Source organism: Aplidium turbinatum, chromosome 2, assembly GCF_918807975.1.
Source record: "Aplidium turbinatum chromosome 2, kaAplTurb1.1, whole genome shotgun sequence".
Lineage (NCBI taxonomy): Eukaryota > Metazoa > Chordata > Ascidiacea > Aplousobranchia > Polyclinidae > Aplidium > Aplidium turbinatum.
This window is the reverse complement of record NC_137473.1, coordinates 3,750,814-3,894,992: the sequence shown is the minus strand read 5'-3', so window position 1 is coordinate 3,894,992 and position 144,179 is coordinate 3,750,814. Positions and strand designations below refer to the sequence as shown.

At 38.6% G+C, this 144,179-nt stretch overlaps 5 protein-coding genes and 1 pseudogene across 7 annotated transcripts in view; 4 read left to right on the top strand and 2 right to left on the bottom strand.

The window, feature by feature from the left end:
• The window catches only part of LOC145764555 (uncharacterized), a 30,166-nt gene extending 6,227 nt beyond the window's left edge, over window positions 1–23,939 (top strand). Inside the window, exons 4-21 of one of the 2 annotated variants that reach the window (XM_082576178.1) lie at window positions 835–893; window positions 1,962–2,081; window positions 5,384–5,534; window positions 7,179–7,232; window positions 7,682–7,792; window positions 8,297–8,397; window positions 10,511–10,664; window positions 12,640–12,812; window positions 13,975–14,167; window positions 14,649–14,687; window positions 15,557–15,673; window positions 15,994–16,052; window positions 16,769–16,870; window positions 18,701–18,884; window positions 19,372–19,429; window positions 19,708–19,753; window positions 20,209–20,401; window positions 22,096–23,939. In XM_082576178.1, coding sequence (XP_082432304.1) covers window positions 835–893; window positions 1,962–2,081; window positions 5,384–5,534; window positions 7,179–7,232; window positions 7,682–7,792; window positions 8,297–8,397; window positions 10,511–10,664; window positions 12,640–12,812; window positions 13,975–14,167; window positions 14,649–14,687; window positions 15,557–15,673; window positions 15,994–16,052; window positions 16,769–16,870; window positions 18,701–18,884; window positions 19,372–19,429; window positions 19,708–19,753; window positions 20,209–20,401; window positions 22,096–22,824 — 2,643 coding nt within the window. In that variant the 3' untranslated portion in view covers window positions 22,825–23,939. The remainder of the gene's footprint in view (window positions 1–834; window positions 894–1,961; window positions 2,082–5,383; window positions 5,535–7,178; window positions 7,233–7,681; window positions 7,793–8,296; window positions 8,398–10,510; window positions 10,665–12,639; window positions 12,813–13,974; window positions 14,168–14,648; window positions 14,688–15,556; window positions 15,674–15,993; window positions 16,053–16,768; window positions 16,871–18,700; window positions 18,885–19,371; window positions 19,430–19,707; window positions 19,754–20,208; window positions 20,402–22,095) is intronic. The other variant, XM_082576179.1, reaches the window with a different exon arrangement.
• A 379-nt stretch (window positions 23,940–24,318) lies between these two features.
• On the bottom strand, window positions 24,319–28,143 carry LOC145765036 (casein kinase II subunit beta-like). The gene is made up of 5 exons (XM_082576772.1): window positions 27,925–28,143; window positions 26,838–26,988; window positions 26,570–26,645; window positions 25,262–25,451; window positions 24,319–24,599 (listed from the first exon to the last, which is right to left on the bottom strand). Exons 1-5 carry the CDS (start codon window positions 28,062–28,064, stop codon window positions 24,512–24,514), a joined length of 645 nt encoding a protein of 214 aa, XP_082432898.1. The 5' UTR covers window positions 28,065–28,143; the 3' UTR covers window positions 24,319–24,511.
• A 27,980-nt stretch (window positions 28,144–56,123) lies between these two features.
• LOC145764874 (uncharacterized) lies at window positions 56,124–80,131 on the top strand. Of its 2 annotated transcripts, XM_082576563.1 has the most exons (14): window positions 56,124–56,214; window positions 59,050–59,099; window positions 71,987–72,131; window positions 73,010–73,108; window positions 73,873–74,730; window positions 74,818–74,930; window positions 75,204–75,363; window positions 76,053–76,611; window positions 76,790–76,893; window positions 77,299–77,465; window positions 78,281–78,375; window positions 78,513–78,664; window positions 78,870–79,195; window positions 79,464–80,131. In XM_082576563.1, the coding sequence occupies exons 3-13, from the start codon at window positions 72,044–72,046 to the stop codon at window positions 79,178–79,180; spliced, it is 2,706 nt and encodes a 901-aa protein (XP_082432689.1). In that variant the 5' UTR covers window positions 56,124–56,214; window positions 59,050–59,099; window positions 71,987–72,043; the 3' UTR covers window positions 79,181–79,195; window positions 79,464–80,131. The 2 variants fall into 2 exon arrangements, with proteins under 2 accessions (XP_082432689.1, XP_082432690.1); XM_082576564.1 differs by lacking the exons at window positions 56,124–56,214; window positions 59,050–59,099 and adding an exon at window positions 71,689–71,753.
• A 14,182-nt stretch (window positions 80,132–94,313) lies between these two features.
• Window positions 94,314–94,673, bottom strand: LOC145785801 (protein FAM200A-like). Its single transcript, XM_082597515.1, has one exon. The coding sequence runs from the start codon at window positions 94,671–94,673 to the stop codon at window positions 94,314–94,316; it is 360 nt and encodes a 119-aa protein (XP_082453641.1).
• A 13,376-nt stretch (window positions 94,674–108,049) lies between these two features.
• Window positions 108,050–110,258, top strand: LOC145765138 (uncharacterized). The gene has a single exon (XM_082576902.1). The coding sequence runs from the start codon at window positions 108,146–108,148 to the stop codon at window positions 109,217–109,219; it is 1,074 nt and encodes a 357-aa protein (XP_082433028.1). The 5' UTR covers window positions 108,050–108,145; the 3' UTR covers window positions 109,220–110,258.
• LOC145785791 (uncharacterized) lies at window positions 110,136–130,954 on the top strand (annotated as a pseudogene).
• Window positions 130,955–144,179: the final 13,225 nt, after the last annotated feature.

Genomic DNA, 144,179 nt, shown 5'->3' with positions numbered 1-144,179 from the left:
ATTAAATCGATTTGTGCTGACTCGAACGTTGAATCAACCCAAAATTAACTTACTTTCCCCTCCCGGTGAGTTTTTTAACGTGAATTACCGTAACAGCGTGCGTATCGCGTTGCTCGCTTTATCACTACTTTTGGTATTATTACATCACAACAAATCAAACAATGCGTTCGTAATAGACTACTCTAGTATATTTTTCGCTTCTCGTTTTACATGTTTTAGTACAATCTTTTCCTAATAAATATTCACAGTAATTGCCGAGGCAATTTCAAATTTTGCCGTTTGGCCTCGGCAACGATTTTGCCGAAGTAAAAATATGCTCATTTCGAAGACTGAACCATTGCGAATTTGCAATCATACACATTCAATGAAATCTGTTTGAAAACTCTCGCCCACCCAGAATTCCTCTCTTCTAAGAAAAAATCGACGCCTATGCAAGTGTATATGGTACATTGAGCGAAACCCCAACTGTGATTTTGTATTTCACATCCTGCTGTTTTACTCAGTATTGCACAAAGTTGTAAACGATCTCACATTCCTAGAATGGATGGTTTTTATTAATAAATCTAAATGTAGAAACTCTGCTGTTTTAAACAAAAGTAGGGCCAAATGTGTTTTTCGTTCAAAAGTGACTTCCGCTCAATAATGCGGTTTTGCGTTCATCTAATGCTGGCATTTGCACAACAATTTAATCTCTAGGCATATTTTATTAAAGAATCGATTCGCTATAATGATAGCATCATTAGCTTGCGTGGCTTTTCTTTGATGTTAACTGTTAAGTGAACCCAATTCGTTAGTTTTGCTTGGTTGTGCAACTTGACCTGTCATTAATTTCAGGAAATCATTCAACAGTCACTTCTATTTTGTTTTCCTTTTGACTCAAACCCAGACGCCCTGTAAGTATTACATGTTTATAAATGCTATGTTAATGAATGCTATATGTATAGACTACAGGAGTGCAGTAGCCTACGTATTATGATATCTTGTTGATTCGCTATGCTGCTGTCTGGAAACAAAGTGCCTATTTTCATTTTTGGTTTTCTTTGTTCACACTTTAAATGTTTTTTTGTTCCTGATAGTTTCCGGTGAAGCATAATAGTTTTAGAATTATCACAATGCATGTCTTAACGCGGACTTTTACATGTGATTTCAAAGTAGAATTATTCAAAAACTGATCTTTGGCCATACCTGTTGACTGTTGAGTGCGTGGAGCTTATTAATACCCGTGGTTTAGTGCCTGCAATATATTCGAGTGCAAAGGTCAGTGCTCTGTGTGGCACTGTATTGTATCACATGGAAACGTGTATGGCGTGCGGCGTGGTGAAATGCGACGATATAAGATTTTCCTAAGCACATCAGTGGGTTGTATGGCCATTGCTATTGCGCACTGCATTATAACATGACACCGCATTGTTGCCGTGTAAATTGTTATTGTCTACACTTTACAGTCGTTGTCCTTGACTGGAACTGTATGAAAACCTTTATCTAATCCTTCATATTAAAAGGATTGCAATATCATTTGAGGCGGTAATCGTCGTATGAGGGTCTGGGGCCGAAAGTCTATCCTTTTACCACCCCAGATTCACGATGTTCCCCGACTACACTGACTGCGTAGAGAGCAGCCAGTCTTTGGTTTTATCGTCTAAAACACGCAGACCTTACACTCCATTATTAGGCAGACTGAAGATGTTGCAGTCGCAGGCAGTAGTGATGTAGCGCAATCCATAACATATATAAAAGAGTAGAAAGAGTTGTATGGCTTTCAAATAATGTGTTGGATGATTTAAACTAATTTTGGTTCCTCATTTACACGATGGAGTAACACAGCTGTTATTTGTAGCTTTTGATTCGACAAAACGTGTTTTTTGTTTTTGTGTTTTGTGTTTGGTGTTTGGTTTTTCAAACGATTTTAGGAACTTGTCAACTTTTAGTTGAACCCATAACATATGAAGCGGGGGTTTCAGGTCTTCCTTCAAAGATTCGGCCGACCACTTCACCTTCATATTAACTGACATCGAAGGAAAGCACAGGTTCGGCTTCTGCAAGCTCGCCAATGAAGGCTTGAAGTGCTACTGTATTTTAAGGTATTATGTTTATGTTGATATTTTCATAAAAAGTTGACTTCATACTGACATAGTAACTAACCATCGAACTAACCATAAACCAACTAACCCAATAACATCGAACTAACCCTTTGTGCTGGACTGGTTTTTTTTTCGGTCATTTATCGGTCATTGACCGATTTTTTAGCAAAATGTCCGAAAAAAATATAGTCAATTCGGTCAAAATGTCCGAAAAATATATAGTCAATTCGGGTGTTGTAAGGTTGAGTTTCGCTGATGAACGTTGAAGAAAGTTTTCTCAGATAAAACACGACAACGTTTCTCAGCGAAACCTAATGTTGTAGCTCATAGGCGCCTAACTATTTTTTTGGCCGTGGGGGCGAAAGCGTGTTTCATCAGCAGCAACGTAAATTCAGCAAAATGTCACGCAGATGGATGACGTAATTGCAGTATGTCGTCACACTAGGATTGCTTTTATTGCCACACTCGGAGACCGGAGTTATCGCTACGTTCGACCTACCGTTAATTATTATAAACTCGACCACTTCGGTTAAGCAAACACATGCCATGCGTCTGCGTAAAGTAGCGGTTGATGGACTGCGACTCTTTAAGCTAAGCACAACATAAAGTTTAGCAACGAACTAGATTTATTAGCATGAAACACGAGACGAAAAGGTTTACTAAAAAGTAAAAGGTATACTGTAAATGGAATGACAATGTCTTGAAAATGGAATGCAAATACTAACTTGATTATATGCTTGAAAATGTACCTGTTGAAAGTAAAATCATTCACGTTTACATCAATTCAACAGCACGTCACCTTGAATAAATTTAGAAGTTGCTGACATCCGTAAACAGCTCTTTAAAAATAGTTACGGAGAGACGTTCGATTATAGCTCCCTTTTCACTACAATATCGCAACTTATGACTGACCTGTTTTCGTGTTGCAGATGAAACAAAAAATGTGCATATTCCCCGCCTTTGATCAGGTTTCTATGGCAACGGTCGTGTGTGCGCCATGCAGTTTGCGCGAGTCCGTTGTTGTGTTGATTATGGTACCCGGTCATTTGGTCGACAGGACGTTTGGTCGACAGACATTTGGTCGACAGGACGTTTGGTCGACAGGACGTTAGGTCGACAGAACGATTTATTTTAGGGTTAGGATTAGTTAACTAACCATAACCCTAATCTAACCCTGACTCTAACCCTAACCCTAACCCAAAAATGAATCGTTCTGTCGACCTAACGTCCTGTCGACCAAATGTCTTGTCGACCAAACGTCCTGTCGACCAAACGACCGTGCACCGTTGATTATGCAGCGTGTGCGCATGCGGTTTGTACCAGCCCTTGTTACGTTGGTTAGTGGTTACCTCGGGCCGAGACTTCAAGTTCATTTTCACAGCGAGCGATTCATTGCCGCGACAATTCACTGCAGAGTTTTCGACTTTCGAAAGCAACATCGAGTCTGTTTGCAAGCGCATAAAGCTAAACGCACGCTCCGTCTACGTAGCAAATTATGTTGTTTTTGGGTGCATTCAATATCTGATGACATTGAACCGACACAAAATGGTAGATTTTTGCTATGTCGCAGGCAGCAAAATGAGTCATTTTTACATTGATTCAACGTCTACAGACGTTAAATCAATGTAAAAATGACAGATTTTGTCTGGTGTAGAATTGTAGCATCCTACTCGTTCTAGTGATCATTTATCGCGAAGCTGTTGCGGTTTGCATTCAAAAAATGTTGTCCTGCTGCCGATCGCTAGTTCATCTATTGTTTTATGTATCAATCGTCAATACAGCATAAAAAGTTGGCGCCTATGTTGTAGCTAGTCAGGAAGTGTAAATTTTGGTTTGTATCAGCTACTTGAAAGGAAATATTTTCCTCAGAAAAAATGACGGAAATAAATAAAAAATGACCGAATTTTTTCAAGTCATTTCGGACAAATGACCGAAAAGTGTCAGCGAAAAAAAAAACCCAGAATGTTCGCAAATTCGCAATGGTTAGTCTTTCTCACAAAGACTGCGTTTAGCGTCGCTGCAGCAATTAAGCTTTAATAGGTTTGATTCTTACCCCTTGCGATCTTATGAGCGCTGCTAAACTAAACAAACTTCTTTTATGTTTTCCTTTGCGACCTCAAAAGCGCATGACTCGTGGCCTGCCATCTTTAAAGTGGCACCTTCGGATTTGCCGCAAAATGTTCGGACAGGTGACTACAGTAACAAGTACCATCAGGGTTAAGACGCATCCACTGGAATTTGGAAAAAAGCTTCCTTTGCAACACCCGACTTTCCCGAGCCGGAAGCTGATCAGGCAGCATGCTAACGTCAAATGGAGCAGGCAGAGATCCATGGCTCATGCTGTCTTCTACAACTACCGGTGCATTGCCTGAGTCATTGACTTCACCACTGTCCATCCTTGAAGCACTGCTTTCTTCATCAATGTCATCTCTACGTTCATTCGTGCTGGACTTGGCTTCTTCAGCGTTATTATCTCGACGCCTTTTGGAAGCTGGTTTTAAGAATACGCGAATAGATGTTTGACTTTGCTTCATGTTTAACTTTTCAATAATGAAATGACAAACATCGCGCGGTACTCCAATTTATATCCAGCAACAAGTTTGTGAGGAAAGATTTGTAAAAAGCGATTGTTTCAGTACGTCTTTAGTTTGTATCGGTTATTTTATTGTCATGTTCATTATGATGTCATATTCATATTCCCTTACGCTGACCCGGAACTGAAGTTTGATTGTGACGTAACGAAAGTGAGACCATTCGGAGAAAATATCAAACGCGGCTTTCTCTCGCCAGGAATTTCCAGCGTGTAGCAGTTGCCGTGGCAACAACAATGCAGTGAGTACCGCCTTTTTTCAATGCAGCGTTGTTGCGGAATTGCTTTGTTCTGTCGGATACCTAGCGAGAGACAAAGCGTAAAACAAGAAGTTGCGCTGGAGTTGGTTGGACAATTCAGCGTTTAACTAAAACGGAAATAATTTTAACGAATACTTCATGAGTGTCATGAAAGCTGGGTGGGCGAAACATATTTTGCCCACCCTCGTTTCACGGCAGGGTGGGTGCCGCCCACCCGGCCCACCCTATTTCAACGCCTATGACTATATAACAGCTGTCCAGTACATTCCCGCGAGCGCTGATCATAACACCAGCCCCAAGCATTGCGTGTCGCTCACTGCATCAGCCAGTATGTAAAGACGAATCCATAACTTGCGTGTACAAAGGAATGCCCTAATTTTTACTATCAATTTGTGTATTTTCTTACAAAAGCAGCGTGTCAAACACTATTTCATAAACTTTTGTATTTTCAGCTTTGTACCCTGGTTTGAAATCTTCTATAAAATCCTCAACTACACACATGAGCTATCGTCGCAGTCGAACGGTGAGACCTTGGAAACGATGTTGCTGGAGCTGATGCAGCAGGACGTCCCAAAGTCTGAAGAAAAGATTCATATCAGTGCGGTGGGTCGGGTTGAAATGAGTCTTCGTTCGCAAAATAATCTCGAAGCCTTTTTCAAGCATTGCAATTTGTTTTTTGCTGCTGCTTCTGTTGGAGAGCCAGCAATTGCAGCAAATCAGCCTCTTTTTGCTTTGATTTTATATCTGCTGATACTGAATCAATGCAAAAAGTTGAGATTTCTGGTTAGATTTTGTGGTCTTGTTTTCAAGCTGCAAGAGTGCAAGATTTGATCTCATGAACAATATTTCTATTTCATCAACAACCCTTCATCACAGACAGCCAGCGTAGCATTACCGGGCGGTACGTTCCTGTTTGCCTCGGCTACGTTACTGATATAAAAATGGAAAATGAAATTAGTTTTGAACAGACTTGCTGGCGTGGGCTCTTTTCGTCGCTACCTGTGTTACGTCACTCGGTGTACCTGCTGTTGTGACTCATTGTGGCGACATTTCCTGAGCTTACGACCGGCTCATTGCATCGGACCTCAAAATACAGGTCAACAATGCCTTCTGTGTTTTCGTTGGTTATTCGCAATTGAGTTTGAAAATTTGTGTGTGTGTGGATTAGCAATGAAGTGCACAGTCAGTGGGTGCCGCTGCTCATCGTAAAAGTAACTCTTATGAGCAAAAGTAATTGAAACATATGTCTAGTTTTTACAGAATGAGTCTGTTCACCAGGCATTTGATTGTAAAATATCTTTCGTTCTTCTGGTGACTGCAAACATTATCATATTCAACATCTTATCATTCCATGCAATCTCAACATCTTGTGAGCTTTCAGTCACCAAAGGAACGCGATAATTTATTTTATAGCAAGTTTAGTTTTTACGTTTTAGGGCTTTTTTCGAGGAAATCCTTCTCAACAACAGCAAAGCATCGCCGTTTGTGTCCGATGTCCCAAAGCTACTTACTAAGATGACCTCTCGCTCGTTGCGTTTCTTACAATGCTTCACTTCTATTCCATGCTTTTATTGCTTTCATTTTGTTGAATTGATCTTTTTATTGTGAATAGAAATATCTGTACCTTGTTGTCTTCTCGCCATGTTCCTCGGTTGCATCCAATAGCTCAAATAATAACTTCAACATAGAAAACCGCAGTGTTGTGCGGTACCACCTGGTCTACTTTGTAATAAAACTTTAGTATTTTACGATCGCCTTGTGTTTGAAAGTCAGCTATAACTTTCTCCTCAGCAGGCAGAGCAAGGTTTCGATTTATTACTTATACGTTTATTTTTATTTGCAGTTATATTTATTCCTGTCAACGTTTGTTTTTAATCTCGGTTTGAATGAATCAACACAATTGTTTGAAACCTGCTTGTTGACTGCAACCGGTGCAAATGGAGGCTGATCCATATTACTGTTTTAGAATAGTTGCAGGTCTTTAAGCTCCCGGCGGCTATGACCGCCCAGAAGTCGTTAAATGGCCTCCGAAACTTGCAAATTTTAAACACTTGTAACAAGCTCTAGTAGGCCATGCTTGGTCACCGGAAAATAAATTAGCTTAGAAGCCTGAGTTCATATTTGTCATTCATTGGCTGTCCACTTGGTAGTTCAATGACTTTCATGCAACATAGAAGTGCGAACTACTCTGATGTGTGTTTAATGATTTAGATTTTAACTAATCAAAGTTTTCTATTCTGTGTTCAGACCCTCGCTTTCCAAACCCCGGATTCCAACGCTCTCCCTTCTATACCAGCAAATGTAAGTTGTGTTGTCAGCAAGACCAGGCTATGCAGTGAAACGTACGGTGGTATGGCATTGCAAAGGTGGAAAACAATTTACCGCTTACGTTATCACCGCCTAACCCAACAGTTGTCAATCTTTTTACTGCTGTTTTCCCTCTTGTGAGTTTTTAAAGATGAAGTTGCGCCAAGTAGATTTTCCATCAGATTTCGTGTATTTCATGCAAGTTATCTTTCCTGCTTCAGTAAAGTCACACTCAGGTTGAAAACCCCTGGCTTGGCTCTACTGTGAAAAGAAATTTCTAATGAAAAGAAGTTCCTTATGTTTGTTAAATCCTGTTACAACCTTTGTCATTCTACAAATGGCTTGCTTGTTCGCAAGTCCAACAAAGCATTTCCCATATCTTTTAAAGTCCTTCTGTTTGTTCCTTTGGGACAGTAACTGTAGCGCTGTCGTTTTGTGTTTAGCGGAACTTGTCGGAATACTACACGGCGGCTAACGCGGGCTTCATGATGGAGATATTCGCGAACCTTCTGTTCGAGCGTCGAGTTATCTTCACTTCCGATCGGCTCAGCATTGTAAGTTGGTCGTTATCTGCTTTCATTGTTGTGTCATAATGCACCAAACAGCGGTAAAGCGCCTTTGGCTATGTGATACTATAGTTATTGAACTGAGTGCTGTATGTCTCCGGCACCTAAGCAGCCTGGATGTGACGATGAACTACAGTTGTCCTGCTTGTTGACACGAAAACTTGCAGTATAATTTAAAACCACTGCTTTGATAGTTTCACACACGATTTACCTTTTCTCCTGATCTACCAGCTGCTCAGCGGTGTGTGTTAAAGCCATAGCGACTTATATGTACAGCACAGGCCATGCTAACGTGCAAGCTTCAAATTTGACTGGTTATTTTCACCCTTAGTTGATTAGCTGAAGCTTATGAAAGCAAAGGGACGTCGTTTGTTCTATCGACTCGATTTATCAGCCACTGGCAAAAGTTGAATAATAATTTTTGTTTTCACTTTGAATGAAGTTGAAGAAACGTGACAATTGACAGCATTGTAACGTAACAATCGTTTCCAGCTGACATCTTCGATGCACAGTGCAGAGGCGTTGTTGAGGCCGTTACACTGGCAGCATATCTTCATCCCTGTCATGCCCCCACATTTGTTGGACTACTGCTTGTAAGTACAAGTAAGGCCATCTTTAGTGTCGTGCAATAGAAAGTTTGTCATAAATAACGCGGTCAATTCTTTTATGAATTGGCAATTGGCATGATCGTCATTTATATACTGGTTAAGAACTTTCATTATGGTGAGGTAAAAACTTTAATGAATTTAACATTCGCTCGAAAATTTTCTGTTCTTTTAACAATTTCAACTAAATTTTCCAATCCAAAATTTTGCTTGCTTTTTATTTATAAATTAATAAACATCATATTTTTTCTATTAACATTGTGCCAAAAAAAGAGAAGTTTTCTGTCTGTCTTGCTCTAGAAGTCTTGCTCTAGCTATATGTTGTATTGTGATTAGTTTTGAAACAATGTGCCTTTTGGCTGGTGGATGGAAACGACTGAAGTGTGTCAGTTTGTAATTTTTTTGTGACTTCTTGCTTTATCTAAAGAAAACTTATGGAAGTTTTGTATGAGCTTGGTTCAGTGCAGCGATTAAAAGTCAAGTGTTCGCCAAGTATCAAATCAAACAATGTTTGTTGTTACGTCACAAAAATCTTTCTTGAAGTAGTTGCCTGCAGCCAAATTATTTATTCGTGTGTGAACGCCGTTTTCAATCTTTTCACTATTTGGAGCTTTCAACTAATTCAATGTAGGCTCGTTCAAGTTCCTAGTCCGAAACAGAAGTTGTTCTTTGATTTGTGACGTCATAGTTTGTGCTGGATCAATTTAAAACTCGTCAATGTTTGTCTGAACTGCTGGGTTCGTGCTGCATCAACTTTCCTTTATGACGTCGGTTAGAAACAAACTAATGATATTATTTGCATTGTCCAAGCGTGGGGTATTCCACCATTTGTCATCTGACTTCGCTATTGGTTCGTCATTCGTGCGGAATGGAGCGTGACGATTGCTTTGATTTGCATCAAAACTGTAATGCAATTAATTAGCTTCTTTTCACGTTGATTCAACGCCTGCAGACGTTGAATCAATTCAGTCGATATTAAATCTACTTATTTGTCAGTTAAACTTTTCGATAAGGACCGACAATGTTTCCTTGTTTTGTTCTTCGATGTCTGGAATTGGATTCTTGTTGTTGAATTTGTGGCAAGTAGCCTACATCAGCTGTTTTAAGCACTGATGACTCAGCCCATTTTAAAATGTTGACATAGGGAAGTCAGCGGCAGTTGATGACATGTTGATTGTTGATGATACTAAAGTCACGGGTTCAAGTCTCATTCTTGGTGATTTCTTTTTTTACAATATCCACGGTTACCTCGGTTGCTTGATTAGTCAAGTGTAACAATCACAAATTAGTTGCCACAGTAATCTACATCATGAAAAACTTGATTGGTACCAACCAATCTTTCTTTCTTGCATTCTTTTTTCCTGAATCTGGGACATATGTTCCCCACCAGCAAGCGTTGGTTTTTAAATTGGTTTGACGTCATTCCCCACGTCATAGCGTCATTTTATGAACCAGATGCTGAGCTGACAAATTCTTCACAAATCCAGACGACAAATCAGTCCGTTTTTACTTTGATTCGACGTCTGCAGACGTTTAATCAATGTCAAACAGGACTGATTTGTTGGCTAGATGCTTTTGTTCGTTCTATTGTTTTGTCTTAAAAATGATTATGCGAATCGTTTCTGTCATGAGATGTGCACGGTGTTGTTTAGATTTGCATGGTCTGCTGCATGTATCTGATTGTTAGATATCTTCATTGATACTGAATAGCCTATTGAATACTTTTGAGATATCTGGTCTCGAATATTCTTGCGGCGAAGTATGCTGTGACCTATTGTGCTCCCTGCCGTTTGGTTCAGGCCCAGAAGCTTTTCACTTTTACTTTATGGCTGCACTTTTACAATTTTGACTGCTACAGTTCAGCGGACTTTAGCCGTTTGTTCCCAGACAGCAAAATCTGTCATTTTTACATTGATTTAACTTCTGCAAACGTTGAATCTGCGTCTGCAGATGTTGATTTAATGTAAAAATGACAGATTTTGCTGCCTGGGTTCATCTGATCTACCTCATTTTGTCAAAGCATAAGTTTCCACTAAATTGTTACACGATCTGCAACTCATAGCGTTGATTCTCACTGTCAATGGCTGCATTTATACCACAGAGCCCCTATGCCTTACCTCGTCGGAGTCCACAAGTCTCTGATGCACAAAGTACGCGAGATGATCGTCATGGATGACGACATAATCGTCGCTGATATAGACAGCGGAGAGATTGAAAGCGCCCACAACGACTTGGAAAGGATTCCTAATGACAAGGTAAAGGAACACTTTTAAAGTTACAAACCACATTTTCTTGTCGCGGCGCCTGGCATCCAAACTTCATGACACGTGTTATTTGTATTTTTGACAATCACATCGAAAATAACACGTGTCAATTTAGCAAAGGTTTAGAAAAAGTTAGAAGCGACCAAACGCGAACGTTAAAACGTGCTTGGGACGGAAATAAGTTTTTGAGTTAAAAAATTGGCAAAATCGCAACAATCACACTTGAGTAAAGAAGGATTTAGACTTCACTGTATGGTGGATAAATGCTGTTGAACTAAAATGGCGTTTGGCATTTATGATATTATGATTATGGGCTATGGCTGATCCAACCATCTCTGCTGTTTTGTTGTTGTTCTTACGAACGTGCAATGTTTATTCAACTGACTCGTGCATTTCCGCGTTGTAAAGAAGCAATTTCAGTTGAACTACCAATAGTAGAACAACACGCTGTTACATGATTTTGACAAAAGTTTTAATGGCTGTTTGAGAAAATATCCGACTTCAAAACAATGTGTCGTGCCAATACATAGTCACATGTGCCAACGCTACCGCGTCACGTGCTTGGCAAGTTGTTCGTTTGGTTACAACAGTGAAAGTGGCACTTCCTCATAATGCGATTGGAGCTGTCAAAGCATATTTTGTTACATTGCGTAACAGGATCGTGACGACATTAGCTTATGAATCATCACCATCATTCAAATTCGGTTTTGTCCCCACTATTGGGGGGTGGCCGATTCTTTCCTTGACAGCGATTGCCTTCACTCCTATTCTCCATCTCGTTGTGTTCATCACATCTTCTTCCTTCAGCCTGGCCTTGTCTGCCTCATCACCTGTTCTTTCCATCTTCTTCTTGGTTGTCCCCGTTGTCTTTTTACATCTACCTTCAAAGTCAATGCCTTTTGAAGAAAACTTTCTACCTTCCTCCCTCCTTAGCACATGTCCATACCATCTCGCTCCGTTTGTCCTGGAAAGTTGTTCAATAGTCTCCATCATCTCTAGCATATCCATGAGTTCTTCTGTCTGTTTCTCCTGGTTTTTACCCCACACATTGCTCTAACCATTGCTGGTAATACCGCTCTTGACAACTATACATTCCGCTCCCGGAATGGCCCGTTTCGAAGACTCCGAATCGAAGAAATCCCAATTCGATTCGAAGACAACTTTTTTCTGAGAGAACCGATTCGGTGATTTCTTAAATTCAGCAACAGCTTCTGTTTATTTAGAGAGTTTGTAGGGATCATTTGGGTAAGCGGTTTTTGTGTATGCCTTCCGTGCCCATGCAAACGAGAAAGTTATTGTTTCAGTGAGGTAGATGTAAATCGCTGATATCTTGCGAGTATAGGCGATATAGCGATATCTAACAACTTTAGTTGAGACATTTTCGCTGAGAGTTCATTTGATTAACCGCTATTTTTAACCACGAAACGCCGTTTGACAACTGTTTTATTTATTTCGCTGAGACTTTAGTTGATGAACCTCTATTATTAGCTAATTTCTTTGAATGTACATATGCCGCTGTGAGATTTTATAAAACTTCGAAAAAGGCTTTCTCCAACTAGAAATTTCTCCGAATCGAATTTTCCGAATTGAATTCTCCGAATAGTAGCAGACCGTTCCGCTTCACTCATTATCAGTTTCGTTTTTTTTTTTTTTAGATTTACCGTCATACGCTTTGTCTCAAATGCTTCCTTCCATTTCGTAAAGTTTTTTCTAATCCCACCACACTACCACTGTTCAAAACCAGGTCATCCACATAAAAAATTATGCTCAGCAATCCCTCCCTTACTCCTTCAGTCACAACACCAACCGCGATAACAAATATCATTTTTGATATGAATAGTGAAGACCTCACTTGCTTCATTTGTATTGAGACACTTTGGGACAATCAACTCATCCAACCTGCTTTATTATTTTCTGTGTGTACTTTTGTATTTTCTGTGTATATCAGTGCACATTTTGGTACCAGGTCTCGTTTTTAAAATCACTCCTCCGGAAAGCGGATGTTGGCGTGGGAGTCAACCTTTCCACGGCCTTCCTCCGGACCCAGGCACGACTGATTGGAGGATACAGGAATGGACTGAAGTTCAAACAAGAAGAAGCCATTTTGTTTGACGAGGATACGTTCATCTATTATCACAGGTAATATTATTATTACTATAATATGAACATTCATCTATTATCACAACAATCAGCTTAAGTCGACTGCTTGGTTGGTTTTGAATCTTTATCCTCGGACTGACAAAGCCTTGATAGGTTATTCCTGGTAGTTTCGCATACTTGTAGATGTAGAGGCTCGTGACGCAGGGCCGGTTACCGAGATTGGCAGAGTGAAGCTTTCCGACTGTTGAAGTGTTGTTGCCGGGGAATTATTCCATTTACTAGGTGTCGCTGAATGGAGAGCAGTCCTTAGGATGCGTTGCACAAGCGCACACTCCGAGAGTCGAACCAGCGCCGCTTGATCTTGAAGTTTTTTCGTGTGAATGCACGTGAAACAAAGTTTTAATGACACTGTTTGAGTATTGCGAACCTGACTGACGCGAAACATGGTTATTCTTGTGTCTATTGTTGACGTTGCGCCGGTTAGAGCCTTAGAGGTAACGCTTGCAGTGCTAGAGCAGCAACATTTAATTGTTAAATGACGCGAGTTGGTTCGCTGGTCAGTGTCTAGGTTTTGTTGCAGTCCAAAATGGTCAGAAATGTAGTTTTGCTCTTCATGTATTATTCTGCAATGTATTTATATATTTCAATATTATTCATATATATTCTGCAATGCAGATACATATTTCTAAACAAGGTGTGTTGTGTTTCATCTCATGCAACCATTCACCAGCCTGGTTGCATCTACACTACAGCATTCACACAAGGCTAAATCGAGATGTGAAGTCTTTAAAAAAGCGGTAACACAACATAAAGGCCACTGAGAATGTTGATTTTATAAAAAGGCAAACAAGTAGGATCAGGGCAACACACCTGAAACGTTATTACTTATTAGTAAACTGAAGCACGAATGCAGTGATCGATTCAACTTCATAAATATCATATGAGATTGTCTTAATTAAAATATTTTCTGCTGAGATAGAGCATGACGCGCATTGAACATTGAACACAGTCATGATGATCATAACACGTCGGCACATCACGCTTCGAAAAAGTTCAATATTTCTACATATATTCAACGTCTACAGATGTTTAATCAATGCACAAGTGACGAATTTTGCCATATGCGACTCGGTAGAGTACTGAAGCCATTGTTGGTGTCATGGCTACCAGGCAGTCGCGTCATCTTGTGATTCCTCGCTAGGTCGAACACCGCGAAGGAATTCGCGCGAGAACTTGTCCAACTGCAGACCTTCAAACAGTTTGTGGATGGGCGGCTCGAAATGTTGAACGCGGGTGTTGGATTCAGAGACAACTTCGAGAACGAAGTGAACATGGTGGACGCCGCCCGTGAAAGTGATCGGGACACATACAAAGAATGGCTCACTGTTGCCAAGGTATGTATGGCACTGTTGCCAAGATTTTTGCTATGGTCGATCAAGTTCTGTAATATTGTCATGTCACAATTCGAATCCAGACTTGTTAATATATGAATAAGATACCCAACGGAAAATCAATCCTTTTTTACATTGATTTAACATCTGCAGACGTTGGATCAATGTAAAATGGATTGAGTTGTAGACTGGGTACAAAATTATAGCAATTTAAATAAATCCTTGTTCTCGTTGCAACCAAGGATAGTTTGGAATCAATGCAATGTCGGTCAGCAATGTTCACTTTCTAATTCCCAGACAACAAATCAGTTGTTTTTTAACATTGATTTAACGTCTAAACACCAACTGATTTGCAGACTAGGCATGGTCGTTTTCGTGTTGTTGGTCGTTTTCATGGTCGTTTTCGTGTTGTTGTCGATTTGTTGTCTGGGTCTTAAATCACCAGCAATGTTGTCACCGCAGAGTAATCTCTTTATATTTGCAGAAAGGAGGAAACAAATTCATTACTCAATTCCAACGTAAGGTAATGCACTTTTATTGCCACCGACTGAACCAGCCAGTTTTTTAGCTTATTTCTCTAAAGTTAACGAAGTGAGATAAGTAAATCAACTTTCTAGGCCGGCTTCAACCATGAAATGTCCAGTCATCAGATTGCCTTTTTTTGTTTTTTTTTACATTAATTCAGCATCTGCGGACGTAGATTCAATAACTGACTGGGCTAACTCGTTATATCATCAGTTTTGAATGCTTCTATGGGAGTCACATTCGATTAGCTAATTCCCATACAAAGCATGTCTAGTGTCTACTTCTACTAACGCCTTACTTTGTTATTCTACTTTCTTTGGCCAGTTGCCGGCGATAAATTATGATGAGAATTTGTATGAATGACACCCAGATTTAGTACACGTGTTAACTAAGTAATTTCATCACCTTTCAAATTCGGTTTTGTATTTATTAGTGGGGATGGCTGATTCATTGATTGATTGATTGAATCTTTATCCTCGGACTGGGAAAGCTTCTTGCAGAGCTTAATCCTGGCAGTTTCGCATACTTGTAGAGGCATTGAATCACTGACGCAGGCCCAGTCACCGATTTTGACAGAGTGAAGTGTCTGATTGTTGAAGTCTTTTTGTTGTCGGGGAATTATTCCATTCACCAGATACCGCTGAATGGAGAGCAGTTCTTAACGTTCGTGGCTCAAGCGCACACCCCGAGAGTCGAACCAGCGCCGCTTGATCTTCAAGTTTCTTCGTTCCAGAAGTGACGAAGTCACTCATTCCTTGCAGCGATTGTCTTCGCTCCTTTTTCATATCATCGCATCTTCTTCTTGTTCTGCCTGGTCCTTGTCTGCTTCATCCCTCACCTGTTTCCATGTTTAAATTGTTTGTACAGGCCAAGGACAATATGAAGTTCGCCCAACAGAGCTTCAAAAACTATCTGAAGCAGCCACCAGTGAAGCCGCCCACTCAAGCCAGTCGAAAGAAGAGTTTGGATGAAACCGCTCAGAGGGTTAGTTGTTGACCAAGTTTTGATGACCTGCCAACTTCAACTTGTGGGCGCTAGTACTGCTTAATGCTTATCCTTGTCTCTATGTTTTCAGTCTCATTGTCTTCATCTGTTGTTTTTTTGGATACGTTATTTTTTTCACTCTTCCCTTAAAATTGTTAACTTTACCAGCGTTGACTTTAGTGCTTTTTAGCTGTGTGTCATATGCAATTTAAGTATGACAGTCTCATACGCAAGCGATTGATGCTTGCATGGCATATGTAGCGTGTATCTGCTACATTAAAACTTTTGTCAGCGAAATAGTAAACTTTATAACTCCTCAGATCCGTCCTTCCCGGCCAGCCCGTCCCTCCTCTGTGCTCCACGAGGCTTCGTCTGATAGGTGAGTTCATTTCTTTCTCTGGAGACATTTTCGAAATAAAGGAATTGTATTTTTTGTTTCGTAACAGGCTTAAGAATTCATAGGATGGATTAAATTTAAATGCCAGCAGCATCAGGCTAAAACAGATCGTTTGTATCTTTCTACATTTATGAAATAAACAACGATCATGCTGCTAAAAGCGAAACTCCATCTATTATATATATAAATTTAAATGGATTATAATTCTTGGATGATTTTCAAATACTTGGATAGTGTTTTAGGAGCTGCATGTTTGTGGGATCATTTAATTTTGCGGCACTTCATGTTTCATCGTCATGACGTCACCCCATTCATTCCCATACATTTCTCCATTCGTCACTTGAAAGTCATTCCTATCATTGCCAGCCCAACCACACAATGATCATTATGAGATGTCAATTCGTCGCATCGTTAGCGTAATTTCATTTTTTGATTCAAGCACTTCGAGGCCCTGAGACATCACTCCCTCAGAGAAGCCAGACATTCGACTAACTTTTCTACAAGCAAATTTTAACCCGTTTCTGACCAGATGATCCATTTTTATTGCTTTAGTTTACCTCAGTTTAGAACACTGTGCTGAAGCAACCATCCCATTTGTACCTGGGCTTGTGATGCCAGTCTAGAGTTGAAAGTATATCGTTTAGTCATTTCTTCATTATATCAGGATTGTTGTTATTGACAAGTTTGTTTGTGTATAGAATTCCAGAGGGTAAGGTCGCCATGGTGCCCCCCTCTTTTCTCGTGCTTAGTCCCCCGAAGGCACCCCCGCGAAAGAAGAAAGCCATGAGATTTTCTAAGTGGTATAATTGTGCATCCTTTGTTTGATCTTAGACTGTCTGCTCTTCCAACCTTTTTGTTGTTTTTTTTTACCTTTTCTGTGTGTGACTCACAAACTGTTTGTTCGGTCACAATCCTGCATGGTCTGCTTCCAACTTTCTTTTTTTTTACTTCAAACCCTGCATATGATTCTGATGATTTAGCTAATCCTTAGCTATGCTCATCAAGCAATAATAAATCAACAAGCAATAGGTAACATTTTTGATGATTTATTGGCGTTTCTTGCATCATTAAAACGCACATCCTCATAGCGAATAACGCTGAAGTAAAAAATATATGTTTCGTAGCGATAAAGAAAATATATAGGTTTTATGATTACGTCAATCTTTATAAAAAAAGAAAGAAAAAAATTGTTTTCCATATTTGCTTCTACCTCCAAAACATTATCATTACTTTATTATCATCATCATCACATGCTCATGTCAACCGCGTGTCCAAGATGTGATGATGAAGGTTGCTGGTTTGACTCCCACCAAGAGCGCATGATTATGTCATGATTCAGAGATGTTAGACACAAGGCACGATCATCAACCTCAGTAACTGGGAGTGCTTCAGCAATGCGAAACCTCTACGGGTCTACGAGCGTACAAAATTGCCAGGATTGAAGTTGAAATTAGACTTAATCATTTGAAGAATATCCTACGTCAAAAGCTGTAGACTAACGTGGCTTTGTGTGCTGGACCTGTCGCTGAGCTATTTTTTGTGTGTTTTTATGTTTTACTTTTGACAATACCCTCAGTTGAGTCAACGCTTGCTTTCATCGATTCGAGTCCGCGGCCGATCAGAGGCCGGGACGTTTACTAACGTTTGATTTGCGTTAGTTTGCTATTTGTTTGGAGTAACAGTCTTTCAGATTATCTTTTATTTCTACACCACAATGAGAATGTGAGATTGTTATTTTTACGGTGCTAACGTTTTGCGTTAACTGAGTTCCACATACGAAATGTTACTACTCAATTGAAGAGTGTATTTTTAAAAGTGTTCGTCACGTTTTGGTCGAATCCGAGTTAGCTGTGGAAGGATTCTTTTGTAATCGAAATACAGTCAACTTTTGAATCCTGGAAATTTATAAAAGTATTTTGCAAGCGCTATTCAAACTACACTTTTCAATTGCTGTTACTTGCAATCGAATCTTATATTTGGAAATGTTTTTCTTTGCTTTTTTGCTTTATTCTTTTAGATTGCAAGTAGATTTATGATTAAACCTGGGTAGAAACGTTTTAATAAGTGGTCTCATTTCATAGCATGGTGGTGGTCAGTGTTTCCTCGGAGAAAATTTTACACTGCGCATCACATTTTTTTGAGTGTATTGTGATTTCAAGTCTGTGTTTGCAGAGTGGCGAATGAATTTTTTTAACTTGATATTTATAAGTTACAAACTTGTGCGAAAAAATAACGTTTCACTGCGCAAATGACCCAGTTTCCCACCTCAGAGGGAACACCGGTGGTTGGTATTTGTTCGATTGGTTTATTATACGATCAGATGATTGGTAACGTTTATTTTTTATGAAAGGTAAACGCTTTACAACGATTGCGATTATCACCGAGAAAAATTAATTGTAGTTATCATAACTAACTATAGGAAATAAATAATTTAACAATTGTTGATTTTAGTAAGAATGGCGACTTGAATTTCACTTGAAGTCAAACAACTTCGCACTTCGCTTTCAAGTTAAACGTTGCACATTTGATTCCCCTCCTGGCTTGAACATGTACATCGCCTGCTATGAAATGAAAGTGTTCATCTGGCCTGTTACGTCACAAGTGAAAATGACGCATCGTGTATTGTTCAGCCACACTCGTAAATACACCACGATTAGCTTGGAGGACACGCTTTCCTCCGACCCCGATGTTGATCACTTGGAAAAGTCACCAGGGGATAGAGAACGAACCTTGTCTAACGCAACGTACACTGGAGTCGATATGGATCTGCTCACTGACATGCAGCTTGTTATGGAGGAAAAAATTACCAATTTGGTGAGAAGTTTAAACTGTTTTGAAAGCTACTGTTCGCCTGTATCATGTAAGCATGTTTTTGTGCATCAGAAAAGAGTTAAATCTTGGTACAATACACCATATCTACAGTAAAGCAAACTATACGTTTTTCAAAAATGTTTTTGCGCAATGTTTTTCTTTCCAAATGCTTTTTTAGCATTCATCTCAGTAATAATTTAGTTTAGATCTCCAATCCAAAAATTAGTTCAACCATTGCTGTATAGAACGTCGGTTGCATGGCCGAGAGGTGAAAGTATCTGATGCATTGGTTGTGAGTTCGACGCTCACCTGGAGCATGTGACTGTCTTAAAGGGAGCGCCCGTCACCTTATGTACCTTCTCGCTACTGATTATGATGATCCAAAAATAAATCTCTACTCACTGAAGCATGACCTTTATAAAATCGCGACAATCTTAATTCATTTGTTTTCCTTTTTGTCTTTTTTAATAATTCTGTTTTCCCGTTGCAGAGCTCACCTACAGAGGAACCTGAACAGACGCAACCGAATTTGCTTCTGGATTTTTCAGGTAATAGCAATGGAGAGTTGTTTCTTTCAAGTTTTATTAACTGCATTTGGTAGTTGTGCGCTGGTCTGTAGTTACTGAAGAACTAGATATAACGAGTTTAACTTTCATATGTAATACACGTAATTTATATGTCGTTACGTTTAATTCCATGCCCTGCAATGTTTTAACAGCGCAAAATAAGCAAACAACAAGTCTTCCGAGTGGCAGGCGTGCGCATTTGTATGCAGGTAATTATTCCCTGTTGGCGTCAATTTTATAAAAATCTTTTTGTTTTACAGATTCTGTTCAACCTAAAGAACTAACATCTACTGTTTCCCGGAAAGAGTGAGTTTTTACAAGATTGTTTCACTGACAAGTTTTCTTAAGACGTGAAACTTGTGCTTATTGAATTTCCTACCACTCGTATATTTGTGGCGACATGTAGTTGCCGCAGCATGCGAAATGCATGGTACATGCTTATCTTTGGAAAGTGCATTGTAGCGCATGATTGTGCAACAATTGCTTTGTGGATGAGGAACAATTGTGTATGGTAGTGAGAAAGTGCACTACTCTGTGTAGAAAATCGGTCTTTTTGCATTGGCTCACTGTCTGGAGACGTTGTATCAATGTAAAGTGATGTATTTTTTTAATTGAAATATACCTGTTTCATACCGTTGGGTTACAGCGACCCTCGTCAGTAAGGGACAGTAGTTACAGTCAGTGTGCCCAGGCACACCTTACTGGGAGATATAGGTGAAGAACGTACGTATTTGATAGCTGGCGGCGTATGGTTGTTGCAGGACGCTCGAAAAGCGGCATTCGGCTGAGATTCGTCGCCAGAAGCGCGTCCGATCGCGACCTCACCTGATTGTCACCAGCGGCAGCAAGCAGCAGTCGTATTCATCCGACGAACAATCGCCGGAACGTTATCTCGATGTCGATTCAACGTCACGTCAGCTCATAGACCTCTCTGTGACGTCAGACGGCACTAAGGTATTTTACATTGTTTATGTTGCGTTGTTATTTTTGTCTTATATGACGGGATCTTGTGTCCAGTGAATGGCTGCATTGACCCAAGCAGCCGCTTTAATTTTTTGAGTTTTTTTAGTTGAGTTGCAACAAAAACCATCTGGAAATCCCCAGTAATTGTCTGGTCTTCGGATCTGCTGCTGTGTGCCAACGTTTTTGACGATGTTACACGGAAGTAAATACTTATGTTGGTTAATGCTGTGGCTGCTTGAAAACTGACATCGTCGGTTCATGTCGTCTATATTATTGACATGCTGTATCCGTGGTACTAGCGTAGATTTTTCCATCACTTGTTGCCTGCGGAGGGCCTGGATCTTTCTAATGGTCCAGTAACTCGCAGGCTTTGACCACGCCGGGTAACATCAATAAATTAAATCTTATTTCTTTGGGTATTTGGTTTCCAAAGTAGTTTTCGACATTGTTGAAGCTGCTTTTGTGTGGTTACAAAGTGACACTACTGCTGTCATTTACAAATTATTTCACGTTTTCGCAACATCTCGCCTATATTTATCACCATATTGTTATTGTGCCATCGTAGTGTTGAGTGGAGTAGAGTTGTTCGAACATGCAAACAGTCACATACATCTTAAACATTCGTGATAAAGCGGCTTGTATGGTATGATAGTGGACGTCGGTTCGCCACCTGGACTAAGTACATTGGCAACATAGTTGCAGTCGCCATTGTACATAAGTACATTGGCAAAATACTTTAAGGCATGCTTGAAGGTTATCTTTCTTGCCTTCCCGCTACTAAACAAAGATCCACGTAAATGACATAGCAGCGACCAGCTTGACTTACACGTTACGCATTACGTTTTCTAACGTTACGCATTACGTTTTCGCCGCTCCTCTGGGAATTTGAGTTTGTATGAGGCAGCAATACATTAGCATAAGAAGGAAAACAAAGACTTAAACTAAAACTAACTTTTTAGACTCTACAATGCTAATACGGAAGGTACATCGAGGTAATGACGCATCAATGCCTTGGGAAAACTTATTTTCAATTTTATTTCAGCATTTGTTACATTCTTGCTGCACGAGTGCACGTTGTCTCCTACGCTCTTGATTTTCTACTAATTGCGGCAGCCACTGACGAGGTCGCTGCGTCATCAGCGATGACGTCACGATTCAGTCGCACTGGTTTATTTTATTTGTGTAGAAGCAGCAGCCAGCAGTTAATTTTGTTAATAAAATATCTCTTGTTTGGTTGAAGCAGCATCCAAGTAAATTTGCTGAAAATAACGTTTTATCATAAAAATTAACATGCATCTTTACTCTTCAGTGCTTGACACAAGTCCTAAACTTAAGTTGAATAACTCATAGAGCATCGGTGTATAAACATTATTGCTTTTTGTAATTGATGATGAAATTTCTAAATTATTATGATAGCGTAGCTTACAAAGTAAACCTTCATCTTAAACTCAAAACTTTGAGATACTTTTGCTGGTGGCAAAAAGTGGACTAGGCAAAGAGCGTAGTATCGAAGTTTGCACAACTGACTAGTTTAAACATTCAAGGAAGAAGTTTACGCTCTGAAAATCTTTTAGTCTAATGCATACTGTCTTGTTTTTTTTGGAATTTCTTGATTGGAGTGGTTATTTGCTGTGTGAATGGTATTTCTTCCAGGCACGTTTGTTTATGTCAGTGCTTTGTTACAGATTTCCTGCAAAATAACTCCAAGTCAATCATCGGCAACTGACGATCTGATTGGTCTAGACTTTGGCTCCACCTCTTGCGAGCAGCCAATAGATTCCCATCAAACCTGGACTTCATGGAACAACACAGACTCGAAAGCGGTCACCAAGCAACCGCCTCAAAAATCAACAAACCCTTTTGTGTCAATGCCGACCGCCCCACCAAATAACCTCGCAACTGTATCAATCCCATCTAATCCCTTCCAGGTGCCAACAGCCCCTCCCCAGACCTCCCAGGTGCCCACAGCCCTTCCCCAGAGTGATCCCCCCGCCAGGAATCCCCACAAACTGAGTCCGGAAAAATTGAACCCGTTCAAAGTCAGCACACCGACCGTCGTGCCAAACTATGGGAATTATGCGCGAACAAACAAAAAAGTTACTATAGCAACGCTGTTTATGCCTGACACGCAACCAGATAAAACAAGTTTGAATCATGCGAAACACAGCCCACTGGTCCGTTCTATGAGCAGCCAGCCATTCGTGATGGGAAACCAGCACGTTACACCATACGGGGATACCAACCCTTTTTCTAGTGAAGCGAACCAACAAGGGGTAAAACCCTCCAAAGTTTCTGGGTTAATAGGTAACAGGCCCCCCCTTGGTGGTTCGCTACGTAAGTCACCCTCCGCGAACATAGATAACGAACTATTTTCCGATCTTTTGAATTCATGGAAGTCAAAAGAAGGTCTGTAGTGTTGTTTGTTTTTATAGGTAACAGCTTTTGACTCGTTGCATTAACCAGGTAAGGAATTATTGCAAAATGTTGTTGCGAACTACGCATTCCGCCTGCCTGGGTAAAGATTCGAACGCAAGACCTTTCCATTCAGAAGTCGTTTCGCAACTACTATGTTCAAACCCCTGGCGACTAGGGGCGTCTGTTGGAAGGGAGGCAAACCGCCCAGGGGTGATCCATCTCTCTTTCTAGCCTACTGCGAGTAGGTATTTTATCCAAAATGGGACCCCCATTTTATTTTATTTAGCTAACACTACTACCAACCGCACTACCACTAGCTACCAACGCAATGGTATTTCCACGATTTCCCAATCTACGCTGATTGTATTTCAACTTTTGATGCCAAGGTTTTAGTCGACCTCTGGGATTTAGTAGCAACTCAAATGTCAAAAGCAGAAACGTGTTTTGTTACCGGTAGTTCAAAGTGGCAAGCCTTGTCAAGATGGCACAACCCATTCTGGAAATCCCAACTCCATTTACACAAAGTTTTTATACGTATTTGTTTTCTTGCAGTATTACTTAAAAGATATACGGTAGTTTAAACGAACCTTTCTATGAAATCCAAATCTTAAGATTTCATATAAATTTTTATGTGCAATGATGTGAACGTTGCTGAAATTTTTGCCACGAAGATGTAATTATTCACATTATGCTTAAGACAAGATCACAACTAGAGCAAAATTTTGAGTATTGGTTGATTATGCACGTCACGCAATTCATCTGTCACCGATGAGTGCTTTTACTGTTCATTATTTGTATTGGTTATGTCCTAACATTTCGGATGACGCCCTAACCGCATCACAACTGAATTTACGGAGTCTTGAACAATTGAAAGTGTTTTAGAAGCTACCGCTTTTCATTTCAGAAACTTGGTATTTTTGGGGATATAAAACGGTCACTTGTAGGCAACATGGTATTATTCGGGACATACCCCAGTTAAGGTTTCTTGCATTGTGTGCGAGTTTGTAACCATGTAGTGTTGTCCGTATTTACCTTGCAAGACTTTATCCGCTCGATATTACTTGTTTAACGTCATGCTTTTGTTTTTAAAGTTATTAAAAGGAAACTGGCCTTGTGTGGAAGTTGTGCGTGCATTAACTACGCTAGGAAGTTCTAAAACTTTTCGATGACCTGAGACCCCACCAATGTGTGTTTGGCAACGTTTTTAGCAGCACAAACCATAGCAGTGTTTCACCAAACCTTTGTTTCTGAAACTACGATGGCAGATAAGCTCATGACGTATTCCTTAAGCTCGGTTCCAAACGGGCTGATTGGCTGCATTTAGTTTTTGGGCGCGAGATTATCAATGTGTAATGTTAAATAAAACGAAATTGAAAGCAGAAACACTGGACAACAATTGTGGTTCAGTGAACTGCAGCAGTGGATTACAAGTTTATCATTATTCGGCATGTCCGACTGGGAATAAGTCTCGTAAATTTGATTTCGTATTTGGTCAAGAAGAAACACTAAAAGTTTATTGCAAATTTAATACACTATTAAATAACACAAAAACTGTTAGCCCGTTACATGATGGTGAATATATACAGAACGTGCAAAAACAAAAGATATCAAAGAACATCAAAAGTCCAGCATCAATTTAGTGAAAGGCGGATGTGGTGATAGACAACTATGGCGCCGTATCATTCTTCAATGCCTCTTGGATGAGTTCTTGAGTTTCTGTGACGCCTGGTACTGGAGTTGGTAAGCCATGGGGTGGATCTTGAAGCCAAATAATCTGCAAATTCAGCAATAAAATCCTTGAGAAAACAATGTCTATCGTCATCAATTCTCACTACCCTCGGTTGCCGAAATAGGCGGTCGAGGGTCGTTGTCACTGCGCTCGCACAAAGACAGTTGCACAAAAATCGTTCAGATTTCACATGGCACCGTTTTTGTTTTATACCTCCAAAGGAAGTTGGTCGGTCACCAACCAATAAAACAGTGCGACGTTGCTTAAACCCTCCGAGGGTGTCGTGGTATTAGTATATCCGCTTAGTGTCACGCAATCGTAAATTATTTCATATGAAAACGTGTTCATGGAATTTGAGGCATGTCTAGCTTCCAACAAACAGTTCATATTTGATCTAGGAGTTCCAGCAGAGCTGCCAGTCAACCGGGAGGCACACGGCCAGTATTAGTTTAAAATTCGGACATTTTACGACAAGAAATAAAAAAATCTTCTATTTATGGTCCAGCACTTCATTGACATGATATCACATCTTGAAACTAAACAATGGCACAAATGATTTGCTATCAGGTGGACACTGGACACAGTACATAAAATTAGGCCAATGTATAATTAAAAGCTTAGCCAGGGCCAAATTATTCGTGTTTGGTCCGTCAGTGAAGCCTTTGTAATGGAGTCAAACACAGCTATCGTACGAAAACACCTCTCACCTGGCAACAAATTTATTAGCTGGTTGTTTGGGCCGGTACTCCGGATGCACCATAAACAGCATATGGGGAAACCCTGTGCCAAAGTACGCTCCATCCGTGTGGTGGTGCCGGGATGACTTGGGGGTGTAAACATCTTGACACTTGGGGCAGTAGAGCTTCACCATTGCCTCTCCAGGTACGTCAGAAAGACCTCGATTTTCAAAAATTAATTAAAAAATCATGGTACACGACATCTGGGCGAAACCCAAGTGGGCGACGGTAGCGAAAGTTTAGCCGTTCGGAACGGTGGTGAGCTGTATGGTTTATCTAGTTGTAGATTGTCATCTACGCAAACAAACTCGGCATACGCTTCTAATGTCAACGCTAGGGGGACTTTTTCTGGTAAAAATCCCAAAAAAGGTTCATCCGAACAGCAGGAGTGAATCCGCGAAAAAAAACAATTTTGGATTGTCTGTGCAGTGACGTCCTGTCATGAGGCGCATAAGATTTATAGAGTCTAGAACACTAATTGCGCGTGTTATGTTGGTAGCTGTAGCGTTTTCATCAGCATCGATGGTGACCGGAAGTTTTGGCTGTAGGTTTCTCTTAAACGATCTCTTCACGATAAACCGTGCGCCGCAAAGCAACTAGATAAATTATATAGGTCACCACCGTTCCGAACGGCTAAACTTTAGTTACCGTCGCCCACATGGTCCGTCGCCCACTTAGTCTCGCCCAAGTGGGTTTCGCCTAATTGGGCTCGCCCAGATGTCGTGTGCCGAAAAATTCTGCATTATTTTTTATGAATGACATTTTAACATAAATAAAATAACATTTTAACAATTAACATAAATAACATTTTATGAAAACATTTTTAGTGATACTGCTGTCGGAAGATCAGTAATTGATGAAAACTAACCGCAAAGAGGGTTTAAGTGCCGGTAGGTCTTCATAGCAAAGCTCAACCCTGAAATTTTCGCGAACCGTATGTTTTTGAGAAGAATTCACCAATTTAAAGCTTTATAAAACTTAGTTAGGTTTTGTGATTGCATAGTAAACATTTCATGCAAACTAGGGCAAGACTTTAGTTATACGTCTTCTGTCACCGTAGTTGGTTAGCGAATCCAGAAGGCACACCCGCCGTCACTCGGCCGCTATAGACAAGATAAGAAGAATCATTGAATTTCAAAGCACCATTTTGTTCAAACTGATGCTTGCAACCTACTATATGTTGACCATACTTCAATGTGACATCTATTCTTTGAATGTTATCAACTTATCACATTCTTTGTGCTATAACAAGAGTGTAGATAGCACTTAGCAACTTACCAATAGGAAGCATGGGTTGGTTTTCACAGTAAACTCTAGAGCAGTGACCGAAATCGCCTTGTTGGTATTTTTCAAGCTGAAAAACCAGAAGTTATATGGTTAGGCTTAGTTATTGGAAAAGTATGTTGATGACAAGAGCACTCTCAAAAGGCCTAAGGGCAAATACAGTCGCTACATACAGACTCACACTTGCTATGCAATCAAGTCACCATAATTACTGTACTTCAGCATACCAACGTAAAAGTTTATAATAGAAGTAAGAAGTTACCATCTGTGCGATGCCTCGGTTTGTCAAAGTGTATCTTGCATGTATCAACCCGTATAACATTTCAGCTGCTTGTTCAATCAAGTCCGACTGATTGGTGTTGTCTTCTAAGTCATCATCAGGCTCCAAATCCAGTATCATGTCAAGAGCTTGTCTGCACATAACATTGCACAAAAAACATGCTTTTTCAGTCACATTTAGACAGTAACAGTCTATGTCATATTAAAAAATACATGCCATACCATACAGTAGGTTAAGGAAACAGTAGAACTGACAAAACACTAAAACTTCAACCTTTATAAGTCCAATATCAGATATTCAATAAAAACAGTTGGCATAATTATTTGCAAGTTACTAAAATTTTATCAAACTTATTCCATTCTATTTGATATTTTGTATCGCTTCAACGTTATGGATTTCTTGGACTGAAAAGAAAAGCAATGACGAAATTCTGGAATTGAAAGAAACAGAAAGAAGGTTGATAACAACAGTTCGTTGGGGCCAGATGCAATTTGTAGGTCACACCCACTGACATAGAGATACGGTATGGAAAAATAAGCACTATTGGGCATGATGCAAGGAAAAAGAAGCAGAGGTCGACAAAGATTAACCTTAAACAGCTTGAATCAATGGGCCACAAACACAACAGTCAAAACAAACGAATGTCAAATGACAGAGCAGATGGGAAAACCATGATCGTAAATGTCTATATTAGATCAGGCACATAATCATCATCATTCGTTTCAATATTAAAGCACGACAAATCAAGCTGCTAATAAAATATTGCTGGTGTAAAATTGGATAATCCAGCAAATTTAAGTGTTCAAACAATGCAACTGTTTGATGGATTCAATAACAATACACTATTACAGCAAGTAAACAAGTTAAGTGTTACAAAAGGTTAAACTAAGCACAACTTTTGTTAACTTTTACATGTACATGTATTTTAAGGCAAAGTTTGGATCCGCTGTATCAAAATCGTGCAAAGCAAAGGAATCAAAACTTTCTTGATCGTGTGCAATGCAAAAAGACAACGAGACACATCGTTTAGATGACACATTTTTTCCCGTCTTACAATGCACAAACTTGCCTGTAATGTGGAACTTGTTCTCCAAGACCAGTTAAATTGAATTTATCTTGAATATAATCTTCATCAACTTCACAAAAAAACTCATTGCCACGTAACCCACAAAACCACGAAATCCATGAAACTTCTTCCGATGAGCTCATGATGAAATGAAGAACAATGAACCACTCAAAGACTTCTAAATGTGTAAGTTAATGCCCTATTAATTAATTAAGACCAAGTTTCCTTGAAATAGCAATGCTTCATCAGTTCAAGTTTTGATGTACAGTATTAATCATGCAGACTATAGGAGTATGATAAATGCAAAAGGCTATATGAATTCAAAAGGTTACATCTACAAGATGCCACTGATGCTGTATCTTTAATAAGTCATCTTCATAATGTACCTGAGGTGATTGAACAACAAACTTTCAAGACCTATTTACTTTATCATAGAACTAAAACATTTCTGGCTGACTTGTCTGCCCCGATAGCTCAATGGGTTAAGTTTACTTTTAGTTTTAGGCAGTGTTTTTCAGCAGGCAATTTAGTGATGATGATGATGAAAATGCTTCTGGGTAGTATCTAACTCATACCCTTGGGGATACTAGCCCGAGAAACGGGAGCAAGTCTTTTAGGCGCAGACTGTTAGGCGCCGGTCAAATAGGCGCGCACACTGTGGCGTCAGGATATTTAGGTGCGGAGCACTGTGGAGCCCGTTTATTTAGGTACTATTCCTAGTAAAGTCTGCAGATTGTATCAGCTTGGCAGGTAGGGCAATGCTTTTCACACAAAATGTTATATTGAACAGAAAAATATGTTGTTTTGTTAATGTGCGATTGTTCGTGCATGTCACGATTTCTTTCTATCTCTTACCAGGAAAAAGACTTGGAAAGGTTCAATGACGTAGTTTAATGGGTCAAACCGAAAAGCAGTCAATTAAATGTCGAATAATTCTACTAGTGAAATGATAATCTGACTTCTTGAAGAACTTTAACGAACAGCTTCTCAAATAACTCTAATTTCTGCATCAACTACCAATCCACAACTCATAGCACAACTCTCATAATCAACTCATAATAATCACCATAATAATCATTACACAAACTACACCACTATTTATAGTTGGTTGTTCAGTCCAGTAACTTCGAGAAGGTTACGTAAGGTTACATCATAAAGAACCATTGTTCTATCAAGCAGCATTTAAATGTACACAACAGAAGTCTCTAGAAAGTCACGTAGGGAAAATGATTCCAGAAAACACGTTTTACATAATACAGATTTCGTAATCAGAGGTTACTTCAGGTCATAACCGATAATAACACATCGCACCAGAATTCTACAACCAAAACAACACGCTCGTTGAAGATACAAAGCAAGCCATCGCGAGGCATTGCACCTTGATTGTGACAATGTGACAGTGCATTTATTTGTTGTTAGTCATGGCTTCATTGAGTGAAGCTGCTTTATCCGGCAATGCTTTTCACACAAAATGTTGTATTGAACAGAAAAATGTGTCATGGCTTCCTTGAGTGAAGCTGCTTAAACCGGCAATGCTTTTTACACAAAATTTATACCGAACAGAAAAATATATAGTTTTTTTAATATGCGTGTTTGACATTTATTTGTAAGTCCAGGTTTGCGTCGGCGACAGCTTTATCAATAAATTATTATAGTCAAATAATAACCACATTAAACATCAGTAAAAAATATACCGTAGCCTATATTCAAGCGGGTGATTGGCTTGAGTGAAGAGTAACTTAGTTTTCCGTCAAAACCCCGACTAGGTTTTGCCCAAGCTGAGCTGATACAATCTGCAGACTTTACTAGGAATAGCATCTAACATGAACCGGCGCCACAGTGCTCCGCACCTAAATATCCTGACGCCACAGTGTGCGCGCCTATTTGACCAGCGCCTAACTGTCTGCGCCTAAAAGACGTGAACCGCTAGAAACATCGTACACGCCACTGATTCAGTTGAATAAAACTATTGAATTTCTAACTTGTTGAGAACAAAAATGTACTCTTATCATCCTCTTATGACGAACGGAAAATTACCCAGAGAAATTCTCAAATTCCAGCAAATTAAAAAAACTCTAACTTTATTACTCATATTTTAAAAGACATAAAAAATTGGGCTGTAGGCTACTCAAATTAAAAATTGACCATAGAAATGCAGCAGCCTAACGATTGAGTCACTTCGGGGTCAAGGTTTAGTTTAAAAAAACGCTTCCGGGTAGTATCGAACTCATTCCCTCTGGAACACCAGCCCGAAAAGTATTGTACGCGCCACCGATCCAGTTGAATATAATTGTCGAATTTAGAACTTATATAGGCACTTTTCTCTTCTCTACTCATCTTTTGCTTTGAAAGAGAAAAAGAAACAAGTCCCCATATAGTGACCGGTCAAATAGTGTTTCAGATTAAAAGACCGGAGCCGATCAAATAGCCACTGCCTTAAGGGGGCAGTTCTAATTAGAATCGCATTTCTTATATTTGTCATAAATAACAATCTACACACAAAAGTTCACCCACAAACCATATATTGCTGGAAAAAGGAGGAAACAAGCTATCCAAAAATATTTACTTTGTTAGGCTGGGGCATTTTGAATTTGTATGATACATAAAATCAACCGATTGTCTCTATTGCAGCCCTAATAACTCAAAAATGGCTAGAGGTAGGGACTTCAAACTGCATGGTATCTAGTAGGGCAGGGCTTCCCAAACTTTTCTGCTCGCGACCCCTTTTAATCTCCTAAAATTTTCCGCGACCCCCTTTACGGTTAAAGGGATAAACAATGCGAAATATACGTTTGTGATATATATTGAAAGGTTTAATTTGAACAAAAACTAAAAGCAAGCTTTCCGTATTCGAAGCCTACTACTTTACTAGGCCTTGTAGCCTGCTGGAAACAAAACCAAACAAAAGTAAACACATTTATTCAGTGTGATGGGTGCGACTGTTCTCTGCCACAAAGCAAGTCTAGCCGTCGCTTGCTGTTTGTCAATGCTGGTCTCAAGGCAGCTTCAACGTTATTTACGCTGGAGCGGTGTTTTATCAACGTTGAAAACACTGACACGCACATATACGTGGAGACAAACGGCAGGAGTGCGGTTACTGCGAAGCCATATAGGCCTAATGGTGAATATTCCGGTCTAACGTTAGACTAAGCCAAAAAGTGTGAAACTTTTTTCCAGAAAATTCAAGCCACAACTTAGTTAAAAGATACTGTAGATCTGCAAATTTTTCTTGAGATTTGAAAGAGAGGTAATCGGTACTTTGTTTTTGCATGGTCCGCCCCGTTAGCTCAGTAGTTACGCGTTCAGCTCAAGAGCACGCGGCGCAAGTTCGACTCTCGGGGTGTGCGCTTGAGTAACACATTTCAGGACTGCTCTCCATTAAACGGCACCTAGTGAATGGAATAATTCCTCGGCAACAATCAGAAAACTTCACTCTGCCAATCTCGGTAACCGGCCCTGTGTCAAGAGCCTCTGCAAGTATGCGAAACTACCAGGAATAAACCATCAAGGCTTTGTCAGTCCGAGGATAAAGATTCAAAACCAACCAACCAAATGGGTTTTGGATCAAATCTAAAAGTATTGTCCAATTCTGGAAGAAAATACTTTTAAGCTCTTTCAACAGTCTTGAGAAGTGTCAATAACCAGAGGCTTAATATCGCTTGATTTCACGCCATTGTTAGCCAAAAACTTTTCAGTAAATGAGAATATTTTAAATAAATCATTTTCAATGTTTTGTTTCTAGATGTTTAAGTTTTTGATGAACGCTCCAACTTTAGATTTCCATGTAAAAACATAAATGTTTTTCTCCTTGGAAGGACAAATTAAATTCGTTCCCCCTTTTCAGGCAAACCTGACAAATAGCATAATTTGAAAAGCCTTTCTAAAAACGTCTTTACAAACACGGTGAACAAAGGCTACACTTTTTCCGTTGGAAAATTCACGACTTAATTTTTTAACACTAATACATAAAACATCACAATCCACTTTTAAACAGACAGTTGTATGCTTGCGGCTCGTCTTTCTTGCTCTCTGTATTTTAAAATTAGTTTTTTCACACCTTGCCTTTCTACCACATCATGTGATCTGTTTAAACACTTTTTGATGCAGTTACCTTTGATTCTCGTGGAGCCTATCATTGAGTTTGAGCTAGTCAGAAGTACTGTGCAGTTTTTTTTTTTGTCTTTTCCTGTTTCTAGATTTAGTTAACCATTGTATTTTATTCAGATGTAGTTAAGTTGTATGTATATTATTCCTGAAGAGGACATCTTGTGATGTCGAAAACGTTCGATATTTAATTGTTGCGTAGTTTTGTGTTTTTTGTAAATATAATAATCTTTAATATGTTAAACTTGATAACGTTGCTCGGCTTCGTATGCCTATGGTTCAACAAGACAAACTCTCTACCGAAGCTGTATAACACTAATAACTTGTTAAAGCATTGGCTTTAGTTTTGAAATCCACGTTTACAATGCAGAAAAGAGGATATTAAATTCCTATTCCATATTTCAATAGGCTATATAAATTAAAAAATACGGGTAGCCTATTGAGTGCATGACTCTTAATAGTTAATAACTTTCACAACATTTTGCATATAAGTGATAATATGCAGTGCTTTGTGTAAAATATGTATACTTTCTGCGACCCCCGAAGTTCGTTACGCGACCCCTCTGGGGGTCGCGACCCCCACTTTGGGAAGCCCTGTAGTAGGGTATCCTAGCCATAAATTGATAGAGGGGATTTCTTTTAACTCTTTTATTTTTTTAAATATAAAAAATTTCATAATTGCTATGCATTGTGAGCAAATTTGACTTCAGCATTGGGTAATAAAATATTTATTACTCTGAATATTGAAACAAAACTCAATCATTATGTCCATAAGGGCCTACTGTACATCTGTTAAAAATTTTAGCTAATTCTGACATGTATTTTTCTAGAAGAAACATTTTTAGTGCACAAAACCATGATTTTGAGTCTGTTTTTTTTTTCGCTGAGACTTTTCGGTCATTTGTCCGAAATGACTTGAAAAAATTCGGTCAATTTTATGTATTTCTGTCATTTTTAGTCATTTTTGATCATATATATATAGTCAATTGACTATATATTTTTTTTGACATTTTTTTTTTCGGACATTTTGTTAAAAAATCGGTCAATGACCGATAAATGACCGAAAAAAAACCTAGTTTTGAGTAAATCGCATTTGAAAAATAGAATTAGCTAAATTTATGCTTTTGACTTTAAATGTGACTTTTATGTCCATTCACAACAACTAAAATATACATAATAAACAAAATACTGAGTTTACACATACACAAATTAAATATATCAGTGGCCACCAGATACATAATCACCAGAAATTGGTGTTTTCGAAGACATCAATCTTTTGGCTGCGGGTGGCTTTTCTGCATGTGAAAGTCTTTTTTTATCTTTTACAATAATTCCTTTTTTGATATACACATTAGCATCCAATGCTAGTTCATCAAGGACATGTGCAAACCATGGTGTCCATTATTCCAAGAAAGAACTGCTAAGGCCAGAGCACGATTCATTGCAGCAGTTCCAAAATATTTTTCTTTTGGGCACCTTTTCCACAATGTCGCATTGAAGGATTCGTTTTGATTCTGTGTAAGTCCAGCAACACACCGCTTCAACAAGTCTTTTGAAAAGATGGCGCTATTTAGCTTATTCATTATTAGATTTTGTAAGGGAAAATACAAAACATCTTACAACTAACATTGTCACAAAAATGCAAATTTTTATTCACATTTTAAACTGAGGTGCGTTCAGAAAACCTTCCGTTTGAAGCCTAATAAGGGCAAATAGGTAAAAACTGACTGAATATTCGGAATCTACAATAAATTTCCAATATTATCAATAAAATAAAATAAATTTGAAAATTTTTTTTCTAAGTAGAACTGCCCCTTAATTCAATGTTTGTCAGGTCTACTGCCACAAACATGCCTGAGAATGAAGAAGAAAGTGAAACATCGTAGGACTATGCAAAAAAAATATGCCGCCAAGCACAAACACTTAGGAATTTCAGCACACCAATAAAACCACTTTTACTAGTTTACAATTTTACAAACAATTTGAGTTGATTAATCTAAATTTCAACCTGTTTATGTCTCAAATACATTACGTTTGCATTTTGTCTCTTTTGCCTTTTTTGAAGCACGTGGTATGTTTGACATAAGTTGCTTTCATGGTTTAAATAATCACATTATTCATATCATCTTACCTTTCGTCAATAATGTGACTGGAATGAAAAAGAAAAACGTATGTACGAGCCACAATAACACTGTTCAACAAATTTTAACTAAATACTTTAATCAGAGATACAAGTAAACTTTTCCATGTGAATTTTCGATGCTGATACCAAATCTTCACTCGTTTTTTTTTTAGCATATCAGGTTTTTAAAATATTTGCACTTTAATATTTTACGTATTTAGTTATAAAAATTTGTCAAAAGTCAAATCTAATTTAAACAAACATTAAAATATTTCAAAAACCTAAAGTGTTCAAGAAAAAATAAACGCATTTTCGGAATCAGTGTCTAACTGGATTCCATTTAAAACTTGCTGTTTAACTTAGCGCTTTAATCGAGATACCAGCTCCAGCACGTCAATGAACGAAAAAGGTCACAAAACCTTCAAAGGTTTATAGTAACATGTGTCTGAATAGTAGCTTACTGGTATGTAATGCAGGTATATGTCTGTACTGTAGCTAGCGCAGCCACAAAGTCCAAAAACTAAGAAAAGCACATGTCATATGCAGGAGCCTATTAAACAATAGCCTAATCGGAAGTGTTGTAGATTGAATTTACCAACGAGATAGGCTCAGATAACAGTAGTAAATGTGAGCTCAGTTGGTAGAGCAACTACCCAAAAAATAAAATGCAAAAACACCTAATTTCTATATGGTATGTGGTAATATAGAAGAATTCATAAACTACAACACTTCAACAAGCGAAAACTTCACCTTCTTAATCTCAATGATCTGGCCTGTGTCAGTGGTTCAAAGACTCTACACTCTACAGCAAACCGGAAGGTCTCAAAGCCCAAGAGGACATTTTGGTGCAGTCCGTGATGCATTTTTTAACTTTTAAATTATCATTAAACTACACTCTTATTCACTTCATACAAAATATAATTCACTCTAAAACTGCTCAAAAGATCTGAAAATGGCCATCAAACTTCACATGACGTGGCGATGCACCTTCGTCCTTCGAGGGAGGTCAACCAACTTGTGTTGCAGGGCCAGGCTGACGAGTTGAGATGCCTGTGGAAGGAGACTACAATCCATGGATAAAAAAACCTGTCTGCAACATTTAGAAAGGTGAAGCAGGCTTACGTAACTTTGCATAATTCAAAAGGTACCGTATTCTGTGGCCCACAAGTATGCAAATATTTTCTTTTAGAATACTCTCAAAGTTCACCGCATATTCTCAAGTTGTCTAAAAGATGATAAAAAACGTCTTCACATTATAATTCCATTTTAACAAAATTCATCAATAAATTTTTTTTATGTCACAGACCACAGTGGCCTTGAAACTTTTTTCGAGTTGGGAACAAAATTACATATTGTAAAACACAGGGTACAAACTTGTACACCATAAAGTCAGAAAGTTTTTTTTTGGAACGCAAAAACAGCAGTGTAGATTACAGAAATGAACACAAACTGGAGCGGATCAGAATTTTTAAAGTTTCTTGAAAAGACAAGAGAGAAGACAGTTCAAGAAACCCCGATAAAACAAACTGTGATTTTTTGCGAAAATAGGAGTTGAAATCACTGAAATTAACAGTGTTGCCACATAAATAACAAGATATGCGTTCTTCTGGTGCAACTCAGCTGAACTATCACAATATGTATAAGGTGATAATCTGCCTTTATTCCGACTACGCAGGCCCAGCAGTCACCGAGATTGGCAGAGTGAAATTTCCGATTGTTGATGTTGCAGGGCCTTCGGTTTTATGTTATGATTTGAAGTGATAAAAAATATTTGATAGATAGATCATCATTCACCCTGATCAGGATGATTAATCAGCAGGAGACCGCTGCTGATGCGACGATTGCTTCAATGACGACTTAGGAATCTTAATTCTTTTATTTTCGTAAATTTTGATTGTTGATAGACGATGAATGAATAGAAGAATGCGTGACACTTGAAGGTACGAACAAAAGATTCAGAAGTCAAACGAGACTGCACTTGACAGACAAATCCTGACGAGAATCAAAACATAATGCGACCGAATGTCAGGACATAATATTCAGTATCTGATCGGAATGATAATCCGAATGATTGAAAATCTGAATGCTGAATTGCGAATGAAAAAATGATATTCTGTCATAAAGCCTTTGGGTTTTGCCATCCTTCCTTTTTGTTGGTGTCAAATTCGTATGTTTACTTTGTCGTTCTGTATAGGGTACGTTTGCGCCAGCAGCAAAAAATAAAATTGAATTGAGTATTTACAGCATTCCCCAGACCAAGAAAAAGACAAATGTCTAGGCTAAATGTTTATTTAGCTGTATGAATTAAAAACTTCCGAATATGGAAATTGCAGCAGAAGTCAATAGCCTACGTGGTGAAGGCAACATGTTTAAAAAAATTGGTGTAATATAAATACGATAAAGTCGTGCAGTAAGTTAGTTTCCCTCAACATTGATATCGCCTCCGCACGGATGTTGGGCGCTTCGCTTCCTTGATGCACAAATGGCCTATCAACATCTGCGGTGCAAAGGAACAGACAGCAGATCACATCCTCTACCACTGCCCGTCGTTTAATGCTCCAAGGGCAGTTGGCCTGTCAACGCTGGAGGACTCTATACAATCAAGTGGCTGCTCGAAGAATGCCCGGACATCTGACCCCAATGAAATGCAGTCCAAAAAAACAACCTCTCATACGAAAAAATAGAACATTGACACAACGTTCACAAACGAAAAAAAATACAAAAAGAAACCAATATGCTAAAGCTTTTGCTTGGGCACAAGAAAATGCCCAAGCAAAATTTAAAAATAAATATTTAAAAACCATCTGTAAAAGTAGGGTATCCACAAAGCAAGTAATTAAAAATATTTTAAATCCAGATGTTCAATAAAGTCGTATGAAGGTTATACATTACATTATAGTCCTCTTCCACATTGACCAAACGGTGTGCCGACGTTGAATCACAGCAAAAATTGACAGTAACTGACTAGCTATATTATGCAATGTGAGAGCAAAGTTCGAATCAGAAATCGAAGACAGATTTATAAATTCGGTTGTCAGAGCATATTATCAAAAGGCCTGTCCAAAGAGAGGGATCCACCTATAATTAAATGTTTGCAAATTTCAAAATAATTAGTGATTACGATTTATCAGCCAATTTCTGTTTTTAAATATGTGGTTCTCAATGACGTGTAGGCTAGAGATCTAGTGCTAATTCTTAATTCATTTCTCATATCAAACTACCAGGAATAACCTATCAAGATTTTGTCAGTCCTAGGATAAGATTCTAAACCAACCAAACAAACATCTATCAATTCAATCTATCCTCCCTTCAAAAATCGAAGCATAAAACTTAAAACTCTGCAGACGCAAACATTATGTAGAATCAGGAGCGCCAACCTCTCTACCCAAGTTGTATAAAAGTAGAGAACACTACAAACTCAGCTACACAAAAACTCAATAATTACACAAAACCCAACAGAGTAAGCCATTCTGAAATTGCTTCCACAAATTACGTAGTTCAAAGAAACGTAAATCGCGTAAATTTTGCTCGATTTACGATTTGTAAAATTTATTGGTGTCTTTCTGTGTGTCTAAAACAAGTCCTTGGGGGTGTTAATAGCCAGATGTTTTGGAAAACGATATAAATTTCTACAAACTTTATTATATTTTCAACAAAGGGCTCAACTTCGGAATTCAAACTTGGAAAATTTGGAGGGGGGGGGGGGGCATGGCCCCTTTCGCCCCCCCCCCCTGGCTACGCCTATGCAGTGGATAACCTTCTTGTTTGCCGGCTTGCCACCCGGTGCAGTAGGTGGGACCTGTCAGTGTATAACTCCGTTGTGGAAGAATGTGTCAATCTGTGGTGTATCAACGAACTTTAGAAGACTCGATAGAAGAAGAAGAACTGCATCATATCTAACTGACCATCAAGTATCAGATAATGTCTTCAAAACAGGCAAACCATCTAAAAAATTTTCGATGGACTTGCCAACGATGAGTAGACGAGACGAGCCATGAATAAAGTCTTTGCAACAATTCAAAAAGCTCAGCGGCAGAACGGCATGTTTCTACAGGACATTTAGGCTACCGGTTAAATTAAGTGAATGTGCTGTGCAAGGCTGCAAGGGACATAATGAGCTACACTACATTTCTCGCGCAGAAGAGCTTGAAGACCTGTGTGTGCTTGGTTATTATACGTCTTTACTGTATTCGCTATTCCAACCACGCCACTGCTCTATTGTGTTTTAGGGTAGTATTTTTATGCTTTATTTTGTGTAACTAAAAGAAAACTATCTGTTTTATTGCTTCATATCTACTGCACACGTTTTAATTTGAATTTATGACTCCTGTTACGATGCATACCCATTTTGTTTTCTCTTATTGCTTACCGTTGTCATAATTAACGTTTGTGGTAAGAGCTTTCTTTAGCCTGATGGCTACATGCCGACGCAAGTTGAATATTCCATAAATATACGGTTAGTTACATGGTACACTTTTGTACTTGTACATAGATGACTGAGTGCAGTGGCGTTGCCAAAGGGGGTTTAGGGGGTTACAGCCCCCCCTTTGGCACGCGTGTGACGTCACAAGAGCGAGTTTTGCCAATACCAAACATTCAAATATCTCAGCCAGGAATTAACAAGGAAAAAACATAGAGACTTAGCTTTATTACCGAAAAATGCCCAAGAAAACATGATCTTATCCTTTTGCTATGCCACTGGACAGCACCATTTTACAGGAATATTTATACCAACATTTTTGTTGAAAATGCTCTCAGAACGCACCAAATTCAAAGTAATTTTTCAAATTTTTCTGGGTGAGTTCCCCAGACCCCCCGCCGCTGGGTGTCGCCTTTCGCGAAGACAACGTCGGGCTTCGCCCGCCGGCCGTCAAACCCCCCCTTTCAAAATTCCTGGCTACGCCACTGACTGAGTGCCTCCTGATTGCATCGTATCTTCACAATGTGGTGATTTTGACGTCGGCCCGCTCCTGTCATAGATATTTTCTAGTTAGCAATCCCGTAGTTGTAGATATCCCTGTATGAAAGTATCAAATAAATATGTTTTTTGTTAAAAAACAAAGAAAAATTGAATAACTGGGGCTGGGCAGGGGTGCTGCAGCACCGCAGCACATATGGGTAAGCCGCCCTTGCTTGTTTAAGATACGAATTAAAGCAGTAATCTCCAGCTGTGCAACTAAAAAAACTAGTAGATTTTTTTCTTTGAAGTGGAGGCCCTCAAAAGTGGGGGCCTTGGGCTTCAGCCCAGTCCGCCCCCCCCCCCTCCCTTAATCCGGCACTGCCGGTACCGTACTAAAAGAAGCATAATTTTTGCAAAATACGATCAAAAAATGTTTTTCCCTTAAGATGTCAACTAACCCAGTTCTCCTTTTTAACAACGATTCAATGTCTGACAACATCGAATCGACATAAAAACGACAATATTGCCAGCCAATGTAAATTAGCATTTCAGATTAAGACTTTGTTAAAATAAACGTCGGGAATTACAAACAAGACTTATAGCTGGTGATTCGCAGATGGGTATATTCCATCAATAACAAATATTCCCGCACAATGCAACAGTGGCGATTATGACGCGCTGACCTAATTTTGCGTCAATCTTTGATACTACATATTTTCGACAGTTAATCCACAATCATTCTATTGTGAAATTAAATAATTGGCTAGAAGTGACCGGCGGCCAAACTTGGCCGATTGAGGACGTAGCACCGGCGGTCATTCAAGCACTACTTAGCGGCCATGGCCGCAGGCTGCTTTAAGGCTTGACAGTAGGTTATATCATTATAACATAGTGGTCACAGCGGTAAACCATAATTTCTTCGTGGGAAAATTGTAACATAAGATTCCCGAATCCGTTCGTCTGCATGTAATGACCGAAAAAGAAACACTCCTTTGAAACGTCTATTCAAAATTGCATTTCTGTAAAATTAGCCACCTGGCTGTCGAAAATGGGATGCAATGCCGTACACCACTAAAACTTGTCACTACAGAACAGATTACTTGGTTAAAAGACGGAACTTTTCGTCCAGCTGACAAGCACTAAGCAAAACAGTTAAACATGCGACCAACCTCTTCAAGCAACAATTTTAAAATGACTGACCAGAATAGATATCAATATCTCAAACTCACGTACCGTACGCAGTACTGTGACGTAATAGTGAAAGACATTGTCACGCAATTCAAACAGGTGTTCAAAGCTGGTGATCCAATGTTTCATGTTTAAACAGGTTTGACACAAGTTTTACGAACGATGGTGCAATTTTGGCTCATTTTTAGAAAAAATTCCATGACGTAATACGCTAAGATTCAGTAGACCTGAACGGTTTTTATATGACGTTTGATTAGGTGAACAATTGTCTGGAACACATAGCATGATGCCTTTCTTTGTATACCGGACACTTGTAGGCCATCATTACTCAATAAATAGTGAGCTGATAGATTAGCATTATCGCTATATCTTATCTTAAAACTTGAAAAAAAGAAATTGACCTTTTAGTAAACAAAAATGCCTTTTTTTCGTGATCTTGCCCCCCCCAGTCAAAAATCGTTCCGGTGCCCCTGTGTAGAATATGTATAGAAAAAAATAGAAAAATAGCAAAGGTCTGTACGAAGTCCTGTTTTCAAGTAACTATTTCACCCATTAGATGCCGATGAATGGAGAGCAGTTCTTAGAATTCGTTGTTCAAGCGCACACCGAGAGAGTAGATCCAGCGCCGCCAGGTTCAGGAAGTCAAACTTATACTATTATTTTTTCTGCGTTCATATCAGAAGAGTAGTTTGACCATAGATATCTTACATATAGATATGCAACTCAGCAATCGTGGAATTATCGTCACGCTCGACTGACTTTATGGACACAATCAACAATCAAGGTTGCCAGCTTGGCTAGCGTATCTATGGTAGGCTATTATTGTACGGTTTGGGCTTGGCGAGAGAGAGAAACCTTTTATTGTGGTGGCTTTTGAGCTCCTTTGGAATATTTTGTTTGGCGTATATTTCAAGTTTTCACAGAATAGCCTACTATGCAAAATCAAGACAATAATCTTTCTTCACGTAGGTTATGCAACTTCTGTTTCATGATCGTTGGAACTATCATTTAAGCTTATTTCCAGTGACTCATTAAAGCTTGTTGTAGGCAGTTTACAAACCTGAGATAGAGGGGCGCCGGAACGATTTTAGGGTGAGATATACGGTAGCGATAATGCTGGGCAACTTGTTCGTTTTCCCGCTATTAGCCATGAAAGTCGAAATGTGAGACAGATGGATAATTGCAATAGCTTGAACAAGAAACGAAAGGTAAATTTCACATTCATAGCATCACAATCTGCTGCAAAGTATAAAATGTGTCCACGGGATAATGTGTGTGGGCCTACTGTAGGCTATAGGCCCTATAATTTGGCTAAAAGCGAATAGCAGAAGTTGTTAGCCTATATTGCAAAATTTGCAGTAGCTTACATGACCTTAAAAGGGCACCATTGCCCCCATCCAGAGAAAATTTGAGGGCAGGGGGCATCCTCCCCCCTGCTGAGACAGCTTCATTAGCATCACGGATCCAACCGCCAAACCAAGACAATTTTAATGTTTGGTACACACCATAACTAGACTACCAAATGCTATAGCACAGCTTTCGGTAGCCAGCAGTAACTTTCATTTTGGTAACACTCAGTAGATTAATTGAATAAAACTTCAGCTTGTCCTGGAACTACAGCTCCAAAAAAGGTCTTTACCTACTTATCAATGGTTGACAGGCTTGTTTTTAGGCATTGTCGGAAATTTTCAAGCATTTTCAGGGGTTGTCAGGCATTGTAGAGTAGCTACTTTCAGGCATTGTCTAGGATTTCCAGGCATTGTGATCATTATCAGTGGTTGACGGGTTTGTTAGGCATTATAGAATATTTTCAGGCATTGCCGAACATTTTCAGGGGTTGTCGAGGATTTTCAGGGGTTGTCAGGCATTGCAGAGTAGCTACTTTCAGGCATTGTTGGGAATTTCCAGGCATTGTCTAGGATTTCCAGGCATTGTCGATCAATATCAGTGGTTGACAGGTTTGGTAGTCATTATGGAACATTTTCAGGCATTGTCGAACATTTTCAGGGATTGTCGAACATTTTCAGGGGTTGTCGAGCATTTTCAGGGGTTGTCAGGCATTGTAGAGTAGCTACTTTCAGGCATTGTCGGTAATTTCAAGGCATTGTCTAGGATTTCCAGGCATTGTCGATCATTATCAATGGTTGACAGGCTTGTTGTTAGGCATTGTCGGCAATTTTCAAGCATTGTCGAACATTTTTAGGTGTCAGAGGTTCTCAGGCATTGCAAAGTACTTTAGATTTTTTCTGGCAGGCATTGTCGGCAGTGGCGTAGCTGGGGAATGTGTCGCCCGGGGTGGGTTCAGATTTTGCCGCCCTTCAAAAAAAAAGCATGTGAAAACAGGCCCGGATTTAGGGGGGGAAGAGGGTGCAGGTACCCCGGACCCCCCGACTTTTAAAGGGCCCCCCTATGTGAAAAAAATGTGATTTTTTTTAGCTTTTGTGGTTTCTGCAATATGCTGTGCAGTGCTGGATTGATGCTACTGTAGACGTCGAGGGGGTGTTTCGCGCCGTAGGCGATTTTTTTTGCACGGGGGCTCCTGATCGAAAAGTGCCCCGGGCCCCCCATCAGCTAAATCCAGCCCTGTGTAAAAATGAAATGCGTTTTTTATCAGATTATAATCAAAATCAAAAATCGTAGTCTGAAAGTGCCACCCCAGACGTGCCGCCTGGGGCGGTCCGCCCCTCCCTCCCCCCCTAGCTACGCCAGTGATTGTCGGACATCTTCAGGTATTGTCTAGGATTTCCAGGCATTGTCAAACATATTCAGTGGTTGATAGGTTTGTTAGGCATTGTCGAACGTTTTCTGGGGCTGTCGATAATTACCAGGTTTTGACAGGTTTGTCAGGCATTGTCGATACTTATGATAGCCAGGTCATCTAAACGCTGCTGTGTTTGTGTATACCGTAAATACGTTTACAACCTACGCAAAATAGAAAGGGATCATTCTGCTGAGCATGCAGAGCTGGGAATAAAAATGCATGAAAATGTTCGACAATGCCTGACAAACGTGTCAAAAACCAATAATGATCGACAATGCCTGGAAATCCTAGACAATGCTAGGAAATGCCCAACAATGCCTGAAAGTAGCTTATTCTAGAATGCCTGACTACCCCTGAAAATGTTCGACAATGCCTGACAAACGCGTCAACCACTAATAATGATCAACAATGCCTGGAAATCCTAGACAATGCCTTGAAATTCCCAACAATGTCTGAAAGTAGCTACTCTACAATGCCTGACAACCTCTGAAAATGCTCGACAATCCCTGAAAATGTTCCATAATGACTACCAAACCTGTCAAACACTGATATTGATCGACAATGCCTGGAAATCCTAGACAATGCCTGGAAATTCCCAACAAATGTCTGAAAGTAGCTACTCTACAATGCCTGACAACCCCTGAAAATGCTCGACAATCCCTGAAAATGTTCGACAATGCTTGAAAATGTTCCATAATGACTACCAAACCTGTCAAACACTGATATTGATCGACAATGCCTGGAAATCCTAGACAATGCCTGGAAATTCCCAACAATGCCTGAAAGTAGCTGCTCTACAATGCCTGACAACCCCTGAAAATGCTCGACAACCCCTGAATATGTTCGATAATGCCTGAAAATGTTCGACAATGCCTCACAAGCCTGTCAACCACTTCTTCGTCGTATGAGCTGTTCTTCTGGACTATATGTTTGGGCATGATGTCATCAGCCACTCGACAGTCTCGTCATCCAGGGCCTTCAGTCCAGGCGCTCCATGTGGTGGTTGATGGATTGGGCAGTCATGGACGACATGATCTACTGTCTGGTCTGTGGCGCCACACTCGCATCCCGGTGAGGAAGCCAGGCCCCATTTGCACATGTCTGAACGAAAGCGACCGACGCCGGTTCGTAGGCGGTTAAGCCGGACCCACGCAAGTCTTGCGAGGGACATTCCCGGAGGGTGGGGATCGACGTCGGGTAGGAAATCACGGAGTCGGGAGGTGTTGTTTTGCCACTCCATGTTCCATGTGTAGTTCGTCCAGTGTGCCGCACTTATTCCAAGATCTTCAACGTTGTTCAGAAGCTGTCGTGCGGCGGGCACAAATGGGCGTCTTGATTTCAGTCGCTGCTGTCCTCCAGGTAGGCGCTGAAATGTACTGTGGAGGAGGTGGTCGGGGTCCAGTGCGCGACGAGCAAGGGAAATCATGGCTCCTTTACGGCGAAGCTCAGCAGGTTGGATGCCTGCAAGGATGGGAAGGCAGTCCGTTGGAGTGGGACGCAGGCATCCAGTCACAGTGCGTAGTGCGTCATTGATGGCGGTGTCAATGTGGTGGGTGTGAGAGCTGCGGCACCACACTGGTGCGCAGTACTCAGCAGTAGAATGGACAAGGGCCAAGGTAGCTGTGCGAAGGGTTTTCGCATCAGCTCCCCAACCGGAACCCGCCAGCCGCCTCAAAAGTGCAACGCGCGCAGATAGTTTTTTGCGCAGTGACTCCAGGTGTCGTCGGTACGTGAGTGACCTGTCCAGGGTTACGCCGAGGTAGGTGGGTTCGGCGCAGTAGGGGAGGTGTTCGTCATCGGTGGTAATGTTGATCTCACGTTTTGCTTCCTTGTTGTTTAGGTGGAAGGCCGCCGACACTGTCTTTGCCTTGCTGAGCTGTAGCTTCCATTTCTGGAGATATGTTGATATAGTTGACATGTCCTGGCTTAGGTTCCTCTCCATTGACTGCCAATCTCCGGCTGGATGCAGGAGAGCCAGATCGTCTGCATAAGCATACTTCCTGGAGATGGTGTCAGGCAGGTCATAGATGTAAGTGTTAAAGAGGAGGGGAGCCAGGACAGAGCCCTGTGGGACGCCGTTCCTGAGTCGACGTAGTCTACTTCGTCGGCCGCTACCGGTGGAAAGGGTAAAGCTGCGGTTTTGCACAAGTTCCATAATCATATGGACCATGTGCCTGTCAGGAAGGAGACGGAGTAGTTTGCAGGTAAGGCCGCTGTGCCATACAGTGTCGTAGGCAGCCGTGAGATCGACAAACACGGCGCCAGCCTTCTTTTTTGCCGAGAAGCTGTCCTCGATGTCTTGGGTCATCAGAGTGACCTGGTCTACAGTTGATCTTCCGTGGCGAAAGCCGGCTTGTTCCCGAGGGAGCTGAGGGTCTATTATCGGTTCGACACGGGCGTAGATAAGTCTTTCGAGTATCTTGAAGGGGATACAGAGCAGAGAGATGGGACGATAGCTCTTCGGATCCCCTGGGGGCTTCTTCGGCTTTGGGACTGCAACCACTAGGGCTCTTCTCCAGATTCTTGGGATGCGCAGGTGACGCAAGCAGCAGGAAAGGAATTCTTTTAACCAGGACCTCATAGAGGGAGCAGCTTGGAGTATTAGTTCCGGGCATAGGTGGTCAAGGCCCGGGGATTTGCCTGGCTTTAGGTGCTGGAGGGCGGAGGCAAATTCTTCTGGGGTAAACTCACCAGAGATGTTGCCCTCGACAGGTGTTGGGACCTTCCAGAGGTCCGTCATTTCCTTGAGGACGGACTTGTCTGATTCACGGTCTCTCGTTCTGTACACTCCATTTTTCACAAGTTGTGAGGCGATGGCATTTGCTGAAATGGGGCATTGGCGACGAGAGGCACGTGATCTGCCAGTGAGGTTGTTGAGTGTACTCCAAGCTGTGCGGCTGGAGTGCGTGAAGTCGATTGAGTCTATGGCTTCTGTCCAGCGCTTCTTCCTCTTTGAATCCAATCTTGCCAGCAGGGCTGTTGCTGAGTTGGTGGTGGCGGTACCCTGGGGGGAACGGAGGAAGTCGCGGTAAAGCCTGTCGCACTCCACATCCCAGCAAGGTATGTAGTTTTTCCGTCGACCTCGCGGGATGGAGTCTTTTGCCGCAGATATGATTGCATCACAGAAGTCCTGGTAGGCTTCATCCACTTTGATGGTGTGTGGGGATGGGAGGTACTGCGTAGCTTCGTTTGTGAGGAAGCTGTAGTATTCCCAATCGGCCTTTCTGAAGTTCCATCGCTTGACAGGCTTGCTCGGAATAGGTGTGGCAAGCAAGGGGGCCGTGATTAGCGAGGGTCGGTGTTGAGACCTTGGGAACTTCTCTAACACACGTCTGTCCGGCTGGCGATCATCGGGGTCATCACTTGCGAAAGCCAGGTCTGGGTTCGTGCCAGTGTTCCAACGACCGGAGTTGAAGCTCGGTGCGCCCTTAGGATCGTATAAGAGGGCGAGGTTGTTGTTGGTTGCCCAAGCGGCCAGACTATCTCCGTCGTTGTTGATGGAGTTGTACCCCCAGTCAGTGTGGTGGCAGTTAAAATCGCCAGCGTAGAGGCTGGGGTGGGGGAACACTGGGATGGCTGTTGATGTTATCCGCGAAGGTGGGGGCTTGTAGACATTGACGATGTTGTAGCCTGCTACATCTACACAAAGCCACTCGATCTCCGATTGAGCTTGGGATTGGTCAACCAAGGACCAGCTCAGCCGGTCATGGACAAACGTGGCGAGGCCGTGTTTCCTGCTGCAGGTTGCGCCTGCGAGTGTGAAGTTGGTTATTACCAACTTATCCACAGATGTACAGTGAGTCTCCTGGAGGAGGATGATGAGGGCTTGATGCTTGGTGGCCAGGTGCTCGATGATGTTGAGCTTGCTGGCAGTGATGCCCTCGGTGTTCAGCTGCAGTACGGTGGGTCGTCGGTACTTTTCGACAGTGCGAGCACTGCCGTGCCCTGAAAAGGGCATTTTCCTACCCACCCTGCGCTGAACAGTCTCATTAGCTCTTGTTTGACAAGCTTCGTTTCGCATACGTATTTTGTATAATTTTGTATGTTACTGAAGAAATTCCCAACAATGCTTGAAAGTAGTTAGCCTACTCTACAATAACTGAGACCCCTGAAAATGTTCGACAACCCCTGAAAATGCTCCACAACCCCCCAAAAAGCCGACAATGCCTGACAATTCCCGACAATGCCTGACAATGGGTATTTAGAGGTACCCTCTGTGACTTTGATTTGTTTTCAATCGCCAGAATCTCCATAAAGCAGTCCATGCGGAACGAGAATGTGACGTCATCACAAGCAATCCATACGTCAACTTGAAAACGAAGAAAGTTTTATTTAAACAAAAACAAAAAAAATATATTAAAAATAAAGTTGTTTTGCTGTGCCAAGTTTGAAGTCAATGCATACAGCCATAGCTACGCTGTTAGCCTTCAAACATCGTAACGCACCACTGAGTTGCATATCTATATGTAAGATATCTATGGTTTGACTGTTTTCTTTTTTTGCATAATTGGAATCCAGTCTTGGAAATTTAGTGGCAGGTCGAGTAGGTTGACTCGTTCATGAAAAATGTAAGCACTTTTGTAAAGTGCTTTCAAAAATCAATCTTTATCAGGCCGCAGGGTGGCGGCAATGCCCTCGTTTCACAGCTGAGCTGACTTTGCACCAAGAAAGAGACGCTTTCTTCTGGACAAAAACTATTTTGGCAAAGTCGCAACAAAACAAAGTAAGTTACGCTGGCTATGTAGCCTAATAAATGACATGAAGAATTGTGGCAAGACAAAATTTAAGTGATAAATGTTCTTTATTTTGTGACTTCTGTATAATTGCATGTAAAGATTGTTAAAGTTTAAATTTCATTGAAAACAGGCTGACTTTCAGTCTACACTCCTGGCATTTTGACATTCTAGTCTGGTAAACATTAAGGTAGGTGAATAAAATACAAATTAGATTGTACGGTACCTTTGGTGGAAGTGAGATAGTGCAGTGGTTGGCTTTCTAATAATATGAACCTGATTTAAGGTGGTTGTTGATAAACACTGTTCACCTTTATCTAGGATATTATAAAGGAAGCACTTGGCTATTTTTCCACACTTAGTGCCATGGTTACAATCAGATGTTGCCAGAGTTAGGATTAAAGTTAGGAAGGGTTAAGGTAGGGGTTAGAGTTAGGAACAAGATTAGGGTTTTGATCTTTGCCCAGGACTAAAAGAAATTTCCAAAATACAAGTTTTTGTTTTCAACAGCTTTAAACTTTTCTCAAATTGGGGAAGAATTCCTGGTGCTGGTTTAGCATCGGCCGCCTTGGTCAGTGACGTCATTAAAATGTGTGACGTCATGCAAAAAAACGCAACTACTTTTAAAAAGGGTGCAAAAACGCGGAACAGAAGTAAAAGCGGAAAGGCTATTGATTTTTTAATATTTGTAGTGAATAGTGCCTCCTAGCTTTCTCATTTCTGCTCGGACTTTAACAATTTTCCTATCGTTGGAAAGCATAATGCCTCATCTACCCGAATGGATTAATTGCCAGTCTAAAGTAGGCATTACATTTATGTAGCGCTAACTTAAACTTTACTATTTTGTACCAATTCTCCGCAATTCATTTTTTACAATAAAAATACCAAACCAACACAAATTAAAAGATTATGTCTTGGTTTATTCATATGTTAACTTTCACATTTATATCTAATCCACAAAACGAGCAATCGTTGTTCAAACGTAACCGCTCGACGAAGCTTTTTTCCAATGCATTTTTCAAGGCGATTCGATCGTGGTTCAGTAGCCTATAAGCCGCCCACTGTTTGCAGTGATCGATGAATACTGCCTCCACCAAATGTGTTGTAGCTTTCTCATTTCTGCTCGGACTTTAACAGTTTTACCATCGTTGGAAAGCACGATACTGCATCTATCCGATTAAATTGGTTGCAAGTTTAAAGTAGGCATTACATTGACCTAGCGCTAACTTAAACTTTACTATTTTGTACCAATTCTTAGCAATTCATTTTTTACAATAAAAGTACCAAACCAACACAAATTAAAAGAGTATGTCTTGGTTTATTCATATGTTAACTTTCACATTTATATCTAATCAACAAAACGAGCAATCGTTGTTCAAACGTAACCGCTCGACGAAGCTTTTTTCCAATGCATTTTTCAAATCGATTCGATCGTGGTTCAGTATGAGCCGCCCACAGTTTGCTGTGATCGATGAATACTGCCTCCACCAAATATGCTGTAGCTTTCTCATTTAATTTGCCAATACCAATTTCTCTTTTAATTTGTGTTGGTTTGGTACTTTTATTGTAAAAAATGAATTGCTAAGAATTGGTACAAAATAGTAAAGTTTAAGTTAACGCTACATAAATGTAATGCCTACTTTAGACTGGCAATTAATCCATTCGGGTAGATGAAGCATAATGCCATCCAACGATAGTAAAATTATTAAAATCCGAGCAGAAATAAGAAAGCTACAGCATATTTGGTGGAGGCAGTATTCATCGATCACAGCAAACTGTGGGCGGCTTATATTGAACCACAATCGAATCGCCTTGAAAAATGAATTGGAAAGAAGCTTCGTCGAGCGGTTACGTTTGAACAACGATTGCTCGTTTTGTTGATTAGATATAAATGTGAAAGTTAACATATGAATAAACCAAGACATACTCTTTTAATTTGTGTTGGTTTGGTATTTTTATTGTAAAAAATTGAATTGCTTAGAATTGGTACAAAATAGTAAAGTTTAAGTTAGCGCTAGATCAATATAATGCCTACTTTAAACTTGCAACCAATTAATTCGGATAGATGCAATATCGTGCTTTCCAACGATGGTAAAATTGTTAGAATCCGAGCAGAAATGAGAAAGCTACAGCATATTTGGTGGAGGCAGTATTCATCGATCACAGCAAACTGTGGGCGGCTCATACTGAACCACGATCGAATCGATTTGAAAAATGCATTGGAAAAAAGCTTCGTCGAGCGGTTACGTTTGAAAAACGATTGCTCGTTTTGTGGATTAGGTATAAATGTGAAAGTTAACATATGAATAAACCAAGACATACTCTTTTAATTTGTGTTGGTTTGGTACTTTTATTGTAAAAAATGAATTGCTAAGAATTGGTACAAAATAGTAAAGTTTAAGTTAACGCTACATAAATGTAATGCCTACTTTAGACTGGCAATTAATCCATTCGGGTAGATGAAGCATAATGCCATCCAACGATAGTAAAATTATTAAAATCCGAGCAGAAATAAGAAAGCTACAGCATATTTGGTGGAGGCAGTATTCATCGATCACAGCAAACTGTGGGCGGCTTATATTGAACCACAATCGAATCGCCTTGAAAAATGAATTGGAAAGAAGCTTCGTCGAGCGGTTACGTTTGAACAACGATTGCTCGTTTTGTTGATTAGATATAAATGTGAAAGTTAACATATGAATAAACCAAGACATACTCTTTTAATTTGTGTTGGTTTGGTATTTTTATTGTAAAAAATTGAATTGCTTAGAATTGGTACAAAATAGTAAAGTTTAAGTTAGCGCTAGATCAATATAATGCCTACTTTAAACTTGCAACCAATTAATTCGGATAGATGCAGTATCGTGCTTTCCAACGATAGTAAAATTGTTAAAATCCGAGCAGAAATGAGAAAGCTACAGGATATTTGGTGGAGGCACTATTCACCGATCGCGTCAAACTGTGGGCGGCTTGTAATGAACACTCGAAACTGATCGCTTTGTGTTTGCATTGTTTTGGTAAAAAGCTTCGTCGAGCGGTTACGTTTGAACAACGATTGCTCGTTTTGTGGATTAGATATAAATGTGAAAGTTAACATATGAATAAACCAAGACATACTCTTTTAATTTGTGTTGGTTTGGTATTTTTATTGTAAAAAATGAATTGCTGAGAATTGGTACAAAATAGTAAAGTTTAAGTTAGCGCTACATAAATGTAATGCCTACTTTAGACTGGCAATTAATCCATTCGAGTAGATGAATCATAATGCCATCCAACGATAGTAAAATTGTTAGAATCCAAGCAGAAATGAGAAAGCTACAGCATATTTGGTGGAGGCAGTATTCATCGATCACAGCAAACTGTGGGCGGCTTATACTGAACCACGATGAAAGTTGTTACGTTAATAAAGCAAGTATTTTTATTGTAAAAATTCAATTGCTGAGAATTGGTACAAAATAGTAACAGTTTAAGTTAGCGCTAGATCAATAATAATGCCTACAAATATTAAAAATCAATAGGCTTTCCGCTTTTACTTCTATTCCGCGTTTTTGCACCCTTCCTACAAGTAGTTGCGTTTTTTTGCATGACGTCACAGATTTTTGTGACGTCACTAACCAAGGCGGCCGATCCTAAACCAGCACCGTATTAGACCTTTATCTTACTTAGGTAGGGTAGCTATTGACTTTGGCGTTGTGGTTTTCACAAATTGGAGAGATACTGTACTTTGTGCACTCAAGGGTGAGACAAGTTTGACCACCCTCTATTGCAGTGGTTCCCAACCTGGGGTTCGCAGACCCCTTGGGGGTCCGTGAGAAAGCATTTGGGGGCCGTGATTACCTTGATGAATTTTGGAGAAAGAAAAAAAACGAAAAGCGATCTTTTTGCTTTCAATTCTCTCTTTAAATGCAAATGTGTCAAGCTCAAGCCCGCGAGAATAAACTGTACCGGTATGCACTAAAATAAATCTTGGCCTACATAGACCTTAAACTATGTCTACCACAACGCATGTCGATTACAGTCAAATCAGGTTTGGCTCGTCTATTACGTAGTAGAAAGCATGCGGTGCAAGTGCAACCAAAGTTCAGTCGTTTAGTTCAGGAAAGGCAACAACAGACCTCTCATTAAATTTTCTTACGTTGAAAAAGTTTCGGCATGGCACTTTGGGTCACCTTTAATTCAAATACTGCTGATATTTCTTGAACAATTCATTCATTTTCTTATTTGAGTAACTGTTTAACCTGATATTTGCCGCAGGAGTCATAGCGGCAATGCAATATGACCATGGCGATCTATACTACTGGCCATCCCAACGTGGCAACAGCCAAATAATGTGGGGGCCTACTAAGATTTGGCAACTAACAGGTATTAGGCGTAAAAAAGGCGTTTTGCATGAGTTATTACTAACAAACAAATACTCCTGGATTAGAAAACGAATTTTTTAACATATTGAATGTTTTGAAAGTTGGGTCACTCTTGATTTCGTGTACCTTGATTCTGTTGATATCTTAATTCTCATGGTATTCTTAACATGTGGCTATTGTCCTGCTTTCTTGCCACTTATTTAATAATATTTCATCTTAATTACGTTTTGGCACTGTATTTACAATTTTTAGGCTAAAAAGCAGTAGTTCACCAATGAAAACTGCTGATTATATGTTGTAACACTTATCTCAGTTGGTAAATTGAATTTTCGTATAGGCCCCCACATTATTTGGCTGTTGCCACGTTGGGATGGCCAGTAGTATAGATCGCCATGAATATGACACATTAGCAGTAGCCTACAATAGTTGAATAGGATGGATGGATGGTCATTTTATTTTTGTTTGGATGCGAAACGCAGAAACATACATAAAACAAAAACTGACAGTGTGCATCCAATGAGAGAGTGCGAAAGACCGTAGCCCTGAAGGCGTAGGAGGTCGTCGAGTCTGCACTCTCTCAATAACATAATTATTACAAGAGTCAATACAGTAGTATGTTAATTGAGTTTCAGGCAAAATTTAGGTAGGAGTCCGCAAAATTAATAATTTGTCTAAAGGGTTCTATGACAACAAAAAGGTTGGGAACCACTGCTCTATTGTGACTACAGAATATCTGGCATTGCATGTTTCAATTTTTCATTTATAGCCTATTCTATCTGAAGCATTAGTCTATAATGAGTAGCTTACTATGTAGCACGACTTTTTTTCATACCTCATAGAACATTGTAGTGCATTGGGTGCTTGTAGGTTTTAAGCCGCCCACGCTCCATGGTCAGCAACATCTCTCCTGTATTTCTCATAAAATCGCAAGCGGTTTAAAACCTACAAGCCCTGAACATTGTGTGATTGAAGTCTTATTAGTGCTGAGGTTGACTATTATAATATTTGAATAGAAATTCTTCTATAAATCGTGCATCAGAAGTGAGCATTCTTTGAAAAATTAAAAGCAATAAAATAATATTAAACTGATAATTAGCTTTATTATTCTCTTCATGTTTGCTCTACAGCAATCAAAAGTAAAGTTAATTTGTATAATGTACTTTTTGCGTGTGAAAAAATAATTATTTATGTATATTAATTATGACTAAATTAACAATTTATAGTAGATTATGGTGGTTTATGTTGTGTAATATTTATTCTTAGATTAATAATGATTGTATAGCCAGATATATACTTTGTTTTTGAAGACTGATAATGTTTTACAATACGTTATGAAATCAAATGTATAACTTGCATATTTCAAACTGTTCCTGTGTCTGGCAAATAAACCTTTGACTGATTGATTGACTTCTTGTAGTGTGGAGTTTTACTGTAATTCATAATAGCATGTTATTTGTTCAATGATGTCGATAAGGTGGTGGGATGGCACAGTGGATAAGACGCTTGCTTTCCAATTATGGTATCCTAGTTTGATTCCCGGCTCTGTTCGGTTGTTGATAAACACCGCTCATCTTTACCAAGGTGAAATAAATTGGGTGGCCATAGTTGCTGAAGGAAAGGCGGCCAAGAGAAAGGATCTTCTCACCCCCTGATGCTTCGATCAAGTATGGGACTCACCTTTACCTTTAATGTTGATAAAGATGTTGAATTCTTGCAAACAATTTTTCATTCTTCTACTCCATTCTCCTGCATATTAATGAACCTTTTGAAGGCTATGTTTTTTCACCTTTGAGCAGTAGCTGTAACTCGAGTTAGATGTTCACGCAGTTTTCGAGCAACTATTGGATTGGTTGGCCATCCTGTTCCCTCGATGCATTCACACCATTTGGCATGTTTAATGTTGTGGTTTGTAGTTTGATCCTCCTTGCCACATTCACAGATCGCAAACGGTGCCATCTGGATGTTGGAGTGAAATGATCTGACATCAGTGTGAAAGTACAAATGGGTGTCTCAATTCCAATCACCGAAGGATTGATTTAAAAGTCATTTTTGATATTGCAAAAGTTGTGTAGGTAGACCTGGTGTAGTTTATAAATTGTTCGATTATGTACATTGTACAGTAGACAGGCCAATTGTTTTTCAAAATTGCCTGAAAGCACTTAAAACTAGTTGTCAGACCACTCCGCGTGTCACAACTCAGCAAGTACATTTCAGCCACTGTCAAGTCAGCAAATGAAAATTACTTGCTCAGTTTAGACTTGCTTGGTCATCGCTTGCTAAACTGAATTTGCTGATTTGTGACATGCCAACTTTCGGCGTGCTCAGTTGTTACTTTCTCAGTTTCATCATTTACCAACTTTAGCCACTTGCTAAAATAATCGATGATGGACTGATTTCATAAAGAGTTCCACAAAGTCTTTATTAATTGAATGGTAGAAGAACATTATAGGACATGACTGAAAAGTTCACACTTAAGAATAAAACTGCGCCAGGTTTTTAACAATATGTATCAAGGGATGTACAGTAAGTGAATTTACATTTTTCATCACTATACAAAAATATCATGCTTGCTATGGATTTTGTTTTGAACATATTATACTTTCATACCAAACTGAGGAAATGATCTGAATAAATTAAAAGCATTACAAAAACTCAAAACAATGAAATCGGTAGAACTTGATGTGCTAATTAAAGTTTCTGATGTATCATGATGATGTGCGATTGTGCGTATTTTAAACTGTTCATTGAAAACTGTCGGATTGATAACTTTAGTAAAATAATGAAGTGTAATGAAGAAGAGAGCGTTCTTCCTGGCTATCAGCACAAGGCTGAGTACTCACTAAGCCAGCAAGCAATTGCGATGCGCCAACCATAACAGTGTAGCTTCCACGCTAGCCATTTAGACCATCCAGTCAACGATATGTTTCTCGGCAGCCGATTGCAGCAAGAATTGACATCAACAGACACCGTGTTTCGCCCATGATTGTTGTACTGTAGAATGTATATAAACCATAGCGATCGAATATATTAGATGGTCTGAATGGCTATCGTGGAAGTTACACCGTTATGAATGCTCCCTTCTTCACCTCCCCTAGAGCTTGCTGGTTTTGTTGGCTCTTTCCACAAGGTTAAAAGTTAAACTAACAGGTAAAGCCGGTGGTCGCATACCCTTGTAGCATGAATTAGTGGTGCGATACTGAGGAGCCCAGCCTCTTGGGTGAATAACGGTGTCTATCACTGTTAATTCTTGCTACAATCGGCTGCAGAGAAACACAATGAAGTGGAAGTTCTTCCAAAGTGAAGCATCCAGAAGTGGCCATGTTGCATTGTTTTATATCTGATGTTATCAAAACCATGAGAATTTAACTAAATTTTTTTTTCATAACCTCTCCAAGTTTCCAATTTTTATCAGTAATATATGTGTTATATGTTGTGCTATTGTACATTTAATCCAATGTCCGACTATGCTGAAATAAACTTCAATGATTGGTCGACTTTGGAAGAAGTCGGTTAAAAGATTTCCTGACCTGCATCGGTGACTTACTTCAAACGGATATAGACCGGCTTTGAATTGTTCACTTGATTTTAAGTTGCCTTCCATTGTGGCGGGAATTCTAAACATTTGTTCACTTCGCTAATGGGATTCCGCTACCCTGACAGCAAATCAATCGTTTTTACATTGATTTAACGTCTGCAAACGTTGTAATGTAAAAAAAACGCTGATTTGTTGTCTGGATGAAGATTAGAGAAATAAACTCACTGTTTCTTTTTGTCAGCGATCGCCCCTTTACAAATCGAGTGCCCTCTTAACAGGATTTCTAAAATATGATCTTACATTAGGCAAAAACAACATTAAAATACATGTAATGTTAGTTTCATAGTCCAGAGTTTCATTTCTAAGTGTTGCACTAAAACTTTTTTTCGTGGCTGAGAAAACATTTTTAAATTTTTTTTTTCGATTTAGTTTTTTCAGGTTTATGTTGAACTACTAGAGCTGGTCATAATGTTCAGTGTCTTGTGAATTTAAAATAATGGAAAAATAAACAATTCCCGAAAGTGATACAAAAGGAACGACTTTCATCACATAACCTGGCGGGGCCCATGCATGGTGTGAGGCATGTGTGGTAGGTTGCGGAACTATCATTATTCAGCAAATATCGGTTATTTATGTGAATCCTTGTTATTGTTTAAGTTTTGTGAGTTTACCCTTTCTTAAAAAAAATAAGAGGTTAAGCCTATTATGAACTCACGTATCTCATGCAAAACGTTCAAAAATAGCACTGAGCTATGCGGCAACTCCCGATGGGGTTGTTTGAGACTTATGTTTTAACACGAAGCTAAATGTGTTTTTTTTAACTTAGCTGTTTGATTACTAAAATTGATCATTTTTTTTTCCGAAAAGAGGCGGTGCTATGCAGAAAAAGAAGAGCGTGTTACATTTTGACTTACTTCGTTCATAGCCTATAATATCATTCCAACATGCAATTGCTTTTCTGGTATTATTTGCATTTTGTATAGTAAGTTTGCTTTTCTATGTGCCCTGTACCTTCGTTGTGGCCAACGAAAGAACTGGGTAGACTTGCATGCACTGAAGTTTGAAGTGCCATTGTTAATTGGGTGTTTTATTAAAGTAGTTGTGGCGTGACGGGAGAAGCAGCAACATTTCGGTGTCATTTGCTACTTTGGTTTTCTTCGTGGTTTGCTTTATTATTGATGCGTCCAGAAGAAGTGGAAGGCAACATCTGGATTGTGAACTAGCCAATGCTCTCGCAAAAAGGTCAAAGATCGCTAGTGAAAGGTCAAAAGTTAACTGCGCGAAGTTGTTTTGAAATTTCACGCATCATTTTTCACTTTTTATTTCCTTATCAATAATTTCCTGATTGTTTATGGAAATTAGTTTTCCTCCACAGAGACGTCGCTTCTCACACTGAGGTAACTCAATTATTTTTAAGACTCCTTTGGGACTTACAATGCTAGAAAGTTCACAAACTTTTGCCTGATCATAGCCTCAACAGTTCGTTGAGCGCTGTAAAGGCTACTTTGCAAAGAATCATTGAGACCTTTTATTTCAAATGTTTAGTAGATCGAAGCACTTCCCGCGAATTTACATTCTTCTTTGTTTTGTGGATAAACAACAAAATTGCTCCTTACTTTGTCTCATGTTGATGTCACTATCGGAAAAAATATCTTTCGTTGTCGATGGCTACTTTTTGTATTCATATCTTACTGTAATGTTTGGTATTGTTTTAAGTTTAGTAAGCTTTATATTTAAGTTTTCTATTTGGTACCTATCCCAATAACCATTGACATGGTGAAGCAAACCATAGCCAAGATGACCTGATAAGCGCCTGGGCCATCGGGAATAGTCGTGGAGATGATCAGAGCAGCGGGTGACGTAGGTGCATCATTGATTCGTGATCTTGCATCATCAATCGCTTGTCATGGTAGGATTCCTTCAGACTGGGAACAGTGCTTCATTGTGTCCATTTACAAAAATAAAGGGGATGCATTGGAGAGGAAAAATTATCGTGGACTCAAGATGACAGAGCAAGTCATGATGCAATTTTTGTTGTGAAACAATAAGATAAATACCTGTCAGGGATCAAACAATTGTATTGTACATGGCTTTTGTAGATCTCGAAAAGGCTTAAACATTCAGAGAACTGTTGCCGATCTTATAATCACTCCACCTGTCTTATAAGACGCGTGGGAGAGTGTATAACGCTTGTGTGCGGAGTACCATGCTCTACGTCACTAAGGCCTGGGCTTTAAACTGACAAAATGTTTACCATCTATAGCGCAATGATAGAGTTATAATTAGACAACTATGCGATGTCAGCCTAAAGACCTGACCACAGTGCGATCAACCTTGTTGCTGGATCGACTGGGTCTGGCTGACATCGATCATGTATTAAGAGAGAGAGAAGGCTCCGCCGGTGTGAGCATGTAGAAAGATCTAGTGATGCTGTGAAGTTGGCTCACAATTTATAAATTCCAGGAAGACGTGGAATTGGCCGGCCAAAGTTAACTAGCAAGCGATACCACTAAAAAGATCGCAGAGAATGGAATTTATTGGGATCCGACCCTAGTGGAGAGCCGATGTACAATCTGCCATGTATGCAACTAGCCAGTCATCTGGAGTGGGGCCTACGAGTGTAGAAATGTCCCGCAAAACAAGCACGTTGTAAAACAAAACCCGATGACGATGATGATATCGCAGTATTAGTATTTTTTCATCATTTATGTCAGAGGACAAACTCAAAATGTTAAAGGTTGCCTGCTGAGGGTTGATGCTGCTGTTGAATTGTTATTTCTACGTCATGCTGTCGTCACAAAGATGTCCACCCAAGCAGTTTTATTCTTGAATGCTTTTTGCAAACTTAAGTTGCATTTAAACAACCTAATGTGAAATAGATCTGCCATTGTTACATTTCATTGTTTCACGCTTAAGACCCGCTACGCTTTCATGGCGACAAAAGTACAAGTATCGATTTCTTTGTCTAGAACAGATCTTTGGCTTTAAATCGTGACCTTGCGTCGATTCACCGTCTGACGATGAAAATTGACGAAAAAATAATTGTAGAATTTTAAGAAAGAAGCAGAAAAGTATCAGTTTATGAATTGAACAAGTGAATGAATTACAGAATTCAAAAACAGCTTGCGAACAATGAATCAACTACTAAGTAGCTGTACTTCAACTGATTTCGAAGGGTTGGGGTCTGCTGGGTGCAATATATGAGAGTCAATGATTGCGAGATTTCACATTAACATATCAATGACGTATCTGATCTCAACATGAGTGGATGCGTCAAACTTGGTGGTAGTTGGATGTAGAATTTACGTTAGGTGATAAAAACTTATTTCTGATTTTACAATATAATTATGTTTTGTATTTAATTTATAATTTGGTTATGTATTTAATTTTTTATGCCAATGTATTTTAATTACTGTTTTTATAGATTCTACTTGAATGAGGACCTTCTGATGATTCCCAGTAACTGCAGCAAAGGTGAAACAGGCTGTATAGGTTTTATTAGAAAGTAATAACTGAATTTGATGTAATTATGTTTTGTTGTTTTTGAATGAACTTGAGATCGAATTAAGTTTCCACTTCCACTGAATATCATTTAACACCAAGCTTGCAATGGTTTGCTGTCGTAGTTCAAACTTTCGTTTTAGTTGGTAAGTGTAACACAGCCTTGGAGTCTATGTTAAAGTTTTAAAATTTAAATTCAATTTCCCGCTCATTTTACAAGTTGTGTGGAGTTGACAAGCTTCTTGTGTGTTTGTTTTAAAAGAGTTGTTGACTCACGATTCATAAATTGAGATACAGTACGATTCCTCGCTGATGTCAGCGTAATCACTTTTTGCTGATGAGACTTTTTTTCCCTTTTGTAGTGATTGGAAGGGATGCCTACTTCGGCATTTCTTGAACAAATATTTGTCTTTTCTTAGTAATGCAAGGTCGCAGTAACTGGTATTGTCTGATAAATGCCCCTTCAACATTTTCACAATCAGTGCAGATCTTTGCTATTTCTGCCAAAAGTCTCTGAGGACTAGTGGTTGTGTGCCGAGAACCTGTTTTCACGTTTCGTTTGCTGAAAGGTTAGATTATAAAATTCTCACGAGAACTGTTATCGGAGCTGCTCTGTGTTTAAAAAGAATGCTTTCAAATGTGCACGTCTTTTGAAAAATAATACGTTATCAATTTATTAACTGCATACTGCATAGCCGTATGGTGAAAATCCTGAAACGGCACTCGAAAGGGCACCGGTTTGACACCGCTCAAGAGCGTGCGGCGATGTCTTAGGTAGGACACTTAAAGGCATGCCTAAAGTTGGACAGGAAGATTGGCTTCCTTGCCTTTCTCTGCCTTTCCGTCCACTTAATCTAAATCTTCACCCACTGGGCGTAAGTCTGGATACGACAAACAAAAAAGCGTTTATCAAAATATGTTGTTAAAACTACCCATGCAGAAGCAACTAAAACAATTCAATTTATATCAAGTTAATGTCTTACATCTCTGTCCATATTCATTGACTATATTCCGACCAGGCTAATAAAGTCTGGAATCTTATCAGTGTGTTTCAACCAGACGTTTTTTTTCCACCAATCACTAGAAACTGATGGCTAAGAATATTTTATCATTGTGTTTTTGGGCATGACGTTGTGTGGCATCACACATGCTGTTGTGTGACACCTAGTGATATCGAATGCTAATTAAAGTCTGGTACCTTTTTTATACAGTACAATGACAGTTCATTATTTTGGCTTTGTCCACCAATGCAACTGATCTGGGTCTGCTACTATTCGGTGACTCCGATTCGGTGAGTTCCTAACCTCTAACCCCTAATCCTAACCCCTAACCCTAAACCGGCAATGATAATTAGGCTACGGTACCCGATAATTTAAAAAAAAAAAATTGAAAAAATCATCGAATAGGGATCGGACTCACCGAAACGGGCCATTCCGAACTGATCTACATAAGTCGCGCATCAACTCCTTTTCCGCAATCTGGTTGAAAGGAAATTTGCGGCTTTCGATTAAAAGCATCCCGATCGCCTCAATGACACTCGTCACTATTATGACGTCATCATCGCTATGCTTCGTCTGGTGTGCTTTCGCTGCGTTGTCGAGCTTTATTATCTCATCTCATAGACACAAGCAATGTTGTGCCACGGTTTGGTCCCAAAGGTGTCACATTTCAACTCGTCGGACTTGAATCCATCTTGCTGCCAAGTTTGCAGGCATATGGACACTGTGTGCTGCCAGATGGATGTATCAAATATTAATGTTAATTATACTCTGTACAGTGGCGTGAATGATTGTCTTGCTTCAATGCATTACAGAATATTTATAAGAACATTAATGCTTCAGCGGCAGAGGAGTTACAGTCGAGCAGATGATGGATTTGTTAAGATTTCCTGGCTGGCGTCTGAGCTTCAACAATAGACTCAGTATATTTCTTGTTAATCAGCAAATTCCGAAGGCACTTGTCTGTTTTATTATGCTCTATTCAGCTGCTTCTATTGATTTCAACCCACGAAGCAGTTAGAGTATTTTCTAAAAGTCAAATACGACTCGTGAAGCTTCAATGAAGTTAATGGAATTTGTTTGTGGAATTATTTCATGCGAGTAGCTCGGCGAGTTGTAACGTTTTTGTCATTTTACCTTCAAAAACAAGAAGAAATGTAAAGAATGATGAAAAAAGAATGGTCAGATGCATTGTACTGACGTTGTGGTTTGTGATTGGTGAATTTCATAACCATGGAAAGCTACGAAGTGACATGCATAGCATTAGGACAACTACTTTTTTTTTTACGTAAAAACTTTAAAAATTTGACTTTTTTGTCACATTTTTGCATCACTATGAATTTTGACTTTTTTACTGACTAACTTTGAAATCTCATCGAATTCAGTTTAAGGGCATTTTATAAACTTTGTGCAGGCCGAAGCTTTTTAACTTAATTGCTCTTTGCTTGCCCTAGTAACTTATATACAGTAAAACTAACTGCAGTATCTTGGTTCTGTTGTATGACAATTGCGCTGACAGCTCTGCTTCTTGGCAGCATGAGGCAGCATGGAAGAAGTTTGAACACAGTAGCAACACTGATCACTAGGTTTAATGTGCAAAGGTTTGTGACCTTAAAACGTGTCAAAGTTGTATGTTAATAAACATGTGACTTCAAGTGCAATCTTAAACCCATGTCAAATACTAAATGTCTCACCAGCAATGCTACAGAAAACCATTGAAGGCTTGGTACGTCTGTCGTCTATCAGCACAAATACCCCAGACAACAAAATCCGTTATTTTTACATTGATTCAACGTCCACAGACGGATTTTGTTGTCTGGGATAGGCTATTGGTCTCGGTTGCTTTATAAATTATGGCTGGGAGCTGTGTTGGCTGCGGCGCTTCCAAGTTTTCCTGCTAATGGTTAGAGATTTTGTTTAATTATTCAAACGCCAAAAGTGTTAGGTCATCTGGTGTCTATTTGTTTAAGGTTAATTTTGTTGTAAAAGTTTATGGTTTAACTTGGCTTGTCATGTCTGTATGTTGGACCAACTGAAAGTGATTTACTTTGTTACATCTGCTTTGCCAATCTTGTTCGCGAGTCCCCCCTTGGTTTTATATTTCACGTTGGAGACTTTGTACTTTTCTTTCAATTACACCCTTATAATAATTGATTTTTGTTCCGTTTCTACTATTACTACCCTTTGTAGTTCTGTTGAAAGTTTTTACAACAAATATATTTCTCCCAGCTCACTCCCATAAAGTTTCGCTACTTACATTGGGAGAAATGGGGACGAAACATCTTGCGATATGCATCAATGAAAGCTGTAACTGTTTTGTGTAAATCTCCAATGTCTAACTTTTGTATTAATTTTTAATGAATGCGTTTGCCGCTTCGATCGGCTGCGTGTCGCTTCTATTTGAGTCCACTGCCCCACAGTGGGTCTCGTTTCTCTGGGCGTGATGTTTCGGTTGCATTTGTAACATGTTTGTTTGTACTCAACCAGCTGCTGAGCGAAGTTGCTTTTCTAGTGACCTGAAACCCACTCAGCAAATCCGTTATTTTTTTACATTGCTACAACGTCTGTTGAAGTAATGTGGAAACGACATTTTTACTGACTTGAGATTTCCCGTCGTTTTGTTTTAAACGGTTGTATAGGGGCATCTGAAGCTACGCGTCAGAACAGATTTGTTCATTGGGTGGCTGCTCATTGTCTGCTGTAGCTGGTACTTGTTTGGTTGTAATTGCTTGATAGAAACATTATTTCGGGATATCAAGACCTTCCTCTGCTGCAGCGTACTGTACGTAAACGTCTAGGCTACGTATTGTGCTTGAAAGCAACAAGGTTATTTGTGCGGTTTATTTGAAAGTTTCATTTTGGAGAATTAGCGCAAACATACACATAAGATTGTCGGAGAAATCACGTCAAGTTTCTTGCTGTGAATAGCCAGGCTCACTTTGCCTCGTATAAATGATTTTCTGGTTAATCATTTGTTGATCCAGCAAATAACAAGCATTAGACTTGATATTGTCCAGGGCAGGCACTTCAACTGCTTAGTCTGACTTTTATGAATGGTAGAGTAGCCTTTCTCTGTCTGTTGCTGTCGAAGGGGTGTTGTAGCCTAATTAGTCAAAAGAAAAGTGGAGGTAAGAAGTTGTTGTTAAAAGCAGAGGTCTTCCAGAACCGCAATATCTTGAATTGGCAATTATCATAAAGATTAGTTTGACACTTTTGATGACGGAAGTTGACTACACCTTATGAAATCATATTAAATTTTTGTAGGAATAACACTTTGGCCGGGAAACATCATGGTCAACGATGTGATGCTGCGGTGTCAAGCTAGTAAAAGAATAGTTGATATGAAATTATGTTATATTTATAGTAATTTTGTTTTGTTTAGAATTTAGATGAATTAAGATATTTTCCTGAAGAGGGCAGAAAGTTTTGCCGAAAACGTTTGAAATTATGTATCTATTTCATTTCTGTATTAATTTTGAATTATGCAATTCAATGTTATTAAGTTGTTATCGATTGTCTGTCTATGGTTTTTAAAAAGTACCTCTCTACCAAAGCTATACTATTTATAGTTTAAATTTGTAATTTAAAGCATTTGAAGATGGTTTTCTATTACATTTTTGTCGCTGTAGTGTAGAATGTAGGTAGAATTTTGGTCGCTGTAGTGTAGAATGTTAATGATGTGTCAGTTAGAAACTAATTGCCATTGTAGAGCGTTGCACCATTTGTAACTTTGACAAGTCATCAAATCTCAGCAACAAACCAGTCTTATGCTTGGGTTCTTCGTCTGCAAACGTAGCATCAATATAAAAAAGAACTTATTCGCTGACTCGGAAGTAATCGCTTGCATGAGGAACTATATTGATTAATTCCTTAACGTCTTATATCTGTTTGTATTGGCTGCTTGAGGGTTTCACCACCACAGAAGACAACTGTTTGAAAACATTAATTACCACAATTACCGCCCATGTCCGAGGTAGCTTCTCTTTCTATAACAGATGAATAACAAGTTGGAATTTTGATGGCGATCGTTTTCCATTGTGACGTCAAAAGCAAACATACCATTCGTACTTAACCGCAGACAATGCTATTCCTACTTGAATGTTTCATTGACGGTCATCTTCAGAGCGTGATGTTCAGTTGTAATTTTCATGAAATTTAAACGTCATGTTTGATAGAATTAATTTTTAAACAACACAAACACGCTATTTAAATTACCTTTCATTTTGCAGTGTTTTTGGCGACTTGTGAGAAATGAACCAATTTTGCTTTTTAGAATATGTTTCTTTTTTTGGCTAGTTACCCACGCTGTGGAGTGAAATATTAAAAAAAGATTATTTTAAAACTTTCAACACCGTATCTCGTTGAAGTGTGTGCAACTGAATTTGATGGTGTACTTGAACAGTTTTGTAAATTTGTTTATAAATTTCAGACAGGAATTTTTGCGATGCCTTCATCAAGGATACCACAAAGCCTTATTCGGTTTTGTTTGGAGCTTGCAGCAGATTTAGCTGTACGTTGCATAATTAATCGCGTTTTGCTTCGCGCGATTACAGCGCTTTATCTATCTGTTGATCTGGATTTCATTATATTTAGTCAGCGAGTCGCGTGCGGCCGATTTAGCTTTCTCGGTTTCGTGTTGAAATAAGTCATCATAAAGCTGATTGTTTGTCAAATAGTGACTGGAAGCCATTGGGATGTAGCATTTGAGTTGAAAGCAGAAATAATTTACCTTTTGCATTGTTCTCAGGGAGAGGAAAGCTAGTAGAATCTTGTGCGAAACGTCAGTGATCGCATACACTTCCAACACAGTATTTGGTTGTACTTGTATTGCACGCAGTTCGACCAACATGCTATCTGAGGGTCTGGTTGAACACTGCAACTAATACATGAAAATAAATTCCTGTCAACATTTGCCTGGTAAACAGCCTCATTCAATTTTTAATACTTGAAAAATAATTGCATCGAATTTTTTGAAACTTGAGAAGTAGCGAATCCGTCAGTCTACACAAATTTCAAACTGGACTTGTTGTTTTTGGCCTAGTGTTGCAAGAATTAACAGCGATAGACGTCAATGTTTCAGCAATTGTTCCTCGCAAGGCTAATATTATCATTGTTATTATCATTATCAGTATGCTCCTCATCTGGTCAACGCATCCAATGCTGTCACAACTATCCTGCTTGACTAAGTCTTCTTTTGATGCGCTTGTACCAGTGTAGGCTACCTGACCCGTTTCCCATCACAATATACATTGTGATGCGCTTTATTACCAACTGTGTTACAAAACAAAGTGTTTATTGTTTTGCTGTGACAAATGGAAGCGTTGCACATCGGTATGGGTGCCGGGTGGAGATCGATAGCATGGAGTCAGCGCGGTGCTGATGGGGTAATAAGCCTAAACACGACATTTGACGATATGCAAAGAATTAAATTAATATTTTGCTTGAAGATTGAATAGATTTCAGAAATGAGGCCGATATGTTTACAGATGAAGTTGTAAGCTCCTAAGACCCAGTTTATGGCATACAATCATACTATGCTTAAATGAGACTGTTGTTGCAGTAAAAGCGACCTTTTTAACAGGAGGGCAGTTACAGGCCATCAATTGATCGTGATATTCTTATTGATAACCACCCACTTACTTCGGTATTTCGTGGGCATTTTAGGTTAAATGTTGTTTCTTATTCTTTGAACTTCTTGATTGGATGGCAGTTGCCTGAGGCACACTCCAAGCTCTCATCATCATTGTCTCAACGTGCCTGGTTAGAGACTTGCGGTTAGTGAAGTTGCCATTGGCGATAGTGTGCTTGTACAGAGGTTTTTGTCTTTGTTGGATGATAATTAACATTTGAAAATTGTTTGTGTAGGTTTAAAACTCACAGCTGTTTCATTCTGACATTGCCTAAAGATAAGCAGTAACGCAAAGGTAACTTGAAATAACTGTTGTTGTACAAAACTCTTGAATTTCTTGTTTGAGTTTCTGGGACGGAACTTACTTAAATCGTAGCTTGTGCGATTATAGAGCACCACATTTCCATCGATTGCAAAACATCGCAAAGGACAAAACAGAATGGAGATCCTATCAACCTTGTTGAAAGACTGATCGAAGCCGGCGGATGCCAAACGATTTGGCTACACTGGCGGCGAACACAGTTATAGTAATAATAAACGTCTGAAACGATGTATAGAAGACTGAAGTTGTGCTCAACCTTTGTCGGATCGAATCAACGCCGCTTATCGAATCAACCGAATCAACATCGAATCAATATCGAATCAACATCGAATCAACTCCGATGTAATGGCCGCGGCCATTATATCGGAGTAATTGTTGTAATCATTGTTAGCATCGTTTTCACTTCTACTGGGATCGGGCTCTGTCGTAGCAGCTGAAACTATTGGGTATCAATGTTCCTGCTTTTATGTTTGCATGTGTTTTCATTACGATTTTACCCGGATCACTTTATTGAATTATTGTGTAGTGAATTTGTATCAGATTCAGAGATTATGTTAACTTTGTTCCATGAGAATGATATTTATTAGTTGGTGTAAAAACGGAAAAGGTCGCTGCCTGAAGGAAGTGTTTGAATCTTTTTCTGGTCTTGCTGCTTTCGTTTCAACATTTTCTTGATAAAAGCTTACAAGCCGTTGCTCATTTCAGCACTCTGTTTGATGAAAAAGGTCTTTCCCACGTGTTCTAATTGAAATATTTGCAAGGTTAGTGTGCCCAAAATGCAACCGCAATGCATCAAGTGCAGATTTAAACCAAATAGAAGCTTCTCATGCATTGTCTCGGTGTTCACTTAACATTTAGAAGCCTTTTTGTTTGAGACTTTTCAAATTTAACATAGAAAGCTGAAAAAGTATCATGCTTTGTTTTAGTTCATGTCTTAGTTTGGGTCAAACTGTTTAAAGCAAACTTTCAGTACTCAGTGGGTCTCTCGGTCCTCGTTTTTTCATTCTTCGTTTTTGTTCTGACTTCATATCCTTAAAGTGTGACAAAGAGTTTCTCCTTCGTAAAAAACGAAAATGTTGTAGTTTTCGGGTCAGTGGCATCCGCCGAGCGAAAGCTTGATTCTTATTGGTCAAAGTCATCTGTCGAAGTGACAAACGCTATTATATCTGTCATCAAGTTTACCACAGATTTTGTTTGATCATGCGGTGTATGGAGAAACTCGTTTGTTCGTAAGTTCACTGTGACGTTGTGTTGTCACCTGTGACATCATACAAGCGACGTAGAAAATGCCTTTCAGCAGCTAACAAGTGAAACTGCCTAACACATGTTCAATCAAAAGATACAACGATTTAGTTCAGAGAAAGATGGATTGACCGTCTCAGCTGTTGGCCAGTTAGCAAATCAGTCGTGCATTTAGCGTCTGTGGACGTTGAAACAATGACAAAAAGGGTTGATTTACGGACTGGGATTTGGACTTCCTTCAATAATTGTTAATGCTCGTGTTTTGTTTCATTGCGAAGTTTTAACTTATCTAAATGTTCAGTTTCTAACCTAACAAGTAATTGTGTGCAATGTAATCGCTGAGTTGGACAGTTGGCAATGTTGGACCAGGTGCAGCCTTATCACGTTCTTCTTATCTCACTGGTTAAAGGTTTAATGTGGGGAATTTAAACTCAATTCTTTAAACATTTCTTTTTATCAGTCAGAGTAGAATATCAGATCGAAGTTTACATTTTTCCTAGGTGTTCATGTGCAAGGTCCTTACCAAGCAAGAGTTATTTTGATTAAACAAAATTTTCGCCAAGACAGGCAATTCAAAATGAAACAAATATGAAAAAGATTTTTGCATCAAAATAAAGTTTTATGTTTATTTCGGAATATTGCGGAACAGTGACAGTAAAAAATTGAGACTGCTACAGAAGGGTGCTCTGGTGATCTTTTTACATCGGTGTTGACAATAGACCATGTTCTGGCTGTGATCTTTGGTCTTGCATGTAAACTTTTTGTTTTTTATTGTCTCATCATCAACGTTGTATCAACATCAACCCAGTCGAAGGCTGCACTCGTACTCTGCCAGCCTATAGGTGTTGGAATGCACGATTTCCCTGCGCCTAGTTCAGCCGGACCTAAGAAGACCTACTTTCATGTTTCACTAGGGAAAAGTAAGCGAATTCTCCGCTAGAAATTTAATGGGAGGAAGGAAATTGCGGTGAAAGCTGTTTGTGATAACAAAAGTAGGAAATTCATTGTCAGACTATCTGAACATAGTGCAATGAGTTCTTAAGCTTTTAGTCACAAAATTGCCGAATCAGGTTTTTAATGCCGTCAAAAACGAATTCTGTAGCTGATACAAACTGTTCATTATTTTGTGTGATAAAAAGTGTTGAGTTGTGTTCTGTATTTAATTTTTAAAGTTTTGTTTGCTAGTTTAGCACAGTCATCACGAACTAAAGGAAGCCATGATACAACAGATGTCTTTGCATTTTTTTTAATATGACCAGGCGAAAAATTATTGAAAGTGCTTCCAAAGTTAAGTTTTCGAAACAATCTGCTGGTCAACCTAAACAACTTTAGCAGAAACGAAAAACACGAAAGCGATGATTAGGAAGATTTCGCTGTTCCATGGCAGAAAAATTTTGTTTACTAGACTTGGAGTTCATGTGTCATGTTGTCATACTTGCTGCCATTATCACCCAACAATATCCTCCAATCACTGGTACCGGAAGCAATGAAAGTCATCGTCGCACAGGTACATATGTCACATAATCTCGTTTTTAATAGTTATGGTTGACCACTCACGTTTTCTGAGTTCTGACATGTGAACATGTCAATCATTGTTTGGAAAGTTTACCTGAAGTTGTTAATACGGAAGTGCATCAGTAGCGGGTCTACGGGGGGGCGATTGGGGCAATCACCCCCACATTATTGTGTTTTATTAAAATTGCCCCCTTCCTTTCTGGATCTGCCCCTGAATTGCGGATGGAATGGAACATTGAAGACATGTAGAATTATCAACAGAAATGTTTACGAAAGATGTTAGAACATGTTAATGAAACGATAAGTAAATGTTTAGAGATAGCGCTCTTTTACAAAACAAACTTGTTGTAGCCCAGGGCCGCGGTTTCGAAAGGTTTCACGTTTTAGAATAACTGTCCTTGCACTGAACAAAGTGGCCTTTTACGAATATATGGAAACAGTATTTAGTGGGCGGCCATTATTTTGTCTCTGATGAAACAACTATTATCGCCATGTGTTTGCTTAATGTGGGTTATGATCGTTCAGTTATATGAATGGCTAATCAAACTTAGCAATTGGATGGGCACATCGGGAAAACACTTGTTTAAGGCAAACCAGTAACTACGATTGTTGCCCCTCGGAAGGTATTCAGGTAAACAGAGGAAGGTATTCAGTTTTTGTTTGGCATCCAAAGTTATAGCTTGCCAGGCAAACTTGTTGCCAATCGACTGAGGCAAGGTAGCTTTGCAAGTATGCTCTGAGTGAATGAAGTTGTCGTTTTTGGCCAAACGAAGTGAGGTTTTGCGTTCTCTCATCATCATCATCGGGTTTTATATTTTAAATTAGGGAATCTTCTGATGCAGGATTCCATCCAAAGTCCAATCGCACAAATAATGCGTAAACCAATTTCCTGTGTAGAGTGTAGAAATTTTGGTGTGTGTAAATGCGCAATAAGCGCATCCACTTTACAACGTTGGTGCTTATGCGCCATTCCTGAACAAGTCTGGTTTAGTTTTTACGTTGATCTTGGATTCTTCCTAACCAGCAAACCAATCCTTGCTTAAATTCATTCAAAATCTGCAAAATAGAACTTGCGGATGCTAGCGAATATAATGATATGCAAAAGAGCCTGTAGATTTCACCCATCGTACAATCACTTTACATCGCGTGACTCTCACCTTGGAAACAATGTTAATGTTAATCAAACGCTACAACCCAAATTTAAACAAACAATTACTTGCGAGAGGCTCGTCCATTCTCCTCAACATTTACTAGATGTATCACGTACCCCGTGGTGCAAATTCTTTTGTAGTTATGTAGCCTTTTCCTAATGCAATTTGTTTTCCTGTCTGTTTTCCACACTATTGCTTTTAATCGCTGCGTATTTCTTGATGCTTATAGTTAGTTAGTAAGTTACCTTCAAGAAGTTGAAATTTATTGCATTTTTGGATTCCTAATGAGGTCTTAAGTTATGCCGAAAACGTTCGACTGTTAAATTATTTTTATATAAAAAATGTAAAACATATTTTTATAATGCACAGTGCACACACTGTTGTATTGTTGTGTCTTGTCTGCCTTTGGAAATCAATGTGACTTCTAAGTGAGTTCTTGTCACAACTTCTGACGTTGTTTTACTGCCAGGTTTTAATGACCCTCGAGCCAGTTTACGCTTACATTGGTACCAGCTGGCCACCAGCAGTGCCCAGTTGGTTAGATTTTCCAAACTCATTGAACTGAAATTTTATCGCTACTTAATTGGAGTGACGTCATGCTGTAGCCCAGCTGGCGAACAGCAGATGACTTTTGGTGTATAATTTGTCAGTATTTGCGTTGTTGCAACGTCTAAGAATGTTGTTATTTGTTCAAAAAAATTGGAAATTGAAATGATGACCTTATCAAATGAGGTCATTTCTCTGTAATCTGCGGTCGGGCGGCTGAGGAAATTCATCTTTGCATAAATGTAATGTTAATCAATGAAATCATTTTGAAGAGTCGGATTTTGCTCACTTGAGAGTCAAAATCCAGTGAGCTATCAGCCGGCATGTCTGAGCTGTTTGCGTTCATGTTTGTCGAGCTGATGTGAAACCAGTGAACATACGTTTTCATTTGCAAAATTATAACCACAAAAGATTATATTGAACGCTTCGTTGCGAATTGTTGTGTTGAAGCGATACTTGACAACGTTGATAAAACGAAAAAACATAATTCTGTTAGCTCGAAGAACGACAAATGTAAAACATAAGGTCAACCAGCAATCAGATGACATCAGCCGTCGTCTGGAGTTAGAGGATGTTTCCTACCGTGATATCCCAAACAGTTACATATCATATGTAATCATTTTTCTTGCATCAACTGCCGAATGTTGTCGAATGGTTTCTGTAAAGACTGGCCACTCTAATCCAGTTATGTCAGTAACAGTGACCTGTTGACGTTTGACTAAGTTATAGTTGACATGTATACTTCAGTATTGGATTGTCAAACTGCATCGTCTTTGCGCCACCGCCGCTTTTGAAAAGCTTTTTCAAACTTAATTGCTCTGGCAGGATACGTGTTGGTAGACTACAGATGTATAGTTGCATGTCTTTTTGTGCGGGTAGCCATTATATTTATAGTTGTCCTTGCCGCATTGGTGGGCTGCATATTTACACATAGATACTCGTATTGTGTTAGCAGCATATCCATCTACAAGTAGCTTAGGCTTGTTGGGTTAATACTTAGGCAACCTACTTGAGATGCGTTTGACTGTTAATTGTAAATGTCCTTTCGTACCCATCACGTTGCAGACATCTTCCAAATTATAAGCGCCAGCTCAAAGGAAATGTGATGACTTGAGGTTTGCTGGAAAGTGAGATCAAATATTGCAGTTCTACCGACAGCCTACAAATACTTTTCTAGTCATTTGGCTCCAGCAACTGCGTTTTCTTCTTAGTACTACAGCACCGGTATGTATAATTCAAAACAAACGAAAAATACTTTTCCAAGACTGAGTCAGTTTTGTGTTTTTGAGTAGGTTGTTGAGCAAGGCGGTAGTTGTTTTCTTCGTCATTGGGCTTAGTTGTTTGAATTTGCAAACATTCCACGAATAGTGAAAGGTCATGTTACACTGAAAGTAAAGTCTGAAATTAAGTCTGATCATATGTCTGTCTCAATGTAATTGATACATTTCTTTTTCCAGATTTTGAGTTTTCATATTTATAAAGATAAGCATTGAAATGATGCATTTGTAATCACCATGACAACAGCAGAGCCAAGCAGTCTACCGATGAAGATCCTCAACCGAGGACCAGAATATTTCCGTTCCACAAATTCTTCAATGAACGGTGAGTGGTTTTTAGAGCGGAATCGATCACAAAAACAGGGTGTTTCTTCGTTCTTTATCACTGCATTGTGGCCTACGAAAGTATGTGGCCTAGACACCTTTCACAAGTCTAAAGAACTGAAGGCTGAAGTCAATTGCAGTTAAACATGTACTGGGGTCCTATATTTGCCAAAAATATTTTTTCAAGTTGATTTTTTCGATTGTTTTAGTGTTCAAGTTGATTTTTGTCATGAGAAGCTTTGCTGCAGAAAACTTTTTTCTCAGTTTTGTAGGCCTTTGCACACTGTTTCGGCCATCTTTTTTCGTACGCCTCGCTCTGATCCTTATATACTGCAAAGCATCTTAATTGCTTGTACTGCCGGTGTATGGTCTACTACTCTACGTGATAACGTGAGGCTGGGATGATAACCATTTTGTTTGTTAAGGAAACATTTAATGCAGGGCTGTCCAACCCGTGGCCCGCGGGAAGATTCTGAGTGGCCGCCCGGTATTTTTCGAAATGACTTATATTAGCCTATCAGCTTAATCGCTCACGTAATTTATTGCAAACGTATTATGTCGAAAAATTTGCATTTATTATCTGTAATTTGTTCGACATATCTGTTTCATTGTAGATACAGTCGCTCTCAAGTAAAGTTGATTTTATAGTGCTCGTTTGCAAAGCAGTTGTTCACCAATGAGAGTTGTTAATCATTTTTTCTCTGAGCTGCCTTTCGTTTGGTAACTGTGCCCACCCAACAAACACGCTTTTTGAAGAGGCGAAGAGTGCTTTTTAACAACTAGCTCGAGCAGGGTATTGAATCTCATCTCCGCTATTAGTTCTACATCAATTCATTTTGATTTGATCTGAAGTTTCATAATAACGTCCGCATTGCATAGGTTCTGACAGCCGCCGTAAGACTGCTGCTGAGAGGTTGGAAGCGGACAAACTGAAATACGTAAAGAGTGCCAAAGTTCGACAGCGTCGCGCCACCACAGGTAGATGACAATCTGTTCCATTATTACGTTTTTGTTTGAAACGCATGAAATGGTTAAAAGGATAAAGGAGATATTAAAAACGTAAACGATAAATGTGGTATTTAAAAGAATGAGACTAAGCATATGCAGGCAGCCTTTGAAGCACACAATCTTGAAACTGCGCGTTTTTTTTAATTGTGTTACTTTTGTCTGTGAACACTTGAAGAGCTCTTGATTGGCCATCTACTGTAATTCCAAACGAAACGTCAGTCATCTTAAAGTTGAACTGCAAACAGCCGGGACATTGTTTAAGCTGGCTTACTTGATAGCTTGTCCATTACATTCAAATTGACACTAGGGCGTTGTTCTAGAGTTACAGCATTGTTTTATTTGTACGGTTGTTCAGATACAAATTTCAATTTTTATTTTCAGCTCCGCATGTATCTTGTTTAGTACGGTTATGTAGAATATCGAGTTGTTTTTGTCTGTTTTGTTTATTGTTTTATTTTCCGCCATCAAAGCGAAAAACAATACTTGTCATAGTGGACGTAGAAAAAAGTAAAAGTGATAAAACGGGAACGCTTAAGCGTGCTCGAGATCGAAATGATTTACCACAAGGCGGCCGTTATATGGCCATGATACAATACAAGGATTTTGCACGGGCATCTGTTTAGGTTATCTACCCTCTTGATAAGCAATTTATGCGCTTGCAACAACTTATTGTAAATCTTTCCTCACATTTTCAGATTGTCATGGATCTTAAGCAGATTGCGGTTGTTTTGCAGAAATTTACGCCAGTTTAAAAACCGAAAACGCTGAAAACCGTTTTACTGGAAGCTCTACGCCCGCGATCGTGGACAGTGACGTCATGGGCGATGACATCACACCACGCGACAAAAGAAACGCCAAAACAAGCCGCGGATTGAACCGATCCAACACAGATGTGGACTCCATGAGCAGGTTGCGTGTGCTCAATTCCAGTCGGTTCAGAGGTAAAGGGGACCAGAACGGGGTTAAGGATATGGACAACCCTCTTGAAAACAAAGGAGGCCGAAGTCGGTCCCCTAAGGACGGCCGGTCGGGAAAGTCCTTATCTTCGTATTTGAACAAAGCGAAGGAAGGTTTGAAAGCTGTGACGTCAACAATAGCAGGTGGTGGCGACAATGCTGACGTTACCAAGACGCGACAGTCTCGATCCGCTGTAGCGAATTCGAGCAAGTACCGCTCATCCAGCGTCGGAGCGAGTCGTTATCGTGTGAACAAAGACAGCCCACCCGGGGCCCAAAAGCAACCAAATGCCGGCACAGAAGCCGGAATGGTAAGCCCAAGAACGCAACTGAAACAAGCTCGTCAGAATCTGAAGAAAGTCAACTCAATGAAGTCGGAAAAAGACTCTCCCGCTCACCGCCCCATAAAGACCTTCACTGTTGTTCCGCGACGCAACGATGAACATCGAGATGACGGCGAAGTAGAGGATAGAAGTTCATCCATGAGGTCACCGCGGGCTCTCGGGAGATCTCTTTCCATGATTGAAAATAAATCGGGAAAGGAAGCAATGGAGGTCGCGATTAAAAAGAGAAATAACAACAAATTAGAAAGCATCGAAGATTCACCTCAAAACTTTGAAGAGAAGGAAACAAAAGGTGAAATGTTTTAAATTTTTATTCTCTCTATGTATGATTTTTTGTACAATGTTTGGTTTGGTATTTTTAATATTTTTCTCTTAACAGAAAAGGAGCCATCTAGTGGCGGTGCAAGTGCTCGCCTTTCATCTTCACACCGGCTGAAGCGAAGGTCGTTGGATATTTCTCGCTCTATTGATACCACCCTGCCGACAGCACTGGTACGTGTGAGTTTTGCTATTGTTTTAAAGTTGCATTTTGACAAAGAAGAGGACGATGCTTACGACTGCTCAGATCTTGTGTCCGGGTTGGAATTTCCGCTGCAAAGATTGATATCATAACCGAATTCAATTGCGAATTGTGACGTCATACATTGGAACCCCACCTCTTTAAAGTGTCCAGTTTTAGTTACACCAACTCAAACACAACAAACAACGGAACCTTTGCCATTTAGAAGATACGTTTATAAACGCGATGTTATGTTATTTATTTAGGTTAAATCTTCTGGTCCTTCTACACCCCCTGACCCCGCTACCGTGCAATCGACACCCCTGAGCAGTCTACCCCAGGCCCAGAAGCGCAAGTCCTGGGCTCGTCTCCCCCCCTCCACTTCTGAGATGAGAAGGAACGAGAGCAGAGTTTCCTTCCACGAAGGTTTGTGTCGTCACAATGCAATGTTGAGTGAAAGACGAAGTCTTTCGAGTAAGATTCGCTTTGTTTCATCACAAACGCATATGAACAAATTGATAACACATCATGTCAACAAAATTTTTACACAACCACATCAGGCATCATGGCCTCTTACCTCAATGTTTAGAGCTCCAAATGACTGTGTGGACATTTTATGGTCGTCATGGAATTAATACCAGACAAACAAATACATTTTTTTTCTTTTTGTAAAATAAAATCTTTCGCTATGGAACTCTTTCAATGTAAATGTTATATCTTTACAATGTGACAGTTTGGTCATTTTTGCCGTATAAGTTCAAGTCCAAAATGTAGGTCAGAGAAAATTCAACAATGGCTTGGAAAAATAGTGAAAATTAAGTACTGTGTTTCTTGATCATAAACAGTTCAATCCAGTTCATATCATAAATAAAAAATATTTGGTGCTAATCAGATTTAAGCACTAAATGTATGCTACAAATAAAGAAAAACTTAAATTGTCGATTGTATAAAAACAAGAGCATGTGGAAAGAAACTGATTGCAGATTGGGAATCAGCATTCCAAACTCATACAGAATCCATTAAAAAATCTCATGCAACAAAAAATCAAAAGAATTTGTTGACCTGTGCAATCGAGTTGTTTAGTCAATTTTTGAATGAAGCTTTTTGCATTCCAGATACTTACCCAAACCGACCTGGGGTGAGGAAGAGCTTGTCGGAGGCTCTTGAGGAGGTCCTGAACCCTCTGGAAGATGACGACATGGACACCGCGTACCACAGTATGTCCCCGGATGCCAGCATGGACTGCAAGACCTTGGTTGCACCAAGCAGCTCTTATGGGGAGAGGAGCAATACAACAATAGCGGAAACAACCACCTCCTTCCGGCGGGGAGCGAAAGACGCCGATAACCTTTTGAGATCGAAAACTCCAGACAGTTTGCGTTCGAAAACCCCTACCGGGGACGACGGGATAAGCTTCTGGACGAATGACGTCACAATGTCAACCCGCCGATCCCCAGAGCGATGCAAAATTTCGCCGCAGGACTCTCGCGATCGCCATAGAAATTCCTCGGAAGAACAACGTGTGTGGTTGAACTCGAATGACGTCACGAGTACGTCACAGCCGCTGAACAGGATCGATCTTGCTCCAAGCCAAGAAAGCAGCGGGGGAATTCCAAATTCACCCATGCTAGCCCCTCGAGCTAGAAGAGAAGTTGCCCCAAGTTATGGAATCAAGTAAGTCCTCAAATTGTTCCCACCTTCATGCAGTTTGAGACATGTCAATAATGTTAAGAAAGCTGCTGCTCCATTGTATGTTTTTATTTCCTCTCCCATTGTTCTTAGAAGGCACGTCATTATGACATAATTGTGTGCTAACGCTCATTTATCGACGTTAATGACGCGACTTTTACAGTGCGTCACCGAGCCGAAGCCATAGCAGGGAGGAACAAGTGAACACTATGAGGTCACAAAATACTTCCAGTTCAGCATCGGGAAACATTAACAAGCCACTGACTGGTAAGCTGCCCAGGTTAAACGTGTCAGCGTCTTTGAAATAAAAACGTAGCACCAGCTGCAATGAGTTATATGCATCTGCGTTCCACAAGCACATGCGGTTTTGTTCTCACCGATTATAAAATTCGTTCTCACCGATAAATTCGAATAATTCGTTCTGCTTCAGCACTAGAGCGTCCAAAGCAGAATTCTTCACTGATTTTGCACAAACACAACTGAAAAATTTTGGCAATAGACATATAAAATATTTTCAGCTTAAGAACCGTTTGACTTTTGTGTTCGATTTGTGTTTTGCTTAGCATGCCTTGAACATTGCGAAAATGGGAAGAGGTTTAGGATTCAATAGAAAATATTCCACTCATGGTAAATCATATCACACACTGCCATCTAACGGTGACCTGTTTTCAGATCTCACAGCATCTGACTTGAAGCCAAGGAAAGGAAAAGTCTTTGGTCTGGGCCACTATTACGCCCCCATGAAACCTACGTGTTCTTACCCCGTCAATAATTACCAGGGAAGCCCAATACGTCACAGTAGCAACCCTACGTCACCCACGTCATCCCCGCACAAGCAGGTCAGTTTGTAGTTTAACGTTTCTCATGGTCTTCCTGACGTCTCCTGACACGTCACATGTAAAATTTTATTAACCGAAAAACAAAATTCCCGATTTGCACTTTCCCTTTGACCGTATCAAGCCACAAGTGAGTCCAGCAATGTTTGATTCCACTATTTCTGTATCAAAGTCAATTATAAACTCTTTGTAATGGTGCGTTATGAAACGAGTGCCAATAAAAAGTTTTAAAATAGCTTTTAATTACTTGAGTAATCTCTTTAAACATACATTTGGACTGGTTTCAATCGAAAAGCTGGCGGTATGGACTGTAAATCAGATTTTCAAACCTTGTTATTGTGTAAACTGCATTTGATTCAGTGATTTGATAATTTTATTAACTTAGTAGAGACAGACATAACAAAGTAACTTTATTACCCAAAGAAATATAACATAATTAAAATTGTCTAAAGTTCAACAAAGCGAACTCTCTACCAAAGTTTTATTGTGTAATCTTCAAGCGAATATTTCGGATCATGGCGGTTTGAAAACATCAAGTTGTTGGGTAGCTTTCAATTTACAGCTTAGGTCATTTATGCGACACTTTTGTTGATTGTGAGAAATGTATGCTTGGTGTCACAATGCACCAGGAGTTCTAAGAAACAGTCTTGACAACAATCAAACACTTTTAATCGTGTAAATGGCCTCAGCTGGGCTCTCTGAATTGAGTAACTGGTTGGTCTCTCACCACAGCCTGTATTTCAGACTATATCACAAACTTTTTCTAGCCTAACAACTGGAGCCGTAATCTCGTTTTTGATAAATTATATCATCGACAGGGGAATCCCCATCATGTCCGGATGACCTCATCACATGGGTCAAGATCGTCATCGTCGTCAACGCCATATTCGTCACTGAAGCGGAACCGTCAAAGGTGAGCGATCAAGAAAAGATGGATGATGACTTCATGTGAAATGATTTGTTAATGTAGTGCGGCCTGAGGCCAAGATTGTCGATGTTACTCCCTTAGACATGTATTGGTTTGGTATCAAGACTTGTTCTTGGTTGCAGGTCCAGGTCGGATGTCAGTATCTTCCAGAATGAACTGGACAAGTTTTTCTCAACAATGGGAATGAACGAGCTTGCTTCCCCTCTCCTCGCATCACGTGACACTCTCTTCACTACTGCGCATGTCAGTTCCGAATCCGACTTCTCTTTCGCTGGTAAGACAGGGAGTGGTTCTATATGAAAGCTGTCTTATTTGCGTTCTTATAACCGTTAATGCACATAATGCAGGCATTCCTTGCTTCACCAGTCCAAGGATCGAGGAGCTTGGGACAATGGCGAACTAGATGCAAAGGCAATCGTGTTATTTTAGTGGTAACGTTCACCAGTCAATGGAAATTATGACGTAACTGCTTTTTCAAGGAGCGTCGGCCTACGTCCGAGATGGTCCTGATGACGTCATGGAAGTCGATCCAGCCACGGCTGGTATTGCCAGCGCTCCTTCCGTCAGCATCATTGAGAAGAACGCAAGAGTGATGCGTTGGCTGATGGCATGCAAGAAGAACTTGCCCCCTGCACCCCCCACATCTCCTCATGCTACAAGGCCCCCTCCTCAACAACCATACAAGATAGCTGATCCTTATCATTTGCCTTCGTACCCTCCCCCTATACCCCCAAGATTAACTTCGTATGAGATGCAAGGCAATCGCACCCCCAAAGAATCCGATGTATAGTCGATGTCACTTGTGGTGAGTCTTTGAGAAGTTGGTTATATTTGTTCCTGGGAATATCGAAGTCGCAATTCCAACCAGTTATCTTTTGAGCACCCCAGACAGCCAATTAACCTTTTTACATCAATTTAAGGTTTACAGACGTTGAATCAATGTAAAAGTTTTAAATTGCTGACTGCTACGTTGCTTCAAACCATGCGTTAAAAGTTGACCGTCACTCCATTTTCCGAGCATTGTTATTGAAGTACCCTACAATGCCAGCTTACCATTATTCCGTTCATTACAGATATCAACGAAATCTACCTCATTTCTAACAGTCGATGTTCAAACACAACAAGCTTGTTCGTACTGCTGCTGGCAAGCTCATCCAGCACACACCAACGTATTTGTGTTAATACATAACGCAACAAATTTAAAATGATAAAGATGCAGCCTTACTGCAGTTTTTAGTGTATAACTTCGTGGTGTTGTTCTAACATTTCATGCTTGGTTGTTGTGGAAGTGAAAAGTGAGAATATACTTTCGTATGTACCCAGTTGCCCTTGCATGAGACAATTACATCAGTTTTAAAGCAATTCCTTGTAATAGTATGTTCGTATCATTGGCTTATGTGTTTACATAATGTAGCTACTGTATCTCTCAAAGAGCGTCTATTTCTCCTTCATTACTGTTAGGTCATATCGCACATGTTATTTATACGTTGTAGGATGTTATTTCGACGTCTTGTGCCAAATGCAACTCGTGCTTATTATTTCCCACCAATTGTCTGCTGTTTCATACTGAGAAAGAGAAAACTTTTATTTCGTTTGTTGTGAGAATAGCACGGTACATTTATACACAATACGAATAAAATAACGCCGCAGCCATCTAGATATTTCATACTGAACAGGATAACTATTGCTTGAAATATCATTGTTTCGAAAATCTTTGCTACGAATTACACAATTCTTTGAAGACTCATAGCAGAGATCTCAACCTGGGCGAACCCTCAGTTCAGTTTGTTTTTATTTCTGACCATCACAACGGAGAAAAACAATACAGTAGAACTCGGTTAATCCGGATTCGATTTGACCGGCGATTCCATCCGGATTAGGCAAAGGTACGGATTAACCGATGACGGTTCTATCAAGCCTGACGTTACCTAGATAGAAGGGTATTGGTAAAATCACCGAAATTGAACGCATTAGTGTGGTCATCTGCCAATTCCAAGACGCGCGATCACCACATTAGCGATCCAGTGATAGAGTTCTTTTGAAATGCATGTAAAATGAATGTATTTGTAGACTCTGCGTCCAACGCAAGAACACACTGGCAAAAGTTACATCTTCAGACATGCGTGTCGGAATAATCTGTAGTCACTCAAAACTTTTGAAAACAGTTACCGAAGACGAGTTTCTATGGAAAACTTACAAAAAATCACGGTCAAACAAAGTCTTCGATTGGAAAAACGTCACCGACATTACGACCAATTACGGGCAAATCCGGATAAAGCGATAGAGAAAGCGCAACTTTTGTCCGGAATAGGCGAATTTCCGGAATAAATAATCCAGATAATCCAAAGCTGTTTCTAAAGAAAAAGATTACAAATCATTTGTACTTCCAGTTTTATCCGGATTAGGCGAAGATCCGGATTAACCGAGTTCTACTGTATATGACAAACATAGCAGAGGTCCAGAAAAAGGTGGAAGCGACAAAACGCGAACGTTATAGCGTGCATGATACCATCATTTCAAAGCTGTGATTGGTCAACAACTAAAGTTCTTGTAAAGGAAGAAAGCAACAAAGTGGGCTTGACAAGAGAGGACGCGTCAAACAGATCGATGTGAAGGCAGGGTGTGAAAGCGATTGCGGCATTTGGAGCTGAATCCGGCCATCCTCGGTAACGGGGACATCACCGGATTAAAACTGGACTACTACTAAAGAGTATTGTCTGGAATCAACGAAAACGTTTTAGTTACCGTACCTATAATGGGAAAATAACTGCAGGATGGAGTTGTGGACTTCATGAATTAGGTACCCCCGAAAGATAAAAGATTTTAAAATTACCAACAGCAATAAAATTATATATTCAAGAAAATTGTACGACGAGTCCAAATTATATCAAGTTATCTTGTTGTGTATCGTGATAGAAGTTGGACTCGTCATACATTTCCCTTGAATATATAATTATCAGGCTGTGCATCCTATGGATCGGTAATTGGGCTTCTCTCTAACACCAGCTTGCTGGGCGTTGCCTTTTTCATTATTTTAGCAATAAAATTGATTGATTATGGCAGGGGTGGCCAACACGTCGATGGCGATCGCCAAGTTTCAACTGGTAGATCGCGCCAGATTTTGTTTTTACAAAATTCCTAAAAAGCGCATTTTTCAATCAAAATCCTAAGAGAAAATTTGTAGATCAACTCAGACAATACACTTGGTTACACTCAGGGCTTTGGAGCAGGCGTAAATATTAAGTTGCTCCAGCTCCGGAGCTCTCTTTTATCATAAATTAGCTCCAGCTTCTGCTTATTGATACTACTGCTCCAGCGTCAGGCTTCAAAAAGTGCTTTCATTAAAATAATGACGACATATCAATTTAATTTTTAAAACTTAAAATTGCCTGCAGTCAACTGTTGTTAAAAATAGCACAACTTTATGAAATTTAAGGTAGCCTACTTTCATCAAAATGTCATGCGGAACTGCGTTTCAAAACATATTCGTTAATTCGACGTCTGATTAGCCTACGCAAATAATTTTTTAATTTTGTGAAGAGTTGCTGTTAAATTATGTGAATTCAGCCAATAGTAGCAGAAGCATCTTATGAAATACATTGGAGCCGGAGCTATTTTTCCAACAACTGGCTCCAGCTCCACTTGAATTTCACGTAGAGCTCCAGCTCCGTTGAAAATGCACGGCTCCAGCTCCAAAGCCCTGGTTTCTATATAAAAACAGAATAGCCTACCTATCTTTCACGCCTATGAAACCATAATTTTATTGTTGTGTAACAAGTAGGCTACGAACATCCAAGGTTAAAAATCGAAGTAGGCCTAGTCTGAAAAATAGGGGTCTTGTCGAAAAAATAGTAGTAGGCTAGGCCTAACTTTCCAGTTTGATTGTTGCTTGCGATAGAAGAGGCTAGTTATTTAGCCTACCGTACCTCGGTTGTTATGTCCGTTTATTGCAGTTTGATCCTAGTCTAATCTACAGCATACTACTAAACTAACTTATTCTTCTTTTTCGTATGAACTTCTGGGACCGAGAATTTATCCTTTTATCTCCAACGTTTCATGATGCTTTCGGAGTACACTGGAAAGCTATTAAAAGCAGCCAGCCTTTGATTTTATCATCCAAGACACGCACAGTCGCACACCTTTCCCTCCATTAGGTGGCTTGAAGATGGTACAACTGTTGATTATGGGGTCTGTTCTTCAGCACCATATTCACAAGAAGAAGAGGCCATTCCCCATTGGTGCATGGTTGAGCGGAAAAGCCCGAGCCCATGCAAAAACATTTTTTGGCCTAACCACGCCAATCCCGGTAGCGTCAGACCGATGGGTGTCGGTGTCGTAACGAATGGAATCTGATTGTAGCCTACTTGACTTCTATTCAGATTTTTATTTAAGGTCCGCCCAATTAGCCACTGAGTTGTTTTGTTTGTCAGCTTCTATCAGCAGACGTTGAGCGGCTGGCAGGATGGGGTATCTTGATTTCAGATGATGGGAGGTAAACTAACAGAAACTTAAATATACTGATCAGTGCTGACAATAGTAAATGTGTGATTAATGTAGGCTACCTAAATTCATTTACAGTAAAAGTGTTACAACAAAACAGTTGCTTAGTGACTATCACCGACCGGTCGATCCCTAGTAATTAAGAAATTTTCCGTTCGATCGCAAGGGATGATCGCAATGCCAACCCTGGATTATGGAAATCTTCGGCCTGAAGGTCTCTTTGATAGCTTAATCTTAGCATTCTTGGAGAGACTTTGAACAACAGACACAGTCAATGATTCAGCAAAAAATCTATCACTGGATTTTGGCCATTAATGTGTAATTCCTATCCCATTATCCCAAAGTGGCAAAGAAAGCCATTCGAAGTAGCCAATCTTTCCGTTTGATTCAACTTATCTACAGTAGATGCGAATCAGGTTTTTCAACTCTTGCAAATGAAAACAAAACAGAGAAACAGATTAGACATGAGGAATGATATTAGTTATGAATGGTTAGCGCGTTGGGCTCGCAGTCGAGAGCCTGCACGTTCGACTCCAGCCACCGCACTTGCTGTTGTTTCTCTGGGCAAGAAACTTTACGATAATTGCCTCTACCTAGTGATCGATTTCGAGTAACGGGTAGTAGCCTACCAAAGTTAAGTCATAAGTAAAGTAGACAACCGGAAACAGACATTGCCGTCGGCTGCAGCGTGGGTCAGGTGTATGTCGGAAGGCGTACACCGATGCATAGCGCTCAAGTCCGCTTTTCCCGCAATGCAGGATAAAGATAAACAAACAAACAAACAACAAGTGTGCTCTTCCGCCACATTCATGAGTTGTCGAAACAAAAAAATCACAAGTTTCACCAGTAGCGTAGCCAGGAATTTTGAAAGGGGGGGTTTTGACCACCCAACGGCGGGGGGTCTGGGGGGCCTCCCCCAGAACATTTTGAAAAATTACTTTGAATTTGGTGCATTCTGAGAGTATTTTCAACAAAAATGTGGGTATGAATATTCCTGTAAAATGGTGCTGTCCAGTAGCATAGCAAAAGGATAAGATCATGTTTTCTTCGGCATTTTTTGGAAAAAAAGCTAAGTCTCTATGTTTTCTTGTTGCTAATTCCTGGCTGAAATATGTTTGAATGTTTGGTATTGGCAAAACTCGCTCTTTTAATGCAATTTTGTTTAAAATTAGGCAATTTTTTTTTAGACTGAAAGCATCATTCTCAATATCGTGACGTCACACGCGTGCCAAAGGGGGGGGTTGTACCCCCCAAAACCCCCCCCTTGGCTACGCCACTGAGTTTCACACAGACTGTTAAATCCAGAGACTCTTTTATTTAGAATGCATTCTTTGAATAAAATACTTTTCAGCAACGTTCTTCATTAATTAAATTATTTTAGTATGAAAAGGAATATTACAGGCTACGGTGAAAGTTTAGTTTATGTTCCAAGATTTGATTGAAATATTAATGTAAACAAGTTTTTAACAAACTAATTATATAGGGGGGGAATTTAGATTTCAATGTCGACTAAAAAGGTCCACCGGATAAAAAAGGTTGGGAACCACTGAACTATAATAATATATGAAACAAAACTTAGCCTCCTGCTAAGATAGTATAATGAGTTGAACCTTTGCAGAATTAGATGATTATAAAGAGCTGGTATTTTATTTTGATGAAAATCAGGAAACAAACTTCGGTAATTCAGACATTTAAAATCTCACACAAAATTTGAGGTACCGTACTCACAACTCACAACACAAATTGATAATTAGTCTGCTTGAATGGAACATTAAGAATATTATAAGTGTCACAATCAAGGTGCAATGCCTCGCGATGGCTTGCTTTGTATCTTCAACGAGTGTGTTGTTTTGGTTGTCGAATTCTGGTGCGATGTGTTATTATCGGTTATGACCTGAAGTAACCTCTGATTACGAAATCTGTATTATGTAGAATGTGTTTTCTGGAATCATTTTCCCTACGTGATGATCTAGAGACTTCTGTTGTTTACATTTAAATGCTGCTTGATAGAACAATGGTTCTTTATGATGTAACCTTACGTAACCTTCTCGAAGTTACTGGACTGAACAACCAACTATAAATAGTGGTGTAGTTTGTGTAATATTTATTATTATTATGAGTTGATTATGAGAGTTGTGTTATGAGTTGTGGATTGGTAGTTGGTGCAGAAATTATTGGTGATTGAGACTTGAAGTAATTGAATACAAGTAGATGAGAATTGGTGCTGATATAAATTGTGTTCGAAATTAGAGTTATTTGAGAAGTTGTTCGTTAAAGTCCTTCAAGAAGTTAGATTATCATTTCATTAGTAGAACCAGAACCATTCGACATTTAATTGACTGCTTTTCAGTTTGACCCATTAAACTACGTCATTGAACCTTTCCAAGTCTTTTTCCTGGTAAGAGATAGAAAGAAATCGTGACAATAAGTAGGGTCTAGAGCTGTACCGATACCAATATTTTGGCCGATACCGATACCGATATCACTTTTTACGCCGATACCGATACCGATATTTTGGCCGATACTTTGGTGTTACAAAAAGAAGCAATTTTGGTATTTGCAAGGAATTATATAAAGGTTTTAGTAATGAAAGTCCACCGTAATTGAGCACTGGGGTATAAAGGAAGAAACATTACATCATAATTTGGGTTTGAAAAATTAATAAAGTGTTTGGGCAAACTCTCCAAATAAGCTATCATAATTGATAATAAGATGTAAAATGTAAACCAAGTGGTGTGCAATCTAAGGGCGGTTGTCATTTGATTGAAAAGCTTTTGCCAGGCCAAGACTACCCAGGTAGCAAAAATGTATAATTTTGCATCGTTTTTACGTTGCTAAATGTTTAAAAAACCCGTGTAACTTAATTGTTTTTGGTAAGCTGGTTCTATCAATTTGTGATTTAATTTCCACCTTTCGTTGTAATAAACTCACCAAGCTTAAACAATGTTATGGCAGAGTAAGTAGGCTCAAAATGAAAGCAATGGAACTACGAATCCTCACTAAACTAATCAAAATGGTCTTGTTGCGCCTAAGATGACAACCTCATTGTGAAGAAAGGAGCGTTTTTCTCGGCTATCAGCACAAGGTTGAGCACTCACTAGTAAGCTACAGCGAGCAGTTGCGATTCGCTAACCACAATGGTGTAGCTTCCACACTAGCCATTTCAATTCTTGTCGATGTCAATTCTTGCTACAAAACGGCTGCCGAGAAACATAGAGTTGATTGGAATGTCTAAATGGCTAGCGTGGAAGCTACACCGTTATGGTTAGCGAATCGCAATCAGCTTGCTGTACTAGTGAGTGCTCAGCCTTGTGCTGATAGCCGGGAAGAACGCCCCTTTCTTCACAATGAGGTTGTCATCTTAGGCGCAACAAAACCATTTATTGATTAGTTTAGTGAAGATTCGTAGTCCCATTGCTTTCATTTTGAGCCTATTTACTCTGCCATGGCACTGTTTAATCTTGGTGGTTTGGTTTTTGAATCTTTATCCTCGGACTGACAAAGCCTTGATAGGTTATTCCTGGTACTTGTTCGCATACTTGTAGAGGCTCTTGACGCAGGGCCGGTTACCGAGATTGGCAGAGTGAAGTTTTCCGATTGTTGAAGTGTTGTTGCCGAGAAATTATTCCATTCACTAGGTGCCGCTGAATGGAGAGCAGTCCTGAAATGCGTTGCTCAAGCGTACACCCCGAGAGTCGAACCAGCGCCGCGTGATCTTGAGCCCGATGCGTAACCACTGAGCTAACGGGGCAGACACCACTGAAATAACGGGGCAGAGTTTATTATAACGAAAGGTGGAAATTAGGCTAAATCACAAACTGATAGAACCAGCTTACCAAAAACAACCAAGTTACATGGGTTTTTTAAACGTTTGGCAACGTAAAACGATGCAAAATTATACATTTTTGCTATCTGAGTAGTTGTTCCAGCCAATTGTTTACCAAATCAAACGTCATATAAAAACCGTTATGGTCTACTTAACCTAGCTGACATCTTACGTCATGGAAATTGCTAGAAAATGTCCAAATATTGCACCATCGGTCGTAAGACCTGATGAAATATTGCATTATTGCCTTTCAACACCGGTTTGAATTGCGTGACAATGGGTTTCACTATTGCGTCACAGTACTGTGTACGTGCATTTGAGATATTGCTATCTATTCTGGTCATTCGTGAAATGGTTGCTTGAGAGTTAGTCGCACATTTAACTGTTGGCTTAGTGCTTGCTAGCTGGACAAAAATTCCGTCTTTTATCTAAGTAATCTGTTCTGTAGTGACAAGTTTTAGTGGTGTACGGCGTTGCACCCCATTTTCGACAGCTTTGAGGCTAATTTTACAGAAATACAATTTTGAATAGACGTTTCGAAAGAGTGTTTCTTTTTCGGTCATTACATGCAGACGAACGGATTTGGGAATCTTATGTTACAATTTTCCCAAGAAGAGATTATGGTTTACCGCTGTAACCATAAAAAATAAAAGACGTTGCTTGTTAGCTGGTACATGGACTTCTAAATAGTAGAACCTGGACTGGACACGCAGTGGACAACATTAGGCCAAACAGTTGGTACAACAGTTGGCCAACAGTGGACCAACAGCCAAGTAACTAACCCTGTTGGCCCACTGTTGTACCAACTGTTTGGCCTCATGTTGTCCACTGCGTGTCCAGTCCAGGTTCTACTATTTAGAAGTCCATGGCTGGTAGGCCAAGAAGCACTTAAAGCATAAATAATAAAAGACGTGGCTTGTTAGTTGGTAGGCCAAGAAGAACTTGAAGCAAGAAAAAATAAAAGACGTGGCTCTGTCTAGTGTTTGGTACTGAAGCAAAGAAATAATAAAAGAAGATCTTGTTGATTGGTAGTCTACAGAAGCAAAGAAAATTAAAGACATTTCTTCTCAGTTGGTACTGAAGAACTTCAAGTTAAAAATTAAAGGCGTTTCTTAGTTGGTTCTGAAGAAAAAAACAACATTGACATTCATTTGAAGAAAAAAGATTAAAGACAATCGATCTGTGCTTGAAGATTCAAGTGAACGAATCCAAGCAAGTTTTGTGGAACTTTAGGACTTCACATACCCGTACAACTACGGTATTGTGCATTTAAATTCTTTTTTGTATTTTTACGGTTTTTGCAGTTAAGTTTTTTATAACTACTGTAGCCTAATAATAATTTGTGTGTTTGTAATAATAATTTTGTTGCACCCCATTTTCGACAGCTTTGAGGCTAATTTTACAGAAATACAATTTTGAATAGACGTTTCGAAGGAGTGTTTCTTTTTCGGTCATTACATGCAGACGAACGGATTTGGGAATCTTATGTTAAAATTTCCCCACGAAGAGATTATGGTTTACCGCTGTGACCAGTAGTCTTGGCCTGGTTTTATCCTCTGCTGAGAGTAAGAAACACAAAGGATAAATATTGGAGAAATTAAGTCTTCTTCACAAATTAAGAATCAAACAACGCAAAACTGCTGAAACAAAACGTTTTGTTTGTATGAAAGAATCACACAATGCCAAAAGGTGCGCACATGAAGTCATGGGAGTGTAAGGTATCAAAAATTTGAATAGATTGTTATTTTTCTACATCAATGTGACGTTAGTTACTACTTTAAAAAATCTATGTTATTTCTTCTGCAGAAAATCCGCAGCAAACGCCTTTTTTACATGTTTAGTATCGGCCACAGTATCGGCCAAATTTTGCCGATACCGATGCCAATACACAAAAAATAGCCGATATCACCGATACCGATATATCGGTACATCTCTAGTAAGGTCAAAGGTAGGGTCATAAGTTCTAAATGCTGAAGCTTTCCATTTAGCTGTTCATTCTTTAACTTGGATAAAACTTGGATCTAACTTAAACAAAAATTAAGTCTTAAAAATTGCCCACCTAGTTTCTACTGTTTTTGATATGATGATAAGAAATAAAAAACAACTGAACTGAACTCTTCCAACGCTCATAGTATGTAAATTTGTAACAGTAGATATTTAGTGAACTCTTAAACTGACGACATCCAAAGTGGCTCTCTGTGACCTTTGCAGTGTGTGTATTATTTCGTTTCGACAGCTTTGTCTGACGCAAATAAATAATAGAGCTTCGGTAGAGGGTTTGTCTTGTTGAACCATAGGCATACGAAGCCGAGCAACGTGATCGTTTAGCATCTTCAAGTTTATTACATTTACATAAACATAAAACTACGCAACAAATTAAGTATCGAACGTTTTCGACATCACAAGATGTCCTCTTCAGGAGTCCTCTTCTAAAAAAAAAAAAATAAATAAAACCTTCAATATTAGCATTGGGCTACTTGCACAGCAACAAGTTTCAGAACAAAGGGATTCCTCAGCTTATTTCCTACACCGAATTCCCACGGTTCTCACGCATGGGCAATTCGTCTATTTTTTTTTTATTTATTTTTTTTTATTTATTTATTTGCATCAGACTCAAGATGGTCCATATTACACAATCACACATAGCCTAGAAAGTAGAAACAAAGCAGATACTCAACTCCGAAGAGCTGAGTCGTAATGAACCAAATACAAAGATTGATAATAACAGTCCGTTCGCATGAGTTCATAAATCCATTGATTGGAAGACAAGTTACATCGGGTTATAAACTGATATAATCTTTTGCGAATGAGAGCTTGAAAGGTTATGGTATTGTTAATAACGAATGCAGAGGTGATGCTGCATCGTCTCTGCAGATTAAACAACATTCTGTAACAGTTATTGTATCCAACACGTAAGCGATTACTACTAGATGAAAGATAGTTGCACCATAGTTGACAGGCATATAAAGGCATACAATAGGAACGAAACAACACATTTTTAACAGCAATCGAACATTTGGAAAACCTTGCTTTTAACATGTTTCCAGCACAATACAACGACCGTAATTGTCGTTTCATGTCTTCATCATCGGATAGTAAGTCGTTAATTATTACTCCTAAATATTTCACAGAGTTCTCAAAGCAGATACGTTTTTCATTTAAATATACAATCGGGTTAAAGTCAAGTTTCAACATCTTGGATTTAATTAAAACACCAACAGTTTTGTTGCAATTAAATATAATGTCGTGAGAAATGGCATATTTTTGACATACATTGATGAGTTTCTGGAGACCCTTGACACTTGGTGCAAAACAACACAAGTCATCAGCATACATTAAATGATTAAGACAGGAATTGCCAATGCAGCAGCCAACAGAAAGATCGTTTAATTCGGAGGATAAATCATTCATGTACAATGTAAAAAAGTGAGGGCTTAATACCCCTCCTTGTCTCACCCCATTTGAAACACCAAAATACTGGGAGTAGTGACATCCCCACTTCACCGCCATAGATTGATTTGCATACCAATAAAATAACAATCGTACAAATATCATTGGCACAGATCGTTCAATAAGTTTTAAGAATAGCAACTATTGAAGGCAGATCTATGCTTGTGCTTTCCAACAATAACAAATCTGTTGAAATTAAACTGTTGAAATTGAACAACAAATGAATAGACAATTTCCTTCAGGTGTTTTTCAGTGCATTTCCACCCCGTACTTCCTACTTTATAATAGTCCATTCCAACTTGTGAACGTCTGATGACGTCATCATCCAGTTCACTCAGTCACTCACTTCAGCAACAGCCAACAGGGCGAAGGCGAATTGTGAAAGAGCACCTTTATTTGTTGTTAGTCATGGCTTCAGTGAGTGAAGCTGCTTTACCCAGCAATGGTTTTCACACAAAACGTTACATTGAACAGAAAAATATATTGTTGTATGCGCACGTCCGCCAATTGGTTAGCGCGTCACATCTGGAACGAAGAAGCTTTAAGATCAAGCTGCGCTAGTTCGACTCTCAGGGTGTACGCTTGAGCAATGCACGTTAAGGACTGCTCTCCATTCAGCGGCATGGAATGGATGGAATAATTCCCCGGCAACAAGACTTCAACAATCGGAAACCTCACTCTGTCAATCTGGGTGGCCGGGCTTGCATCAGTGATTCAAAGCCTCTATAAGTATGCGAATCTGCCAGGATTAAGCTCTGCAAGAAGCTTTCCCAGTCCGTTGATAAAGATTCAATCAATTAATCAATCATGTTCGGCATTTACTTGTTGTTAGTCCAGGTTTGCGTCTGCGAAAGCTTTATCAATAAATGATTCAAGTTTCTGAACATTACTGACTTCACCTTAGGTTAAGTCAAATAATAACTACACTAAGCATCACTAAAAACATACCGTAACTTACTGTATATTTGCGCTACATGCCAAGCTGATATAATCTTCAGACTTAAATAGGAATAGCACCTAAATGACCGGGCGCCACAGTGCTCCGCACCTAAATATCCTAACACTACAGGGTGCGCGCCTATTTGACCGGCGTCTGTCTGCACCTAAAAGATGTGGACCCAAAGGTAAGGGTTAGGTTTAAGCTTTTGTTCTTTGTGTAGGAACTTAACATTTTCCAGATCTTACATTTTTTTTTTCTTTAACGGTTTTAAACTTTTCTCATTTTAGAGCAGAATTCCTTATCTGGCAACGGTATGGGAAAAATAGCCACAGCCAATTTTACGACAAGTTGATAGCCTAGTTGCATGACGCACGTCTAGTCATTTCTTTTAAAAGACAAAATTACAAATGCGCTACTGTACATATAGTCAGTGGCGGCTCGTGGTATTTATAGCAGGGGGTGCTGCAACCGGAAGTAGCCTATACGTGAAAGAGCGAGCGCCAAAGGCGCGATGCCAAGGGGTCTAGGGACATGACCCCCATAAAATTTTACCTTATTTTAGTGGTATTTTATGAATTCTGAGGCTATGTGAGCACTTAATTTCCTGATGTTCATCAAGTTTAAATAGGCTATTTTAGCATGTGACCTTTGGCCTTAACTTATTATCGTAAGTTAACAATGAATCTAGGTTACATTTAGTTTATAAAAAATCCACCAGGTTTGGTAACTACAAAAATTTATTGGTAGAGCTTTTCTTAAATTTAATTTAACAACACTAATGAAAACCTAGTCTAAGCTTTATCTTTTTGTGCAGACAGCAAAGCACATTAGTCTAACCATGTAACAGCATCAGTCGCAGCCACCTAATATCGTGCTTGAAAACAACAGTATTTGCAACAGTACCTAGCCTGACCACGTGACCAGCAACTGCAAAATTTGCAGTTCGAAATTGTGGGATTTGAAGCAACCTCAGCCAAAATATGACGTCACAATTTCTCTTTGTTCTTCTTTTATAAGATCGCAACTGCAGGGCTTGCAGTTCAGAGCTGCCAAATACAAAACTTAAAACATCATCATATTTTTTAAAACCCAGAAATTATGAAACTTCCAGTCGGTAGGATCTATAGAGAACACGAAAAAAAACGTTAAATTAATAAAAAAAATAAAGTACTGAAATGTGCAGGGGGTGCTGCAGTTTTGCAGTTTCTATGGACGAGCCGCCACTGCATATAGTGCACATATAGTGATAACCCTAAACACGAATTTTTAGTGAAATAACCCGAAACACGAATTTCAAATAAAACAGGCTAATGTTATAAATAACTTTCACTTACGTAGTGTCAGCTCAAGAAAGGGTCAAGGCAGTTTGAAATTCTTAGGCCCAAAAATATGGAATGATTTACCTTCAGAAATAGCTGGGGCTACGAGTATTAAAACTTTCACAAAAAAGCAAAAAATTTATTATATATATGAATGAACTTGGTCCGTGTCTGTTTTTATTGTCACAACATTGATGATTATTTCGGATTGAACATTGTTAGTACTATACGTATAGGCAGGGTTGCCATCGACGTGGACCCAAAAATAAGGACAACCGAAAAGTTACATTAGCATTTAAAATACGTTTTTGGACATAGGCTACTTTGTATTTATACGAGCCGTGTCATATCACATTCCATACTTTTTGCCAGAAACAATCTGCTCCAGCAACTCCTTGTTATCAGAAATTGCTTCATGGGTCTCACGCCAGCTCAGGTATAGGTTTATCTTTACTTGGAGCTGGGATTTGACTATCATTTAACTAAGTCTGTTCCTTCCCTTGGTCCACTACGCCGAAACAAGAGAGAACACTCTTGCCACAAACGCATTGCTGACCGGATGGAGAAAATGATGCTAACCAGCATGTAGAGCAGCGGAAAAGAGTTATTTCCGGTAAAGATCTTCATCCACTTGGCCTCAGGTTCATCCTTCTTGAACATATCATATGGAATCGTCTTGAGCAGAGCGTTTACAGCCGAGACCTCATCGAACAGCTCATTTTTCATTGCCATTAGTGGATCAACTTGCTTTGCCAACCCCTTGACCAGGCCTGGAAAAAATGGGGAATCCGGGAATGACATTCCCGGGAAATTTGCCGGTTCGCGGGAAATTTTTACCGTAAAAATCACGTTACTAACGTCTTCATACGAGCGTTGCAAATGCGTATTTACAAGAAACGTTATTTACGAAATAAAGCTTGGTATTGTGATGTCATAATTGTAAATTCCAGTATACCAATGGTAGGCCTACTGCTATTTTGCATTCATCAAAATATGCTGGCGTTTGCACAACGGGAAAAAATTCAGCAGTCAATGGATGCTTTTAGCGGATTAGCCTTCGCAGTGAAAGTGTTAATTTAATTTCTCAGCGGGAAGTTTTTCTCTTCTATCTTCTTAGGGTCGGCATTTTTGCTTACGTCATGGTGCCATGCCAACAGGCGTTTTTTTTTTTGCAAAATTTTTTGTTGGCGTTTCGGCTGTGATATGAATTCAACGTGTCCAGGCCTTGAATCAACGTGGAAAGACTCATTGAATAAAATGAATAGCCAGTTTGAACTGAATTTCTCAAACCTGCTTGTAAATACACCAGCTTTTTCCTTAGGAAGCAAAACCATAACGATGATTTATTGAACCCAAACTATTGCTGATAGATAACAAAAGCTTTAGGGAATTCACCGAAGCGATACAATCTGTATACGACCGTAAACGTTGTTCCAAAGTTAAGCAACAAAAATTTGCGTGTATAGACGCTTGCCCGGTGACGCAAGCAAAAAGTGCCCGCGTCTATTAGCGCTTGCCGATGCTAAGCGGCTATTCGACTGCCCGTGTTGGCGTTATTATTACTATTTGCATAAATCAAGTTAGCCCTATATTCACTTCAGTTCAGCGTGTATTTTCAGTAATTCCTGGTGATAAAATAATGGCAGCTACGCCAACGTTTAAATCAAAGCTTCCGATTAGGTGTGGCTATTGCAGAGTGTCTATGCCAGCGGTTCCCAACCTTTTTGGTGCTGTGACCCTTTTATAACATTTGCCAAGTTGCGGTGACCCCAAGGATAAAATTAGTTGGGTTGATCCTCTTTCACTGCAATTTTGGAGCTAACTGGATAGGCTACTAGGCTATATATTAAATTTGACTTCATAATAAATAAACAACACAACAATTTGTTCAGTGAGAAGGCTGTGCTTGCTTCTTTTTAGCCAGATCTGAAATCCTTGGAGCAGTCTTTGCAAGAGCACAACGCAGATCATCTTCTGCATCAAGTCTGCTCCTGTATTTAGATTTGATAACCAACAAGCTTGAAAAGCCTGTTTCACAAAGGTATGTTGTTGGAAAAGGAAGAATCAGGCGCAATGCGATCTCAGACAGAATGGGATATGACTGCAAACTTTTGATCCAAAATTTGGTAACTGACACTGAAGAAAAATCAGTTTTTGCTGCATCGCTGGTAATGAGTTCAATGAACTCCTCTTGTGCATTCTCAGGAACATCTTCAACTCTGATGGTGAATGCACTGTGCAGCCTCATTTTTCCGCCCCCTTGCAGCCTGCCGCCCCTGGCGCAGAGCCAGGACCGCCAAGTAACTGCTACGCCACTGAGCCTACACTGGCTTGCCTAGGCTATCAACTGATGCAGAAATAATAGCCTAGGTCTCAACTTGCGTCCAAGCTGCTCAATGTTTTAAAATTTAACTTTTTTCTCACAAATGTCAACAAAAATCGCGACCTCAAGTCCAACTTTTGCTTAAAAAGTGCATTATTTTTGCCTAGGGTGTTCTGGTTTGTCTAGTTATTAGTTATCTAGTTACTAGACAAACCATGGTACAATCGCGATTTTTACTAGACTCTAGTAAAATCGCGATGCACTCTGTGGTGAGCTGCCCATTGTTAAGAGTTAACTTTCTAAATTTCTAAACTAGTAAAATTCTAAACTTTTCAGAAGGCCTCGGGTGACCCAAGGCAAATTGTCAGGCGACCCCAGTTGGGGTCGCGACCCACAGGTTGGGAACCGCTGGTCTATGCGAAGGGACAGGCTTAGCAAACATACCCGTCAGCAACATCGAGGTTTTGGTCAAATAAGTCTAACGGAAATGTTTTCCTCATCCACTCGGAAAAGACCACAGCCCCAGCCCCCAAGACGAGGAGAACAATCAAGGACAACAACAAAAAAACAAACGAAACAGGTGTTATTGCTAGTAGTAAATAAGTCGAAGACAGTGACGTCGAGTCATTGGAAGCACAACATCCATGAATAAAAAAGATATTACAGACATTAGCGACGAGCTACTCATTCACTGGAATGAGCCACACATAAGCAAGTGTAACAGCATCGTGAAACAGGCTCTTGGTCTATATTTCAAAGGAAAACCATGGCATTTTATGAGCAGTGACGTTCGCTCGAAAATGTACAAAGTGTCTGCTGTGGTAGATAGACTAAACAACGAGAAATCGTCACTATCTTTTATGTCCCAGTAGTGTATTGTATTATTTGTAGCAATCTCGCATGGACGAAACTTGCTTGCGGTTTCTTTGATTAAAAAAACAGCTGTTTTACCGTCGTAATTTTGATTTTGTTGTCAAGTTAATGGCGTTTCGTTATTCTCCGTGTAGCGGACTGGTTATTTTGTAAGTTATAGTAGTAATTTTCGCTACCGGTGCATTGATTTGTTCATCCGCTTGGCCGTTTTTTGTGCTATATGCCTATATCATTTTTCCTAATTGGTTATGCTATTCATGCACATTGCACATATAGTATACAAACTATCAACTCGTTCGAGCATGAAGTGTTGTTATTGTGAACTTGTCAAGTACGTAACAAGCGGCTCGTGATGGCGTATTGTTTCATGACATTCACACGGTGGTCAGTGAGTCAGTGGATCTAATTTGTAAGCATGCGACGTCTAATTTATTATACCTATTGTTGTTCCAATTTATTCCGATCAACGTGGGCATATCAGGCACAAACAGTGCGCCATGCCTGCTTACGAATAAAATACGATATCAAGACTGCTTATTGGAACTATGAAGCTACAGATGGCCGTCTATAATATATTTTTGCGTGAGGTTTTTCGCCAGAAAACGTGTAAATGTGTAATTATGATGTCATTATCGTGATTGTAAAAAACGGGAAATTTTTCACAAAAAAACAGATTCCCGGGAAGCCAAGCATGTTTTCCAGCCCTGCCCTTGACTTCCTCGTACTCGATTGCTTGATTTTTCAGCAGGGTCCAGTTGATGTGCATTGGATGCTTCTCTAATCGATACCACTTGTTGATATATTCCAAAGTAATGGTGTAGAACTCCTGGAAGCTCGTTTTGAGAACCTTAACATGCTCTTCATCGACTGCTCTTAGTAGGCTAGTTCGTCTGTTGTTGCTTCCAAAAACCCTCAACACTGGCATTGCAATGTTTTGATCTTGAAGATTCAATTATCTCTGCTAGTTCTGGAAACAATGCATTTGACTTTTGCAGGAGTAACAGTGATTTATTGAAGAGCAAGAGAGCGCTGTGGAGGAATAATACGATGATCAGTGACTCTTTTGATTTAAAGAAATCCTCCAATATTCTTGGTGGATGTTTCAGCGAATGAAAATGCGCTTTGAGTGGTTCCCAGAGATCGATCATTCGCTCGAGTACAGCATCAAGTGTGGTCCATCGAGTCGGCGTGTGTGTTGGTAGAGTCAAGTAGTTGCTATCAAGTTCCTCACAGAAATGCTTGAGCCTCTTCGTTCCACCAGTTTGGCTTTTGAAGTGGCTACCAATCTTCAGTACGATTTCCTTCTCTGCTGCATTATGCAAAATATGAGCAGGGCAGTCGACTGGGATCAGATGCAATGTTTGCTCTTGGGAAAAGACGTTGTTTTTTCCACTATGCTGTGATCCTCCAAAATTCACTGGTGCATTGTCGGCACAAAAGGATGACAGCTGTTTCATGTATAGGCCATTCTCTTGAATAGAGGAGAGAATAAAGTTCGTGATCTGTGTCGAGGTCTTGCCTGGCATCAATCGCAGGTCAAGAAGACGCACTCGCACTCCAACTTTGGCGTTGAAGAATCTGATGTCTAGAGAAAACTAATCAAACTAATTTTAGAATATTTATGCAACACCGGATACCAGAGGAAAGCGATCGAAGTTCTGTAATTGTTGAAAATAAGACAAAATTAGGACGCAAGTCGAAAATAAGGACATTTCTTAGAAATAAGGACATGTAAGTTTTCTAAGACCTGGCCCTTCAAAATAAGAACAAATCTTAGAAATAAGGACGGTATGGCAACCCTGCGTATAAGCTTAGGCTACTACTCACGAACTTGTGCTACGTACCTACTACTTATTAACGACTGCAATCTTATTAACTGTATATACTCAAGGCGGCCTATAAACTGACTGATGATGATGGCGTATGATTTTTTTAAAGTATGAATTTATTAAGATAAGCCTACTTTTAATGTTTTTGCTTCGTCCTTTATGCTAGCAGTTAACAGTTGTTGTTTTTGCATAGGTGTTTTTTTTTCTCATACTAACTTACTTTTGTAGAGCATGATATTTTTTGATGTTACAATGAAACTACAGGAATCCACTTTTTTGTTTACATTTTTGCGAAACTTATGCTTATCTTGTTTGCAACGTAATGCCGATGCTTTACAGGGGTCGACCTTAACTTTTTTTCGCACTGGCCAACCGGACCAGTGGCTCACCATTTGCACTGGTCCGCACGAGATCGCACTGGTCCGTCCCATTTACTGATGAAAACAAGATTGTCGTGGGAAGCATGGAGAGACGTTTGATTAAGTTTTCGACTTGACATAGCTCCCTTTTGACTACAATATCGCAACTTATGACTGACCTGCTTTCAACTTTATGACTGACCTGTTTTAGCGTTGCAGATGAAACAAAAGATGCGCATATTCCCCGCCTTTGATCGGATTTCTATGGCAACGGTCGTGTGTGCGCCATGCAGTTTGCGTGAGTCCGTTACTGCGTTGATTATGTCGTGTGTGCGCAATGCGGTTTGAACCAGCCCTTGTTGCGTTGGTTGGTGGTTACGTCGTGCCGAGACTTCAAGTTCATTTTCACAGCGAGCGATTCACTGCCGAGACAATTCGCTGCAGACGTTTCGACTTTCGAAAGCAACATCGAGTCTGTTTGCAAGCGCATAAAGCTAAACGCACGCTCCGTCTACGTAGCAAATTATGTTGTTTTTGGGTGCATTCAACATCTGATGACATTGAATTGACACAAAATGGTAGATTTTTGCTATGTCGCAGGCAGCAAAATCAGTCACTTTTACATTGATTTAACGTCAGACGTTGAATCAATGTAAAAATGACAGATTTTGTTTGGTGTGGAATTGTAGCATCCTACTCGTTCTAGTGATTATTTATCGCGAAGCTGTTGCGGTTTGCATTCAAAAAATGTTGTCCTGCTGCCGATCGCTAGTTCATCTATTGTTTTATGCATCAATACAGCATAAAAAGTTGGTGCCTATGTTGCAGCTAGTCAGGAAGTGCAAATTTTGGTTTGTATCAGCTACTTGAAAGGAAATATTTTCATCAGACAAAATGACCGAATTTTTTCAAGTCATTTCGGACAAATGACCGAAAAGCGTCAGCGAAAAAAAAACCAGGGTTGAAATGATGTAAAAATGGCTACTTTTGCCATCAGCTCGTTAACCACGCCACTCTAATGTGATCTTTAAAGCAATTGCCTGTACTATTATTGTTTCAGTTCCGTATTTTTTTGTGTTAAACAAACAATTGTAACAATTCAACTTTAAAATATATTTTTGCAGCATTAGCTTTATTTTTGTCAAGAATTTTGCGGCGGTCATTTATGACCGACCAATGAGTCGGCTTCGGCAGACATTCGAGTTCATTCCGGCGGTCATGTCCGCCATGACCGCCAGATATTTCGAGGCCTGATGAATGGTGGCAATAACATGGAAATATACAATGGCAATAACAGTAACAACAGTTTATCTAGGCAAGACATTCAATCTACTGCAAGCCTTAAAGCAGCCGGCGGCCATCGCGGCCATGGCCGCTAAGTAGTGTTTGAATGACCGCCGGTGCTGCCTCCTTGGTCGGCCAACTTGGCCGCCGGTTTCTTCTAGCTAATTATTTAATTTCGCAATAGAATGATCGTGGATTAACTGTCGAAAATATTTAGCATCAAAGACTGACGCAGAATTAGGTCAGCACGTCATAATCATCACTGTTGTATTGTGCGGAAACATTTGCTATTGCATAGAAAATATCCAGCTGTGATCACCAGCTATAAGTCTTGTTTGTAATTCCCGAGTCCCGACGTTTATTTTAACAAAGTGTTCATCCGAAGTGCTAATTTACATCGGTTAGCAATATTGTCGTTTTTATGTCGATTCAATGTTGTCGGACATTGAATCGTTGTTAAAAAGGAGAACTACCTAGACCACAAAATTCGTCATTTTTACCCTGATTTAACCACTGCAAACGTAGAATCAATGTAAAAATGACAGATTTTGTTGTCTGGGTAGGTTAGTTGACATCCGAGGGAAAATACGTGTTTTCAGAGTTGAGAAATGTTTCCGCTGTGGGTTAGTGACTTCACACTCTCAATGGTGACATCATAACAATATTAATGGTCAGGTTTTATGAAAGGCGGTATGCAGTTGAAACAATTTACTGAGTAGCGAGCAGTTAAAACAATTTAGTGTCGTTATAGTTAGATGGTCCCGCAATACCGGATTACAGTCCCGCTAAAGCAGTTATTGCGTGGTACAACGATTCTACAGCACGACGTCGCCCAGACTTCAACACTAAGTGATCATTTTGGCCTTGTTGCAAGTTTAATTCTATTTACTTGTGTTATCGTTATTAGTATTTTGGCCTCCAAGCACGCAGATTTGGCCGCCGAAAAGGAGCTCTCGGTAGGCCACGATGGCTGCCGGAAAAAAACACGAGTTTTAAGGCCTGTACTGGGCTACCAGAGCTCACGTGTTGTTGCGATTCCCCTTTTTCTTTCGATTTAATATCGTCACGTGATGTTGCGATTGCTTTTTTCTTATGATTTAACACGTGATGTTGCTGCCTTTTTCTTACGGTTTAACACGCACAGATCACGTGTTTTCTTGTTTGAATAGAAGCGCAAACGAGAACCACGCACTAAACGTTCAAACGACATAATGCGATGATATTTTCGCACTGGACAGTCGGACCAGTGCGAAACGATTCGTACTGGTCCGCGGGGAACTCGCACTAGACATTGGCCAGAGGACCAGCGCTAAGATCGAACCCTGCTTTACATTTGTCACATTAAAAACACGAGAAGCAGCTGACTCGGTGACTAATATAGTCTTTTGCTGCTTCCTGTCTGTTGTTGAATATATTTGTACCGGTTTATATTTGTACCGTATGCTATTTCGCAGCAGACAAAATAAAAGGTTTCTCTCTCTCTATTAGTTTAAACTCTTGTCTTGGCTCCCTCTCCTTTTCAATGTCTATATGCATGACCTACCATCAACAACATCTGACAAATATGCATATGCTGATGACTTGGCCATCTTGCACTCTGCGAAAGACTGGCAATCATTAGAAATGACGTTGAGCCAAGACATGACGACCATATCTGGATACCTTCACCAATGGAAACTGAAGCTCAGCGAAAGTAAAACTGTGACGGCAGCCTTCCATCTCAACAACAGGGAGGCAAAACGTGACCTGAAAGTGACCGTTAACGGCAAAATTTTGCCGCCCTGCCCAGAACCTACATACCTTGGGGTTACACTTGACAGGTCACTCACATACCGTCACCATTTACAGTCACTACGCAAAAAGCTGACATCTCGCGTCGCCCTGCTGAGACGTTTGGCAGGCACAACTTGGGGTGCAGGTGCTGACACCTTGCGCACTGCAACCCTGGCGTTGTTCCACCCCACTGCTGAATACTGCGCCCCTGCCTGGTGCCGCAGTGCCCACACCCGTCTCATCGACAGCCCAATCAACGACGCATTGCGAACTGTAACTGGATGCCTGCGCCCAACTCCAACAGAGTATTTACCAATCCTCGCAGGCATCCAACCTGCTGAGCTTCGCCGAAAGGGAGCCCTTATACACCTGGCTCGCTGGGCGGGGGATCCTAACCACTTGCTTCATGCAAAACTCAACATCCCACCTCAGGAATCTCCCCGGCAATTAAAGTCAAGACACCCCTTTGTGCCAGCTGCTGTTGAATTACTACATCCGTTCAGCGATCATGCCATCAGCGCAGCACACTTCATGGAAGACAATTGGAATGCAGCGTGGTGTGCCACCGACACGAAACTACATCGTTTTATACCTCACCCGGTGGCGCGCCCCCCTGGTATGGACCTGCCTCGGCCGACTTGGGTCAAGCTCAACAGAATCCGAACCGGAGTCGGTCGCTTCCATTCCAACATGCACAAGTGGGGTTTGGCTCCCTCACCATCCTGCGAATGCGGCTCGGAGGAACAAACTGCTGACCATGTCGTTCTCGAATGTCCGATCTATAAGGCACCAAATGGAACGCATGGTATAGCAACGCTGGACGAAGCTACACTCACCTGGCTCTCCATCACCTGCCCTGAAATTTGATTTGATCTAGTCTCAAACAAAAGAAGAAGAAGAAGTTTAAACTCAAAAACTGAAATGGCACAGATAAGAAGATTGCTATCCCTATTTCTGCACTAAAAATTAGACCAAAACCGCTTTTCAGATTTCAGCAATTAGCAAATATTTCACCTAGGCCCAAAACCCTGTCCCTAATAAAATTGAAAACTTTCTGACCACCTGCACTAACTTTGCTGTTAAATCTATTCTGGTGAACCTAGAATTGCCATCAAAACATCAATAAAATCGGAAAATAATACTCTAGCACGGAGGTGCGAAAACTACGGCCCATGACAACTTTCTGTGCGGCCCGTAAAAGCCTGAAGCAAATATATAATAAAATAATTCTAAAATTGCTTGAAAATTTTAATTAAGCAGTGGCTATTTGACCGGCGCTGGTCTTTGAATCTGAAACACTATTTGACTGGTCATGACGTCACTATATGGGCATTTTTTTCTTTTTCTCTTTCAAAGCAAAAGACGAGAAGAGTGCCTATATAATTTCTAAATTCGGCAGTTATGTTCAACTGATTATGTGGCGCGTAGGATACGTATCGGGATGGTGCTCCAGAGGGAATGGGTTCGATACTACACGGAAACGTTTTTTTTTTTTTTAATTTTTTACTAAATTTTGACCCAAAGTGACTCATTCGTTAGGCTTCTGCATTTTTGTGGTCAATTTTTAATTTGAGTAGCCTACAGCCCAATTTTTCATGTCTTTTCAAATATGAGTAATAAAGTTAAGAGTTTTTTAATTTTCTTGAATTTATGAATTTCTCTGGATAATTTTCCGCTTGTCATAAGAGGATGTGACCGTGTTTGCCGAACGCAGCAAAAATGTAATGACGAACGAAAATTATAACGAACGGAAAATTACCCAGAGAAATTCTCAAATTCCAGAAAATTAAAAACTCTAACTTTATTACTAAATTTTATTTTTTAATTTTGTTGAATTTAAGAATTTCTCTGGATAATTTTCCGCTTGTCATAAGAGGATGTGACCGTGTTTGCCGAACGCAGCAAAAATGTAATGACGAACGAAAATTATAACAAACGGAAAATTACCCAGAGAAATTCTCAAATTCCAGAAAATTAAAAACTCTAACTTTATTACTAAATTTTGTTGAATTTAAGAATTTCTCTGGATAATTTTCCGCTTGTCATAAGAGGATGTGACCGTGTTTGCCGAACGCAGAAAAAATGTAATGACGAACGAAAATTATAACAAACGGAAAATTACCCAGAGAAATTCTCAAATTCCAGAAAATTAAAAACTCTAACTTTATTACTTAATTTTATTTTTTAATTTTGTTGAATTTAAGAATTTCTCTGGATAATTTTCCGCTTGTCATAAGAGGATGTGACCGTGTTTGCCGAACGCAGCAAAAATGTAATGACGAACGAAAATTATAACAAACGGAAAATTACCCAGAGAAATTCTCAAATTCCAGAAAATTAAAAACTCTAACTTTATTACTTAATTTTATTTTTTAATTTTGTTGAATTTAAGAATTTCTCTGGATAATTTTTCATTCGTCATAAGAGGATGTGACTGTGATTGCCGAACGACGAAAAAATGTGATGCGTCGTTCGGCAAACACGGTCACATCCTCTTATAACAAACAGAAAATTACCCAGAGAAATTCTCAAATTCCAGAAAATTAAAAACTCTAACTTTATTACTCATACTTGAAAAGACATAAAAAATTTGGCTGTAGGCTACTCAAATTAAAAATTAACCACAAAAATGCAGCAGCCTAACGATTGAGTCAATTCGGGTCAAAATTTAGTTTCGGCACGGTTGTTGATTTTAGGATTTTGTCTGCTGATGAATATGGCCTCTTTGAAACGTAATTTTACCGCGTCATTTTCTTGGGCAATTATTGTAAATTCAAAGTCGGTGTGACACTGTTGTTGATGATTAAAGACCGAACTTTAGTCTGAACTGAGGTGTTCTTTGATGCGGGAGTGGAGTGGTCGAATCATGCTGCCTATGTAGCTTTCCCTGCATTTCTTCCATGCGATCTTGTAGACACAGTTCTTGGTGGTACATATGTCATCGTTCCGTAGTGGGCAGTTTTGTAGCCGGCAAGGTTCGTTTTTTTTTTTTTTTGCAGGGCGTTTCTGAGGGTTTGTGAGCGTCGAAAAGGCGAAATGGCAGATCCAGGACTTGAAAACTTTCTTTGCTTTACGGTCCGCGTCATCGCGCATATATGAAAATTCAAAATGTATTGGGTTGTCTGGGGGGTTTGTCTGTTTTGCTGGTGTCTTCGTGGTCTGGGTGGTTGTTTAAGAAAGTTCGTTCGTATAAGAAAATGATTGTTCCTATAGAATGTAACTTGTGAATTGTTGACAACTGTGATGTTAATGATATTTGAATAACCCCACTTTCATAGAATACAACTTGTGATTGTTATATAATGAGAATTCTTACTATGCTTACAGTTAACCATTATTGAGATTTTCACAGTTTGTTGCTTGTGCTTCAGGTTATAGGTTGTTTACCCGCACTACATTTCATAGTTTATAAGAAATGATTTTCTTTGTTCATTTAATCCAGCACTAATTGAAATCAATTATTCACTCCAACTTTTAACATGAAGCAAACTGAAGCAATTCCAGTAAAGCTTGAAGTACTTGAAGATTGTGAACTGTATAGAATCAACAACCAAGAACTTGTAGTCAATGGTTCAAATGGTTGTCAAGCCACCAAGGAATCTGATCCATATTTGTATCATCAACAAGAATCGAATGCAAATCTTAGTTTGCGTCTCAATAACTACAAAGAAAATGATTTGCAAACAACCAATGAAAAATGTCATCGATGTAACGTTTAGATTGACAATTGTAAATCTAGATTGACAATTCATGAGAGAAGTCACACTGGTGAAAAGCCATATATATGTAATTTATGTGATAAATCGTTTTCAGAGCTCAGGAACCTGAAAGATCATGTGTCAAATCATTCTGGTGATAAACCGTATGAATGTGGAAAATCATTTTCAAAATCGACTACTTTGCAACGTGATTTGACAATACATTCTGGTGAAAGAGCATATAAATGCCAAGAATGTGAAAAATCGTTTAAAAGGTTGTATCATTTAAACTGTCATAAGATGATTCACTCTGGTGACAGGCCATATAAATGTGATGTATGTGAAAAATCATTTGCACAATCAAACACTTTAAAAACTCACCTGATAATTCATTCTGGTGAAAGACCATATAAATGTGATGAATGTGGAAATTCATTTGTATGATTGGTTGACTTAAAAACTCACCTGATAATTCACTCTGGTGACAGGCCATATAAATGTGATGTATGTGAAAAATCATTTGCACAATCGAAAACGTTAAAAACTCACCTGATAATTCATTCTCGTGAAAGACCATATAAATGTCAAAAATGTGAAAAATCGTTTAAAAGACTGTGTTATTTGAAACGCCATTTGATGATTCACTCTGGCAAAAGACCATATAAATGTGATCTATGTGGAAAATCATTTACACAATCGAGTACTTTAAAATCTCACCTGATAATTCACTCTGGTAAAAGACCATATAAATGTGATGAATGTGAAAAATCATTTTCAAAATCGAGTCATTTGAAACGTCATAAGATGATTCACTCTAACAAAAGACCATATAAATGTGATCTATGTGGAACATCATTTTCACAATTGGGTAATTTGAAAACTCACCTGATAATTCATTCTGGTGAAAAACCACATCAATGTGATGAATGTGGAAATTCATTTGTACGATTATTTGAATTAAAAAGTCACCTAATAATTCACTTTGGTGAAAGACCATATAAATGTCAAGAATGTGAAAAATCGTTTAAAAGATTGTGTCATTTGAAACGTCATAACATGATTCACTCTGGCGAAAGACCATATAAATGTGATCTATGTGGAAAGTCATTTACACGATCGAGTACTTTAAAAACTCACCTCGTGAGTCACTCTGCTGAAAAACAATATATATGAATGTGGAAAATCATTTACTACACAATTGAGTCATTTGGTAATTCATTCTGGTGAAAAACCATATAAATGTGATGAATGTTGAAAATCATTTAATCGATTGTGTAATTTGAAAGAACATGTTTTCATTCATTCTGGTGAAAAGCCATATAAATGTGATCTATGTGAAAAAGTTTTTTCTTGTGTTAGCAATTTAAACCGTCATAAGACGATTCACTCTCTTGAAAAGCCATTGTGTTTTGGAATGTTACAAGTTTGAAACGTCATAAGATGATTTACTCTTATGCTTTGAAATACAAAATGACCAGTCTTTTCCACGGCATAATGCTTTAAATCACCATAGGATAGTTAACACTTGCGAAAAGCCATACAAGTGTAATGTTTGCGAGAAATCATTTCCACTGATGGTAACGTGAAAGATCATGTGTCAATTTTTTCTGGTGAAAAGCCATGCATATGTGATGACATGTGAAAAAGGCTTTTCGTATACTAGAACGTTGAAACGTCATAAGATGATTTACTTTGGTGAAAAACTATTTAAATGTGACGTATATATATGCGAAATCGTTTTTGCAGGTCAGTAACCTGAAAAATCATGTGCTAATTCATTCTGATAAAAAGTCATATTAATGTGATGTATGTAAAAATGTGTTTTCGTGTGTTACTAATTTGAAACGATGATTCAGATGATTCACTTTGGGGAAAAGTCATAGGAATTTGATTCTCTTTGGTTTTCGTAAATGGACATTATGAGGTGGTTTTGTTTGATCAAAATTTTTTTGTATGCAACCAATCAACCATGCATCCTTTATGTTGCTTTGAATTTAAATTATAAGTTGTGACATTTTTGAATGTTGCCTTTTTTTCTAACCATCATATAACTTTTGAAAAATTGTTTTTGTACATCTAGCCAGGGGTTGATCATAGTTAGTGGAATTTTCTAAAGTTAATAAGAACACGTTTTAACCTGATAATAATTAATCTTTGGTGGAAATTCAAGCTATACCCAATATTTAAGTATGAATCAAGCCCTGCGAAGCTTGAAGTACCTGAAGTTAGTGAAGCCTATGCAATCAACAACCAAGATCATTTGGTAGTTTGTTTAAGGATTCAAAGAAATTCGCATCATTTCAGAAGAGTCAAGTCCTAATATTAGATTGTGTTCCTGCAATTATGAACCAAATTGTTTGCAAAGAACAAGTAATGAACACATGCTAGAAATTCCAGAGCATTGTACTGGAGAATTTTGTTTCAGATGAAACCAGAAGTGGCTGTAATAGTTGTTTTACAGGTTTCATATCAACTATGAAGAATTTGAGTCTATTCAATGACAGAAAACTTATTCACCTGTGAAAAGTTAAATTTAACATGCTAGTTCTTTGAACCGCAATTAGCTTACTTACTCTGGTGAAAACCCGTGTAAATGTATGTGGAAAACCATAATTTTCACAACTTTGAAATTTCATCTAGAGCAGTGGTTCTTAAACTGGGGGGCGTGTCTCCCAAGGGAGGCGTGTGAGGCTCACAAGGGGGACGCAAGAAATTGAAAAACTCAGCATGAATTGTGACTAAACATGTCTTCACGACTACGCTGGACAGTCGATTGTTGAAGATGAACCTTTGTGTTACAGTGGCACAGTGTTTGTAAAAGCGTGTTGCCGTCACATTTCGCATTCTTTGTGATGTTTTAGACCTTGCTAAATGTTTCTGCGACTCCTTATACTCTCGTAACACAACGGTTTTCTGACACAGCAGCCTCGAGCTTTAGTTGTCATAAAAATTGCAACGTCTGACCAACAAGTGACAGAGGCTACAAGTAGGCTACAGCAGTAGGCTATTCCCAACTCTACAATAGTATCATGCGTAAACTTTTTTTTAAATTTTAGCATTGATTTAATTAGGTTTATTTTTAATTAATCAGTTTTATTGACATAAAATGGGTGGGAAAAAATAGAAAGTATGACGAAAATTATCTGAAATTTGGCTTTTCAAAAGCTTTTCAAAAATTTCAAAACGCGATATCTCGAAAACCGCTTGTCTGGTTTTCAAAAATATTTTTTTGCTGAAGTTTAAATTTTGGAAACAACAAAATATATCAAAACCAACACCTTTTGAATCCTAGTGGTTACATTTTTTACAAAAATTGTTGAATTATAATGGAATGCCTCAACTGTGACGTTGATGATATTTGAATAACCCGCTTTCATAGAATACAACTTGTGATTGTTAATATAATGAAAATTCTTACTTAGCTTACAGTTAACCATTATTGAGATTTTCATAGTTTATTATTTGTGCTTCAGGTTATAGGTTGTTTACCCACACTACATTTCATAGTTTATAAGAAATGATTTTCTTTGTTCATTTAATCCAGCACTAATTGGAATCAATTATTCACTCCATCTTTTAACATGAATCAAAGTGAAGCAATTCCAGTAAAGCTTGAAGTACTTGAAGATTGTGAACCATATAGAATCAACAACCAAGAACACGCAGTGGATGGTTCAGATGGTTGTCAAGCCACCAAGGAATCTGATCCATGTTTGTATTATCAACAAGCGTCGAATGCGAATCTTAGTTTGTGTCTCAATAACTCCAAAGCAAATAAATTGCAAACAATCTATGAAAAATGTCATCGATGTAACTTTTGTGACAAAAGTTTCAAGTGGAAATGTGCATTGACAGTTCATGAGAGAAATCACACTGGTGAAAAGCCATATAAATGTAATTTATGTGATAAACCATTTTCAGACGTTAGGAACCTGAAAGATCATGTGTCAAATCATTCTGGTGATAAATCATATGAATGTGATGAATGTGGAAAATCATTTTCAAAATCGAGTACTTTGAAACGTCATAAGATGATTCACTCTGGCAAAAGACCATATAAATGTGATCTATGTGAAAAATCATTTACACAATCTGGTACTTTAAAAACTCACCTGTTAATTCATTCTGGTGAAAAGTCATATAAATGTGATGAATGTGAAAAATCGTTTTCGCAATTGAGTCATTTGAAACGTCATAAGATGATTCACTCTGGTGAAAGACCATATAAATGTGACCTATGCGAAAAATCATATGCACAATCGGGTCATTTAAAAACTCACCTGATAACTCACTCTGGTAACAGGCAATATAAATGTGATCTATGTGGAAAATCATTTGCACAATCAGATACTTTAAAAACTCACCTGATAATTCACTCTGGTGAAAGACCATACAAATGTCAAGAATGTGAAAAATCGTTTAAAAGATTGTGGCATTTGAAACGTCATAAGATGATTCACTCAAACAAAAGATTATATAAATGTGATCTATGTGGAAAATCATTTACACAATCGAGTACTTTTAAAACTCACCTGGTAATTCACTCTAATAAAAGACCATATAAATGTGATGAATGTGGACAATCATTTGCACGTTTGGTTGACTTAAAAACACATCTGGTGAATCACTCTGGTGAAAAACCATATAAATGTTAAAATGTGGATAATTATTTAAACGATTGTGTGATTTGAAATTTCATAAGATGATTCACTTTTGGGAAAAGGTCATAGCAATGGGATTTATTTGTTTCCGTTTAGTTTTCGTAAATGGACATCAAGATATGGTTTTGTTTGATTGGGGTTATTTTGTATGCAACCGTGTATCCTTTGTGTTGCTATGATTTTAAATTAAAAGATTGTGGTATTTTTGAATGTTTTCTTTTTTGCTAACCATCATATAACTTCAATTTTGGTAGAGAGGTAACTTTCTTTAACTATAGACAGATAAAACCAAGCAACAACACTGCATTTAACATCATTTTAACATGCCGTGTGGTTACTTGGTTTCATCTGTCCATCATATAACTCTTATAATTATTTGGCAGTGTTACGAACACTCGAACAGCGAAAAAAATGTGGCCGGTGTCCTTTTAAAAGGCAACAATAAATATAAAGCAAAATAAACAAATAAAAGAAGCAAAACCTTACACAAATTAGAGTGTAGTAGGAAGCACAATATTATAGAGTGTCAAACCATGAAGAGACATAATTCGTATCTATTACTAATAGGCAATAAAACATGCTTGTTCCTCCTCAGTTCACTTCATCCGGCTCTTCTCATTTTTCAACAATTTTCAAACTTTCACAAAGTTCAGAAAAGTATGTTGTTCGCAAATATTTATCAACACCTTCCAATACAGAGCCTAAACAACTACTAGCAAGTCCAAAATGATTCAATTAAAATGAGATGATGCAATACTGATGCATTCAAAACGATGTCCTTTTAAAAGGACACCGGCCGTAAATGGGTTAAATAAAAAAGTCTATACATTTCATAGTTTGTAAGAAATGATTTTCTTTGTTCAGTTAATCCAGCACTAATTGAAATCAGTTATTCACTCCACCTTTTAACATGAATCAAAGTGAAGCTATTCCAGTAAAGCTTGAAGTACTTGAAGATTGTGAACCATATAGAATTAACAACCAACAACACGTAGTGGATGGTTCAGATGGTTGTCAAGCCACCAAGGAATGTGATCCATATTTGTATTATCAACAAGAGTCGAATGCAAATCTTAGTTTGTGTCTCGGTAACTCCAAAGCAAATGATTTGCAAACAATCAATGAAAAATGTCATCGATGTAACTTTTGTGACAATAGTTTCAAGTGGAAATATGCATTGACAATTCATGAAAGAAGTCACACTGGTGAAAAGCCATATCAATGTAATTTATGTGATGAATCGTTTTCAGTGGTTAGATACCTGAAAGATCATGATATGTCAAATCATTCTGGTGATAAACCATATGAATGTGATGAATGTGGAAAATCATTTTCAAAGTCGAGTAGTTTGAAACGTCATTTGATGATTCACTCTGGTGACAGACCATATAAATGTGATGAATGTAAAAAATCGTTTAAAAGATTGTGTCATTTGAAATGTCATAAGATAATTCACTCTGGCGAAAGATCATATAAATGTGATGAATGTGGAAAATCATTTACACAATCCGGTATTTTAAAAACTCACCTGTTAATTCATTCTGGTGAAAAGTCATATAAATGTGATGAATGTGAAAAATCGTTTAGAACATTGTGTAATTTGAAAAGTCATAAGATGATTCACTCTGGTGAAAGGCCGTATAAATGTGATCTATGTGGAAAATCATTTACACACTCGAGTACTTTAAAAAATCACTGGATAATTCATTCTGGTGAAAGACCTTATAAATGTGATAAATGTGAAACTTCATGTAAACGATTGGTTGACTTAAAAACTCACCAGATAATTCACTCTGGTGAAAAACCATATAAATGTCAAAAATGTGATAAATCGTTTAAAAGATTGTGTTATTTGAAACGTCATAAGATGATTCACTCTAACGAAAAACGATATAAATGTGATCTATGTGGAAAATCATTTTCAAATTCGAGTAATTTGAAAACTCATTTGATGATTCACTCTGGCGAAAGACAATATAAATGTGATGAATGTGGTAAATCATTTACACAATATGGTAGTTTAAAAACTCACCTGAAAATTCATTCTGGTGAAAAACCATATAAATGTGATCTATGTGAAAATTCATTTGCACGATTATTTGACTTGAAAATTCACCTAATTATTCACTCTGGTGAAAAACCATATAAATGTCAAAAATGTGAAAAATCGTTTAAAAGACTGTGTCACTTGAAACGTCATAAGATTATTCACTTTGGCGAAAGACCATATAAATGTGATATATGTGGAAAATCATTTACACAGTCGAGTACTTTAAAGACTCATCTGGTGAATCACTCTTGTGAATAACCCTATAAATGTGATGAATGTGGAAAATCATTTACACAATTGAGTCACTTGAAAACTCATCTGGTAATTCATTCTGGTGAGAAACCATATAAATGTGATAAATGTGGAAAATCATTTACACGATTGAGTAACTTGAAAACTCATCTGGTAATTCATACTGGTGAAAAACCACATAAATGTGATCTATGTGAAAAAGTTTTTTCGTGTGTAAGCAATTTAATGCGTCATAAGAGGATTCACTCTCGTGAAAAGCCATTGAGTTAAGCATTTTACAAGTTTGAAACATCATAAGATGATTCACTCTGATGCTTTGAAATGCAAAATGACAAAAGTCATTTCCACGACGTAATGCTTTAATTCACCATAGGATAGTTCACACTTGCGAAAAGCCATACAAGTGTGACGTGTGCGAGCTGGGCTGCGATTTTCTCTTTCTTGTCGAACGACCAAAAATTCTGCATTTATTTGTCGAATAGTAATATGACGTCACAAGAGTCAGACTATGAGCGTTTTGCTGCGAATTACCGCACAAGTTGTATATCAGAGTCACTTAGTTAAGTTTTTAATCGCATGCTAGTCGAGTGATTGCAAAGGAGTATCAAGCGCTAAGTTATGTACCTACTGGACATGTATATTATTTGCTTTGCTCCATAAAGAGAACTGTTGTAAACGCGAAATTGAGGATCGCAAAAGAAAAAATCCCTTAGGCTATACCCCTGGCGTAACCTAATGCAAAATTTTTTTCTTTGGCATCTCTTTAGTCTCGCTTAGTACGTAAGTAGTTAGGCACGTACCCGCACGCAAACACAGTTAGGAGCGAAATATGCAAGTTTCCAAGAAACACAGCGAAGATATAACGAAAAATGGACTGCAGATAAAAGAAAACGGACCAATACTACGATAATACGAAACAACAGCGTAATGTTACAGCATTTAAGGTGTGCCCGATATGGCAAACAAGCCCCTTTGTACAATATTGCAACTTCAGACCCAGATCTTTCGATGATTGGTGGTACTTCAACATGAGAGGTCGTTTCAACTTCCTGATGAGCTTGAACATCTATTGAAGCCGTGCTATCGCCAGGGCCTGACCTTATACTGTATTTGCAGATGGTAGCTCACCGACCGAACTGCTTGTGCAAACTCAGAAACGTTATCACTGTCTCGTCGAGAAAGAATGCATTGATGCGTTGTTCCTTATGCACTTGAACTGGCTTATCTATAAAATTTTATTGTTGAAAAGTGAAAACGTTGTAGGCGCATTTTATCAAGCATGCATTTGCTTACCACTATTAAATTAAACATGTTCAAAATTGAGAATGCTTTGCGACGTTAGGCTACGAAACGCTATGAGCCGAAAGTTTACCTGAATGATGTGAAGGAAATTCTTCTCTCAATAGCTTCTTCAAACAGATCCCATGCATCACTCGCTGTTTGCTGAACCTTAAACGCTTCTCAGTAAGACCGACCAAAGCTTTTGCCAATCGTGTTATCGGGGGATTCTTTCGTTTTTTAGTCATTGTAGGATACTGATACTGACTAACTGAAGACTATCCTATCTGTAGTTGGGCAGAGCAATGCTCTTCTTACAATTTGCCTATTACCTTGCCTTGTCCATGCCCAGTGACTACCTACTGTTCTTCGATAAGCGAACTCTTATATATATAGGGGCCTTTCTCATCTGTGTTTCTGATTCTGAACATCTGGTCGGAATCTAGGCTATTTTCTTGATGTAAAAAACTTGCATAACAAGTATCCCACTGTAGACGTCAATTTATTGTGTTCTTGTATTGTGTGCTTCTGCGATTATTTTCTCCTGTATCAATCACCTGATCTAAGTTACTTACAGTATAACGGAAAGAAAATCTTAATTTGTTTTTGTCATCATGCACTGGCTACATAAATCCATCCTTGTTAAATCTTTCAAAGAATGGCATCTTGCCTGGTGCCAGCCAAATTTCCTGCAGATGTCCAGACTTCCCAGCCATCAAACTTGTTTATACATGTCATACATTGTGATTCAACGTCTGCAGACATTGAATCAATATAAAAACGATGGGTTTTGCTAGCTGGGTTGTGTGCTTTTGTGAATGCAAGAGCAAAATCGCCCATTACGAATCACGAAAACCCGTTTAGTGAAAGGAAGTCGAGTTGCAACTGTGTTTATCTGTCTATTATTCTTTAATCTTTATTCACATTGCAATACATTTCTCCAATCTTGGAACAACAAGTGCATAAGTCAAACATAAATACAAACTTACGTAGATGTTGACAACTAAAAGTAGCCTACTTCGGTTATTTTATCTATAAAAGAAATCCGTTGTGTCGAATAGCACGAAATGTGTGTGGCGAAATGATTGATGCCAGGCGTTAGAACTTCGATCAAAGCATTTTTCCGCAGTGTTCAAAATGTTCTGGAAGAGAACTCCTTTCCATAAAAATAGCGGCTTTTTTCATCTGTATTTCTGAACGTCTGGTCGGAAACTAGGCTGTTTTTCTACATGTGAAAAACTTTCGTAATAAGTATCCAAAAGTCATTTTAACAGAGCAATATTGTTAATTGGCTCAAATGGCGAAATACAAACTGGTATAGACGTTGACAACTAAAAGTAGCGTAGGTTGTTTCATCGATAAAAGAAACCCATTGTTTCGAAAAGCACGAATCGTGTGTGGCGAAATGCTTGATGCCAGGCGTTAGAACTTCGATCAAAGCATTCTACCGCAGTGTTCAAAATGGCGGTGCGGACGCCTTGGGAGTTTCTCGTGTGAAGCGTCGCCTTTAGGCCTTCAACCTGACGTCGTTAGTCCTCTCTCATTTTTTTCTCCGTAAGGCATGGTGTTTGTCGAATAGTGACGTGGCGCGTGTTGAGCGACGTCTTCGCCAAAAAAAGCAAAATCCACAGCCCTGTGTGCGAGAAATCATTTTCACTGAGGGTAATCTGAAAGATCATGTGTCTATTTTTTCTGGTGAAAAGCCATGCAAATGTGATGTATGTGAAAAAGGCTTTTCGTCTACTAGAATGTTGAAATGTCATAAGGTGATTCACTTTGGTCAAAAACCATTTTAATGTGACGTACATGCGAAATCGTTTTTACGTGTCAGTAACCTGAAAACTCATGTGCTAATTCATTCTGATAAAAAGTCATATTAATGTGATGTATGTAAAAAAGTGTTTTCGTGTGTCACTAATTTGAAACGCAGTGAGATGATTCACTTTGGGGAGAAGTCATAGGAATTTGATTTATTTGTTTCTCTTTGGTTTCCGTAAATGGACGTTAAGAGATGGTTTTGTTTGATCAAACTTATTTTGTATGCAACCGTGCATCCTTTATGTTGCTATGAATACAAATTATAAGTTGTGACATTTTTGAATATTCCCTTTGTTTTGCTAACCATCATATAACTTTTGAAAATTTGTTTTTGTGCATCTAGACAAGAGTTGTTAATAGGTTGTGGTATTTTCTAAAGTTGATGAGAACACGTTTTAACCTGACAATAATTAATCTTTGGTGGAAATTCAAGCTACACCCAATATTTAAGTATGAATCAAACCCTGCGAAGCTTGAAGTACTTGAAGTTAATGAAGCCTATGCAATCAACAACCAAGATCATTTGGTAGTTTGTAAGAAATGATTTTCTTTGTTCATTTAATCCAGCATTAATTGAAATCAATTCTTCACTCCGCCCTTTAACATGAATCAAAGTGAAGCAATTCCAGTAAAGCTTGAAGTACTTGAAGATTGTGAACCATATAGAATCAACAACCAAGAGCACGCAGTGGATGATTCAGATGGTTGTCAAGCCACCAAGGAATCTGATCCATGTTTGTATCATCAACAAGAGTCGAATGCAAATCTTAGTTTGTGTCTCAATAACTCCAAAGCAAACGATTTGCAAACAATCAATGAAAAATTTTATCGATGTAGCTTTTGTGACAAGAGTTTCAAGTGGAAATCTAGATTGACAATTCATGAAAGAAGTCACACTGGTGAAAAGCCATATAAATGTGATCTATGTGGAAAATCTTATACAAACTTGGGCACTTTAAAAATTCACCTGACAACTCATTCTGGTGAAAGACCATATAAATGTGATGAATGTGGAAAATCATTTACACAATCGAATACTTTAAAACGTCATTTGATAATTCATTCTGGTGAAAGACCATATAAATGTGATGAATGTGGAAAATCGTTTAAAAGGTTATGTCATTTGAAAGATCATGTTTTTATTCATTTTGGTGAAAAGCCATATAAATGTGATCTATGTGAAAAATCATTTGTACAAATGAGTCATTTGAAACGTCATAAGATGATTCATTCTGGTGAAAGACCATATAAATGTGATCTATGTGGAAAATCATTTACAAAATCGAGTAATTTGAAAACTCACCTGGTGAATCACTCTGGTAAAAAAACATATAAATGTGATGAATGTGAAAAATCATTTACACAATCGAGTACTTTAAAAGCTCACCTGCTAATTCACTCTGGTGAAAAACCATATAAATGTGATGAATGTGAAAAGTCATTTGCACAATCGAGTACTTTGAAACGTCATTTGATGATACACTCTGGTAAAAGACCATATAAATGTGATCTATGTGAAAAATCATTTATACAATCGAGTACTTTGAAACGTCATTTGATGATTCACTCTGGTAAAAGACCATATAAATGTGATTTATGTGAAAAATCATTTATACAATCGAGTACTTTGAAACATCATTTGATGATTCACTCCAGATGGTAAAAAAACATAGAAATGTGGTCAATGTAGAAAATCATTTGTTTGATTGGTTGACTTAAAAGTTCACCTAATAATTCACTCTGGTGAAAGACCATATAAATGTCAAGACTGTAAAAAATAGTTTAAAAGATTGTGGCATTTGAAACGTCATAACATGATTCACTCTGGTAAAAGACCATATAAATGTCGGAATGGCCCGTTTCGGCGAGTCCGATTCGGGGAGTCCGATTCGACTAGTCCGATTCGGCGAGTTCCCTATTCGGCGAGTTTTTAAAATTTTTGAAAGGAAATTATCGGGTACCGTAGCCTAATTACAATTGCCGTTTTTACATCGTTTTAACGTCGCAAAACGTTGAAATCGTGCAGAAAGGAATAAAAATAAAATGGTTGAACTATTAAATTAAAATTCGTCATGTCAGTTCAGTTATTTTTATTTTTGACTATCATATCAAAAACAATACACGTCAACATAGCAAAGGTGTAGAAAAAGGTAGAAGCGACAAAACGCGAACGTTAAAACGTGCTTGTGACTGAAGTAAGTTATTGAGTTGAAAGAAATTTGGCACGGTCGCAACACCTTCAGAAAAATTTAAGATATGAAGGGAAAATAAAACAAAGAAAATGTTACAAACAAAAATCATGTTTATGTCTATAAGTTAGTACTTTTGAATAGTTAAAATGATTAGTTTGGATCAACAAATGTGTGACCTACAGCTTAGATTGAAAGGAAATTATCGGGTACCGTAGCCTAGTTATCCCGACCAGCAAAAATTTGTTAAATTTTTCTGAAGGTGTTGCCACCATGCCAAATTTCTTTCCATAGGCGCCGACTTTTCAAAAAACCTAGAGGGGCGAGAAAGGTGATGACGTCATAACCATAACGCTATTTTACTCAATTGAAATAGTCTTTGATTAAGCTTAGTGTCTTGTTTATATTAACAAATAGGTCGCAAACCGAATTTATTAGAAGCGCTGCTTGAAAGGATTAGTTTTACGCACGCAGTACGCCTAGTCATAAAAATTTTGATGTTGTTAGCTCATAATTGGAACTGTTGGAAAACAAGCCGATTCATTTCCTTTTCGTGCGAGTGAACAACAACGATCAAGACAGTGAAGTTATCGAAATAAAACGCAAAAAATCATGATCTCAAGCAGAGTGAAAACCCGGTATCAGTTTTATTAACCTCGTTTCGCTAATTACTTACTTTTAAAGCGTTGACAACGGCGAAGTGTTTTCTCTTCTGTTTTTTATCGAAAGTCTTTATAGTCTTTTATTGAATACAGTAGGCTATACTCGAGTAAAGGTCGAGATGTTCGCAAGTGATTTTCACCTCAAAAAGACAAGTTCAACTAACACGGGACAAGCTGTTGTCTCCAGCTCGGCAATTTTCAAAATGAACACACTAAAAACCATTGTCGACGTAGATGACGGAGTGTGAAATCGCGTCGGCCTAAGTAAAAGTTTTGAATACGTTTATTTGCAGTGATTCAAACTTAATTTTCAAATTCAATGATTTCTTGTCAATTCTAAACTTTATGCACTTGTTGAGCAATATGCAAAGCTCACGAGACAAAACAGAAAGAGGAGATCATTTTTTTATTTTTCCGTGTAGGATATAATCGTTCTTATTATTACGTAACATTCCATGATCGTTAAAGTCGATGTCAAACCTTAGCGGCCGCATAAAACAATGATGTCAGGTTAGCTAGGTGATAATAGCGGTAAGAGACGTCATTAATGCAGGCAATATCTGCGACCAAGACCATTAAACACCTTTTTTTTTTATCAGTTTTTGATTTAATTCTCACACATTGCGAAGAAAACAATGCGTTCTGTTGAATCATAATTGTCTCACAGCGGGAAGACTTCGTTGAAAATAGCGCGTCTAATTTGGCTGGTTTACTTAATATTGCAGTGAATAGTTACGTGACTATTCCAGCAGCGTAAGTTACTCTACAGTCTACCATCTACTTTGAAATTTCCATACCGTATGAGATAGCCATGCGATCAGCTGCTGTTTTGCGGGCAAGAGCAACATAGGCTTTTCTTGCTTTCGGCATTCTTTGAGTCCGTTTAAATTATCTAAATCTCTTTCGCGAAGTGCTTTATCTTTAAAACACCACTTGTCATCACCATTTTTGTTGCCCCTCAACCATAAATTTACGGGGGGTGCCGCCCCCCGGAAGTCGGCGCGTATGTTTCTTTTAACTCAATAACTTACTTCGGTCACAAGCACGTTTTAACGTTCGCGTTTTGTCGCTTCTACCTTTTTCTACACCTTTGCTATGTTGACGTGTACTGTTTTTCATATGATGGTCAAAAATAAAAACAACTGAACTGACATGACGAATTTTAATTTAATAGTTCAAACATTTCATTTTTATTCCTTTCTGCACGATTTCAACGTTTAACGACGTTAAAACGATGTAAAAACGGCAATTATAATTAGGCTACGGTACCCGATAATTTCCTTTCAAAAATTTTAAAAACTCGCCGAATAGGGCACTCGCCGAAAAAGGCTCTCGCCGAATAAGGAACTCGCCGAATCGGACTAGTCGAATCGGACTCGCCGAATCGGACTCGCCGAATAGTAGCAGACCCTATAAATGTGATGAATGTGGAAAATCATTTCCACGTTTGGTTGACTTAAAACTCATCTGGTGAATCACTCTGCTGAAAACACATTTTTTGTTTGTCGTATCCAGGCTTACACCCGGTGATTGAAGATTTAGATTAAGTGGACGGGAAGACAAGGAAGCCAATCTTCGTGTCCACCTTCAGGCATGACTTTAAGTGTCCTGCTAAACACACAGCCGCATGCTTTTGAGCGATGTCGAACCGGTGGCCTTGAAAAAAACATATAAATGTCAAAATGTGGAAAATCATTTAAACGATTGTGTCATTTGAAATGTTATCTGATGATTCACTTTAGGGAAAAGTCATAGGAATGTGATTTATTTGTTACCCTTTAATTTTCGTAAATGGACATCAAGAAATGGTTTTGTTGATCGAGATTATTTTGTATTCAACCATGCATCCTTTATGTTGCTATGATGAATTTAAATTATAAGTTGTGGTATTTTTGAGTGTTCCCTTTGTTTGCTAACCATCTTATAACTCTTCAAGATTTGTTTTTGTGCATCTAGACAGGAGTTGTTCATAGTTTGTGGTGTTTTCTAAAGTTGATAAGAACACGTTTTATCCTGATAATAATTAATCTTTGGTTGAAATTCAAGTTACACGCAATATTTAACCCTTTAAAGGTTGGGCTCCTGGAAAATTTCTCAGTTTGGGGAGGGGGGCTGTCGATTCTTCTTATGCTTTAAGAGTGATATCTCGGTTATTTTTTAAGGCACGGTTTCAAAATTTGGGATTCACTTTATAAAATTATTCACGCTGAGCAGATCCGCAAATTAAAACTCTGTGAATTTTATAACTGCTCATATACGTTGAAATGTTGAGGTGACTTATGACTTTGTAGCGTGAGTTCACACAATATTTTTTGGTAAGTAATTGGACTAACAAAACATTAGCTCTGCAACATACTAAAATAGTTTTATTTGTTGCAATTTTTCAACTGTTTTGAGTTGTACTTGAAACAAGACGAAAAGAAAACTGTGAAAAGTTGCTGCTAATCGATTAACAACACAACGTTAAGCATCGAAGTTGTTATACAAAGTTTGTTTTCTCGGGGTTGTAAAAATGCTGTCAAGTTTACCAAGTTGGGTTTGTACAAAATCATATGTGTTATGCTCAGACAAGGAAAAAATAAAGCAAAACGTCAAGTCAGGTCGACTTCACTGTGTGATACAATATTGGATTAGTGTGGAATTATAATCATCATCATAATCCATCGTCGGTTTGTTCCCCACTAGTGGGGGTGGCCGATTGTTTCCGCGCAGCAATTGTTTTAACCCCTTTTCTCTTATTATAATATAATTTTAATTTAATTTTTAATTTAATTTTAAAAATTATAATATAATTTTTTAATAGGTTCTCAGTTTTGTTTTATGCGTTTTTTGTTTTTATTGTTACTGTTACACCTTACTGTATGTTGAACGTTTTATGAAAGATAGTGGACACCAGTTTGCAATTTTTCTGAGCTTATCAACCTCTTTTTATCAAGGGGTCCAAGAGATGCTGGTTAGTTTGTTTCAAGTAATTTAAGAAACTGTATACCTTCTGCCTTATCTTCTGGTAGCAATGTTTTGTTTTTGTTAATAAGATTTTCGGCATTCTTAGCAGATATCATAAATCGTGTTGTCAGTGTTTCTCGAAATTTAATTAATGCAGCAGATTCCTTTTTGGCATGTTTGTATTTCTTGTATTCATCAACCAAACGAATAATTTTGTTTTGGATATTTTGTTTTGTCATCAGTGGAATGCAAGCAGGCTGCCATACTTTTGCTAGACATACTGCTGTATCCCAAGCTGCGAGCTTCCCACTCTGGTTGTTACGAGGATTTAATTGAAGATAATATATGTATTTTTAAAGAACATCTCCAGTAGTTGGTCTAAATTGTCCTTCCTTAAAATGTTTTAAAGGCTGCAAATTACCAAGCAAACCACCATTGTTCATTTTACTCTTCCTCAGCTCCATGATGGATACATGAATGCACACGGAATATTAGACAGTAGAAGTGTATACAATACGTTATATAATCATACAAGATATATACAAGTAGAAAATGCTAACTGATCAATAGTGAAACCTGAAATGCATTACAGAAGGTTATCGTTAAGTTCAGCTGACTTAATCCATTTTTTTGCCACATGATGATTTAGATACATAGACTACATTATGCTGGGTGAGAGATGCTATTGAAATTGTGGCGGACCGTGACCATCTTACACTTGATCAGAGCTCTTTCCGCGCAATGAAACATGTATTCTAACATCAAGTGCAATGGGTACCCAGATGTTAGCTACATTGAGATGATCGGTTCCATGTTATACTGTATATGACTCCAGGCATTTAACGTTTGTGGTGCCTAAGGAATACATCTCGTTGTATTAATGAAGCGACTGCGACAAAATCATTCATGCATGAATGTTCGTATCAATTTTTTAATAACTTTTTTTCTGTTGCTCTGAGACACTTTTTAATATATTTTTTGAACTCCTTACCCCCAAAGTAGATGGCGCAACGGATAAGGTGTAGGCTTTCCAATTATGCAAACCTGGTTCGACTCCCGGCTTCAGCTGGTTGTTGAAAACACCGCTCACCTCTACCCAGGGTGTAATAAATTGGGTGGGCGTGGTTGCTAAAGTAAAGGCGGCCGAGAGAAAGGAACTGGCCACCCTACTCTCCTTAGTGCCGAAGGCTTAGTACAATGAGAACCTTATCTTCTCATACCCGACACTTGAATCAAGTATGGGACCCCCTTTACCTTTTTACCCCCAAAAACCTCTTGACAGCAACTTTCACCATTTTTCGAGTATCATTTGGCAATAAATTAACAAAAATCAGTCATGCGTGACTGCATAATCTGGGTACTTAAATGGCCATAACTCTGGTACTGATTGTCCAATTTTAATAATTTTTTTTTTTAATGCTTCAGCAGAAGAAATGCTTTCAGATAATCTAGATGCCAGCATACTAAGTTAAAAGTAAAGGGGGTTTTTGTAATTTTTTTGAAAAGTTGTTGCTAAGCAACAGCAAATAACTTCCTAGACGTTTATCGAAAAAAAATTTTATGCATATTTTTGAAATCAGCATTGAAAACCCATGCAGAAAAGTCACAATATAGATGAAAACAAAAGAAAGTCCGGGGATTGGGGAGGTCTATTCTATAGGTGTTAGTGACTTCCCGAATGAGGCGCTCCACAGCCTGAGTATGGGCAGGAAAATGAGGGCGTTCGAACTTTGTGTTTATCAAACCCTTTAGTTCATCCATGGTCAAGTGTGAAGTAAGGATAGACTCAGTAAGCGTGTCATTGTCCTAATCAGTTAAAGAGCACAGTGAGTTGGCATCAAAATTTAACTTTGGTGGAGTAAAAGTGCGGATATGAAACATCACCAGAGTTACTGCCTTTGCGAATATTTTCTAACATGTTTACATCAAAAGATCGCAGAGCAGGATAATCACTGGATACAGGTTACAGGGGCATTGTCACATTCAGATGTATCAGGTGTGCTGGTTCGAAAAGAGAGTCATTTTCTTCATCAATTGCTGCAGAAAACTGCTGTTTTTTCCAGTTCTTTTCCTCTATCACTTGTGACTTCTTTGCTGCAGCGAAGTCACCTATTCGCTGTTGTTTGAGGCTCTTGAAAAACAAGTTTTTTGTGAGATTGACAAATGTAAAGAACACAAAATAATCCATGTAAATCAGGTCAGTTTGCTTTTACTCCTAAAAATCCTTTAACCACCTACTATCTAGAGTTGGTTGCACTACATCTGCAATGGTGCAATGAGGTTGTAGAACTAGCAGTAACCCCATTCTCTTTCTTATATGGCTCCAATCAACAAATGTTGTTAAAATAGCCACGTCAATGACAACAACTGGCCAACCCCAGTACACAACATGGGACCTGGCTCTGCAGGGTCTGCTACTATTCGGCTAGTCCGATTCGGCTGATCCGATTCGGCTAGTCCGATTCGGCTATTACCCTTTTCGGCTACAGCCCGATTCGGCTAGTCCGATTTGGCTGATCCGATTCGGCTAGTTCCCTATTGGGCTACAGTCTTTATCTGTTAGTTCCCTATTCGGCAATTTTTTGAAAATCCAACGATAATCCTTCTGTAATCCAACATCGTTTCTTTTGCATTCCGACAAAGAAAAACAAATTGAAATGAAATTTAGCGAAAAATGTATGAACTATTAAATTGAACTGTTTGCTCACATAAAATGGACAACAACGTCTTCTGTTTATTTAGAGAATGTTGTAATATCGCTTCTTTTATAGTTGAAATCATCGAAGCTTTAGATGAGTGGGGTTTAGACCTAACCATTGAGATCTTAAAACTAAAAAGCGAATTAAATTTATTTTTGAACTATCAATGTTTGCTCAGATAAAATTGACATGTATCATGCGTCGCCGTCTGCATGTAAACTTAGAATATATTAGAATCCGCAACTGTTACAAAATTCTAAATCCAACGACGCTTTCTGTTTATTTACTGTAGAGAATTTTGTATTTTGATCTCGAAGCTTTATCTGTTATCATTTTTAATGTAAAAATTCCTTTTGTGGTCCCTTTGTCTGGAACAAATAAAAATTGTGCTGTTGAAATTTCCGATTGTAGTTTTGGTCTCAATCGCATCAACATGATTTGGAGTAAGCTGTTTGTTACGTAATTCACAAGGCTAATTGTTCTGTGGAGTGAGCATTCTGTTGCTCTGATTTGGTTTGGTAAAGTTATGAATATGGAACGTACCATATCACTAAGGATGTAACCGGTGTCATAAATATGATTTATGATCTCAGTGGTTAGGTCTAAACTCCACTCATCTAAAGCTTCGAGATCAAAATACAAAATTCTCTACAGTAAATAAACAGAAAGCGTCGTTGGATTTAGAATTTTGTAATAGTTGAGGATTCTAATATATTCTAAGTTTGCATGCAGACGGCGACGCATGATACATGTCAATTTCATCTGAGCAAACAGTAATAGTTCAAAAATAAATTTAATTCGCTTTTTAGTTTTAAGATCTCAATGGTTAGGTCAAAACCCCACTCATCTAAAGCTTGGATTTTGTTGGATTACAGAAGGATTATCGTTGGATTTTCAAAAAATTGCCGAATAGGGAACTAACCGCTAAAGACTGTAGCCCAATAGGGAACTAGCCGAATCGGATCAGCCAAATCGGACTAGCCGAATCGGGCTGTAGCCGAAAAGCGTAATAGCCGAATCGGACTAGCCGAATCGGATCAGCCGAATCGGACTAGCCGAAACGGGCCATTCCGTGGTGGCTCTGCATGACCATGTTATCAAAGAATATACTCATACAAGCCTGTGATTGAACAAAAGTTTGGTACATTTCATAGAAAATTACTAGACAAAAAAAATTGAAAAGATTTGTAAGAACTCACCTTTTTGTAAACTCTCTTTTGAAGCGTTTTCATTGTTCTTTTGTCTAGAGGCCCAATTTGGTATAACGGTGATTCTACTCCACGATAACGTTGGGAGAGGAAAAACTTCAATTCTGTTTTAGGAATGCAATCTTCATTTGAAAAGAGAATAGTTAGTTTTTTTCCAGCTTACTGAAAAAATAATTCCTTATGAGTGCTCTATCTCTGTGAACGTGCAATTAATTATTTCAACACATTAAGGTTTTGAAAAGTGTCTGCTAGTTGGTTATTGTGCGTGTACTGTTCATTCATGCAAGCTATATGTTAGTATTTTTAACAATTACCTTTTATCCATATGAAAATATACGAGTTGGTCTATATTTTATGCCACTACCTTTTAAAAAATCAAAACGTGTCAGAGAAAAAGTTACAGTAGTAAAGTACTTGAGCATCACCTTCAACAAAACACAGAATGTAAGAACATATTGTAGTGTTGGTAAATCAGCAGTGGGAAGCTCCTTGGAGGGTCCAATGACAGAAGAGCTTTCCATGCTTCTTACTCTCTTTTTAGAACTTTTAGGTATGATTTAACAGTTAACAATGCTACCCACAACAAGGTCAGCTTTATGAATTAAAGATAATAGGTTTTTCTCAACCCTGGTGACTACTTTACACAATTTGGAAAACCTAGCCTAACCTAACTTTGAACTGAAGCCTAAATGATTATTTAACAACCAAGCATAAAATTATAGCAAACAGTTCGGCAGAACACAACTTCTTATCTGAAGTTTGCAGCCTCATCTTCAGTAATCAGCATCAAGCTATAAATCTCTAGTCTCAGGAGTCAGGCTCTTAGCAGCAGACAGCGCGCATGTGTGCGGCACACAATGCGTTTTCCCTAACTAACGTTTTCCCTAATTCAGAGCGCTCTATCTGGATCACGTGGATTGATGCGTTGTGATAGTATTTTTTGTGGAATCACCTTGCAAGAATTAGAAAATACTAACCTTAAAATGCTTACATGTTTACGAATACTGGATTTTATTGCATAAAACTTCACAAAAATACTCTACACAACAGTAGTCACCCTGTGTGATAATTCGATTTTGTCCATTCAAATTTCACATCGCCTTAATGATTAGTGCTTTTATGATTGAAAACGAATTGGCGATTGTAAGAAGAACTGAGCGATGGTAAGAGCAATGTGTGGTGTAAAGCAGATGGACAAAAATAATACTGAGGAACTTATGAACTTGCTTGGGCTGAATAAGAATGTTGATAAGTTGACGAAGGCAAATGGACTGAGGTGATATGGGCACATTTTAAGAAGGGATGAAGATGGTGTTTTGGGAAGAGCACAGGAAATGTGAGTGGATAGTTGCGGGAAACAGGAAAGAAGACCCATGGAAACGTGTAAAAGGAATCATGAAAAGCAGCAAGGTGGGCTTGACAAGAGAGGACACTTTGGACAGGTTGATGTAGAGGCAGGGTGTGAAGTGAAAGCAATTACGGCAGGTAGAGGTGGTTCGGGCGCTCTCGGTAATGGGAACATCATCGGATTAAAACTTGGCTGCTACAGTCTTGACCAACAGCTCCAATATGTTTCTTTTTAAGACAATGTTTTTTTCGGGTCCACATCTTTTAGGCACAGACAGTTAGGCGCCGGTCAAATAGGCACGCACACTGTGGCTTCAGGATATTTAGGTGCGGAGTACTGTGGCGGCCGTTCATATAAGTGCTATTTCTAGTAAAGTTTGCAGATTGCATCAGCTCAGCTTTGGCAAAAGGGTCATTCCATGCCAAATGAGCAAATTTTTTGGAAAAATTACACCACATGTCATCAGGGTCATAGGCGCCGACTTTTATTTTTGCACGGGGTGGCGGATAGCACAATATGGCAACCTAAAAACTTTCAAACTGCATGTTTTTTTGTTTGATTTTTACTAAGCGTGTTTCGTAGATTCCATTGTCTTTTCACACCTGATTTGTAGCTCGATAATTTACAAAGCAACTTTAAAACAAAGCACAGGAGGTATGTCGTGAATTTTATTGTTACGTTGCTGCTCTGACACTTAACATTTGGCAAAAATATTTTTGCGCTCTGTCAATCCAACTGTTAATCAACTGGTCAAGTTGTAACCGTGAAGCTTCAGCTTGATAAACATTTAAAATTAGAACATGGTTCAATTGCTGTTGCGTCATGGTAGATCGCAAGTAGGTTTTTATGCGCCTGAGTGCACTAAACGATCGCTCCGCCTCGCAGGTGGTGGAAGGCAACGATAAGTATATTTTTACAATGCAGACCACGTTTGGAAGCATTAATGAAATTGTTTCATTGCTTGCAAATAGATCAAGTAGTTGCGACATAGTTGCAAATCGGACAGAATGCTCTATCTTTGCATCTATCGTATTCTAGCCACGGGAATTCGCTCTCCCACGATTTTTGATAGCTTCTCCCTTCAACAGCGATTATCCTGCTCGTGCTCGGTTCTTCCACCTCCCTGATCATGCTAACGCCTGTTGGCAGTGGCACACTTTCGTTTCGTTCAGGCGTTTGGTCACTTTCATGCTGGCTGAAATCCTGACTAGACGCAACAAAAAGTGACTCAATGGAGGGCTGCAATTTTGAACGCTTTTTCGGTGGCATCTGTAAGCTGAATAAAACTGGAATGTCGGCGAAAACTTTTACTGGACGACTTTTCGTAACATGTTTTATGATGTAACAAGCAACTCCTCTGTCAGACCAATAAATTCCCGCCTCACTTTGTCACGCATTGACACGTAATATTACTGCATGAAGTAGATAACAAAGTAGAAATTAAAGCATGAAGTAGATGACAGTACAATCCAATAGAAATCGGAAAATAATTCAAAATGCAAAATCTTGAGTAATTGAAAAAGGTTGCTTTTATTATTGTGAATTGGGAGGGGGTGTAGCTTTCCTCGAATAGAATCATGTAAACGTGTAAATTTGCAGAACGTTAAAACTGCTACTTCACTATGCGCACTTTTTAAATAATACTAAAAAAGTTTAGAAAATTGCATTTTTTTAATGAAATGTGAAAATAGATATTCATTTAGGGGGTGGAGCTATCAATCATCGAGATAATTTTATTTCCAAGTATTGTATTGCTGGCATAATTTATAGCGATATTATGAGCAGTTTAAAAATTTTCAAAAAGGATTTTTGAGGAAAAGGCAATAGAAAGATCGTATTTTATTGATTAATAAATCCCATTGTAAACCTAACAAATGTAACAATGACTTATGACAAGTAACAAATAAAACGATCGCAACAACAAGGAAAAAACTCGTAGCCACGTGTTGCGTAATCTTCACGTAGCTTGCTTGATGTTACGCGAGTATCATGCTTGTGACAAAAACAATCATTTTCTTCGCAATACTGTATTGGTTCACCTCTTGCTTTACGTTGACTTGAAGCGAAAACCAATGATCAAAAAAAGATTTAAACGTTCGTTCAAATTACATTTACTTGCAGTAAGTAATGTAACCTAAACGGGGTGGCTGCCACCCCGCCACAGCGGTTACGGGGTGGCGTGGCCACCCCGTAACCCCGTAAGTCGGCGCCAGTGATCAGGGTTGTCGGTATTTTACCCGACCAAAAAAAACCCTGGTGGGTTTTTAAAAAAAAACCCACTTAAAAAAAAACATAAAAAACCCAGAGCATCATATTTGTCCAGTTTTTAATAGAAAATTAAAAAAATGAACAAAAACACTACAAGGCACTTAAAACAAACTTTAAATTAGGACTTAAGGATGTGTTTGTGAAGTAAATTTCCAAGAATAAACTGAAAACGCAGTGGATATCGTACAGTGCACAAAAATCAAGTAATGCCACTTTGTGTAAATGTGTATACTACACTAAAACTCATTTATGCAAAAAGGCCTTATACGGTAGTTCAACTGGTGAAAGTACTACTCTATTGTAGTCTGTATATATGATGTGAAATGCAATTTAGGAGGCTATTTATCAATTAAAGATTCTGGATTCTAATGCATGGCTGTTTCAGAGCATTTGCTTAAATGGCCATTGGCCACGCAATTGCTCATCCATTAGTCTTTACTATATATAATATATATATATATATAAGTGATAAAAAATATTTAAACATGATGGCATAAATGCTCCTTGCCTTCAAATCTAAAGCAACAACAGCCCTAGTGCATTATTTTATTGAGTTATGCAAGCATGTACTGTGAGTGAAAGGCACTTCATTTGTAAAAAGTAGTTTTGAGGTGAAATAAGCATGAATCTACCTTTTTCTTGCATCTTTTTTAAAAAAAACCCGGGTTTTTTAAAAAAAACCCGAGCGGGTTGGGCTTTTTTAAAAAAAACCCGGTTTTTCTCAACCCTGCATGTCATAGATTTTATTGAAATTTGGCATACTTGTAGATGTCAAGAAATATGAAAAACGCAAAAAAAAATTTTGAAAAATTTTAAACATTGGTGGAGTTATGGTCATTAGAAAAATCACCATTTTGCCTGTTCCGCTTCAGTGATTTTGTCCAATTTCTTGTCATATTTCTAATTTCTTAACCTACGATCATACAACATGGCTGAAAATTGCTAGACAGACATTTTAAGACCCAAGGAGTCCAAAAATATAGATTAAAAAGTCGTCAGAGAAATGCTTGATATGATTATAGAGGTTTCAATTTGATACATGCACTTCTCGAAGGCCAAACTTTGGGGGCCTATAAAAAAATGGGTATAAAAATTAAGCACTGAAATTCACATGTTTTATACTTATACCAATACTCTTTCATGTCAAATAAAGATATGAATTAATTTTGATAACTACTATGATAAAAGCTAAATTTTCTGACTTGCAAATTTTGCACTTTTTTACGCTCATTGTTCAAGATTTTTTCTATGACGTCACCATTTACATTATTGCTTGTTGATGACATCACAATTTACATATTGTTTGTCATGACAATTGTTATGTAGCTCATGAATGAATTGAATACTGGCAATGCACTTAGGTTTAGCGTTGTAGGCCATGCACCATAGTAATATTGAGATTTTCACAGTTTGTTACTTGTGCTTCAGGGTATAGGTTGTTTAGTTTACCCACACTACATTTCATAGTTTATAAGAAATGATTTTCTTTGTTCATTTAATCCAGCACTAATTGGAATCAATTACTCACTCCAACTTTTAACATGAATCAAACTGAAGCAATTCCAGTAAAGCTTGAAGTACTTGAAGATTGTGAACCATATGAAATCAACAACCAAGAACACGCAGTGGATGGTTCAGATGGTTGTCAAGCCACCAAGGGATCTGATCCATGTTTGTATCATCAACAAGAGTCGAATGCCAATCTTAGTTTGTGTCTCAATAACTCCAAAGCGAATGATTTGCAAACAATCAATGAAAAATGTCATCGATGTAACTTTTGTTACAAGAGTTTTAAGTGGAAGTATGCATTGACAATTCATGAAAGAAGTCACACTGGTGTAAAGCCATATAAATGTGATTTATGTGATAAATCGTTTTCAAAGCTCAGGAACCTGAAAGATCATGTTTCAAATCATTCTGGTGATAAACCGTATGAATGTGATGAATGTGGAAAGTCATTTTCAAAATCATATACTTTGAAATGTCATTTGATAATTCTTTCTGGTGAAAGAGCATATAAATGCCAAGAATGTGAAAAGTCGTTTAAAAGATTGTGTCATTTGAAATATCATATGATGATTCACTCTGGTGAAAGACCATATAAATGCCAAGAATGTGAAAAATCGTTTAAAAGATTGTGTGATTTGAAATGTCATATGATGATTCACTCTGGTGAAAGACCATATAAATGTGATATATGTGAAAAATCATTTGCACAATCGGCTCATTTAAAAACTCACCTGATAATTCACTCTGGTGAAAGATCATATAAATGTGATCAATGTGAAAATTCATTTGTACGATTGGTTGACTTAAAAACTCACCTGATGATTCACTCTGGCGAAAGACCATACAAATGTGATGAATGTGGAAAATCATTTGCACAATCACATACTTTAAAAAGTCACCTAATAATTCACTCTGGTGAAAGACCATATAAATGTGATGAATGTGGAAAATCATTTGTACGATTGGTTGACTTAAAAAAACACCTGATAATTCACTCTGTTGAAAGACCATATAAATGTCAGGAATGTGAAAAATCGTTTAAAAGGGCGGATCAGTTAAAAGAACATTTGATGATTCACTCTGGGGAAAGACCATATAAATGTGATGAATGTGGAAAATCATTTACGCAATCGGGTACTTTGAGATGTCATAAAAGGATTCACTCTGGGGAAAGACCATATAAATGTGATGAATGTGGAAAATCATTTACACATTCGAGTCATTTGAAAACTCACCTGATAGTTCACTCTGGTGAAAGACCATATAAATGTCAAAAATGTGAAAAATCGTTTAAAAGGTTGAGTAGTTTGAAATGTCATAAATTGATTCACTCTGGGGAAAGACCTTATAAATGTGATGAATGTGGAAAATCATTTACACAATTGGGTAATTTGAAAACTCACCTGATAATTCATTCTGGCGAAAAACCATAGAAATGTAATAAATGTAGAAAATCATTTGTACGATGGGTTGACTTAATAACACACCTGATATTTCACACCTTTCGCCACCTTCGGTAATATGGACTTCACCGGATTAAAACTGGACTGCTACAGCCGAGAAACGCTTGACCAACAGCTATATATGTTTCGATCGTTTCCTTTTAAGGCAATATTTTTTTTCTGTGTCACATTTCTTTCGTCGGAGGAAAACAAGGACATTTGGCCGACAGCTTATAAAACATTATCTCTGCAACATACAAAAATAGTTTTATTTGTTGCAATTTTTCAACTGTTTTGAGTTGTACTTGAACTGCGTGAAGCAAGACAAAAAGAAAACTGTGAAAAATTACTGCTAATCGATTAACAACACAACGTTAAGCATCAGTAATAAGCAAATTGTTCTTAAGCAATTGTTCGTAAAGCAATTGTTGTTAAGCAATTGTTGGTAAAACAGTTGTTCGTAAACTGTTTTTCGTAAAATGAAATCCGTAATACAATTCTTCGTAAAGCATTTCTTCGTGGTTATAGGCAAATTGTTCGTAAGCAATTGTTCGTTAAGCAATTTTCGTACCACAATTGTTCGTAAACTGTTTTTCGTAAAATGAAATCCGTAAAACAATTCTTCGTGGTTATAGGCAAATTGTTCGTAAGCAATTGTTCATAAAGCAATTGTTCCTAAGCAATTGTTCGTAAAACAATTGTTTGTAAACTGTTTTTCGTAAAATGAAATCCGTAAAACAATTGTTCGTAAACCATTTCTTCGTATATATACATCAAATTTTAAGTGCATGCACGAAAAAATGCTTTAGGAAGAATTGTTTTACGAAGAATTAACTTTACAAACAATTGTTTTACGAACAATTGCTTACGAACAATTGCTTACGAACAATTGCTTTACGAACAACTGTTTACGAAGAAAACGTTGGACACCTTAAGCTTTGAACTTGTTATACAAAGTTTGTTTTGTTGGGGTTGTAAAAATGTTGTCAAGTTTGGCAACAAGTCTTTTTGGTGCAGACAGTTAGGCGCCGGTCAAATAGGCGCCACACTGTGGCGTAATATTTAGGTGTGGAGCACTGTGGCGCCCGTTCATTTAGGTGCTATTCCTAGTAAAATCTGCAGATTGTATCAGCTTGGCAGGTAGGGCAATGCTTTTTACACAAAATGTTGTATTGAACAGGAAGATATGTCATGGCTTCCGTGCATGAAGCTGTTTAAACCGGCAATGCTTTTCACACAAAATGTTATAAGGTAATTCCATTTATAATCAAACACCCCTTGTAAGTGTAACCACTAGTCACAGATTTTGCTTATTTTGACATATTTTATACATACTAAAAAATGATGAAAATAGCAAAAATTTTGAAAGATCTTCATTAGGGGCCCGAGATAGAACACTTTGAATTTTCGGCCACTAGTAGGATTTTGGGAGCTGAGCACAGCTATTTTTTCATTTTGCGCCTTCATTTTTTGGCAATAGCTCTTTACCTTGAATGATTTTCATAATGAAAACATGCATTTTACCGATTTAAGACCCAAGGAATTCATTTTTGCACTTTAAATTATGCTAAGATGAACATTTCAAATGGTAATTTAGGTTTAAAGTTTTTTCTTATTTTATTTTTGATACGCTAACTTTGGGTGAATATTTCGGCGGAACGGAATGGCCCGTTTCGGCGAGTCCAATTCGGCGAGTCCGATTCGACTAGTCCGATTCGGCGAATTCCCTATTCGGCGAGAGCCTTTTTCGGCGAGTGCCCTATTCTGCGAGTTTTTGAAATTTTTAAAAAGAAATTATGATATCAAAAAAAATTCACGTCAACATAGCAAAGGTGTAGAAAAAGGTAGAAGCGACAAAACGCGAACGTTAAAACGTGCTTGTGACCGAAGTAAGTTACTGAGTTGAAAGAAATTTGGCAAGGTTGCATCACCTTCAGAAAAATTTAAGATATGAAGGAAAAATAAAACGAAGAAAATGTTACAAAAAAAATAATGTTTATGTCTATAAGTTAGTACTTTTGAATAGTTAAAATCATAGGCGCCTAACCATTTTTTTGGCCGTAGGGGCGAAAGCGTGTTTCATCAGCAGCAAGATAATTTCGGCGAAATGTCACGCAGATGGATGACGTAATTATGTCGTCACACTAGGATTGCTTTTATTGCCACACTCGGAGTTATCGCTACGTTCGACCTACCGTTAATGATTATAAACAAAGCTCGACCAAAACACATGCTATGCGTCTGCGTTGGCTAGCGGTTGATGGACTGCGACTCTTTAAGCTAAGCACAACATAAAGTTTAGCAACGAACTAGATTTATTAGCATGAAACAAGAGACGAAAAGGTTTATTAAAAGGTATACTGTAAATGGAATGAAAATACTAACTTGATCATATGCTTGAAAATATACCTGTTGAAAGCAAAATCATTCATGTTTACATCAATTCAACAGCACGTCACCTTTAATAAATTTAAAAGTTGCTGATATCCGTAAACAGCCCTTGAAAAATAGTTACAGAGAGACGTTTGATTAAGTTTTCAACTTGACATTGCTCCCTTTTCACTACAATATCGCAACTTATGGCTGACCAGCTTTCAAGTTTCAATTCGCTGTAATACGCCCGTTTTCGTGTTGCAGATGAAACAAAAGATGCGCATATTCCCCGCCTTTGATCGGGTTTCTATGGCAACAGTCATGTGTGCGCCATGCAGTTTGCGCGAGTCCGTTGTTGTGTTGATTATGCCGCTTTTGCGACTGTGGGCAGTGCGGTTTATACCAGCCCTTGTTACGTTGGTTAGTAGTAACCTCGGGCCGAGACTTCAAGTTCATTTTCACAGCAACCGATTCACTGCCGCGACAATTCTCTGCAGAGGTTTCGACTTTCGAAAGCGACAGCGAGGCTGTTTGCAAGCGCATTAAGTTAAACGCACGCTGCGTCAACGTAGCAAATTATGTTGTTTTTGGGTGCATTCAACATCTGATGACATTAAATCGACGCAAAATGGTAGATTTTTGCTATGTCACAGACTGCAAAATCAGTCATTTTTACATTGATTCAACGTCTGCAGACATGAAATCAATGTAAAAATGACAGATTTTTTTGTCTGGGGTAGGATAGTAGCATCGCTACTCGCTCTAATGATTATTTACTGCGAAGCTGTTGCGGTTTGCATTTAAAAATGTTTTTCTGCTGCCGATCGCTAGTTCATCTATTGTTTTATGTATCAATGCCGCATAAAAAGTTGCTCCCATGCGGAAATATGCGTGGGAGCAACTTTTTATGCCACGGCTTAGGCGCCTATGGTTAAAATGATTAGTTTGGATCAACAAATGTGTGACCTACACTCCTACAGCTTAGATTGAAAGGAAATTATCGGGTAGGCTACCGTAGCCTAGTTATCCCGACCAGCAAAAATTTGTTCCAAGAACCCAGTTAGCCTAACAATTCATTTTTACATTGTAGTAACAGAATGAAAAGGCTAACCAAATGTGTGACCTATCGTTTTAATGTCGCTAAACGTTGAAATCGTGTAGAAAAGGGTGCTTTTGCTGACTAGGGTACGTTGAAACTGAGAAACATTTACAAAAGCCCTACGATACGTTGCATTTTTAAGATAATGTATTCAGACGTTGAATCAATGTACAAATGAAATGTTATGCTAAATGGGTTCTTGGAACAAATCGTAGGGCTTCTGTGAATGTTTCTCAGTTTCAAAGTATCCTAGTCAGCAAAAGCTCCCTTTTCTACACGATTTCAACGTTTAGCGACGTTAACACGATAGGCCACACATTTGTTTAGCCTTTTCATTCTGTTACTACAATGTAAAAATGAACTGTGTTCTTGGAACAAATTTTTGCTGGTCGGGATAACTAGGCTACGGTACCCGATAATTTCCTTTCAATCCAAGCTGTAGGCCACACATTTGTTGGTCCAAACTAATCATTTTAACTATTCAAAAGTACTAACTTATAGACATAAACATGATCTATTTTTTTTTTTTCGGAACATTTTCTTTGTTTTATTTTCCCTTCATATCTTAAATTTTTCTGAAAGTGTTGCAACCGTGCCAAATTTCTTTCAACTCAATAACTTACTTCGGTCACAAGCACGTTTTAACGTTTGCGTTTTGTCGCTTCTACCTTTTTCTACACCTTTGCTATGTTGACGTGTATTGTTTTTGATATCATGATCAGAAAGAAAAACAACTGAACTGACATGACGAATTCAAGCCCGTTTTAACGTTCGCGTTTTGTCGCTTCTACCTTTGCTATGGTGACGTGTTCTGTTTTTCATATGATGGTCAGAAATAAAAACAACTGAACTGACATGACGAATTTTAATTTAATAGTTCAAAAATTTTCTTTTTAGCGACGTTAAAACGATGTAAAAACGGCAATTATAATTAAGCTACGGTACCCGATAATTTCCTTTCAAAAATTTCAAAAACTCGACGAATAGGGCACTCGCCGAAAAAGGCTCTCGCCGAATAGGGAACTCGCCGAATCGGACTAGTCGAATCGGACTCGCCGAATAGTAGCAGACCCATATTTCGGAGTGTTGGGAAAAAGGTGCAAACAAATTTTTTTTTTCTTTGAACAAAGTAATTGAAGTATAATACTTTTACCAAATTTGGTTGATGTAAGTTTTGCATAAACCAAAATAATCAACTTAGAAAACACCAGTAATTTAACTAAAATTGTTATGAAGAAATGGCTATAAAGTTAAAACATCGGACTTAGAGCACATCAAATGCTCTTTGAACATCTTTTGCAAGTGTATTTGAGGACAGTGTATCCCTATTGCCTTAGTTCTGCTTTATTTTATTCCTTTGTTTTAAACTAGAACAGAATGACAAACTCAGTAAACTTATATGTACCGTACCATAAACATTGTAAGAGATCTCAATACAAACAACACAAACAGAAATCACTTCATCAACTTTTAAGGTTGGATGCATCAATTTAGCAGTTTTTTAAGCGGTTGATTAAGCCAATTTTCTGATTGGGTAATTAAGAATCAGTTTTCACAGTACACAAGTATCTACATTCTACAAAGGGTCATTGAAGGTTTGTTCAATTTTCTTCAAGTCTTCTTTTTTGATTACATAGTTGTGTCCAGATATTGTTACAGGGCTAGGAGATGAAACAACACATAAAATATGCTCAGAAGGAACACAGCAGCAATCATCCCTAGGCCAATAGAAATATTGAGATGGTCCATCATGAGGTGCCATGAACTTGATGTTGACATCTCCTGCGTCCCTAAAAACTTCTTGCACCATGCCAAGCCGCCAATATAAATCGTATGTGAATGCAACATAGTCAAAGAGAGGCAGTAGTTTCAAAGAATTTGTGTATTCCAGTAAATTCTTTATCATCACTGATCCGTTTACATGCAATACTGTGAGAAGATTTTGGTTCAAAATAATGAAAAGATTGTGTGCCATGTACAGTGGAGCCTTGAACATACCTTTCTATTGTGTCGAATTCTTTCAAGTTCATTGCTTTGAATGTCAAAAAACTGTATGCCTTTTATGTACTCTTTACAGAATTTCATTAATGCATCAAAATTGAGAATTTGGTTTGTGTAAGGTCTTTGAAAACTTGCTCTAGTGGCCAATCATTTCACTGTGCCTCTTATTCCATCACAAGGAGACTTACCATGACTGGTGGCAAAAAAAATTCCAGGAGCAATCCATTCCAAAATCAGTTTTATGATACTGTAACAGAGGTTAAGCAGGTTTTTGTAGTTTTTGTACTGAGCTGCACATCCATCAGCAAAATATTCGATTTTGTTTATTTTTTCGTTTAGTTGAAGATGTACAAAAGTTGTAATTTGTTGAAAAATTTTGTAGGCAAATCATGCTGTATCATGGCACAAATCATCTGAAATAAAACACATGGATTGTTGGATCCGGCCACCCTCGGTAATGGGGACATCACCGGATTAAAACTGGACTACTACTACTAATATTACTGTTGGACAAATTCATCTTCAGAATTCTTGCAATAAAATACCACTGGATCTATTGAGCATTGACTTTGCTTCCAGTGGAATGATTGCACTTCATCTTGAACAACAAACTTGTAATTTTCTGCAATATCTAAAATAGCAATACAGCTTTCAAAGTTTAGTGTTTGTTTGCGTTCTGACAGATACTTAGCTATGAAAGAGTGTGCTGTAAGCTTGTCCACTGCTTGTGTTACAATGTCTGTGAAAGATGATGAAGAAACTAAGGTTTTTAGAGTTGATCGATCAGTGGACTGCCATTGTGTATAAACAATGTCATCTTCAGATTCACCTCCTAGCTTTTCTGTTAAAAATTGGTGTAAAACTTCTCTTCCAGGACAACTTTCACATCTATGCACCATGCACATCTTATTTTCTGTGTTACATACAATCATGGACATAAAATCTTTGTAATTTTGAGTCATATTAGTAGAATTACATAGTAAGATAGTGTTCTGGTGTTGTGTACACACACAGACTGAGTGTGTACCACTACGTGAGACGTTAATACACCATTTAGGGCACAAGTGTCACAAAATTTTGATCAGACTAGCTGTGTGATATCAGCTGACTAATAAAACATTGGTAATTTGACACATCAAAAATTTATAAAGAAACACACGATAATATGGCTGAACCCTACAAATATTGTGACAAAGCATCAGTTATGTTTCAATTATATTCATTTTTTTGATCATATGGGTTGATATTTTCTAAGTTGAATATTTTGGTTTATGCAAAACTTACATCAACCAAATATAGTAAAAGTATTATACTTCAATTGCTTTGTTTAAAGAAAAAAATATTTTTTGCACTTTTTTCCCAACACTCCGAAATATTTCCCCAAAGTTAGTATATCAAAAATAAAATAAGAAAGACTGTAAACCTAAATTACCATTTGAAATGTTCATCTTAGCATAATTTTTTATGCAAAAATGAATTCCTTGGGTCTTAAATTGGTAAAATGCATGTTTTCATTATGAAAATCGTTCAAGGTAAAGAGTTATTGCCAAAAAATGAAGGCGCGAAATGAAAAAATGGCTGTGCTCAGCTCCTAAAATCGTACTAGTGGCCGAAAATTCAAAGTGCTCTATCTCGGCCCCCAATAAAGATATTTCAAAAAAAAATTTTGCTATTGTCATCATTTTTAGTATGTATAAAATATGTCAAAATAAGCAAAATCTGTGACTAGTGGTTGCAAAAATTGAAAAAATCTAATGATTATAAATGGAATGCCCCTATATTGAACAGAAATATATATTGTGTGTTAATGCCCGTGTTCGGCATTTATTTGTTGTTAGTCCAGGTTTGCGTCGGCGAAATCTTTATCAATAAATTATTATTCAAGTTTCCGAACATGACTGAGTTCACTTTTAATGAGTCGAATAATAACTACACTAAACATCAATAAAAAATATACCGTAGCCTATTTCATGCGGGTGGTAGGGTTGAGTGAAGAGTAACTTAGGTTTTTGTCAAAACCCTGACTAAGTTTAATAACGAGCAATGTCGCACCATTATGCTTGCAACTTGTAGCCAGTGTTCATATGCCCTACAGAAATGTATCCATGCACTAACTAGAGCGTTGTCTCATACGAACTCGCCACACAACCAATTCATCCCGATTAGAAGTAATTGCGAAAGATAACATTAGGTAAGGGTCCTTCTGGCTGCAACCTGTGTTCAGGATGCATAGCAAATGTCCTGTGGAGACATGCTAATATCAGGAGTAGTAGAGCATTGTCTCGCACCTCATCTCCACACGCGCATTAACAAAACAACATGTTTTTCTGTTCAATATAACATTTTGTGTGAAAAGCATTGCCCTACCTGCCAAGCTGATACAATCTGCAGACTTTACCAGGAATAGCACCTAAATAAACGGGCGGCACAGTGCTCCGCACCTAAATATCCAGACGCCACAGTGTGCACGCCTATTTCACCGGTGCCTAACACTCTACGCCTAAAAGACGTGGACCCTCTAGTTTACCAAGTTGGATTTGTACAAAATCATATGTGTTATGCTCAGACAAGGAAAAAATAAGGCAACAGGTGAAGTAAGGTCGACTTCACTGTGTGATGCAATGTTGGATTAGTGTGGAATTTATATGATTATTATATAATTTTATAATAGGTTTTCAGTTTTGTTTTATTCGTTTTTTGTTTTTATTGTTACTGTTACACCTTACAGTTTATTGAACGTTTTATGAAAGATAGTGGACACCAGTTTGCAATTTTTCTGAGCTTGATTTCTAAATTGTAAAACGGCAATTTCTTATTGGTTCTCACTTCGTTGTCTTAGTCTCTCTATAAAGTCTTTAATTGATCAGGATCACACTTTCGTTCGCATTCTTTGTGCTTTCGTAAATATAGAATGTAACTTGTGAATTGTTGACAACTATGATGTTGATGATATTGGAATAACCCGCTTTCATAGAAAACAACTTGTGATTGTTAATATAATGAGAATTCTTACTAAGCTTACAGTTAAGCATTATTGAGATTTCTACAGTTTGTTAATTGTGCTTCAGGTTATAGATTGTTTACCCGCACTACATTTCATAGTTTATAAGAATTGATATTCTTTGTTCATTTCATCCAGCACTAATTGAAATCAATTATTCACTCCACCTTTCAACGTGAATCAAAGTGCAGCAATTCCAGTAAAGCTTGAAGTACTTGAAGATTGTGAACCATATAGAATCAACAACCAAGAACACGTACTGGATGGTTCAGATGGTTCTCAAGCCACCAAGGAATCTGATCCATGTTTGCTTTATCAAAAAGAGTCGAATGTAAAGCTTAGTTTGTGTCTTAATAACTCCAAAGCAAATGATTTGCAAACAATGAAAAATGTCATCGATGTAACTTTTGTGACAAGAGTTTCAAGTGGAAGTATGCATTGACAATTCATGAAAGAAGTCACACTGGTGAAAAGCCTTATAAATGTGATCTATGTGGAAATCATTTACACAATCTGGTGCTTTAAAACCTCACCTGATAATCCATTCTCTTGAAAGGCCATATAAATGTGATGAATGTGGAAAATCATTTGCAATATTGTGCAATTTGAAAGATCATGTTTTCATTCATTCTGGCGAAAGACCATATAAATGTGATTTATGTGGAAAATCATTTACACAATCGGGTACTTTGAAAACTCACCTGATTATTCATTCTGGTGAAAAACCATATAAATGTGATGAATGTGAAAAATCATTTGCACAATTGGTTGACTTAAAAGCTCATCTGGTGAATCACTCTGGTGAAAGACCATATAAATGTGCTGAATGTAGAAAATCATTTGTAGGATTGGCTGACTTAAAAACTCACCTGATAATTCACTCTGGTGAAAGACCATATAAATGTCAAGAATGTGAGAAATCGTTTATAACAGTGGTTCTTAACCGGGGGACGCGCCCCCCTAGGGGGGCATGAAGCATCTCTCAGTGGGGGCGCAAGCTCTACAACAATTTCATTTTTTTTAACCAAGTTTCAGTCCGAAGGTTTTCAAGTAGCACTAGCGTACCTCGTGGACATCTTCGAAGCATTGAATACTCTCAACCTTAAGCTTCAAGGGAAAAACATCCACATCATTAAGCATCATGACATCATTCGAACTTTTATAGCCAAACTCGACCTCTGGAAGAGTCGAACCGAACAAGGAAATCAAGCGAGCTTCAGTAACTTGGATTCTGCTCTCAAAGATGGTGACTTTGAGTTTGGGAAACAAATGGAAACCCATCTTAACGAATTGAAAGCGGAGTTCATCAAATACTTTCCAGGTCTGGATGAGAAGCGTGAAACCTGGAAGTTTATCAGAAACCCGTTTCAATGCGAAGTAGTTGATATTTTCGTAGAAGGCCAAGAGGAGTTTCTTGAGATGAAGTTCAACTCCACAGCTAAAGAAGACTTCAAAGAACTGGAACTTGAGACATTCTGGGCCAATTACCTTCCTGTTTACCCTCACCTCTTATCGCAACTCGGCTCTTCGAATTCTAACAATGTTTGGATCCACGTATCTTTGTGATGCTGTATTTTCTGCTGTCGTTGCTATCTGTCAGCAGCAGTGGCCGAGTGGTTAGCGCGTTGTGCTCGCAGTCGAGAGGCTGCATGTTCGACTCCAGTCACTCGCACTTGCTGTTGTTTCTCTGGGCAAGAAACTTTACGATAACTGCCTCTACCCAGTGATCGATTTCGAGTATTGAGTAGTACCAAATTTAAGTCATAAGTAGAGTAGTTAACCGGAAACAGACATTGCAGTCGGCTGCAGCGTGGGTCAGGTGTACGTCGGAAGGCGTACACCGATGCATAGCGCTCAAGTCCGCTTTCCGCAATGCAGGATAAAGATAAACAAACAAACAAAACCAAAACTCAACTTAGCCATAAACTAAAACTAATCAAGACCAAGTACAGAAACAGGCTGAGAGTTGAAGGAGACTTACGTTGTTCAAAAATCTAGTCGCTAAGAAGCAGTGTCAAGTATCTCACTGATGTGTACAATAAGCAGACAAAAATGCAATTTTTTTGGTATGATACTTATTCAAAATCTAGGGGGGGGCGCGAGGCACATGACCATTATTGAAGGGGGGCTTGATAGAAAAAAGGTTAAGAACCGCTAGTTTAAAAGATTGTGTCATTTGAGATGTCATAAGATGATTCACTCTGGGGAACGATCATATAAATGTGATCTATGTGGAAAATCATTTTCAAAATCACGTACTTTAAAAACTCACCTGATAATTCATTCTGGTGAAAACCAATGAAATGTGATGAATGTGGAAAATCATTTGTACGATTTGTTGACTTAAAAACTCACCTGATAATTCACTCTGGTGAAAGACCATATAAATGTCAAGAAAGTGAAAAATCGTTTAAAGGGTTGTGTCATTTGAAAAGTCATTTGATGATTCATTCTGGTGAAAGACCATATAAATGTGATGAATGTGGAAAATCATTTACACAAATGAGTATTTTAAAAACTCACCTGGTGAATCACTGCTAAAAAAAACATATAAATATGATGAATGTGCAAAATCATTTGGGTGATTGTGTACTTTGAAAGATCATGTATTCATCCATTCTGGTGAAAAGCCATATAAATGTAACCTATGTGAAAAATTATTTACACAATCGAATACTTTAAAAACTCACCTGATAATTCACTCTGGTGCAAGACCATATGAATGTCAAGAATGTGATAAATCGTTTAAAAGGTTGTGTCATTTGAAAAGTCATAAGATGATTCCCTCTGGCGAAAGACCATTATAAATGTGAACTATGTTGAAAATCATTTACACAATCGAGTACTTTAAAAACTCACCTGGTAATTCATTCTGCTAAAAAAAACTTATAAATGTGATGTGGAAAATCATTTGCACAATTGGTTGACTTAAAAACTCATCTGGTGATTCACTCTGGTGAAAAACCATATAAATGTGATGAATGTGGAAAATCATTTCCACGATTGTATCATTTGAAAGTTCATGTTTTTATTCATTCTTGTGAAAAGCCATATAAATGTGATGTATGAAAAGCCATTGTGTTTTGGTATGTTACAAGTTTAAAGCGTTATAAGATGATTCACTTTGATGTTTTGAAATGCAAAATGACCAAAGTCATTTCCACGACGTAATGCTTTAATTCACCATAGGAATCCACTCTGCGGCCTACAAAAATAGTTTTTTTTTTTTTGATGCCACTTTTCAACTGTTTTGTGTTGTACTTGAACTGCTTGAAACAAATAAAAAAAATCTGTGAAAAATCGGTGCCAATCGATTAACAACACAACGTTAAGCATCGAAGTTGTTATACAAAGTTTGTTTTGTTAGGGTTGTAAAAATGTCGTCAAGTTTACCAAGTTGGGTTTGTACAAAATTTTTTGTGATACAATCTTGGATTTGTGAGGAATTATTATATAATTTTATAATTGGTTCTCAGTTTTGTTTCATGCGTTTTTTGTTTTTATTGTTACTGTTACCAGGGGTGTTCAATTTCGATTATTTGAATATCCGAAATTCGAAATTCAATTTATTTTCGATTTCCGAATTTCGATTTCGAATATCACAACTATTCAGTCACCAAACTGCAAAATGTGATTTTATTGAAAGAAACGACATGAAAGTTCGCTAGAAAACGCGAAAAAAAGCCATAAAAATTTGCAAAAAAAAGAACACAAAATAACGTCTACAGTTCCAGGCCCATGTTGGTGTATAAGAATACAAGCTGATCGACATGGTCACCCGTCAGTCGGGATCTCAGCTTCGTGACGGTCAGGCCAGCTTTTGAAAACGATCGCTCCTCTTGAGCCGAGGTCGCTGCGATCTCAAACACTTCAAGTTCATTTTCACAGCGAGCGATTCACTGCCGCGACATTTCACTCCAGAGTGCAGAGGTTTCGACTCGAAAGCGACATTGAGTATGTTTGCAAGCGCATAAAGCTAAACGCACGCTCCGTCTACGTAGCAAATTATGTTGTTTTTGGATGCATTCAACATCTGATGACATGAAATGGTAGATTTCTGCTGCAAAATCAGTTATTTGTCGTCTTTCTGCAAAATCAGTCATTTTTACATTGATTCAACGTCTGCAGACATTAAATCAATGCAAAAATGACAGATTTTGTTTTCTGGTGTTGGATTGTAGCATCGCAACTCGTTCTAGTGATTATTTATCGCGAAGCTGTTGCGGTTTGCATTCAAAAAGTGTTTTCCTGCTGCCGATCGCTAGTTCATCTATTGTTTTATGTATCAATACAGCATAAAAAGTTGCCCCCACACAGAAATATGCGTGGGGGTCTGGCCCCCACGCAGGCCCGTAGCCATTAGGGGGGCCTCGCCCCCCCTGAAACAATTTCGCCCCCCTTGCTAAAATCTCAACATGCTCGAGCAACAGCTACAATTATAATGATTTTGTCCATTTAAATTTTTTCGCCCCCCCCCCCCTAAAAAAAGTTGCCCCCCTCCTGCTCTGCGGTCTGGCTACGGCCCTATACCCACGGCTTAGGCGTCTATGGATACGGCAAAAATGGATAAAAGTCCGACAAAGCTCAGCCTACACTTTCTGCTATTGCACAACCTAGCTATCTTCATCCTTCAGAGAAATTTGTGAAATTTGGCATTAAAAATGCCAACCTGGCATCCCTGGTGAAGGACTGGCAGTTGGACCCGTGAAAGCGTGTGATAGTCACGTGATCGACGATGGGCATGCGTCGAAGTCTTTTTTCGCTTGCAAAATGCGACAAGACAGATTTCGCGTCACTCGCGTTATTTTCAA

What these genes read in the sequence shown, in the direction of transcription:
- LOC145765036 (XM_082576772.1), bottom strand. Translation starts at nt 28,064, where the DNA reads ATGAGCTCATCGGAAGAAGTTTCATGGATTTCGTGGTTTTGTGGGTTA. An exon ending in GAACAAGTTCCACATTACAG is followed by an intron (nt 26,989 to 27,924) that starts GCAAGTTTGTGC and finishes TGTTATGTGCAG; the next exon opens with ACAAGCTCTTGACATGATAC. An exon ending in CCAACCCATGCTTCCTATTG is followed by an intron (nt 25,452 to 26,569) that starts GTAAGTTGCTAA and finishes TTGAAAATCGAG; the next exon opens with GTCTTTCTGACGTACCTGGA.
- LOC145764874 (XM_082576563.1), top strand. Translation starts at nt 72,044, where the DNA reads ATGACAACAGCAGAGCCAAGCAGTCTACCGATGAAGATCCTCAACCGA. An exon ending in CTGAAGCGGAACCGTCAAAG is followed by an intron (nt 78,376 to 78,512) that starts GTGAGCGATCAA and finishes TCTTGGTTGCAG; the next exon opens with GTCCAGGTCGGATGTCAGTA. An exon ending in ATCCGACTTCTCTTTCGCTG is followed by an intron (nt 78,665 to 78,869) that starts GTAAGACAGGGA and finishes TGCTTTTTCAAG; the next exon opens with GAGCGTCGGCCTACGTCCGA.
- LOC145785801 (XM_082597515.1), bottom strand. Translation starts at nt 94,673, where the DNA reads ATGAGGCTGCACAGTGCATTCACCATCAGAGTTGAAGATGTTCCTGAG.
- LOC145765138 (XM_082576902.1), top strand. Translation starts at nt 108,146, where the DNA reads ATGAATCAAAGTGAAGCAATTCCAGTAAAGCTTGAAGTACTTGAAGAT.